Source organism: Rhinoraja longicauda, chromosome 2 (assembly GCF_053455715.1).
Source record: "Rhinoraja longicauda isolate Sanriku21f chromosome 2, sRhiLon1.1, whole genome shotgun sequence".
Classification (NCBI taxonomy): Eukaryota; Metazoa; Chordata; class Chondrichthyes; order Rajiformes; family Arhynchobatidae; genus Rhinoraja; species Rhinoraja longicauda.
The window spans coordinates 76898602-77042780 of NC_135954.1; the positions used below are offsets into that span (position 1 = coordinate 76898602).

General features: G+C 42.6%; 1 protein-coding gene and 1 pseudogene across 1 annotated transcript; both read right to left on the reverse strand.

The window, feature by feature from the left end:
- Positions 1–12643: 12643 nt before the first annotated feature.
- LOC144606789 (phosphatidylcholine translocator ABCB4-like) lies at positions 12644–47333 on the reverse strand (annotated as a pseudogene).
- A 4527-nt stretch (positions 47334–51860) lies between these two features.
- LOC144606791 (ATP-dependent translocase ABCB1-like) lies at positions 51861–118022 on the reverse strand. Its single transcript, XM_078423167.1, has 28 exons — positions 117974–118022; positions 110312–110390; positions 110173–110218; positions 107779–107935; positions 107279–107291; positions 106983–107174; positions 106191–106362; positions 104241–104365; positions 99873–100050; positions 96941–97054; positions 95938–96048; positions 92794–92919; positions 89784–89987; positions 87692–87862; positions 82875–83036; positions 76784–76984; positions 75804–75950; positions 74665–74769; positions 74409–74486; positions 69965–70048; positions 65395–65598; positions 63104–63204; positions 60553–60693; positions 59769–59925; positions 56715–56912; positions 54707–54913; positions 53460–53606; positions 51861–52070 (listed from the first exon to the last, which is right to left on the reverse strand). The coding sequence occupies exons 1-28, from the start codon at positions 118020–118022 to the stop codon at positions 51861–51863; spliced, it is 3879 nt and encodes a 1292-aa protein (XP_078279293.1).
- Between the last annotated feature and the right edge of the window lie 26157 nt (positions 118023–144179).

A 144179-nucleotide genomic window follows, 5' to 3' on the forward strand; every position in this document is an offset into this window, starting at 1 on the left:
ACTGATTATTAATTTATTGTATTATTGATTATTGTATATTTATTTATATATTATTGCATAATGGGCCTATTAAGCTGCAGCAAGTAAGCATTTCATTTTTCCTTTTGCCAATACATATGAGAATTAAACACTCCTGATTCTTGACTTGACACTCGAAGCACACAGTGAAATTTCTGCTGTGGAAGTGAAAACCCTTCAGCACATTTGCAATTAAATGATACTGATAGAAAACAATATTAGTTTCCTTTCACAAAGGTTTACATTTTATTAAATGTAAAGAGCTGCTGCATGCTTTGGTTGGCCAATGTAAGTGATCAAAAAAAAAACAATTTAATTTTGGAAACTAATGTCTCTATATGTAACTAAATATTAGGAACCCCCACATCACAAAATATATGGATATTAACTTAATGCCTAAGACAGAATAGCCATGAAGCAGTTAAGAGAAGCTGGGAATCTCGAAGCTGAACTTGGAGATCCAACGGGATAATTATACCATGTAATCCCTTTGTCTTTCTGTGCTGTGATGTCTAGACCTGCTTCTAATTTTAGAACATCACGCATAGTACTGAAAACAGAAAGCACATAATTTTCTGTGCATTCATTTTAAAAGTCGCAGTCTTCATGATTACCACACCGAGAACCCTGGTTACATGAAGAGTGGAGCAGGAAGACAAAGACAAAAGTCATTGCAATTTTTTCAAATATAAATACATGTTATTATCTATTATTTATACAGAGGGTAACATTTTGTGTCTAATAATATTTTTCCTACGACATAGACGGAGATCACTTCAGCCTGTCGACTCTCAGTCGGTTCATGGAGCAGTCCCATTTCTCTGCGCTAATTTCCCTGCAACTTATTCTTCCACCTCCAACGATTCTACCACTTACCCACACACTGCGAGCTATTTACAGTGGCCAATTAATTTTCCAGCCCTTATGTTTTTGTGATGTGTAGAGGAAACTGGAGTACCCGGTGGAAACCTACATCGTGACAGGGAGAATGTATAAATGCAGACAGCACCGGAGATCAAGACAGTTGGCGCAGTGAGGTAGCAGCTCTACCACCTGCTGATCCTTAAATGTCGCCATAATTTCGTCGCTACTCATGCCGCTAGTGCTTAATTTTCCCCATAATTTGATTTTCTCAAGACAGTAAGCATAAAGATTCAGGAATGCATATTTTTTTCGGCACTTAGGAGTATAGGGTAAATGTGGTCACATAAGTGGTGTGACTGTAGCCTTTCTGAAATTGGGTCCCATGCCTACATGAAATACAGCCAGTCTGCACTGAGCAGTAGTAATGTAATAGAAAATATAGTTGGTGCACACATAAGTGTGAGGTAAGTAAGGTCTGAGTGAGTACATGGGAGTTTGGGGGTGGTGGTTTGGTGGTGGCCACAGAATTGGGATGCCAGGAACACAGGCCAGTGAGAAAAATAAAACTACCAAGAAGGATTGAAACATGCACTTAATGTATTGCAGGTCAGCAGTCAACGCCTAAGGTACAGGGCTATGGACGTTTGATGGAAATAGAAACAGACAATGCTGGAAAAATCTCTGCAGGTCAGCCAGTATCTGTGGAGGTTTGTGGGAACACAACATTTAAAGGAAATAGAAATAATACAAATTTTCAATGCAATGTGTGTATATTTTAATCAATTAGGTAAATCTATCTTCCCCAGTAACATGACTAGTGGAAGACTGCCTGTTCACAAATGTAAAATGACTCAGAAAAGGTCATTTGTAGATCATAAGGGTTTTCTTTCATATCACAGGGGCGGCAAATCGTTTCCAGAAAGATGTCACGGACAACAAACATACCATCTCCTAGTAAACTCATTAAAAATATCCCGCAGTTAAGGCGAAGCTGTGTCCATTAGCACAGATATATGAACTAAGCAGGAGGACGTGGGATTATTCAAAATAAATGTAAATAAACAAATAGATACTTATTATCCTGCAACATTGAAAGTGTTCAACGCCTCGAAAGCCATTACACACTTTCTGCTTTGTGGATTTAAGCTGTGGTAAAATTAGCCATGAGATTATTGAAAAGCAGGGCGAGCCCGAGGACTGTGTAGTCTCATGTTGTCCCATTGCTTAGCCTCTCATTTAAATTGTTGGCCAAGTCCTTTGCACGATGGTGGCAAACATTTTCAAAATTAATTACCTGTGTAGATCACTGTGTTTCTCCAGAGATTTAAAAAAAAAACAAGCAGCGAAGAATGTATGTTTGTACTTGCTTTTGATGCTCTTTTATAAATGGTGAAATGAGATTATATAATTTGGGATTAATGTCTGCCCCAAAGCTGCAACTTTCAACATCTAAAACGTGAGAAACAATCTTTACATTATCCAGAAAAAACCACCAGGTGCTGGAGTAACTCAGCCGCCAGGCAGCATCTCTGGAGAACATGGACAGGTGACATCAGGATGCTTCTTCAGACCTTTTCCTGAGACCAAGCGCAGGCTTGGCGATCGTTTCGTTTAACACCTCTGCTCAGTCCGCCTTAACCTAACTGATCTCCCGGTTGCTCAGCACTTCAACTCCCCCTCCCTTGCCCAATCTGACCTTTCTGTCCTGGGCCTCCTCCATTGAGGCCCAGCGTAAATTGGAGGAACAGCACCTCATATTTCGCTTGGGTAGCTTACACCCCAGCGGTATGAATATTGAACTCTCTAACTTCAAATAGCTCTTGCTTTCCCTCTCTCCATCCCCTCCCTTTCCCAGTTCTCCCACCAGTCTTACTGTGTCCAACTACATTCTATCTTTGGCCCGCCCACACCCCTGACATCAGTCGAAGAAGGGTCTTGACCCGAAACGTCACCCATTCCTTCTCTCCAGAGATGCTGCCTGTCCTGCTGAGTTACTCCAGCATTTTGTGTCTACATTTAATAAACAAACAGTTCTCACCTTGCCTTGAGTCCTAATTTAATTTCTTATCAATTGCATTTCTTCCAGTTTCCCCTTGAGATTTGGATGAACTAAATCCAAAGTTTAGAGTTTTGCGTAGAGCAGCAGAAGTTGATCATGTGATATTGTTCTGTAGTTTAGCAGGAGGTTTAGTAATTAATGTTTCAATGTTAACATCTCTTTCTTCAATAATTATTTGATGATTCTCCCTGATCCCTCAGCTTTCTAATTTGATGCTGACTATCATGGTGAAATAAGTTTGCATACTATCAATTTGTTTTCTAATGTTTTCAGGTGAAAACAAACAAAACTGGCAACTCTCATCCATGACTAGTTTTCCTGGTCAGCCATGATGTGGGAACATGAATCATCTCCATTTCTTCCATAGTTGTTGGGCTGTACTACAGGACCCAATTAATGCGTTGTCTATAGAAGGAGCCAGTTTGATCTATTTGAATCCATGCTGGCTCAGGGCATCACATCAATTCTGCTTTGTGGTAACCTGTTCTCTGTGATTGGCCCATCATCTCCAGCTTGATACTCCTACCACTTTTTTTTACACTAGAGGCAATTTCTGGTAGTCAATTCACGTACCAGCCAGTCTTTGGGACGTGGTAAGAATCAGAGCACTGGAGGTCAAAGGAAGAACATGCAAACTTTAGCAGAACACAAAGTGCTGGAGTAACTCAATGGATCAGGCAGCATCTTACGATAGATGTTTTGGGTCAGGACCCTTCTACAAACTGATTGTAGTTGGGGAAGAGGTGGAGGTGGGACAACGCCTGGCAAGTGGAGTGATTAAAGGTGAGAGGAGTTTGATTGGAAGATGGTTGCCAAAGGTTAGAGATGAAAAGGAGACAAAATTGTATGTGACAGGCTATGTACATTCATCTTTTTATTCCCTTTTTATATACATCTATAAGATCATCCCTCATCAAAGGTTTCAAAAGTTTGTTATTGTCACATGTACCAATTAAGGTACAGTGATATGCGAATTACCATACAGCCATACGGAAAAAAACCCAACAAGACACATAACTACATAAAAGTTAACATAAACATCCACCAAAGCGGATTCCCCATATTCCTCACTGTGATGGAAGGCAAAAAATTCCATCTTCTACCTCTTCATTCTCCCATGGTCGGGGCAGTCAAACCATCCGTCGGGGCGATTGAAGTTCCCGCAGCCGGTGATCGAAGCCCCGGAAGTCGGTGCAATCGAAGCTCCCGTGTCGGGATGAGCAAAACCCCCGCGTCGGGGCGGTCGAAACATCCGCGGCTTGGTGTTCCCAAAGTTGGTCTCTGACCAGAGACCGCAGGTTCCGTGATGTTAAAGTCCATAAGCACCCATGAGGAAAGAGATTGGAAAAAGTTTCCCCCAACCCCTCCCCCCCACACCCCCACATAAAACAAGCTAAAGAACACTAAAAACATGCATTTAACACATATAATTAAACCACATAGAAGGAAAGGATAGACAGACTTTTGGTGAGGCAGCAATTGCTGGCGCCACCCGGTGGTAGACCTGAGCACCAGGGAATAAAGCACTTGCCTGCCCAAACTCACCATTGAGTCCTAGCAACATCTTCATAAATATTCTCTGCCCCTTTCCAGCCTCATATCACCTTTTCCTTAGCAGGGTGACCAAACATGAACACGAGGATGCGTTCTCAGTTCCCTATTAGACTCAATTTACACACACTGAACAGGTAAATTTACCTATAATTCCACCTACAGCTTTGCAGATGATACCACGTGGTGGACTAAATCATCAACAATGTCAAGACAGAGACCAGAAGGGGATAGGGAACTTAGTAAATGGTGTCAGGCCAATAACCAAATCAGCACCAATGGTACACATGTGAAAATGGTTGAAAGCTTCAAGTTCATTGGCTTTAATATTACCAATGATCTGTCATGGTCCAACAACATTGATGCGGCAGCCAATAAGGCAGACCAACGCCTCCACTTCCTGAGGAAATAGAGTAATTGGGCATGTTTCCAGTGACTAACAAATGTCTACTGATGTACCATAGAAATATATATGAGTTGCATCACAGTTTGGTTTGGGAAGCGCTCTGCCCAAGAGCACAGGAAATTGCAGAGATATGTAGGTATAGCCCAGCTTATCACACAGACCGGACTCCTCAACATTGACTCTGAAATACACCACCTCGGAATAGTGACCAACATAATCAAATACTTGTCCCACCTGGTTATTCCTTCTTTTCCCTACTCCTGTCTGATGGATGGTACAGACCCTTGAATGCACGCACCACCAGACACAGGAACTGCCTCTTCCCTTCGATATCAGGCTTCTGAATGGTCCTTCCATAATATAGGGTACTGTTGGATTGATCTCTTCCCCATCAAGGACATCGGACTTTGTCGAAGAAAGTGATGCTGTAGGAGCCATTTACGCTTAATTTAGTTACTGTCATTGTATTATGGCTATGTTTAACATTTCTAGTTTCTGTCTTTTTTGCATGCTTGTGGGTGTGATTTGATACGTAATGGTGAGTGTCTACATGGGAGTTGGCTAGCGTGGCGACAGAAATTGTGGGTCAGTTTAGTCTCGGAGGATGGAGAGAACACAGTTTTTTACCACACTCACGACTGCCACACTTGCACCAGCCACACTCACAAGGACCACACGGTAACGACTACACGATTTTTACTGTATTGTTTGAAGAAGAAACAGTTGATAACAACGAAAAGTTATAAATTACTCTTTTGATTTGTGCTACATTAATAAAGACCAATTAATCAAGAAACAGCGTTTGGAAGATTTGTTTTTGTTATCTCAGAGTGCGGTGTGTGCGTAAGCTATACCTCCATTCCATCCCTGAGCAGTAATGGCTATCGAAGTTGGACTTTGAGAAGGTATAGAAACTTCCATTACAGATGCATTACAATGCTGAGAACTACACTCTGCACTCTGCATCTTCTCTTTTGCTCTATCTATTGTACTTGAGTTTGAACTGATGGCATCTATTACTATTACAGTATTACAGAACTTTATTGTCATTCGGTATAAATACCGAACGAAATTACAGCAGTCACAAAACACAGCAAAAAAGAAAAGAACACAGGACACACGACCTCAACACAAACATCCATCACAGTGACTCCAAACACTCCCTCACTGTGATGGAGGCAACAAAACTTCCACTCTCTTCCCCCCGCGCCCACGGACAGGCAGCTCTACCCCTACCGAGGCGACTGACACGCACAGCCCCCGCAAGGGGATGGAAGGCCCCACGGCCGAGCCACACCGGGTGCTGAAATGTCCCGCGGCCGAGCCGCACTGGGTGCTGAAACGTCCCGCGGCCGAGCCGCACCGGCGATGTTAAGTCCAGCGGCCGAGTCGCGCCGGGCGATGGAAGGCCCCGCGGCCGAGCTGCGCCCCGGGGAAGAGATCTAATAAAAGAAAGGTTTCCCCCACCCCACCCGCCCCACCCCACCCCCCCCCCACACATACACAGCCAAAAAACAGAAACAAAAACCATCCCAACACCGACACACAAACCAAAAAAAGGAAAAAAGACAAACAGACTGCCAGAGAGCCGCAGCCGTTAGGCGCAGCCACACGTGACCATGTATGGTATATCTGATATCTTTGGATAGCATACAAAACAAAGCTTTTCACTGTACCTCGGTAGATGTGACAATAATAAAGTGAACCTAAACCATAATACTCCAAGTGCAGCCTCATCAACATCTTGTACAACCATAACATAATATCACAATTTCTGTATTCAGTGTCTCAGGATCTTGATTTACCATCCCGCATCAAAAAAACTATTTCTACCACTCCTATAAACATTACTGCTTTAAAGCAATCTTGAGGATATTTTAAAGAACTCATTTCAAAACTGAAGTGGAATTAAATAAATCCGTAAAACAGACAAACTACAAATTGATAAGGTCAACCTACAAAACAGAAAAGAAGTAATGGATATTTGTGTCAAACATATATAACATCTGACAATAATACAGAGTTGTATAATACAATAATCAAGTACCCTTACCCTCATCGACATTTAACATTTTTTGAAAGAATCCTGTGTAATTTCTGTGTCACATTTGAGATTATTAATAAAGTATCATCAGTATAGATCAAAGTGGTCTTTCTTTATATCTCTCATGTAGATGTAGGTGGAACCATTTATAAAGAAAAAGTTAATTTGCTTCTATACCAGCCAAAAACTCGCCTTGAAAAAAAACATATTTTTTAACTCTTACAAAATAAATTGGCATCACAAAAGAAAAATGAGGCCTGCAATTTTCTGGAATTCTTCAGAAAGATGGACATGAGAAATTGTTGGGGAGCCATTCCGATGGGTTGCTTCTGATCAATATTACTTACTTGCAATCAATATTACACGGCGAGCATGAAATATATTGGTGAGCAGATGGGTGGAGCGTTACACAGTACATTGTTGAGGATTGCTTGAGTTTTTTAAAGATATGACCCCTTTGTTATCTAATACTAGCATGAGACTACTTCCCAGAGACTATCTCGGATCATCGTACTTTATTATGCTTAACAGTCAGATGGAGAGGTAACTATTACAATGTACACTCATCTTTCCAAACATGTGGAGCATAAAACACTTTGCTTCAGTGCATAAAAAACATTTTACTGCACACAAAGGAGGTTGAGGATGTTGATAGTGTGAAGGAAGAGTTTTGAACGACTAGGAAGATTATTAGATTAGGAGGTAAGAGTGAAGGGGAAGATGAAGTGGTTTTGAGGATGAGCAACATAATAGAATAGGTGTAATAGGATATGTGCCCTTTGGAGGGCTATACCAGAAATTCACCAAGCCCAGAAAAACCCCTCATCCGTCTAGGGGTGGTCGGGCTGGTATGGTTCCCAAAGGGTTCTCCATCGTACCCCCTCGGTTGGATTCAGGATAGCGGACGTTAGGGTGAACACATCTCTTGCGACTGTTTCATACATGGTTAATGTTGATCTTATACAATTCACAAATCCAAACACAGTCTGGACCATTCCTAGAAATGTTCATCATTTCCTGCAACTTCCATGGGGTGTATACATGCATCACAGCCTGCGCCCCATTCTGTCCTGCTAATGGATTTGGCATTGCTCTCAGTAGCATTATCTTTTTAGTCTTTTTAATTTCCTGCTGGTTCTCAGCCTCGCGTTTCCTTTGCTCTTCGTTGCACTCTCTCACTGATGAATTCAATTACTGCTGCTCCTTCCTCTTCTGCCTCAGCCCTTCCCCTCCTTTCATCCTCCTTTTCAGTTTCCTGGTCGCTATCGGTATCATCTTCCTCTGGGGATGCCCTTCCCTGTGGGGGTGCCGATGCCCCTCCCGATGGGATCTTAGTGGGGCAGTTCCTGCTCTTGGGGACAGGTGGCTAGGGGCATATGGGGGAGGTGTTCTACACCATTCCCGACTTTCCCAATTTACTCCTCATCCTCCTCTTCTATAAACAGGGTCGCCATGCCAGACAAGGAGTCCTCGGGGTTATTTCGCTTAAGTTTCCATTTTTGCATTACCAATTGTTTACAATCCTGTTGGCCAACTGCATTTTTCCTCCTGATCATCATGCCATTGGCACTCTGCCAATAATACATCCCAACCTTTCAATATGCCTTCCTTCGTATGTAACCCTATCCCTCTACAACTTAGATTATCCATCCAATATGCTGAAACTCCCCCCACACCTCTTTCTTCATATTTCCATTCCTCAATCTATTTCTTCCATCTCTCTCTCTCTCTCTCTCTCTCTCTCTCTCTCTCTCTCTCTCTCTCTCTCTCTCTCTCTCTCTCTCTCTCTCTCTGTCTCTGTCTCTGTCTCTCTCTGTCTCTCTCTCTCTCTCTTTCGCCTGCTTACTAACTTCAGTCAGTCTATCTCTCTCTCCTCCGCCTGCTTACTGACTTCAGTCAGTCTACTATATCCTTAAGAATATCTCAAGGGTTAAAGGACTTATGGCTCAGCAGGATAGCTGCAGCGGTTTCAGAAGCAGCCACTCAAGTTTCACTAAGGGCAAGAAAGTGAATCACATCATTCCAGTTCTGAGGTCTCACACTCGCATCCAATCTATCAAAGAATTAATTTCAAAATACTACTGTTGATTCATAAAGCACTGAATGGTTTAGGGCCAAAATACATTTCTGATCTTCTGCTACACTATAAACCATCCAGACCTCCCAGGCCTTCTGGGACAGATCTGCTCTCTGTCCCAGAGTCAGAAATAAACCTGGAGAAGCAGCGTTTAATTTTTTATGCACCACATATATGAAACAAACTCCCAGAAAACGGCAGGTTCGCTGCAACACTCAGTTCCTTTAAATCGAGGCTGAAGACTTCTGTTTGACGCTGCCTCTTATTAAATCAAATAATTATTCATTCTAACATTGCACTGTAACCTTTATTCGGGTATTTTATACCTGTCTTATTCTATTTCAGCTTCCTGCTCTTTAATGTTTTATGTAAAACACTTTAAATTGCCTTGTTGCTGGAATGTGCCATATATATAAACTTGCTTTGCCTTCGGCTTTTACATTCCATGCTTCCCCCACGCTGACCATCCTTCGTCTCCTAATCTCTTGGTTACAAGCTGATAACTGTGTGCAATATGTACGTTTTCCAGGGTCTAAGTAACACATATCCCCCCTTCCTTTCCAGGAGGGAAACTCCGTTAACACACTGACCAATTTATAAAGTATTTCTACAGACCCCATCTTCCCTGGGACGGGTTACTCAATTTAAAGTCTCCAATTCATAAAACTTTCTTACTGGCTTATTGGCTTCTATGTGACCACTGTGTTCCCAGGAACCTTTTTCAGGAGTCCAGACACAAAGGATCTGATAGTGCACTTTTACTCCCTTCAAGGTCCAGGTCAGATTGTTGGATATAATTTCAGCAGGACTCAGCCGTGCTTCCCCAGCCGGGGTGATACGTATCTGGAACAGGGCTACATGAAGTAATTTGACCCATGTAATTCCCATTTCACCCTGTAGTTGGCCAATTTACTTTTAAGGTCTGATTAACCCTTTCAACTAGTCCGGCAGTCTGAGGTCTGTAGGCACAATGCAACTATTACTGGATGCCCATCTGGGTACAGAATTCCTTGTTTATTTGACCCATGAAATAAGAGCCGTTGTCTGAACTTAATCGGTTTGGAATTCCATACCTGGGAATAATCTCATTAACACTTCACAACAGTAGAGGCTTTGTTATCCTTTGTCAGGTGAGCCTCAATCCATTTACTAAACTCATCTACAATAACTAATACATATTTATAGCACTGACATCTCTCCAGCTCACTGTAGTCCATCTGGAGGGTCTCAAAGGGATCCACGGACAATGGTGTTTTACCCATCTCATAAGGTACACCCTTTCCAGGATTATGTTGCTGACAAATCAGGCAACAATTGCTAATACCTTGAGCCAGAGATTGTAACCGTGAATGCCAGCATGTGGCTAGGAGCATATCACTGGTTGCTTTACCACCACAATGAGTTGCAAAGTGTATATATTCAATAACCCACATTGCTAAATCATCTGACATACAAGCCTGTCCAGCAGGGGTGATCCACAGTTTAGATTCACAATCAACTGTGCACCCGAGCTGTTTCCACATTACCTTATCCCGGTCAGGAGCGTCCTCCTGTAATTTAATGACGTCTTGGATGGTTGGCATTCCTTTCCGAGGGAGACTTGCTTTTATTTGAGCTTTCAGTCTGGCCCAACCGGTTCCCTACATCCACCGGTGTTTGACCTGTTGTGTGGGCAGATCATTTCATAACGGAAATCTGCTCTGTTGTATTAGGACAACTAGTTCAGCTGGCTGAGCAGAATGCTCAAAGCTGCTGACTCCAGTTTGCCATCCTGACAACATATGGGGGATTTAGGGACTTCAGGCAATTCTGTGATTCCATTCATCCAAATCAGGAAACAAACAGTCTCCCTTCGTTCGGGGAAAGCCAGCCATTGGACTACGTAATCCCTTACATCCATATCCCCAGACCCCATCAGGGTCTTACCAGACTTCTGTCTCAAACGTTTCTCATGAGCACATTCCTTCTTTAACACTCCGGCTGATTTAGCCACTCCCCCTCCTGTAATTCCTATTCCCAATTTCAAAGCATTATCCTGCCAACTTGCCAACACTGAAGCTTCTCTTAATTCTTGACAATACTGTTTCCACAGGGCAATAAGTTCCTTTGCCAGAGTACCCCTATTACTCTTCCAAATTATCTCCTGAACCTTCTTAACATCATCCAGAGCCTTTATTCCTTCTAATGGCCAAAAGTCATCCCCTAATTTCTTGTTTAACTCCCCCGACAATTGTCTGAATTGCTCCGATTTGTCAGGATACCGTTCACATAAGATTTGCAAAGCACTGTTTGATTCAGTTGTAGTATCCAAACGATTACCCATCTTGCTGACTGATAATTCAACACAGTGCGTTGCAAATGACACAAATTACACAGTCGCATTCCAAACGTCACACATCTTAATACCCCCCACAACACTTCACACAAGTTCACACACCTCACAACACTTTCATACACACAATCGGACCCAATCTTACAGCGACTGTAACCCACGCTTTCAGGACTGAAACCTGAACAACGTCCGCACTTTCAGGACTGAAACCTGACCTGTGCCCCACTCTCTCAGGACTGAAACCTGACCCAGTGGTATTGATATCGATATCATTTAATTATAGTCGACTCCCAGTGATACCAATCACTGACCAAAATATCTGCCGCTTCCAGTATTCACCAGACTGACCTGATTTCGTCAAGATATCACACAAGAGTTAGCGAATGGCCAATTCATCATCAGACGACAGATCAGAGGAAACCGATGCAGTAAAACAAACCACTTGCATTGGGGGCCCAATTCCTCTCTCTGCCTCCGAGACTTCTCAGCTCCTTGGCCGCGAACTCGTGGTAATTGTCTTTTGAAATCCCACCGCTGCCACCAAATGTTAAATCAAATTCTTTACCTTCAGTCTGAATAATCACACGTGATACTGGATTAGCACATCAGATTTATTCCACCATGGGGTTCTTCCCGAGAAGATCTCCAGACACAACACTAGTGTCTGAAGAGACCTCAACTCAGGGCAGGGGAAGAACAACTTCTCCACGATTGTTTACTTTTTTATACAGAAAAAGAGAGGTGTGACAAAAAGAAATCAAGGACCAATTACACATCTAATACAATGACCAATTACACATCTAATACAATTTCCATGGTTACAGAGAAGACAAAATCATTGATACAGGTCACATGCTCAAAAACCAAACCATTAATATAAGTCACATGTATTTAGAGAAACGCATCAATTTACCTAGCGTGGATTCAAACTTTTCCTACTTTCACACGCACCCAAATAAGGAGTTGCTAATAAGAAAGAAACTTTCTTATCTCTATAGACGAGCAATCTCGCAGCTGCATGACCTTGCTTTACTGTTTCAATACACAGTACTCGCAGTCAGACAGAGTGGGAGAGGACAATAGCCCATCTCTTCTGTACACTCCTTATCACTCGTAAAGGGACAAACACATTCTGTTCCCAAGGATAACATTTCTGCCACAAGCATCCATCTTACTGCTTTCCACTAAAATAAGCATCCATTTTATATTAGCTAAAACAACAAAAGAAACCATCTTTACTACAACAAAATATAATATCTCTAATTGACTATACCAGCTAATAGCATAGATTCTCAATAGTACGCCTGACAATGTGCTAATCGTGGCACATGTGTACCCTGTTCTATTACTTTACCCTTGTGGATAACAGCTATCACATCTGCATTCTGTACTGTTGTCAGACAGTGAGACAAGGTCCTTCCTTTCCTTGCCTCGTCAAGAGCCTCCTGGGCAATCTGAAAGAGAAGGCACTTGCTTTAAAGGATCAATATACAATTGAGGCTTTCAATATTTGCAATGTTCATGAATTTTGGTCGCTAACTTGGGTTTAATTACACAATTCCCATAAAGGTTTATGCTCTGTAGGACTATGTCTTGGTTTTATTACACATATTTAGATATTACATCAACACAAATTTCAATGAGCTTGTGGCAATCAAAGCAGGAAATTCTGGGTGGAGTTTTCTACTTATCTCCCCACACACTCACATTCTAAAAGAAGATGCAGATATTTCTTGATAATGTTTTTCTGAACTACCTTGGAATATTTTGCTTCAGTAAACGCAAAATGTTGATTTGTTTTACAAACCAAAAGCATGTAACAATTTATCTTTGCAATTCATTATGCATTAATATCATAGAAAAATGCCTCACATGAGGAATTAAATTAATGGATATTAAATCTAGGTTGAAAAGATTACTGAGTGGTAGATCTGAGAAATGAATTTAAGAACTTGAAAGTGGAGAAGGATAAAGCAAAAAAAAGAGACATAAAGGTTTAGGGAGTGTAGGTGAAGACAGTTTAAGTCATAGAGTGATACAGTGTGGAAACAGGCCCCTCGGCCCAACTTGCCCACATCGGCTGACATGTCCCAGCTACACTAGTCCCATCTGCCTGCTCTTGGTCCATATTCCCTCCAAATCAGTCCTATCCATGTACCTGTCCAACTTTTCTTAAATGTTGGGATAGTCCCAGCCTGACAGCTTGTTCCATACAGCCACCAACCTTTATGTGAAAAAGTTACCCCTCAGATTTCCATTACATCTTTTCCCTTCAACCTTGAATCTGTGTCTCTGGTGCTCGATTCCCCTACTCTGGGCAAGAGACTCTGGGCATCTACCCAATCTATTCCTCTCATGATTTCATACATCTCAATAAGATCACCCCTCATCCTCCTGCCCTCCAAGGAATAGAGACCCAGCCTACTCAACCTTGGATGAAGGGATTTGACTTGGGTGAAGGGATTAAAAGTACCATTAGCAAATTTGCAGATGATACAAAGCTGGGTGGTAGTGTGAACCGTGAGGACTTGGACAGGTTGTGTGAGTGGGCGGATGCATGGCAGATGCTGTTTAATGTGGATAAGTGTGAGGTTATCCACTTTGGTGGTAAGAATAGGAAGGCAGAGTATTATCTGAATGGTGTCAAGTTAGGAAAACGGGACGTACAACGAGATCTGGGAGTCCTAGTGCATCAGTCACTGAAAGGAAGCATGCAGGTACAGCAGGCAGTGAAGAAAGCCAATGGAATGTTGGCCTTCATAACAAGAGGAGTTGAGTATAGGAGCAAAGAGGTCCTTCTGCAGTTGTACAGGGCCCTAGTGAGACCGCACCTGGAGTACTGTGTGCAGTTTTGGTCTCCAAATTTGAGGAAGGATATTCTTGCTAATGAGGGCGTGCAGCGTAGGTTTACTAGGTTAATTCCCAGAATGGCGGGACTGTCATATCTTGAAAGACTGGAGCGACTAGGCTCGTATACATTGGAATTTAGAAGGATGAGAGGAGATCTTATCGAAACGTATAAGATTATTAAGGGGTTGGACACGTTAGAGGCAGGAAACATGTTCCCAATGTTGGGGGAGTCCAGAACAAGGGGCCACAGTTTAAGAATAAGGGGTAGGCCATTTAGAACTGAGATGAGGAAAAACATTTTCAGTCAGAGAGTTGTGAATCTGTGGAATTCTCTGCCTCAGAAGGCAGTGGAGGCCAATTTTCTGAATGCATTCAAAAGAGAGCTAGATAGAGCTCTTAAGGATAGCGGAGTCAGGGGGTATGGGGAGAAGGCAGGAATGGGGTACTGATTGAGAATGATCAGCCATGATCACATTGAATGGCGGTGCTGGCTCGAAGGGCCGAATGGCCTCCTCCTGCACCTATTGTCTATTGTCTCCCTTTAGCTCACACCCTCTAGTCCTGGCAACATCCTTGTAAACCTTCTCTGAACCCTTTCAAGCTTGACAATATCTTTCATATAACATGGTGCCCAGAACTGAACACTATATTCTAAATGCGGTCTCACCAACGTCTTATACAACTGCAATATGACCTCCCAACTCAATACTCAGACTGATGAAGGCCAATGTGCCAAAAGTCTTTTTGACCACCTTATCTACCTGCGACTCACCTTCAATGAACTACACACCTGCACTCCTAGATCCCTCTGCTCTACAACACTACCCAGGGGCCTACCATTCACTATGTAGGTCCTTCCCTTGTTAGACCTCCCAAAATGCAACACCTCACACTTCTCTGTATTAAATTCCATCAACCATTCCTCAGCCCACCTGACCAATCGATCCAGATCCTGCTGAAATCTTTCACAACCATCTTCACTATCTGCAAAACCACCCACTTTTGTATCATCAGCAAACTTGCTATTCTTGCTCTGTATGTTCTCATCTAAATCATTGATGTAGATGCCAAACAGTAACGGCCCCAGCACTGATCCCCGAGGCACACCACTAGTCATAGGGCTCCAGTCCGAGAAGCAACCTTCCATCATCACCCTCTGCTTCCTTCCATGGAGTATATTTGCTATCCATTCAGCTATCTCTCCTTGGATCCCATGCGATCTAACCTTCCAGAGCAGAACCTTGTCAAATGCCTAAAATCTTAGTTGTGAAAGTGAGACAAAGAAAGGAAAGATCTTCTTCCAAATATAAAGGGATTTAGAGCATCACAAAGGTAGAGTGGCGAGATCTGTCATGGAATTTGGTAATGATCAGTGAGGGACAGGGATCTGCTGCTGTGCAGCAATGGATTTCAATGGACTGATCATCGGTTGTCCATCCTCAGGACAAAATATTACATATACTTAGTACATCTTTCTGAATTTGAATCATATTTTCTCAAGAAAGGTAAGACTCTGGAAGGATTCAGGGTTAGCCTGCTGTAATAATCTGCGCTAAAAGAAATATTGTGGTAGCAATTATGCAGATCGTGTTGGTCTTGTATCCCAAAGCTCTATTTGCAGTTTTGCTGTGCGAAAGATTTCCCTACTTCACAAAGTGACAACACATTAGATATAATATATGTGCAGTTAAGCGCTTTGTCATGGTCTGAAATAATGAAAGCCATGATAAGTCCATCTCAAGATAGTTATCAGAGAGTTGTGGAGAGGTGGAGCATGGAAACAGGCCTTTCTGCCCACGAGGTGTGTAGCGACCATACAGCACTCATTTTAACACTAATCTTAACCTATCCCACTTTATCCTCCTCACAATCCCATCAACAACCCGCCTCCTCCAGGATTCTACCACTTATCTGTACCCTAGTGGCAGTTTACAGTAGCCAAATAGTGAAACCAGAGGGAGACCAGCCATCAATAGAGAGAAAAAACACAGGCAGCACAGGAGGTCAGGATTAAACCCAGTTCTCTGGAGCTGTCAGGCAGCCACTCTGCTGGCAGTGTCACAGTGCAGCTCCTAGTGACAATTAATGCACACAGGCAAAATCCTATTGATGGTAATTGAGAAGAAATATTAGTTTGAGTGATATTAGTTAAGAGTAAAATGTTTGCAAAGGTGTAAAAAAAAACGTAATGCACTTATGTGAATAGATCCAAGGGACACTCCTTACATACTCCCCATGTAGATTAATCATGTGAGGGTGAATATCTATGCTGATGGTCTTTTCGGTATATAAATGGAAAACATTTGTACTCAGGTTATATTTAAGACACACAGGGAAAGGGGATCAGAGGCAATGGTGGGCTAAGAGAGGGGATGGTCAGAATGGGGTTGTAAAAAAAAGAAGCAAATATTTAGCAGACTAATCAACATCTGGAAACAAAGTGAGATTACGGTTTTAGTTTTTAAACCAATGAAAATGAACCTACCTTCTTGCTCTAAGTAACTGGTTGGTTCCACTATTGTGTGTATCTAAGTCAAATATCTTGCTTCTATTTTATTTTACTTTTTACTCTTAGAGATGATCTTACCTGTTCACTCTCTCTGTCAAGCACAGACGTTGCTTCATCCAGCAGCAGAATTTTTGGTTTGCATATTAGGGCTATTCATTGCTTTTGTCCACCTGATAATTGGACATCTTTCTCTCCAACTGTAGTGTTGTACTTCTAATATTGAAAAGGATCCCGACAATACATTAATCCAAGGTGCATAGTCATCAAAAGGCTTTGTCTAGTTTGATGGCACTTGTCTTTTTTCTTAAACTACAATCACAAAATAAACAATCCATCCTTTTACAATAATAGAGTATGCTTCACTTAACAAAAACCTCAGATAGACAACCATAAAGAGTATTTTAAATTGCTGATTTAAGCAAAATATTCTACTGTAAATTCGCAAATTTTTGAAAGGCTGCTTTGTCTGTGGTTTAATATCCCAATACGTGCGACTGCACCAACAAATCTGTAATATTTTCATGAACGTAATATAGTCATGGTAACAATTTGGGAAAAATCATAGAGTGTCAATTTGAAAATGACAAAGGCCATTGAATTAATTATAGCACATTATGAAACATCACTGGGAAGTCTGAAAGGCTGGATCGATTGGGCTTGTATACACTGGAATTTAGAAGGATGAGGGGGGATCTTATTGAAACATATAAAATAATTAGGGGATTGGACACATTAGAGGCAGATAACATGTTCCCAATGTTGGGGGAGTCCAGAACAAGGGGCCACAGTTTAAGAATAAGGGGTAGGCCATTTAGAACGGAGATGAGGAAGAACTTTTTCAGTCAGAGGGTGGTGAAGGTGTGGAATTCTCTGCCTCAGAAGGCAGTGGAGGCCAGTTCGTTGGATGCTTTCAAGAGAGAGCTGGATAGAGCTCTTAAGGATAGCGGAGTGAGGGGGTATGGGGAGAAGGCAGGAACGGGGTACTGATTGAGAGTGATCAGCCATGATCGCATTGAATGGCGGTGCTGGCTCGAAGGGCTGAATGGCCTACTCCTGCACCTATTGTCTATTGTCTATTGTCTAATTCTATCATCTGTATACAGCTGTCGTCACTTTACGTACACCACATAGTTTTACATCTTTGGCCAGTAGAATGTTCCCACTGCTTACTGCTGGATTGCAAACACTGCTGGGAAACCCAAGCAGATTTTTCACTATACATTACATTAAACGTATACTTAACAAAGTGATTCAGCTCAGTCTGGTTAGCTCTTGGCTCTGAGGTAATACAGTCAGTTTTATCTGACACTATAAATTCAGGTTAGGAAACATGTTTGAACTGTAAAATGTTTGTATCAAACAAACTTATGATGCAGTCAGCAAATATTTAATTGCTTTCTGTATGTGACTACTCTCAGCACTAATGCACAACATGAGATATTGAATGAATGTTTCTTGACTTGATTAAATAAAGACCATAAACATTATCAGCAAATGGAAATATGCAGAGGTCGGATAGTCAATGTAATACATATCACCTTCTGACCAATTACAGTGCCCTCCATAATGTTTGGGACAAAGACCCATCATTTATTTATTTGCCTCTGTACTCCACAATTTGAGATTTGTAATAGAAAAAATCACATGTGGTTAAAGTGCACATTATCAGATTTTAATAAAGGCCATTTTTATACATTTTGGTTTCACCATGTAGAAATTACAGCAGTATTTATACATAGTCCCCCCATTTCAGGGCACCATAATGTTTGGGACACAGCAATGTCATGTAAATGAAAGTCATCATGTTTAGTATTTTGTTGCCTATCCTTTGCATGCAATAACTGCTTGAAGTCTACAATTCATGGACATCACCAGTTTCTGGGTGTCTTCTCTGGTGATGCTCTGCCAGGCTTGTATTATAGCCGTCTTTAGCTTATGCTTGTTTTTGGGGCTAGTCTTCAGTTTTCTCTTCAGCATATAAAAGGCATGCTCAATTGGGTTCAGATCGGGTGATTGACTTGGCCATTCAAGAATTGACCATATTTTGGCTTTGAAAAACTCCTTTGTTGCTTTAGCAGTATGTTTGGGATCATTGTCTTGCTGTAGAATGAACCGCCGGTCAATGAGTTTTGAGGCATTTGTTTGAACTTGAGCAGATAGGATGTATCTATACACTTCAGAATTCATTATGCTACTACCATCAGCAGTTGTATCATCACTGAAGATAAGTGAGCCAGTACCTTCAGCAGCCATACATGCCCAGGCCATAACATCCCCATCACCGTGTTTCACATGAGGTGGTGTGCTTTGGATCTTGGGCAGTTCCTTCTGTCCTCCATACTTTGCCCTTGCCATCACTCTGATATAAATTAATCTTCGTCTCATCGGTCCACAAGACCTTTTTCCAGAACTGTGGTTGCTCTTTTAAGTACTTCTTGGCAAATTGTAATTCGGCCATCCTATTTTTGCAGCTAACCAGTGGTTTGTATCTTGTAGTGTAGCCTCAGTATTTCTGTTCATGAAGTCTTCTGCGGACAGTGGTCATTGACAAATCTACACCTGACTCCTGAAGAGTGCTTCTGATCTGTCGGACAGGTGTTTGGGGATTTTTCTTTATTATTGAGAGAATTCTTCTGTCATCAGCTGTGGAGGTCTTCCTTGGCCTGTCAGTCCCTTTGCGAATAGTAAGCTCAACGATGCTCTCTTTCTTCTTAATGATGTTCCAAACAGTTGATTTTGGTGAGCCTAAGGTTTGGCTGATATCTCTAACAGTTTTATTCTTGTTTCTCAGTCTCATATGGCTGCTTTGACTTTCATTGGCACAACTTTAGTCCTCATGTTGATAAACAACAATAAAAGTTTCCAATGGTGATGGTAAGACTAGGTGCTGAGAGCTCTCTTATACCTGCATTAAGGAGGCATTTAAACCTGAGCAATTACAAACACCTGTGAAACCATGTGTCCCAAACATTATGGTGGCCTGAAATGGGAGGACTATGTATAAACACAGCTGTAATTTTGACATGGTGAAACCAAAATTTATAAAAATACCCTTTAATAAAATCTGACAATGTGCACTTTAACCACATGTGAATTTTTCTATTATAAATCTCAAATTGTGGAGAACAGAGGCAAATAAATAAATGATGGGTCTTTGCCCCAAACGTTATGGAGGGCACTCTATATAATTTAAAGAATGTTTTAAAATATTTTTTAGAAAAAGAATCAAATGGGCCATGAAATGGCATTATCATAGAGGTGCAGCTGGCACCGCATCTGTTCTCGTAGAACCTTTCACAGTGGCTGATGTGGTGGTGGTAATGCAAGACTTTTGGCTGAAGCTTCTACCAGCTGTTCCATGATCTAAGCTAGCTGGAGAATTTCCCAAAGGGCAACAATATCACTGGAACATTGAATTGATTATTCAACAAAAAAGAACAGAATGACGCTTTGACATATAGCAATTCTATAACGTAGCATATTATTTTATTAGTTATTTTGTCTGAACCATTTTGTTTCAGAAAGGCTGGATCTTTCATAATTGTGATGTCAAATGCTGATTGACACAGCCTTTGCTTCAATTGACACCAATTATGAAAGGACCATCCACTATAAGATAATTATGATGTTTATTGTTCATTTGATAATGGATTAACTTACATCAGGGAGTTGTTCAATAAAGGAGTGGATATTTGCTGCTTTTGCTGCCTTCTCAATTTCCTCCTGTGACACAGTCCTGCTGTTGTCACCATAGGCAATATTTTCTGCAATGCTCCTACTGAAGAGTACAGGCTCCTGGGATACAATTCCAATCTGGGATCAAAGCCATTGGATGTTAATGGTTCTGATATCAACTCCATCTAGAAGCTAGAGTTAAAATTTAAAAAATGTAATCTACTTTATCATTTATTCATATTGTAGTGAAATGAATACGAGTAATAAACTACCTTTTCTCATTGTAATATTAATATATTTACTTGATACAACCCTCAATGAGATAGTAAATAATTTGTACATCACTTACGGTACATCATTTACCATAAATGGGAAATATTAACATTAACAGAGAATAATGTTTAAATAGCATGAAATTTGATATTATTTCTATCCATGGGACATGGTCATTGTGGCCATCCTTAATTGTCCTTTGGGAGTTGTCCTTAGTTTGTTGCTTTGAAATGCTGTGATCTGTGCTGTGTAGATACTACTACAAGTTCCAAAGCCTAGTTAAAATGAAGGAACGGCTAGAAAAGTTCAAGATGGGATATTGGGGGACTTGGTACAGGTGTGCTTGCTTCCCTGTCCTAGAGGGCTGGTGCAGACATTTGGAAGGAGTTGAGGAAGCAATTTTCCTGGGTTGCAGTGTGTATCTTATACATGGTAGTTAAAGCTGACAGGCACACCTTTAGTGGGGGGCATGAATATCAGATGGTACAATGTCCTCTGATGAACTTCCAGAGTGATGTTAGAGCCTCTCTCCTTCAGGTGCATGTAGAATGTTCTATCACACTCCCGACTTGTGCCTTGTGGATTATGTAGAGAATATGGGGAATTTCTCACCAGAGAAAACTAGTCTGCAGTATTTACATGGAAAATAGTTATATTTCAAGGTAATGGTGATTGTTTCAATAAAGCTAATGCCATTGAATATCAAGAGGAGGTTACATAGAACATAACAGCACAGGAATGGGCCCCTTGGCCCACAATGTTTGTGCTGAACACGATGCCGTTAAACTGTTGTAATCTGCGTGTACATGATTCACATTCCTCTATTCCTGCACTTCCATGTGCCTATCTAAAAGCAGCATTTTTGTACAATGCAAACAGCATTATCGTATTTGTCTCTACCACCATCCTGGCAGTGACTTCCAGGCGCCCGCAACTCTCAGTGTAAAAAAAACCTGCACTGCTTATTTCCATTAAACTTTTCCTGAGGTTAGACCCCTCTTTTTTGGGAGATGATCATTGCTAACATCAGCCTCAATGTTACTTCAACCTCAAATGATACTTATTGGCCCAAATACAAACCTTGCTGCAAGTAGGCACAGACTTCTTTATTACCCGAGAAGATTTGAATTGAGCAGAATCATTGAGTAAGACAGACTTTCATTGCTCCAGTTCATATCTGGAGACGTACAGGTCTGGAGGTTAATTGGCTTGATATAAATGTAAATTGTCCCTAGTGCGTATTGTGCGGGGATTTCTGGTCGGCGCGAACTCGGTGGGCCGAAGGGCCTGTTTCCACGCTGTATCTCTGAAAAATAAAAATAAAATAAAAATCTGGTGCCAAATCAATACTCTTGATCTCTTGGGTTGAGTGTTCCTGAAGAAACCCATGCAGAGTGTTTTTCTTACACAGATTTATGATGAGTAAATATTTCCAGCAGGCTGACAGGATTGCAATTAGGCCAAGTTAGTGCTGTTTTGTTTTTTTTGTGCACAGAATTCACTTGGGTGACCTTTTACTTCGTCATGAAGATGCCAATGTTTAATATTTGTGTTGGAACAACTTGAGTGGAGGACAAGCTGATTCTACATATATACAGTCACAAACATGTGCAGACATATGTGTTAGAAACTTGAGTGGGCTTCAGAGCCTCTTGAACCTGCTCCACCACTTAATAGGTCATGGCTACCCAACTTTCCAAAGTGACATTGATCATTAAATGATCTTAACTTGAGCTGGAATTTATTGCAAAATTATATAAATAATTTAATTTTAACATAATTGTAAATATATTCCTGAAAATTGGATGTTTATTTGAAACTTCCCTCTCAAAATTTTGGCATAGGTTTATTTCATTACAATCACATTGACACCTATAATAAACTGATGAGGAGAGGAGCTTCAGACAAATGTAATAACCATATGATCTTGCGGCACGTTCAATATGTTTGCTGTTATACTACGTGCCACAAGAGGGAGGTGTTGACTGCAAGCTGTCTTCAATTTAAGTTAAGTTATTTTTGTTTAGTTTATTATTGTCAAGTGATCTGTTGATCATGCTACCAACCATTACTTCAAAAAAACAGAGATCACGATCATTTTATTAGTGGTGCTTATTTCCAAGCCTAAAAGTTTCTGACTATCTTTAGAAGTTGAATGTTCCCAAGATGGATGCTCAAATGTGTAACATAATATAGGTGTAATGTATCAGCTCTACATAAAGTGCCAGGGATCAATGACTTTGCCAAAGTGAAGCTGAACCTGTGGCTGGAGAATCGCTCAGTTTGGTATATCTCACAAGACAAAGTGACATAGCCTTGCGATCTCAGTTACATCAGGCACTTTGCAGTCAAGAATGTGCATTTGCCATTTAGCAGAGCTAGAGCTTAATGCGATACAAAGCATACTGTTAGCTTGCGTCAGAGCTTGGTTTGTGAATAGCTCTGCCCAAGACCACAAGAAATTGCAGAGAATTGTAGATGTGGCCCTGTCCATTACACAGAACAGACTTCTCATCATTGATTACATCCACTCTTCAAGCTGCTTTGGAAAAGCAGCCCAAATAATCAAAGAAGTCCCACCCCAATCATTCCTTCCTCCTGCTCCTGTCAGCAGAAGGTATAGCAGGTTAGAGTCAGAGAATCATACAGCAGGCAAACAGGTCCTTTGGCCCAACTTGCCCACATTGACCAACATGCCCCATCTACAGGAATCCCACCCTCTAAATCTATCCTATCCATGTACTTATTCAAATGTTTTTTTCAGTGTTGTGATGGTACCTGCCTCAACTTCCTCCTCAGGCACTACACGGTTGGTATCTACCAATCTGCAGATCTTTGGGCATGGGAGGAAACTGAAGCATCTGGAGGAACGTGCACACTATACATGGACAGTACTGGATGCCAGGATTGAACGCTGGTCTCTGACGATGTGAGTGAGGCAGCAGGTCTAATCGCTGTGCCATCCTATACTAATATACAGATTAGTATGCATACCCCTGATTCAGCTACTTACACGTGTAGTGTCAGACACCAATGGAAGAATAACATCATGAACATAGAATAGTACAGCTTAGGAACAAGTTCAGTCCACTGTCTGTGCCAAACATAATGCCAAGATTAAAAATATATACAAAGTGTTGGAGTAACTCAGCGGGTCAGACAGCATCCCTGTCTGATCCCAAATGGATAGATGATGTTTCAGGCCAGGACCTTCCTTCGGGATCCGCGGAGCTACTCCAGCACTTATTGTCTTTTGTTGTTTGATCCGCTGAGGTAGTCAAGCACTTATTGTCTTTTGTCGTTTCACCCACTGAGTTACGACAGCACTTTGTGTTTTTCTTCTGTAGTTCCTTATTTCTACGTAATGGCAAGATAAACTATCTTCAACTACCTACACATGATTCATATCCCTCCATTCCCTGCATAGCCGTGTGCCAATCTAAAAGCCTCTTAAATGCTATCTGCGGGTTCATCAAATTGTAATCAATATATCAGCCTAAAAGTCAATGACATAGTGTACAACAAATATTGAAAAAAATGCTATACTTTTACTGTTACTTTTACAGATACTTGGGTCTTATTCTTGTGCAAATCATTATTTATTGAGATAAGGGAGTAATGCCTCTTACTTTTTACCTTTAGACTGCCTATTCTCCTTTCCATTGAAGTTAACCAGATGGGATGTAAAATGGAAAACCGATTCACAAGCAATTCATAATTTATTGTTGTTGGTTGAATCACAGGTGGTGAACAACAGCCTTTTGCTCAATGCCAACAAAACCAAGCAACTAATTGTTGATTTCTGAACGAGGAAGTTAGGTGATAACATGGCATTTTCACTGGTGAGTTGGGTGGTGGAGAAAGTTAGCAGTTTTAAATTCCGGGTTGGAGAGGTTTAATATCTTGGATGACCTGTCCTGCGCCCATACATCACACCCACAAAGAAGGCACACCGGCACGTCTACTTTCTTAGAAGTTTAAAGAGATCCAGCATGTCCCCGAATACTCTAACAAACCTCCACAGATGCACTGTAGAAAGTATTCTGACTGGTTGCATCAAGGCCTGGTGCGGCAATTCTAGGGCTCAGGAACATGAGAGGAATATAAGAATTTCAACACAAGATGACAAGAATTAAAATTCTCTCGTCCCAATGCACATCACAACTAAATATTATTGACTCCTGGGGCTGCAGAGCATGGTGGATTCAACCCAGTCCATCATGGGAACAGCCCACCCCGCCATCAAAAGATTGTACCTGAGGGGCTGCCTCAAGAAGGTAGCATCTATCATCAAGTATCCTCGCCATCTGGGCTACGCCCTCTCTTCCCTGCTACTGTGAGGCAGGAGGTACCAAAGCTTTAAGCCTCACACCACTAACTCAGGAACAGAAACTTTCCTTCAACAACTCTAATCCTACCTCAGCAATGGAACAATATGGGCCATTTCTTTCACCAACATGGACTTCGTTTTTAATTGTGTTCAGCACTAAAGTCTCAATTCTGCACATTTTTTTCTTTTCACTGTCTTGGATAATTTACATACAAGGTAAATTAACAGACCTCGTTTTGACAGACCCCTTTATATCGGATTTCAGATATAGTAGACAATGTCACCCCTGGCTCGTACCATCTCCCCGGTCGTTTAGAGCCACAGCTTCTGATCCCACCCCCGATTCACAAGGTTCACCAGCGAGTTCCTTTTCACCAACTGTGCAGTATGGTGACACGGTTGTTGTTGCAGCTCGTGTTGTAGTCCCAGGGTAGAGCGCTTTCTTCGGGCCACCATCAGTGACAAGACGCATTCGGTGACTGTGCGGCTCCCTCCCCTCTCACCTGCTGCTGCTGCTTGTTGTCGGTGGTGGGGTTTTCTGCTCCCACTACCCGCTCGACCGCCACTGCCTCCTCCTCCCGTCGTTCTGCCCACGGTCACTTCCCCCACCTCCTATTTCTCCCCTAGTGACGCCAACATACTTCACCTTGGAAGCGGCAGAAGGTGAGAGAGAAAGGACCCCCATGGTAACCGAACACGTTTTGTCTTCGGCAGCGGCCTGAAGAAAGCGCTGTCCCCGGGGGCTACAAAGTGCGCCACAACACCAGTGCCATTAACCTGTGAAGAAGGGCTCGTTGGTGCAGACCAGTGCAATTGGCGTCCAGTTTTAAGGTGAAATGACACAAAGTGCCAGAGTGACTCAGCAGACTGAATCAGTTTGAAGAAGGGTCCCAACATCACCTATCCATATTCTCCAGTGATGTTGCCTGACCGACTGTTACTTCAGCACTTTTTGTCTCTTTTGAGTATTAACCATTATCTGCAGTTCTTTGATTGAGCTAATTTCAATGATAATAACATACTCGGTTAGAGCTGATATTTGGTTATAACAGACATTATTCCCCCCCCACCGCATGGTCCATTATAACGAGGGTTTACTGCAATGCCAATGTATATTTTGCACATTGTCTGAGTTTATGTGCCTGTGATGTTACCGCAAGCTAATTTTTCATTGTACCTGTACCTTATCGTACTTCTGTACACGGCAATAAACTCGACCTGATTTGACCTGCATCATGTGTAGGAAGGAACTGCAGATGCTGGCTTACACCAAAGGTAGACACAAAATGCTGGGTAACTCAGCGGGACAAGCATCATCTCTGGATAGAAAGAATGGGTGATATTTTGGATCGAGACCCTTCTTCAGACTGAGAGTCAGGGGAAAGGGAGACACAGAGATAAGGATGGCTAAGGTGTGAAAACGAAACATCAAAAGAGTTTTTCCAGGTGAGGCAGAGGTTCACTTGCATCTTCTCCAACCTCATCTACTGTATCCGCAGTTCCAGGCACGGACTCCTATATATCGGAGAGACCTAGCGTAAGCTCTGCGATCGTTTTGCTGAACACCTCCGCCCCGTCCGCTTAAACCTACCTGATCTCCCGGTTGCTAAACACTTTAACTCCCCCTTCTATTCTCACACTGACCTTTCTGTCCTGGGCCTCCTCCATTGTCAGAGTGAGGCCCAGCACAAATTGGAGGAACAGCAACTCATATTTCGCTTGGGCAGTGGTATGAATATTGACTTCTCTAACTTCAAGTAACCTTTGCTTTCCCTCTCTCTCCATCCCTCCCAAGTTCTCTGACCAGTCTGACTGTCCCCCCGATTACATTTTATCTCTGTTCCCTTTTTTGTCACCTTCTTCTAGCTAAAAATAATCTATTCTACATTTCCCTTTTAGTGCCATCTCTTTTGATGTCTTGTTTTCACACCTTATGGTCCTGTCCTAGTTCGGCGATTTTTTAGGTGACTACAGGCGACTAGGCTTTCATCGCACGGTCGCCAGGGTGTTATGGGCATGATCGTGAGTAGTCTCCAAAGAGTCGTAGCGTTGTTCTGGTCGTCGCTGGATTTTGTGAAGGGTTGAAATTTTTTGGCGACTGTTGGTTTGATGCCAATGAGCGTAGCTTGAGGTCTCCTGACGTGGGCGCTGTCGTAGGTTATCGCCAGGTTGTCACCTGGTGAAATAGGTTGTCGCCAGGTTGTCGCCAGGTGATTAAGGTTGTCGCCGATGCTGACTTCGGCAAATTACAAGTGTGGACTTGATCTGATCATCCATCAGTGTAATGTGTCCATAAATGTATGTGTGTGTATGTTTTTGCACTTGTATTCTGTTTAAAGTTTGAATTTTAAAGTTTGAAGTTCATTACAATGTTTTTGTATGCACTGTTGTATGTTCTTATCAAAAAATTTTAACATTTTGTTTGTATATCAATAAAGGAAATTCTTGACATTTTGACGGAAAATTGATGTATGAAGTTATTGCATTTCAGAGTAGTTTCTCATGGCATCACTTTCAAATAGTCATGATGCAGAATGATTGGAAACCCTACCGTACACCCCCTTTTATAGGGAAAGTGGGTGAAACGTGAATTGTCTTCAGTTGTCTTCAGTCTTCAGGGTCATAGCTTTTCGTAGGTTGGACGTAGGTTGACTTCAGTTGTGGTAGGGTGTCGCCTCTGTGGTGGTAGGTTGTCGTAGGTGCGGTCGTAGGTGGACGTTCCACTTACGACGATTGGGTCGCCGGTTTTCGGTAGCTTGCCGTAGCTTGACGTCGACTAGGTGATAGGTTGTTGTAGCTTGTCGTAGACATTGTCATAGGGGGGGTCCAGTCACTGGTTTTTCGGCGACCCTCTATGACTATGACAGTCGCCGGCAGTCGCCTTAAAAAACGCCTAACTGGGGCAGGGCCTTTAACCTTCCATATCTCTATGTCTATATTTTACCTGCATTATAACTGAAGATTAATTTTGTTCCCTCGGTCATCCCCAACAAAATAAAGAGTAAAAAACAAAGTGCTGGAGTTTGGGTAGTTTGGGTAGTTTCAATAGTTTGGGTAGCATCTGTGGAGAGAAATGGACAAATGGTTTTTCGGGTCAGGACCCTTCTTCAGTTTCAGATTTTTGTGTCCCCAACAGAATAAAGTTGCTCTACAGCACATCTATTGGTTCAAAGTGGAATTTCACCCTCACATACACTGACGGTTCGAATTAGAAATATAAGCAACTAAATGTATGGTGCACAAATTTAGGTGTACATATCAAATTATCTTTACTTTGGGTATCATTTTCTTTGGATACAAGTATACCAAAAAGTGAATAAACTGCTTAAAGCATCCCCTCCAGTTAATAGTGCAAAAGATTTTGAGCTTACCACCTGTCCTTTCAATGGGTCATAGAATCTATGAGTTTCACTGAGGTGCTTTTACCACATCCTCTATTGCCAACTAGTGCCCTTTTTCAAACTGGATTAACAAATTCTCAAGCACTGAGATTTCTGGACGACTCAGATATCTGAAGTAAACATTAGAGAACTTCAGTTCACCATTGAATTTATCCTATGAGATAAACATGTAAAGGAACATAGATGAATGTCATGGTCAAGCTGTCTCCTGCAGCACATCTGTTCTATGCAAATTTCAAGCAAATTTCTAATTATGCATGTAATCATAATTAAATGATTATTCAATTATCAAAAGCTCTTATGAACTCTGAAATAAGTCCATGTTCATTCTCTGTTGCATATTAAATATATTTGATGTTTCATTAAATCCATGTTTACAACAGATAAATTATTAAACTACAATCAAATATAAAGATTAGGAATATTTATTTGTTATGGGTTGTCCTTGGGTTACGACATGTTTAGTTTTGAGATACAACATGGAAGCATACCCTTTGGCTTGCTGAGTGTGTTGACCAGCGATCATCTGTACACTTGTTCTATCCTACACACCAGGGACAATTTAAAGAAGCAAATTAACCTTCAAATCTGCTTGTCTTTGGAATGTAGGAGGAAACCAGAGAACATACTGTACAAACTCCATACTGACAGCACCCGTAGTCAGGATCGAACCCAGGTCTCTGGCGCTGTTATGCAGCAGCAGCACTATCCTTGCACCACATGGTTCCTGTTTGTAACCGGACAGTGCACAAGTTGGCAAATGCAGCCATGGACTGACAGGTGATGCCCAGGATCCCATGTCAAACTACAAATCCATTCCGCCTGTCTCCCAAATGACACTTAGTATGTACATACAGTAAGCCGGGCATTCATAAATTGGGAGTGTCTGTAAATATGTCTGAAACCTCTGTTGATTATGTTTGCATCTTTGGTCATCAACAACATCTGCTTAGTAAGGTCCATGACTGCAGAAAATCAGCTTTAATTCCATAACAAATTCAACAAGATATTTTAGGAGCTGGCACTCCACAAAGCACAGTGAAAGGATATATTGTGAATGTCATGATCTAGAACAAGTGGTCGTTATCAATATCATTGAAACCAAAGTACTGGTTTTCACATAATGCTACATCTAAACAGGGACTGGAATTCCACTATCCAGCATCACATACAAGACTATTCAAAACACAAAGTATTGGAGTAATTCAGTAAGCCAGGGCAGCATCTGTAGAGAGAACGGACAGGTGACGTTTAGGATCAAGATCCTTCTTCTTCAGAATGAATTATCCTGAGTTTCTGCCACACTTTGTGTTTTGTTCCAGAGTCCAACAACTAGTTTCCTGTGTCTCCACTAAAATCCTATTGTCTACCTTTCTCAGAAACAGACTCATTAACAAATTTGCAAGAAACTTGGCTCTGAAATTTGCAATTTCTGAACATTCTAAATTTAATTAATAGATGGATAATCATGATTAAATATAGGTAGGTTTTCAATTCCTGTGGGACTTCTTAACTAGTAAATGTAATAATACCTGCTAATATAAATAAGTTGCCATTTTTCATCAGAATATCACAATAAAACTTTGAACTATAACAAAGAAATCTGCTCTAGAATTTAATCCAACATTGAGTGCAAACTACAAAGCATTTTAGAGATACAGTGCCGTTTGGCCCATCGAGTCCACGCTGACTTACACTATTGTACACACTAGGGACAATTGACATTTATAACAAACCAATTAACATTTATAACAAACCAATTAACCTACAAACCTGTACGTCTTTAGAGAGTGGGAGGAAACCAGAGATTCCCAGAGAAAACGCAGGTCATGGGGAGAAATGGCGGCGCTGCCCTAGCAGCTGCGGCTCACCTGCGGTCCATTTGTCTTTGTGTTTTTGTTGTTTTTTTTGTCTTAATTGTAGTTGTGATGTGGTGTTTTTGTGTTTGTGTACTATGTGTGTATGTGGGGGGGAGGGGGGGAACTGTAACATTGTAAATAGATGTCCCTTCCGAACGGAGACCCGACCTTTGTTTTCTGGGCCGTGTCTCCGTTCCTGCTGCGGCCTACCATCGGCCCAACTCCTGGAGCTGGCGGCCTCCAGGGCTCTGGTTCGCAGAGCCCGCGGATCGGACTTACCACCACCGGAGCCGGCCGTCTTCGGAGGCTGCGGGAGCGGCTGCGACTCGCCTTAGGCTCGGGCCGCGTGGATGCCGACATCGGGAGCTCCGGCAGTGGCAGCGGGTTCGCCCGCCTCGGATCGCGGGGCATGGGGCGTGGACATTTCACCGTCCGGCGCGGCCTAAGATAGGCCGCGGGATATTTCTCTGCTGGGCGGGGGCTTCAATGTCGGGAGCCACGACCGCCCCGACGTGCAGCAACAGCAACAGCGGCAGCAGCAGTGTGTTCGCCCGCCCCGGATCGGACTTATCATCAGCGGAGCCGGCCGTCTTCGGAGGCTGCGGGAGCGGCTGCGACGCGACGCGCCTTGGGCTTGGCCCGCTGTGGACCGTCCGGCGCGGCCTACAACCACAACAACCTGACTGCGGGCGAAGACAGGGGGAGAAGGGAAAGACATTGTGGCCTTCCATCACAGTGAGGAGAGGACTGGAGGAGACTCACTGTGATGGATGTTTCTTTGATGGATGTTTCTTTTTTTTGTGTGTTTTTGGGGTTGGGTAATTTGAATGCCTATTTAATGCTTTTATTGTTGGACTGTGTTTTTGGGGGTTTTGGGGTTGTGTAATTTGAATGCATATTTAATGCTTTTATTGTTGGGCTGTGGTTTGGGGGTTTTTGGGGTTGTGTAATTTGAATGCCTATTTAATGCTTTTATTGTTGGACTGTGTTTTGGGGGTTTTTTGGGGTTGTGTAATTTTAATGCTTATTTAATGCTTTTATTGTTGGACTGTGGGTGACTGAATTTCGTCCAATATTGGATGACAAATAAAGCTATCTTGAATCTTGAATCTTGAATGTACAATCTCCATACAATCAGGCACCCGTGGTCAGGATCTAAGCTAGGTCTCTGGCACTGTAAGGCAGCAACTCTCCCGCTGCGTCATCGTGCCGGCTGTATTTATTTACACTAAACCAGCATTGATGCAACCTGATCCTGGTTTGACACACAAATCATGAAATTAATTTGTTTTTTGTTTAATATTTATACACGGAATACCCATCAAAATTTGTCCTTCATTGCTGTCGCTGTCGATAGGTATCATACGCTCAAACAGTGCAAACAGATTCATTGAAGCGACCTTGGCCTTTGCGTAGTCAGGAGGATAGGAACTGCTTAGTCCAATTGCCCATGGAACCGTACACAATAGCATTGAAAATCTGCAGACCAGGAGTTTAGAAACATGAACCAAAAAAGTTAGTAAGTTATTCAGAGATGACAGATACATGGATATTTATTTAACTAACATGTTTAGAGTGACTTACCATGGCAAGAGCTTAGAAAACAACAGGGAAATAATTAATCGTTCCAATAAGACATATAGTTTGAGAGACAGACCATTCAAATTGGTGCAGTTTGAATATTTCTCATTGGCTTATACTGTATAGAATATTTTGTTACAATAAACCAGCATCTATGCAACAACAAACAAATAAATATCGCTCTCTTTTGAACCAAGTGATGTGATCAGTCACAATTATCACACTCACCCAGGCAACAATAGGCAACAACATTGAATCAACTGTACCATCAGTCTCAACATCAGTGCTTCATGCTCCACAGATTTTTTATATTTAAAAAATTTTTTTTTTTAAAGAGATACAGCGCGGAAACAGGTCCTTTGGCCCACCGGGTCCGCGCCGCCCAGCGATCCCCGCACATTAACACTATCCTACACCCACTAGGGACATTTTTTACATTTACCCAGTCAATTAACCTACAAACCTGTACGTCTTTGGAGTGTGGGAGGAAACCGAAGATCTCGGAGAAAACCCACACAGGTCACGGGGAGAACGTACAAACTCCTTACAGACGGCGCCCGTAGTCAAGATCGAACCCGAGTCTCCGGCGCGGCATTCGCTGTAAGGCAGCAACTCTACCGCTGCATCACCGTGCCGCCGCAATTTAGCAAATTACTGACCAGGCCACATCAGGAATTTAACTTAAGGATATTTGGGAGAACCAGCGGAAAATATTTGCACATTCCGCAAATAGTTTCAATTTGCAATCGCATTTTTAAAGTTTCTGGAATGGCGATTTCAGGGATGTTAACTTGTCTTGCTGAGCAGGAAGAGTGGACTCAGGCAGCAAGAGGAGTTGGCGTATCTTTAAACAATTGTTGCTTGGAAGACTGTTCCTTTATGAGAACTTCATGAGTAGCATTAGTTAAGAAATGATATTGGATAATAAACTACTTCTGTTGAATGTACTGAAATAAATAAGCAGTAATCCGTTTAGAGATCACAACGTGCAACTGTGTAAACAAAGCCTACTCCATATGGAACACCTCTCATCAGGGAACCACTTGATACGTTATCTGGAAACAGATTGGTGTATTCATGCAGGCAACGATTGGTTTCTCAATGTGTACAAGCATATACTGTAGATACATTTGTTCAAAAAAGTTCAAGATGGAGCCCAGGAATAACTATTTTGCTTTTATCATCGGGATGAAGGTTCAGGGGCCTAAAAACGGTGACCACCAGTTTCAAGAACAGCTTCTTCCTAACAACAATCAGGCTCTTAAACATGACACATTAACCTTGGCTATTATGAACTTCGATGTTCTGTCTTTAGTAAACTGAGGACTCTGTTTTATGCACGAGTATTACTGTAATTAATTTACTAGATTTTAAGAAAATCGATAATATAGACAATAGACAACAGACAATAGGTGCAGAAGTAGGCCATTCGGCCCTTCGTGCCAGCACCGCCATTCAATGTGATCATGGCTGATCATTCTCAATCAGTACCCTGTTCCTGCCTACTCTCCATACCCCCTGACTCTGTTATCCTTAAGAGCTCTATCTAGCTCTCTCTTGAATGTATTCAGAGAATTGGCCTCCACTGCCTTCTGAGGCAGAGAATTCCACAGATTTACAACTCTCTGACAGAAAAGGTTTTTCCTCATCTACGTTCTAAATGGCCTACCCCTTATTCTTAAACTGTGGCCCCTGGTTCTGGACTCCCCCAACATTGGGAACATGTTTCCTGCCTCTAACGTGTCCAACCCCTTAATAATCATATGTTTCGATAAGATCCCCTCTCATCCTTCTAAATTCCAGTGTATACAAGCCTAGTCTCTCCAGTCTTTCAACATATGACAGTCCTGCCATTCAATAGCAAGAATATCCTTCCTCAAATTTGGAGACCAAAACTGCACACAGTACTCCAGGTGCGGTCTCACTAGGGCCCTAGATAATACTCACCATTCAGATAATACTCTGCCTTCCTATTCTCACCACCAAAGTGGATAACCTCACACTTATCCACATTAAACTGCATCTGCCATGCATCCGCCCACTCACACAACCTGTCCAAGTCACCCTGCAACCTCATAGCATCTTCCTCACAGTTCACACTACCACCCAGCTTTGTATCATCTGCAAATTTGCTAATGGTACTTTTAATCCCTTCATCCAAGTCATAATGTATATTGTAAATAGCTGCGGTCCCAGCACCGAGCCTTGCGGTATCCCACTAGTCACTGCCTGCCATTCTGAAAGGGACCCATTTATCCCCACTCTTTGCTTTCTGTCTGTCAACCAATTTTCTATCCATGTCTGTACCCTACCTCCAATACCATGTGCTCTATTTTTGCCTACTAATCTCCTATGTGGGACCTTGTCGAAGATGAAGGTTCAGGGGCCTAAAAACAGTGACCACCAGTTTCAAGAACAGCTTCTTCCCAACAACAATTAGGCTCTTGAACATTACACATTAACCTTGGCTATTATGAACTTATATGTTCTGTCTTTAGTAAACTGAGGACTCGGTTTTTTTGCACGAGTATTACTGTAATTAATTTACTATTATCTGTGTATATTGAGTTTACAGGCCTGTTAAGGTGCTGCAAGTAGAATTTCATTGCTCCTTTGTCAGTACATATAACAATTAAACACCCTTACTCTGGACACAATGAAAATTCTGCAAACAATCAGTATCACATGGGTTAAACACAAAGTGCTAGCGTAATTCAGGCAGCATCTGTGGAGGGAATGGACAGGCAACGTTTTGGGTTGTGACCCTTTTTCAGTCGGAGCAAGGGTCCCGACCCAAAAGGTCACCTGTCCATTCACTCCACTCCACGATGCTGCCTGATCCACTTAGTTCCTCCAGTTCCTTGTGTTTTGCTCAGGATTCCAGCATCTGCAGATCCTGTCTCCAAGATCACTTTGGCTGTTGGATTAAGTAAAAGAGATTGAAGATCAGTGTTTGGAGTGTCGCAACTACAGCCTGTCTTTTCCCGAGTCCCTCATTACTTCAAATTGTCCTGGATTGAGTGAGGCCCTGAGTGGTGTCAGTGCCTTAAGTGATCTATTCGGGTGAATTGGGTGGATCAGAACAACCTTCATAACATTCCTCTGTTAGCCCTTGACCTTTGAAACCTGTCAATGTTATTCAACATTATTGAAAGAGTTTGACATTCAGAAATATTTGAAAACAATTCAATTAAATAATCTATATTTGAAAACTGAATATCCTTAAAAAATTAAGGAAAAAACATTCTAAACATTTCTATGTAATTTAAACTACTGCACAAAGCAAAGATCATTTAAATTGTAACCGTCTATTCTTTTATTTCCTCTCACAGCTGATAAACTTCACTCAAAAAACTTGTGTCATGAATGTTGCAAGTTCTTATGTGCAAATACCTTAGCAAGTAGATTCCTGTAAATCTTAAAATTCCACATTCACACGAGTCTTCAAAACATACTTTGACAATTGCTAGCATAACCTAGCAAAGAGTGCGCCACCATGATTAGAACAATTTGTTTATTTATAGATGAAACAGACGAACTGGAGCTGCTAATCGCTGGAAACTCCAACATCCGCGACTGTTGTGTGACGATTATAACGGAGACATGGCCATATCCGCTAATCCCGGACGCAGCAGTACAGCTAGTGGGGCGCTCCATCCACCGGCATGACAGGAAAGGCGACTCTGGTAAGAGCAGAGGAGGGGGTCTGTGTATTTACGTACACAATGACTGGTGCACTTTGGAAGCAATGACTGTTAAGTGCAGACCCTTCTATCTGCCGCGTGAGTTCACTGTAGTACTCATTACTGCGGTTTACATACCAACAGATGCTAACGCCAGCATAGCTCTCACCCTGCTGCATGACACTGTAAACAAACAGCAACAGGCTCAACCTGAAGGAGTGCATGTCATTGCTGGGGACTTTAATAAAGCATGCTTAAGGACAGTACTCCCCAAATTTGTGCAGTATGTACAGTGTGCCACCAGGGGGGTAAACACACTGGACCATGATTATTCCAACTTAAAGCACGCTTACAGAGCAGTACCTTTCCCACATCTGGGTCTCTCAGACCACCTTTCACTGCTCCTGATCCCAGCATACATCCCACTCAGGAGGCAAACTAAGACAGACACAAAGGTTATAAGAATCTGGCCATCAGGAGCACTCACAGAGCTTCAGGACTGCTTTGCACGCACAGAATGGACTATATTTGAACACCAGGACCTAGAGGAATATACGGAAACTGTTCTGTCCTATATAAAAAGCTGCACTGATAATGCGACTGTTAACAAACACATCCGGGTATACCCCAACCGCAAACCCTGGATGACTAGAGTGGTAGTGTCTTTTGAAAGCGTGCAACTCTGCCTTCAAGTCTGGAGACAGAGCACAATACGCTCACTTTACATTCATTATTTATTAGGTTTTTAATTGTTTTTTTTATTGATACTGGTATTTGTTGTGATGGTTCCCATGTCTGTGCGATTGTCTTTGAACGATCTGCACTGTCGCACTGTTTTCAGCTGTAGCACTTCTAATTTCGTTGTACTGTGCGTACAATGACAATAAAGGCATATTATTATTATTATTATTCTCCCCATAACCTCTGACACCTGTACAAATTAAGCGATATTTTGCAGCTTTACCTTTAATTTCATCATCTACTTTTTTGTTGTCTATAAATGATAACAACAAATTAGTTATACATATCTTCACACCAAGTCTGCTTCTTCTATTAATGGTCAATAAGTACCCAGGCGTTTACAACAACGTTCAGCCTCCAGAGCCGCAATAAATTGTCATGGCAGTGGAATGGTGAAAACTACCGAAAACTATTTTCTGAGAAGTCTGCTGTTCAATCTATATATGATTCCAGACACACATATCTGTTCGCATTTTAAGTGCGTCTTCAATTAGGAGCAAACGGGAAAGAAAGGCAATAAATGCCCACGTTGCTACCAACATCTACATCCTGTTAATGAATAAACAACAAAGGATTATGTCCTTCTATCCTTGCCCTCTTTGTAGGAAGTTCTCCATCTGCTTGCTATTGGACTATTGGTTAGCTCTCTCAAGGAAAACAAGGAAGAGGTTCTGCCTCATAATTTGAACATTTATTTCAAAAAATGGATGCAATTATAGTATATATATTTTAAAGTATTAAGCTTACTAAAAAGTAGATGAAATAAATTCTGCAGTCATGTTTCTAATCTTTACCAGAAAATTCAAAGGATGATTCTCAGCAAACGTTTTCCTAATTTAATTTTATCTTGTACTGTTAACATGCTGTTTAAAAATTGAAGAATATATTCATGATAATGATTAGATTAAAGAGATTTTTAAATTTGTTGCTTCCAAAGTAAATTTACTCTAAATCTGGAATTATGGTTTTATTATTTATTCTATCCTTCATAAAATCATCAATTGTATTCCCCGGCCAGATGCAAATTTGTTTGAAAAGATTTGTTTTGTGCGCTATTATCCACATGTGTCTGTATGGATGTATATTCCATCACTCACACGTGAAGGAGAAATAAATAGATTTAAGTGGCATACCAAAACTGGACATTTTTAACAACATAATCGTGAACAAGGCATTTAATATCAGTCACAATCTAATGATTTTTATCCTCCCAGCTGCTTCAAGTTCTTTTTTTACCATGGCTTGCATATCCAGTTAGAGATTCCATCTCAACCCCACTCTAGCAATGGCTTGGATGGGCACAATGACAAGGACTAACATACTCATCTTCCATCCATATATGAATGAAATAATAATTGCCGTTCCCATGCTTGCCACATTTTATCCTATCAGTCCTAGTCTGGAACCTATAGCCTGGAATTAAAAAATGCATCTTGTTTCTTCATTAATTATCTTCTTTTTAAAATCAATTGGACCGACCACGTTGACCACACACAGAAGTATTGTATCTTCTGAACACGAGGCACGAATGATCTATTGATGATGGCATCCATATTTCATTAAAACTTCAGAAGAAATATTTTCAGCTTAACCCATCCCAGCAATTGACTCTTTTGACTTTCCCATCTCTTGAATGGTACCTTACTTTCTTCTTGCAGTACTCCTGAAATGTTATTCCATGCAAGGTGTGGTATAAATGCATGAACACATAAGACCGTGCAGATACTGGAAACTGGAACAAAAAAAATAGACAGCTGGAAGAAATCAGCTGGTCAAGCAGACTTAGCGAAGGCATATTGAACTAGTCGACATTTCAACCCTGCATCAAGACTGAAAAAGAAGAACGATTGCCAGTATACAGCAGTACATCGATGGATGGGATAGAGCTAGTAAGTGATAGTTATAACCGGATGGCGGAAGGAGATGATGGGCATATGATGACAGATGCAGAAGATGGCTGGAACAGAGGCTGGTAGATGATAGATACAACCAGATGAAGAGGGGATGGTGGGTGGTTGGAGTCAGGTGGGAAGGGGGAGAAGTGAACAAAGGGAGAGCAAAACTAGGTGGATGCGTAGCAATTTGTCCAGGACCAGCCACATCAAAGGTATGGCCAAGAAAGCACAACAATGCCTCTACATCCTTAGAAGGCTTAGGAAGTTTGGCACGTCCCTAACAACCCTCTCCAACTTCAATACATGTGCCATGGAAAGCACTTTATCAGGATGCAACACAACTAAACTAAGCTGAACGATACAAACTTTTGATAGAATGGATCGATGATGTTGCCTGATGTCTGAACGAGGGTCCCGATTCAAAACGTTGTCTGTCCATTTCCTCCAAATATGCTGCTCAAGTCTTTCCAGCAGTTTGTTTTTTTGCTAAAAATCCAACCATGTGCAATTTCTTATGTCTCCAAAATGTAAGATATTGTCCTTCCAATTTGTGTTTGGCCTCTCCACTGCGATGTGGAAGTGGGAAGGAGAGTTTCAATAATAAGCAAACTGTAGAGAGCGGTAGATTTTGGAATAGCTTGTCAGAAGTAGATGAACGATCACTGGGTCTGTTTCCACACTGTATCACTCTTTGACTCCAAGTCAAGAGTGCCTTATTTTCATATGTCTCGAAAAGGAGCAATTAAATTCTTACTTTGAGTTTAGTTTATTGTCACGTGTATCGAGAGACAGTGAAAAGCGGAAAGACAACACATGATTATAATCGAGTCGCCCACAGTGTACAGATACATGATAACTGGAATAACATGAGTAACTGGAGCATTGTGACACCCTCCAATTCCTGCAATTTCTGGTGTTCAAAGTCACTATGACAACAGTCCGAATTAGCACAGAATGAAACCCAGTTCAAAGAAGCAACGTGATGCTGCTTGTCACTTCTGAGATGCTACTAGAACAACCTGTCATTCCAGTTATTCCAGAATGGAAGATGAGTCAATTTAGACATTCGGGAATTTGGAATAAGTTATTCATCACAGAATTCTAAGCTAAAGATCTATTTTTGTAGCTACCATATGTATACGGCTACTCCAGTTCATTTTCAGGTCAATGGTAACCACCAGGATATTGATTGGGGATGCAGGACTGAATACATGCAAGTGTCAAAGTGTGAGAAACACTACTTAGCAATAATCATAAATTCTATTCAGGTCTGAATTCACACGTTCCTGATTTTATGCCGTCATTGTTGGAAAGGGGGGTGACCAACCTGCCCCAAAGATAAGGGTCAGGATCTTGAATTCATGTTAGCAGAGGAAGGGAATTTAATAAAGGATAGTAAGAAGAGGGTTGAAAAGTTAATGGTTTTCATTTCAAACTAAGACTGGGGCAAGAGTTTGTATGTTCTCTGAACTAATTGCAGAGAGTTGTAGATGTAGCACAGTCCATCACACAGACAAGACTCCCCACCATTGACTCCATCTACACTTCACATTGCCTCAGAAAAGCAGCAAACATAATTGAAGACTTATGTCTTATTCAGCTCATTCCTTCTTCTCCCCACTCTCGTCGGGCAGGAGATACAGGAGGCTGAGAGAGCACGCCACCAGACTCAGGAGCAGGTTCTTCCCCTTTCTTAACAGAGCTTCTGAATAATCCTTCCATGAACTAGAGTACTATCCAACTCTATTTATTCACAAAATGCTGGAGTAACTCAGCAGGTCAGGCAGCATCTCGGGAGAGAAGGAATGGGTGACGTTTCGGGTCGAGACCCTTCATCAGTCTGAAGAAGGGTCTCGACCCGAAACGTCACCCATTCCTTCTCTCCCGAGATGCTGCCTGACCTGCTGAGTTACTCCAGCATTTTGTGAATAAATCGATTTGTACCAGCATCTGCAGTTATTTTCTTATACTATCCAACTCTACCCTGGTGGGGTAGATGTGGATATTGGAACTTGTCTCTGGAACTGATGCATTGCAATGCTGAGAATTATATTCTGCACTCTGCATTTTTCCCTTTGCTTTTTATTTTTGGAGGGCTAAAAGGGTGGGATATGCACAATGAATGCGAGAATCCTTGGAAGTATTGAGGAACAGAGAGACACGAGAGATTGCAGAAGTTGGAATCTGGAGCTACAAACAAACTGCTGGAGGAGAAATAAAACTGCTGGAGGAAGTCAGCAGGATCTGTGGAGGGAATTGGACAGGTAACATTTTGGGTCAGGACCCTTCATATCATCATATCATATCATATTTATACAGCCGGAAACAGGCCTTTTCGGCCCACCAAGTCCGTGCCGCCCAGCGATCCCCATACATTAACACTATCCTACACCCACTAGGGACAATTTTTTTAAACATTTACCCAGCCAATTAACCTACATACCTGTACGTCTTTGGAGTGTGGGAGGAAACCGAAGATCTCGGAGAAAACCCACCCACGGGGAGAACGTACAAACTCCTTACAGTGCAACACCCGTAGTCAGGATCGAACCTGAGTCTCCGGCGCTGCATTCGCTGTAAAGCAGCAACTCTACCGCTGCGCTACCGTCATCAGACGGATGGAGTAGAAAATAGAAAGCTGGAAAAGATAGGTATGGGTGGTTGAAATGCTGGCAAGTGATAGGTGGATATAGGGTGCAGGGTAATTGGCAGATGGGTGTAAATACTAACAAAGGCAAGAGGTGAAATGAGTCAAAAGAGGTTAGGTAAGAAAAGAAGTGAAATGTAAAGTCGGAGGGAGGGATACGATTAGAAGGTGACAGGAGGAGATTAAAGCGGGAGATTAAAAGGGAAATAGAGGATTAGGAGCAAGGAAGGGTAGGAAATGAGTAGAAGGAGGAAGGCAAAGAAACAGGGCAGCAGGCCAATACTTCTCAGAACTTGGTTTACAAACCTGTTGTGTTGCTGCAAGTAAGGATTTCCTTGTTCCGTTTCAGTACACATGATTCAGTACAATACTCTTGACTGGTGATCTTTTGATGTGGAGCATATCCCTTCATAGTCTGAAGCATTTTACTTACCTCCGGAAATTTCATAATAAAGTCATAAGCATTTGCTTCTTTTGAAGCTCTCTCGATTTCTGAAGCATCTTCTTGTCCTTATCGTATGTTTTCAGCGATTGTTGTGGCAAAAAGTACAGGTTCTTGGCAAACCACACCAATGAACCTACGGAAATGTCTAATATTTAGTAACCATATGTCATGGCCATCAACTGCAATCTGACAAAACAAAAGACATTGTTCATAACAATATTTTTGCTTCATTGATAAAAAGACTAATTAGGTACAGGTCTAAAGTCAATGTCTTTCAATTCAAATGAAAGTAAAATGTTGAGCGTCAACACTTTGAAAACCTTCATCACAAGTAAATGAAAATTTGGTAATGCTTGAATTAGATTATAGTTTGCAAAATAAAATCATAAGTAGAAGAAAGAGAAGCCTTTCAGCCCATTGTTCCTGCTCCACCATTTGATAAGATCATGGCTGTTCTTTTACCTCATCTCCATAACTCCATATCCAAAAGCCTATTAATATCTGTGTTGAAAATATTCAGTGACCGAGCCGCTTGTATTCATTGTTCTCTGGATACACTACATGCTCAGAAAAAGGGCACAAGAATTTGCAGATGCTGAAACCTTGAGCAAAGCACAAAGTGCTGGAAGAATTCAATGGGTCAGGCAGCACCCGTGGAGGAAATCGGCCAACGACATTTAAGGTCGGGACCCTTCTTCAAATTGACAGGTGACGTTTTAGGGCGGGATGCTTCTTCATACTGAAGACTGGTCCTGATCCAAAATGGTGCCTGGCTATTCTCTCGCCTATTGCACCAGCACCCTGGAATATTAAACTGGGGCCCTGTTCCTCACATAACCAGGTTTCTGTAATGGCTATAAGGATCTGTCACACATAGGAGGCATGTTTCTGTCAGCTGAATCGCTATGGTTGTTGTTCATATACCTTGTGGAAATTGGTCATAGTTGGTCTGGTTTTCACAAATGAAATGGAACAATGATCACTCATTTTATACCAATGATTAATATTGCAATGAAATACTGAAAACGTCTTCATCTGTGGAGCAATATTGCATCAGAAATCTTCAATGTTATGGGTGGTAGCAAGTCCTCTAGATTTTCTCTAGCCGTATCTATCTCACTTGCACTCTGTCTACCACAGCTTGCTGGGGCTTCAAGTTGCTCGCCATTTTAATTCCCCTTCTTTCACCATCCTCCTCCGCCAGCTCGATGCCACGGGCACAAGCGATGAATAGCACCACATATTCCGCTTGGGTAGTCCATAACCCAATGGCATGAATAGTGAATTCTCCAATTCCAGGTAAACTACCCCCGCCCAACTCTCCAGATCTACTCCACCCCCCACACACAACTTCCTTCGCCTCTCTCAACCCTCGTCATCCAGTTCCTTCCTCTCCTCCATCCGGTCATCACCCAATCCTTCTCTACTTTGGGTCTTCCCTTTATCTTTCCCTCCTCGTTCCCTTCTACCCACCATTTCTCCCTTTGGTTCTACATATCACTCCCCACTTTACTTTCTTATAAGATTCCACCATACACTCCCTTTGTCTTCTTGACTTATTACCTTCAGTCTTTATTACCATCTCCATTCTTCTCTCGCCCACCTGACTTGTTACCCGGACGCATTTATCACTTGCTTACTCTTGCTGCACCCCTTCACTTCTTTCTGCCCATTATCTTCCTTCTGCTCCATCAGTCTGAAGAATGGTCCTGACCTGAAATGTCATGGGTTTATTTCCCTTCACAGATGCTGCTTGATCCACTGATTTCCTCCAGTAGTTTATTTTTACTCCAGTGTTTTGCAGTCAGCAGAAGTAGCCATTAATCTTAGGATTTAGCTCCAGTAATCCAGAACAAAAATAAAAATAATCATTAAGCCCCATTCACCTGTAACAATTCAGACTGATGCAGGAAGCACACTGAATTCTGCTTATTGTGAGTATTTCATTTAATTATTCTTGTGCATTGGCTTTGCACTCAGCTCTGAGTTCAACTTTGTGAGCATTTGTCACCAGTTAAAGCTACCTTGCCCAACATAAAGCCAGTGTCATTTCTGTTTATGAAAGGATATATTACGATCATAATTTCATATCTAATACACATTACACTGTAGGACAAGCAGATCACCCACGTTCAAAAAAATCATTTTGGGGGGGGGGGGGGGGGATCTGGGCTAGGCGGCCAGCACTTATTGCCCATTCCTAATTGCTTTTGAGCAGATGATGGTGAGTTACTTCTTGAACTGTTACAGGCCTTCTGGTGAAGGTATTGTAGATCAACCATATTTATTTCTGTCTATATAACATTCACCACATATCCTATGCAGATACATATTCCACTATGCAATCCAGTCCAGGATTTAGGTAGGACTGGAGTCACTGATATAGTTAGCTTGTTGCTTGTTCCCTTAGTCATTAGTCTGTTAGCTGAAGCGAGGAACGCAACAGTATGTATCGCTCATTCTGCATGGGTTTAATAAATGATTTATGGCTCACCGAATACTTTGTAATGGCTTGATTACAAAACAAGTATCCAATGGTGAAGTTGGTGAAGTAGTTCTACTATTTAAGTCGAAGATGATAAAGGATCTGTGAAATATATCTGAGTCATGATGAAGTTGATTGTCACGATGAGATATTAACACATGAAATAGTTTTCTCCAATCAAGTATTATAAAATCATATAAAATAAACAGATTTATATTGCTTATAAATGGAAAACATTCTCCTACTTTTACATTTGCCTGTGATGGGTAGTTAAAAAGCACATCCTTAAATTCCATTAATCCTTTAATTTGAGCCGGCTTGTGTTCTTCTTCTGAGAAACTATCTATGGCAGGGTGCTTAATATTGCAGAAGTATTGTATCTTCTGAACATGAGGCACGAATGATCTATTGATGATGGCATCCATATTTCATTAAAACTTCAGAAGAAATATTTTCACCCTAACCCATCCCAGCAATTGACTCTTTTGACTTTCCCATCTCTTGAATGGTACCTTACTTTCTTCTTGCAGTACTCCTGAAATGTTATTTCATGCAAGGTGTGGTATAAATGTATGAACACATAAGACCGTGCAGATACTGGAAACTGGAACAAAAAAAATAGACAGCTGGAAGAAATCAGCTGGTCAAGCAGACTTAGCGAAGGCATATTGAACTAGTCGACATTTCAACCCTGCATCAAGGCTGAAAAAGAAGGAGGACGATTGCCAGTATACAGCAGTACATCGATGGATGGGGTAGAGCTAGTAAGTGATAGTTATAACCGGATGGCGGAAGAAGATGATGGGCATATGATGACAGATGCAGAAGATGGCTGGAACAGAGGCTGGTAGATGATAGATACAACCAGATGAAGAGGGGATGGTGGGTGGTTGGAGTCAGGTGGGAAGGGGGAGAAGTGAACAAAGGGAGAGCAAAACTAGGTGGATGCGTAGCAATTTGTCCAGGACCAGCCACATCAAAGCTATGGCCAAGAAAGCACAACAATGCCTCTACATCCTTAGAAGGCTTAGGAAGTTTGGCACGTCCCTAACAACCCTCTCCAACTTCAATACATGTGCCATGGAAAGCACTTTATCAGGATGCAACACAACTAAACTAAGCTGAACGATACAAACTTTTGATAGAATGGATCGATGATGTTGCCTGATGTCTGAACAAGGGTCCCGATTCAAAACGTTGTCTGTCCATTTCCTCCAAATATGCTGCTCAAGTCTTTCCAGCAGTTTGTTTTTTTGCTAAAAATCCAACCATGTGCAATTTCTTATGTCTCCAAAATGTAAGATATTGTCCTTCCAATTTGTGTTTGGCCTCTCCACTGCGATGTGGAAGTGGGAAGGAGAGTTTCAATAATAAGCAAACTGTAGAGAGCGGTAGATTTTGGAATAGCTTGTCAGAAGTAGATGAACGATCACTGGGTCTGTTTCCACACTGTATCACTCTTTGACTCCAAGTCAAGAGTGCCTTATTTTCATATGTCTCGAAAAGGAGCAATTAAATTCTTACTTTGAGTTTAGTTTATTGTCACGTGTATCGAGAGACAGTGAAAAGCGGAAAGACAACACATGATTATAATCGAGTCGCCCACAGTGTACAGATACATGATAACTGGAATAACATGAGTAACTGGAGCATTGTGACACCCTCCAATTCCTGCAATTTCTGGTGTTCAAAGTCACTATGACAACAGTCCGAATTAGCACAGAATGAAACCCAGTTCAAAGAAGCAACGTGATGCTGCTTGTCACTTCTGAGATGCTACTAGAACAACCTGTCATTCCAGTTATTCCAGAATGGAAGATGAGTCAATTTAGACATTCGGGAATTTGGAATAAGTTATTCATCACAGAATTCTAAGCTAAAGATCTATTTTTGTAGCTACCATATGTATACGGCTACTCCAGTTCATTTTCAGGTCAATGGTAACCACCAGGATATTGATTGGGGATGCAGGACTGAATACATGCAAGTGTCAAAGTGTGAGAAACACTACTTAGCAATAATCATAAATTCTATTCAGGTCTGAATTCACACGTTCCTGATTTTATGCCGTCATTGTTGGAAAGGGGGGTGACCAACCTGCCCCAAAGATAAGGGTCAGGATCTTGAATTCATGTTAGCAGAGGAAGGGAATTTAATAAAGGATAGTAAGAAGAGGGTTGAAAAGTTAATGGTTTTCATTTCAAACTAAGACTGGGGCAAGAGTTTGTATGTTTTCTGAACTAATTGCAGAGAGTTGTAGATGTAGCACAGTCCATCACACAGACAAGACTCCCCACCATTGACTCCATCTACACTTCACATTGCCTCAGAAAAGCAGCAAACATAATTGAAGACTTATGTCTTATTCAGCTCATTCCTTCTTCTCCCCACTCTCGTCGGGCAGGAGATACAGGAGGCTGAGAGAGCACGCCACCAGACTCAGGAGCAGGTTCTTCCCCTTTCTTAACAGAGCTTCTGAATAATCCTTCCATGAACTAGAGTACTATCCAACTCTATTTATTCACAAAATGCTGGAGTAACTCAGCAGGTCAGGCAGCATCTCGGGAGAGAAGGAATGGGTGACGTTTCGGGTCGAGACCCTTCATCAGTCTGAAGAAGGGTCTCGACCCGAAACGTCACCCATTCCTTCTCTCCCGAGATGCTGCCTGACCTGCTGAGTTACTCCAGCATTTTGTGAATAAATCGATTTGTACCAGCATCTGCAGTTATTTTCTTATACTATCCAACTCTACCCTGGTGGGGTAGATGTGGATATTGGAACTTGTCTCTGGAACTGATGCATTGCAATGCTGAGAATTATATTCTGCACTCTGCATTTTTCACTTTGCTTTTTATTTTTGGAGGGCTAAAAGGGTGGGATATGCACAATGAATGCGAGAATCCTTGGAAGTATTGAGGAACAGAGAGACACGAGAGATTGCAGAAGTTGGAATCTGGAGCTACCCCAAACAAACTGCTGGAGGAGAAATAAAACTGCTGGAGGAAGTCAGCAGGTCAGGCAGGATCGGTGGAGGGAATTGGACAGGTAACATTTTGGGTCAGGACCCTTCATCAGACTGATGGAGTAGAAAATAGAAAGCTGGAAAAGATAGGTATGGGTGGTTGAAATGCTGGCAAGTGATAGGTGGATATAGGGTGCAGGGTAATTGGCAGATGGGTGTAAATACTAACAAAGGCAAGAGGTGAAATGAGTCAAAAGAGGTTAGGTAAGAAAAGAAGTGAAATGTCAAGTCGGAGGGAGGGATATGATTAGAAGGTGACAGGAGGAGATTAAAGCGGGAGAATAAAAGGGAAATAGGGGATTAGGAGCAAGGAAGGGTAGGAAATGAGCAGAAGGAGGAAGACAAAGAAACAGGGCAGCAGGCCAATACTTCTCAGAACTTTGTTTACAAACCTGTTGTGCTGCTGCAAGTAAGGATTTCCTTGTTCCGTTTCAGTACACATGACTCAGTACAATACTCTTGACTGGTGATCTTTTGATGTGGAGCATATCCCTTCATAGTCTGAAGCATTTTACTTACCTCCGGAAATTTCATAATAAAGTCATAAGCATTTGCTTCTTTTGAAGCTCTCGATTTCTGAAGCATCTTCTTGTCCTTATCGTATGTTGGAGGTCCAGATGGAGGTCCAATGTTGGAGGTCCAATCTTGGAGGTCCAGAACCAGGGGCCACAGTCTAAGAATAAAGGGGAGCCCATTTAAAACTGAGGTGTGAAAAAAAAATTCACCCAGAGAGTTGTGAATTCGTGGAATAATCTGTCACAGAAGGCAGTAGAGGCCAATTCACTGGATGAATTAAAAAGAGTTAGATGGAGCTCCAGGTGCTAGCGGAATCAAGAGATATGGGGAGAAGGCAGGCACGGGTTACTGATTGTGGATGATCAGCCATGATCACAATGAATGGCGGTGCTGGCTCGAAGGGCCAAATGGCCTCCTCCTGCGCCTATTTTCTCTCTTTCTATACCTTCTGATTACGGAACTTCCTCAGCATGAACGGTTTCTCCATGTACATTCTATCAAATTTCTTCATTATTTTGAACACCAATATTAAACCTATTTTCTTCTTGGCTCTAAGCAGAACTATCCTCATTTCTATTATTACTCCACAAAATGAGGATCCTTATTCTTGTACAAAGAAGGGAACAAAATTGGCTTACCTTTCTTTTCATGCTACAAACTAGTATCACTTCTCCCAATTTCACAAAGAAAATCAATTTTGTCACTTATTTACTTGAAGTCAATAAAACATTTCTGATTTGCTATGTTCTATGTAATTATTTATTACACATGTGAAAATGTACAAGATACAATGTTCTTCAAGTAAAAATTGTCTGACAAGTTATGTAATCAAGTTGAACGTAAAGCAAGCTCGAACAAAGCAAGTAACAATAAAGATACATAGGACAAAAACCTGTAGATATACACATGTTCCATGTCAACGCTTAACCTTGTACTGTCTGATAGAGAGATACACATGCTCCATGTCATGGATACACATGCTCCATGTCATGGATACACATGCTCCATGTCAACGCTTAACCTTGTACTGTCTGATAGAGAGACAATGAGATAAAATGTAATCTGTTATTTAAAAGTTTGTTGTCAGTTATTTGCATATATGGGAGAGGAGATAAGAGGTTAACAATAGGGCTGGGGAGAAAAGGAGGGGAGAGAACAGGAAGAGTGCACATTAAAGAGAAGGAAGGAGGAGGAAATGGGAGGATGATGAAGGTAAAAATTCAAGAAGTAAAGAGGGATGACAGAAACACGTGGGAAAAAGAGAAGGGTCATCTCACTCCTTATCCTTCCTATCCACGTATCTCTCCAAGTATCTACGAAATGCTTTTTAAAATGTTATAATTTTACTTCCCCCCTCCATTACAACTTCCTCTGGCAGTGTTAAATGTACGCACCCCTCTCTAGGTGCAAACGTTGCCCCTCTGGTTTCTTTTAATTCTCAAGTTTTAGACTCCCCTTCCCTGGGAAAAAAGACTGGCTATTCAACTGATCTCTGGTCCTCATGATTTTATAAACCTCTATAAGGTCACTCCTCAGCCTGCTGGGTTACAGGGAAAAAAAAGCCCCAACCTATCCTGCCTCTCCTTATAACTCCACCCTATAAAATCCTTGTAAATCTAGCATGCACCCTTTTCAGTTTAATGACATTATTCCGACAGGTGGGCAACCATAACTGTACGCAGTACTTCAACAATGTCTTGTGCAGCTGTAGCATGATGACTCATCTCTTGTACTCAATGCCCTGAGTGATGAAGGCAAGTCTGCCAAATGCCTTCTTTACCACCCTGTGCACCTGTGTCACCACTTTCAAGGATCTCTGTATCTGCACCCCTTAGTCTCTCTGTCCCATTACACTCCGCGGGCTCTGATCATTTTTTGTGTCAGTCCTGGATTGTTTGCGCCATCTCATATTTATCCAAATGGAACTCCATCTGCCATTCCTCAACCCATTGGCCCAGCTGATCAAGATCCCATTGTAATCTTAGATAATTCTTCACTGCTCACTATACCACCAATTTTAGTAAAATCTGTAAACTTAACAATCGTTCCAGCGACAGTCATATCCAAATCATTATATAAATAATGAACAACCATGGACCCAGCACAGATCCCTGTGGCACACTACATCTTAGGCTTACAGTCTGAGAAACATCCCTCTACCATCACCCTCTGTTTCCTATCTTCAAGCCAATTGTATATCCAATTGGCTAGCTCATCTTGAATCAAATGTGACCTAACCTTCCAAGCCATTCTATCATGCAGAATCTAGGTCTAAAGCCTTTCTAAAGTCCATACAGCCAACATTTACCTCACTGCCCTCAACACTCATCTTGGTCACCTCTGCCAAAAACTCAATCAAATGGAGGAGAGCAAGGGACAGAGATGGCAGGAGGAGGATTTCAATAAACATTGCAGTCTCTGTGAAAGTTCTGTGCAACGCAATTTCAAAAATGTAATTTCAATATTGTTGAAACAATATATTGAACCTTGATAAAACCACACGTTGAACATTGTGCTTAGTTTGGTGCTAAGCTGAAAAAGGATATACTTGTCACAAAGTGATCGCAGTAAATATTAACTGGGCTAGTTCTCGGGAATGGTGAGCTTGTCATAAGAGTAGACTGGGTCTGTATTCTCTACAATCTAGAAGAGTGAGAGGAGTTCTCATTGAAACGGACACATTTTTTATGGAATTCGACAGGTGGTGGCAAGGAAGGGGCTTCCTCCGAAGGGCATCTAGAATCAGGGGTCAACATCTCAGATTGTGGGTAGCTATGTAAGACCAAGATCAGAGGAACCTTTTTAACACAGGGAGTGGATGAATCTTTGAAATTCTTTACCTGGGAGAGTCAGTCAATCAGTTCATCCAAAAGTAAGGCAGCGATATTGGGAAAATTAAGGGATATGCAATAGTGCCGGAAAATGACAAGGAGTTAAAACATTTGGTTGAATGGAGAATGCGGCACAAAGAAGGAAAATGACCTACTACCATTTTTATTTAAAAAGTTTTAATGTGTTTTTTTCCAAATAAACTCAGTCATTCTCAATACAACACTAGCTCCTCCACTGCTTTCAGCCTTGTTAGTTTAGTTTATAGGTACAAAATGAAAACAGGCCCACTGAGTCCATGCCAACCATCGATAACACTTTCACACTATGTGAATGCTATGTTATCCCACTTTCGCCTCCACTCCCTACATGCTGGGAGAAGTTACCATTTGAGAGGCTAATTAACCTGCAAACCTACACATTTTGGGGATGTGGGAGGAATCCAGAATGCCTGGAGGAAACCCATGCATTAACAGGGAGAACGTGCAAGCTCTACACCAACCACTCCTGGGTCTCTGATGATGTGAAGTAGCAGCTCTACTAGCTGTGCCACTGTGCTGCTCTAAGATCTGCTGAATGATTTCTGGTATTTATACAAACCTCAGAAGAACTCTTATAGCAGTCAACACAAAAAATAAATTCACAAATTTATTTCTTAACATTGTTATATAAAAACAAGAACATTGCTTCTTTCAGGCAGCAAGGCAGAACAATTACATCACTAGTAAAATTTATAAGAATCCCTTGAAGGATAACAAATGTAACATTTCTATCAATCTGGCAAATATTGTACCAGATGACCAATTTGGCATTACGTTCGCGTATCATTATGTAAAATATTTATATACAGTCATTCATTTGTCATATATAATATCCATTTGGACACAACTAAAACAGTGGGAAGAAACCCAGTATCAATCCAATGCCAGCATGTGAAAGACAATGAGATCTTTGGAATCATCACAGCCCAAGGCATATGAGTATGGAGAGATGGCAGGTACGGGATACTGAGTTGGATGATCAGCCATGATCATATTGAATGGCGGTGCAGGCTCGAAGATCCGAATGGCCTACTCCTGCACCTATTTTCTATGTTTCTATATTTCTAATTGAGTAGTGAATCGAGAACCAGAGGACATAGGTTTAAGGTGAAAGGGAAAAGATTTAATAGGTATCTGAGGGGTAACTCTTTCACACAGAGTGGTGGGTGTATGGAACAAGCTGCCAGAGGAGGTAATTGAGGCTGGGACTATTGTAATGTTTAAGAAGCAGTCAGACATGTACATGGATAGGACAGGTTTGGAGGGATATGGAAAAACGCAGGCAGGTGGGACTTCCAGCTGTAAATTCAGCCTTAATTACACCACATATCCCTCTCATGTAAATGGTGAATCAAGATCATAAAACAATTTCAAAAAATCAGCTTTTTGATTTATATTTCACTGCATGCAATCAAATATTCCAGATGGTCTTAACAAGCTACTTGCTATTTAAAATGAGGATCCATTTTTTTTAGGAAAAATACGGAAAACATTTATGAAAAATATTCAAAATTGAGATAAACAAATTATACTGTTGCAATTAGGTTGTAATTTTGCAAATTTGTGAGTTTGCGAACAAACTCTTAATTGATAACTCAGCTTCAAGTTTTACCATAGACAAAGGATAAAGTGGGTTATTTTTCACAGTGGAATCATCACAATTTCAATAATGTAATGGGTGAAACACTGAGGAACTACATTACAAAGCCATTAAAAATAAATCTATTCAAGTTTCATGTTCATTTTGAGACTGTGCATTGATAAGTGCATGGTAAGCTCCTTCTTTTGCCAGGAGCTGGTTGTGAGTTCCTATTTCCACCACTCTTCCTTTCTGTATAACAACTATAATGTCAGCATTTTGGATTGTCGACAATCGGTGGGCAATGATTAAACAAGTTCGGCCCTGCCTAGCTTCATCCAAGGCTTTCTGGACAATCTGTAAAAAGGAAAAATAAAACAAATGCTAAATTTGAGCAGGAACAGCAAGGGTGCTGTACAACATGCAAGATGCAAAAAGACCAGTTCCAGCCTACAAATCTTTAAACATAGTGTAATGGCAGCTTCAGTCTTTTCCAGTAAAGTCCTTTCCGCTTGCCATTACTTCACAGGGAGTGGGAGTGAACTTGACGCAAACCAACAAAGAGATTTTTCAAACGTATTTTCAGTTTAATTAGTCGTTTATTGAAGTAGTGGTACAAACAAGTCTGTTGCAGGTCTGTGCCTCCCCAAGCTTTCAGCTCTCGTCACAGGTCTGGTAAGAACTGTATCTCACCATACTCCCTGTGTTGGAGCCATTTGTGTTTGTTAGCTGTCTTAGCATGTTATATTATTTTGTATCTTGCTGTACTATTTTTGGACATTTGGGGGTTGTCATGAGATGAACACATATATATGGGCATATGGGCATATATGGACTGGGAGGAGCGATAATTAGGAGTATAATTGGGAATGCACTGACATAATGCTTTAAAAAATGCTGAAAAGCTATGGCGAGATAGAGTTCTTATCATCTATGACGGGAGAAACACTATCTATTTGTAACACTACTTCAATAAACGACTAATTAAACTGAAATGTCGTGAAGATTTCTCTGTTGTTGTTTGTGTCAAGAATGATCACTCTACTCCTTTCGTGAAGTGGTGACTAAAGGAGACGAATCGATGGAAAGGTTCGAAGTTGCCTATACCCTGTGTCTGATCCCTCCCGTCTCTGTGTCTCCAGGTATACCGCCAAGTTCTGGCTCCTCACAGTACGTTCTGCCCATATATTTATTCATCTCACTACAGCCCCCAAGTGTCCAAAATAACACAGCAAGATATCTAGACAAAATAATATAATATGCTAAAACAGCCAGCACAAACACAAATGGCTCCTACACATAGTAATGTTATAGTTCAGAATAAATAGTATCTATTATAGTGAGAAGCTATAATAAAATAGTGATAAATTGGGGTTCACTATTCAGAATCAGCACAGCACTAAATATATTGCAAATGCGGGTTTTTCTAATATTTACTAAAATGTAATCTGTTTTTATTCTCCCAAATAAGAATCAAAGAAACTTTGTGAAGTTTCTTATCACTGCTGGCTATTGCCATTCTAACATTACATAGTGACATGCAAACCAATTTTAATTTTTGCTGTGATAAACCCTTTGTACATCATATCTTTGACATATAACGTCATATCTTAATGCCAAAGAGATCCCAAGTTCCCTGTGCTTGGATAATTAGATCCCTTTGAATTATATACAATTAAATGCATGCACCATAAACATAATATTGCACCATAAACTTAATATGGTTGAGAATTGAAGATTTGTAACCTTTTCACTTTCATTGTCCAGGGCAGATGTAGCTTCATCAAGGATTAGAACCGTTGGTTTCCGTATCAGAGCTCGGGCAATGGCTATTCTCTGTTTCTGACCACCAGAGAGCTGTGTTCCTTTATCTCCTACTTTTGTGTTGTATCCCTATTTAAAAATAACTTGTTTGTTTAAATCCATCGAACACAGTATCATTCTAGTAATTATTACTTTAAAAAAACTTCAATGACCAATACAAGATGTTAATAGATGAAGAAATATAAGATGTCAAACTTATTTATTCAAATTGTGTTATCTCTCATTGATGTACTGAATTATTGCTTTTTAAATGATTGCAAACTATCTGGAAGTCCATGCAAAATTTTGATCACTCTGTGTATAGCTTTTCATAGCATCAGTGCTAACGTTGCTTTTCATTGTTTGAAGCTGTGTTCCTTACTTCGCTAGAGATAAATTTAAGATAGTACTCCATATTTATTGTTTCCGTTCCATTAATTATTTTAATAGACCCTGTAAGGTCACTGCAAGTGGTTCATAATTCAAACTCTGAAAGCTGAGATCAGGAGATCAACCATATCACTTTTTAAAATTTGCTCAAAGATGTCCAGACAGCTCATTGCAAAATATTTTAGATAGGCTGGAGTGATTAGGCTTGTATACACTGGAATTTAGAAGGATGAGGGGGGATCTTATTGAAACATATAAGATAATTAGGGGATTGGACACATTAGAGGCAGGAAACATGTTCCCAATGTTGGGGGAGTCCAGAACAAGGGGCCACAGTTTAAGAATAAGGGGTAGGCCATTTAGAACGGAGATGAGGAAGAACTTTTTCAGTCAGAGAGTGGTGAAGGTGTGGAATTCTCTGCCTCAGAAGGCAGTGGAGGCCAGTTCGTTGGATGCTTTCAAGAGAGAGCTGGATAGAGCTCTTAAGGATAGCGGAGTGAGGGGGTATGGGGAGAAGGCAGGAACGGGGTACTGATTGAGAGTGATCAGCCATGATCGCATTGAATGGCGGTGCTGGCTCGAAGGGCTGAATGGCCTACTCCTGCACCTATTGTCTATTGTCTATAATGCAACAAAGGAGATTGAGTGAAAACATCACATAGCATTGCCCTTTTCTATCTTAAATATGTTCATATGTTTTTCATTTATATCTAACCATATAATTATCATAAAATAAGCATATACAGATAGAATATTAAATACCAGTGTATTAGAAAGCACACAGAATGACATAGACTTACTTCAGGTAAACTTGTAATGAAAGTGTGAATATTGGCTGCTTTTGTTGCTTTTTCAATTTCTTCTTGAGATACAGCTCTGCTGTTGTCACCATATTCAATATTTTCAGCAATACTACAATCAAAAAGTATGGGCTCCTGGGATACAATTCCCAACTGTTGTCTCAACCATGGCAAATTGATGCTTCTTGTATCTTTCCCATCCACCAACTGGAAAAGATAACAAGTCATGATCCGTGCTGATAATAATGATGCAAACCTAAGAAAAGTTTAAAATGCTTGCGTACACACTATAGATCGTATTAAGTATGTTTTCATATTCGGCGGTATAGTCAACAAAGAATATCTATCAAATATTATTTGATAGTCTTGTGATGAATTGCAATGTCCTGAAAATTAGTTAAAGTCATGGGCGCAGAGGTAGAGTTGCTGCCTAACGGCGCTTGGAGCATCAGAGACCTGGATTTGATCCCGACTACGGGCGCTGTCTGTATGGAGTTTGTACATTCTCCCCATGACCGCGTGGGTTTTCTCAGAGATCAGTTTCCTCCCAACTCCAAAGACGTACAGGTATGTAGGTTAATTGGCTTGGTGCATGTGTAAATTGTCCCTAGTGCGTGTAGGATAGTGTCAATGTGCGGGGATCACTGGTCGGTGCAGACTCGGTGGGCCAAAGGACCTGTATCTGTGCTGTATCTCTGAACTAAACAAAAAAAAACTTTGAATATCCCATTATCCCCTATCCTGTCACAGCTCACATAAATTGTTGAATTAAGGTTTGCAAGACTTCATCATCAATGAATTCAAGTAACCGTTCTTTATCTGCAAGTACCAACAGGCAAGGCTATTTGATTACGTTAAGTTATACCTTAGCCTGAACCCATGCTCATCCAAATTACAAATCTGCACACTTTCCAACAGAAGTTGTTACACCAGGATTAGACTGAGGTTGCAGTCTGAATTTAAATTACTTAAGAAAAGCATACTGATATCAGCATTGATAGACAAGAAATAAATGGGAACCATTTGCTATTGAAAGGCTCACTTTAATAATTAATAACTAAAGAACATTTAAAAAAACATTTAATGGTTTTTTTAAAGACAAAGTATGTTAGATGAATAAATTACTGGTTGTCTTTTCACAGTATTAACTTTTCTTACATTTACTGTTTGTCTTTATATTTTACTTACACTTTAAAGTTTGTTTTATTTTTATTAATGAGATGCACGTAAATGAAAATTTGGGTTAAAATCAGAGACTGAGAGTTGCAAAGGTATCAGAAAAAAGATTGGAATTGCTTCCCTGCTGGAAGATTAGTCCCACATGTAGAATCAATAATATTTCAGTAAGAACAAATGGTTTATGAACTGGTTACCATCCTCTTATCAGTACCAATTACTGGAACATGAGATGGAGGAAGATCAAGGAAGCATAGTGAACAGTGAAAGGCTTGGATAGAGTGGATGTGGAGAGGATTTTTCCACGTGGGAGAGTCTAGGACTAGAGGTCATAGCCTCAGAATTAAAGAACATTCCTTTAAGGAAATGAAGAGGGATTTCTTGAGTCAGAGGGTGGTGAATTTGTGGAATTCTTTGCCACAGAAGGCTATGGAAGCCAAGTAAATGGATACATTTAAGGCAGAGATAGTTTGATTCTTGATTAGTACGGGTGTCACAGGTTATGGCGAGAAGGCAGGAAAAGGGGGTTAGGAGGCAAATAAAGCATTTTTGAACTTTGAACGAAATTTGAGCTTGAACTTGAACTTGATGGGGCAAATGGCCTAATTTTGCTCCTATCACTTATAACCTTATGATCATATAAGCAGTGGTTGAACAAATAGATTGCTACAAAAAAGAATGCTGGAAATTGAAGAAGACTTCAAGAAGGAGATTGATGAAGAAGTTGAGAACCCAACAACAGAAATTTTAATTCACTCAGCCTCCACATCGCAGCTGAACTCTTGGATAGGAATTTCCGATAAAATGTTTCCTTTTATGAAGTGATACTTACCACTTGTCCACCCATGACATCATAAAATCGTTCAAGTAACTGAACCAAGGTGCTCTTTCCACATCCACTCTTTCCAACCAATGCTATGGTCTGTCCTTTATTCACTTTTATGGTGAGACCTTGGAGAACCTCTGCATCTGGTCGCATTGGATAAGCAAATTTGACATTTTGAAACTCAATATTGCCTTCAAAGTTGCTCTGAAAATAAATAATTTGAAATGATTATGAGAATTCAGATATAAAAGATGTATTATAAGGGTGTAGGAAGGAACTGCTGATGCTGGTTTAAACCAAAGATAGACAAAATGCTGGAGTAACTCAGCGGGACAGGCAGTACATATCTCTAGAGAGAAGGAATGGGTGACATTTCAGGTCAAAAAGTCTGAAGAAGGGTCTCGCCCCAAAACCTCATCCATTCCTTGTCTCCAGAGATGCTGCCTGTCCAGCTGAGTTACTCCAGGATTTTGTGTCTATGTACTAAAAGAGACTACTCATGGCAGAAAGGCATTTTATTTAAATCATTTGTGAGCATTGACATTTTGGATACTTTTATGGCTGACTGTTAAGAGTTACTTTCTACATATAATGTTGGATTCATGAAAGGTGGTCTTGGAGGGGAGGATGCTCCTCAAACTGTGGAGCATTCTGGACAATACAGCTTACCCCCTCCATGACACACTGGTCAACCTGAGGAGTACCTTCAGCACAAGATTGGTTCCACCAAGATGCAGGACAGAATGCCACAGGAGATCCTTCTTCCCTGTGGCTATCAAACTGCACAACCTCCCCCTTCTGTCATGGAGTAGACTGAGACTGACTCCCCTCCCCTCATATGTATTATGTATTTTGTGTTTTTATGACTGTTGGCAGATCAATTTCTCTCCTGGGATAAATAAAATTCTATCGCATCGTAATGATGGTGGAAACTGACTGAATAGACACTAGTAATAATACTACTGGTATTGTTGGATAATACAATAAAATTAGAGATTGAGTGAAATTGATATTTGTGTTTGAGGATTCAATCTGATTTTTCTTTAATCCAATTTGAGCCCAATTTGGATGAACATTATTCCCAATATAATTTCCAAAATAATGTACACTTGTTGCCCTAGCATATTTTTCCATTGGTTTTGTCCCTTATACTTTGTGATATTGTTAAATTAGTTTTGTTCACAGACTTTTTATTCATCCAGGCAGCACCAGCAGAAGGGAGCTAAGACATTTTGGATTGGATGGGGGTGGAATAGGGGAAATTATTCACATGATAGAAATATTGGGTTCAACAGGACAAGTTCTGTCTTTTCATCTCTGGCCTTGTCCAACCACCTGCATATCAAAAAACATTCCTCACCAGTGTCAAACTATTCGGCAGGCTTTGGCCTGGCCCTCCTTTCTTCCAGTGCTTTTCTGCCCCTACGATCAGTCTGAAGAGGGGTTCTAACCTGAAACGTCACCTACCATGTTCTTCAGAGGTGCTGCCTGACCCATTGAATTATTCCAGCACTTTGTATGATTTTTTAAATATAAACCAAAATCTGCAATTGCTTGTTTCTACTTGTCTTTATCTGTGGACTGGGAGAGTCCAATGTCCAAATAGTTTGTGTGGTTTAACCATATCCCTATTGGCATAATTCAGAAGATAAACCATTATGTGGATCATTTGAAAGAATATGTGAGGCAGATAATTCAAGTATATTGAAGGCACAAAGAACTGCAAATGCTAGAATCTTGAATTGAACACAAAGTGCTGGAGCAACTCAACAGGTCAGGCAGCATTTCTGGAGGACATGGGTTGAGACCCTTCTTCAGACTAATTGAATATATTACTCTGGTGGAGATGGCATACTCTAATAGGTGAAGCATGCTGAGTGGTGAGAATAGTGTTTTACTAAGCACACCAAGGATGTAGAAACCTAACTGGTGTCTATGATTTCCTCTTTTATTTGGTGATTATGACCTTACTTGGAGTAGGCATTTCCCCACACCCACGTAGTATTTTATATAATCTTAAATACTTTATTAAAAAGGTAGATTTTTGAAACAATCATGATAGGGCCAGTGTGTTCTGCCCACAGATGAGCATGATGCTACTCTAGCATTTCATACAATCAGTTTAGAGGGAAATGGATCAAATGCACACAAATGAAATTGGCACAGATAGACATCCTGGTCAGCATGGACAAGTTGGGCTAAACGGCTTGTCGTCATGTTGTATAACACAATCTCCATGGAATCTATACGACATTCCATTTAGAGGCATGTAAGGAAATATAAGGCAGATCAAAAGCTTGGACAAAGGGAGATATTTTAACATGTAACATAAATGAGCAAAGGTGATGATTTAAGGGAAGGTATGACAGAATCTGAGGTTTGCTTGTTTGCTAACTGCCAATGGTCTTCTGATTCGATTCAAGAATACAAAGAGTACATAATTGGATTGATATTGTAGCAGGCTTTTGAGTTTATAGCAGGCTATAGTAAATTACAAGGATAGCTAGGGACAAGGTGAGGATAATTTTGAAATCAAGGATAAGATTTATAAAATTAACATATTACTTTTTGGTGCACAATAGGGCTAGAAGTGATAGCAACAATTCTATGGGCAAGTTGGGAAGAAGGCCAGACAGCATTGGGTTGGTATGGTCATGTATAAAGATATAGAAGGCATAGATGTGGATTTCAGCTGAAATCAAATCAGATTCATGTGATTGTTCAAAAATGGAAAGAGACACCAACATGAGATTGGGAACTCAACACAGGATTAAATATGAATCAAGTTCTTAAAACTTTGGTTCAATTTCAAACAGGTCTAAGCAGGGCAAACCATTTTACCAGGAATACCTTGCGGCAATTCAACCACCAAATGATGTGAGGGAAGCACCGCCCACGTTTTTGGATTTGTTTCTGAATTATGGTCCTCTTGAGCAACTATAAGAATCCCAGGAACTTTCCATTAAAACGTAAACAGTTAATTACCATTTATTTAATAGGAATGAAAGCAACAATATGTAGACAAGTAATCTTAGTTATGTAAACATATTTGGCATTTACCGGCTTTTCCCCCTCTTCACCGCAGCTGTCAATTAATGACTTCCTTTCAAGAAGTTGAATTATTCTTCGTGTAGAATCTTTAGCTTTGGCATAGTTTGGTGCAAATGATGCTGTTTGTCCAAGATAGATAGCACTCAATACAATGACAGCAAAAACCCTGAAATTATTTGAAAAAAAACTTGCAATGAAAAATCACATTCTTCATCTTTAGTTTCTTGGGATAGCAACCCAATTATTAATCAAATGTTTTGCCAGAGCTGGGCAAATTATTCAAATGATGCAGCCAATATTTTCCATATTTCCTCTTGTTGACCTATTTCAAAAACCTCCATCGGATTTGTGAGACACGATTTTCCATTCACAAAGCTGATTATCCCTAATCATTTTATGCTGACCTAAATGCTATCCCTAAGATTCCCCACCACCAAAATTCCCAAGATTAACATCAGGCTCACAGGCCTGTAGTTCCTTGGCTTGTCCTTGCTGCCCTTCTTAAATAATGGTACAACATTTGCAAGCATCCAATCATCTGAAACTTCACCTGTGGCTGGTACAATATTTATTACTTTTTGGGGGAGAATATAACAAAATATAATCTTGAGAAGCTTGCACAACTTATGCGATGGACAGAGATTTAAGATGACCAGACCAAAGTTGTTAAATGTAGAAATGTTTTGTTAATCCTGTTCATACACAATGCAGTATAAATTTAACCATTTAATGGCAACTATAGATCAACTATAGCAATTATTAAATCAATGGCATATTTTAGAAAGTAACTTACAAGAAAACATCTTCAAAAACCATGAAGCAATTTACAACGAGCCATGCTCCAAATCGGAAAATTGCAGCGTTAACGAAGTAGGGAATAGCTTGTGCTATACCATAGCCTAAGCCAATTAAAGGAGCTTTCCTATATGTGGATCTAGTAGAAAAATCGCACCAAAATATTAATTAAAATTTGATATTTTAAACAGTGAATTAAAAAATGGCAACAATATATTTTAAAGTCAATTTATTTGCTGTGTTGAGTTTTGAACAATTACAGGTTTGAAATTGGGTACAACATTTTATTTAAAATATTGGGAAGAAATGTGGGGAAGATGCTATGAGGTTGCAGGGTGACTTGGCAGGTTGTGTGAGTGGGCGGATGCATGGCAGATGCAGTTTAATGTGGATAAGTGTGAGGTTATCCACTTTGGTGGCAAGAATAGGAAGGCAGATTATTATCTGAATGGTGTCAAGTTACGAAAAGGGGATGTACAACGAGATCTGGGTGTCCTAGTGCATCAGTCACTGAAAGGAAGCATGCAGGTACAGCAGGCAGTGAAGAAAGCCAATGGAATGTTGGCCTTCATAACAAGAGGAGTTGAGTATAGGAGCAAAGGGGTCCTTCAGCAGTTGTACAGGGCCCTAGTGAGACCGCACCTGGAGTACTGTGTGCAGTTTTGGTCTCCAAATTTGAGGAAGGATATTCTTGCTATTGAGGGCGTGCAGTGTAGGTTTACTAGGTTAATTCCCGGAATGGCGGGACTGTCGTATGTTGAAAGACTGGAGCGACTAGGCTTGTATAGACTGGAATTTAGAAGGATGAGAGGGGATCTTATCGAAACCTATAAGATTATTAAGAGGTTGGACATGTTGGAGGCAGGAAACATGTTCCCAATGTTGGGGGAGTCCAGAACCAGGGGCCACAGTTTAAGAATAAGGGGTAGGCCATTTAGAACGGAGACGAGGAAAAACTTTTTCAATCAGAGAGTTGTGAATCTGTGGAATTCTCTGTCTCAGAAGGCAGTGGAGGCCAATTCTCTGAATGCATTCAAGAGAGAGCTAGATAGAGCTCTTAAGGATAGCGGAGTCAGGGGGTACGGGGAGAAGCCAGGAACGGGGTACTGATTGAGAATGATCAGCCTTGATCACATTGTATGGCGGTGCTGGCTCGACGGGCCGAATGGCCTCCTCCTGCACCTATTGTCTATTGAAACATTTTCATTGAGAATATTTTTTTGCCAAAGAAGCAGCAACAAACTATTGGTGGAAAATTCCTGAGCCTGTTTCCTCTGAGGTACGTTTCCTCGAGGGTAACAAATGGCAATTGGGGAGGTTAGTGTGAGTGGTGATCACTCTCTCTAAAGTTCAGAAATAACCAAATATTTGTTTATGTTATTATCATCCTTTTGCATCTTTGATATTGTTAACAATCAAAACCATATAAAACATTGACATGGAAGTCAGTGCCAGGTCCCAGAGGAGATGACAGTTGCAGTGATGATGCCATCAAAGGACTCCTTTTGCTGTGCTTCATCCAGCTTCAATTATATATTCCTATTATAAGGATTGATCCAAAATAAGTTTTCTTTATCATTTTGTATGTCACTATCTTCTGGAAAATGTGTATAGTCTGACTCAAAATATTTGATGGTCTCCGACTGATGAGAACCAAACCAATTCTGCTTTCTTATCCTAGTCTATGTTTTATTAATTTCAGATTAACATCACAGAGAAATGTGAAAGGTTTCACTTTCATATTAAAGATATGACAAATCGCCATTTGATTTAGGATTTCCTAGCTACAAAATGGAACAATCCTCCCTCTTTCACAAAATATACCCGTCATGCATTGCGCGAAAAATAGTTATGCTTCAATTCAAAGATTTGAGAGATAGATTTTGAATTATATTTAGCTTTAGTTGATAAAAGACGTACAGGTATGTAGGTTAATTGGCTGGGTTAAGGTTAATTGGCTGGGCGGCACGAACTTGGAGGGCCGAAAAGGCCTGTTTCCGGCTGTATATATATGATATGATGATATGATAAGCTGGATAATTAGAATCTGAATATATTGCTTTTTGTATTGAAGAATAATGGAAGAGTTTTTAGTCCACAAAAATGTAGGCACACCTCTTTAACATGCCAAAATGATTATCGTTCGACCTTGCCCCTTTCCTTTGCCCTGCTTGTCACCTCCCCTATGCTTCTGACATCATATAGCAGCATATACAGGACTTCTGATGTCAATGTTCCTTTCAATGCTGGTATTTAAAGACAAAGACCATATAAAGAGAACGTCTTCCAATTTAGGCAGATTTTACTGTCAAAGTGGAAAGGTTGTATTGTTCCAGTTGTAACTGTCCTAATCCTACTGCAAACTGCTGAAGCTAATACAACAGAAAAATGGTTTCTTAACAATCCAGGCAAATATTCTACTTCAAAGACAGTCTGGAGTATTAAATCCTTTTGAATAAAATCCAGCGAAATGTGTATATCAACAAACATGATTTCAAAGTTGACACTGTACTTTAATACAGTAAATTAAAAGTTGGTAATTTAGAAACCTGCAGGGTCCATCTATGCAGTCCATGTATTGTTTGAAAAAAGCATCTTCTCTTGTTAATGATACAATTGTTCTTATGTTCTCCATAGTTTCTGTTGAAATCTGCATTAATGTGGACAAGAGTGTTATAATGACTATTTCACATAATTATTTTTCTATGTATATACACAACAGCAGGCAAGTTAACAAAATGCAATGTATTAACTCAAATAATTTTTTTAAAGTACATTTCAGAAAATTTAATTTCTAAAATTAGGGGCACAATTTCACTTGATAAGAGTTTGAACAAGAATAATTCTGAAAAATCTGAATATTGTTGAACTAATCTCCATAAGATGGGAAGGTTTCTTCACAATTTAGCTCAACAAATATTCAACTGAGTAATAGTAAATAACATAACATTAATTCAGAGTGTTTTTAGTAGCTCCAAGTAGCACGGTAGCACAGCGGTAGAGTTGCTGCTTTACAGCGAATGCAGCGCCGGAGACTCAGGTTCGATCCTGACTACGGGTGCTGCACTGTAAGGAGTTTGTACGTTCTCCCCGTGACCTGCGTGGGTTTTCTCCGAGATCTTCGGTTTCCTCCCACACTCCAAAGACGTACAGGTATGTAGGTTAATTGGCTGGGTAAATGTAAAAATTGTCCCTAGTGGGTGTAAGATAGTGTTAATGTACGGGGATCACTGGGGGGCACGGACTTGGAGGGCCGAAAAGGCCTGTTTCCGGCTGTATATATATGATGATATGATGATGATGAAGTTCAAAAATCAATAAATATATAGCTTCCTAAAGTCTTCTACAACCTTTGGTTGGCTGATGCAGTGGAAAGAGACTATTTACATTATACAGAAACAGTGATGATATGATAAACTACTTAGTGCTAAGACTTGCAAATAGTATTGTAAAAACTGGCTCAAATATTTAGTGTCTTGATTTATATTGTAAAGGACTCTATTTCTAATTTTCCTGCACATGACAAAATTAATCAGGTACAAAGTAAATCTCACCAAAGTAGAAGAGATTGGAGTTAGATATCATGTAAATTCTGTTTTATGTCTCTCTATAAATTTGGTAAATTCAGCAAAAACTGTTATTGCTCAGAATAAAAACACAAGAGAAGTCACAGATTCATGTATGGACAGATTCATGTTCTCCAGAGATGCTGCCTGACCCAATGAGTTACTCCTGCACTTTGTGTCTTTTCACATAAGGGAAGTAGTTTTAAGCTTTTTATAGAATCGTTGGAAGATATATTTGTTGTGCTCCTTTCAATTGAGAAGAATGTTCCAGTGTAATTCAAAGTAAATAAATGAACATGCCATTTTGCTTGGAAGGATCAACACCTGGGATCTGCACTACGAGCAACACCATCAATGAATGTATATTCATAATTGTAATGGACTACAAATATAAGAAACTGTGGTCAAAGTTTTATCATTTTTAAATTGCAGAAAATTATGAACCCAGCCCAGACCATCACTCAAACTAGCTTCCCTTCCATTGACTCCATTTACACTTCACAGTACTTCTGCAAGGCCACCAGCATAATCAAGGATGAGTCTAACCCTGGTCACTCCCTCTTCTCCCCTCTCCCATCAGGCAAGAAGTATAGCAGTGTGAAAATGCATCCCTCCAGATTCAGGGACAGTTTCCTCCCAGCAATATTAGGCAACTGAACCATCCTAACACCAACTAAAGAAGATTCCTGACCTATCATCTACCGCATTGGACTCTCCGACTACCTTTAATCGGACATTACCTGACTTTATCTTGCACTAAACATTATTCCCTTTATCCTGTATCTGTACATTGTGGATGGCTTGATTGTAATCATGTATAGTCTTTCCGTTGACTGGATTGCACACAACAACAAAAAGCTTTTTGTTATACCTCGGTATATGAAAAAATAATATTTGGAAAGTCATCTCTTAAGTATCTTGTCTGAATTGAACAGAAATATAATATATAACTATATTGATTAAAAGAGGGAGTAGATTTTCTTCATGCTACCTGTGGGTAAAATAATAAACTGGTCTTTATAATGGAATAATTTTCCAAATATACTTGGAAGATGAGAAATATTAGAGCTGATTTTAACTTTAGATCAAATAGGCAATTCTGGTTTGACAATGTACAAAACATTCTTTAACTTTTATTTTCAAAGGGCAATATAATATCATAACTACTATTGGGAAATTATAATTAATTCCCCTATTAAATGGAAAACTTGTCTGATGCATAGAAAATACACTTTTCCTGGTGAGTCTCTAAATAGACTCTGGTAAATTCTCACCTGTCCAGATTTTACAAGAAATTTATCATCCTTTAATGATTGCCCTGAATATGTTCTCATTACAATCACATTTGCAGCAACAAGAAATGGAATACAACACAGAATAACTAAAGTCAGCTGCCATCCAAAAACGAATGCAACGATTACAGCAGCTCCTAAGGTGCAGACATTCATTGCAACGCTACTGATCTGTAATCCTGTGGCCTGAAAGAAAAAAGAAACATGCAATGATTCCAATGCAACATATGAAGGACAATGTGTTTTAAAGTGGGCAGCAGGCAAACAGTTTAACTCATTTATACAATATTAACTAAATAGAACGTAGAGCAGTAGAGTGCAGAAATCGGCCCTTGGGCCCACCATGTCTGCACAAACATGATGCCATATCAAACCAGTTCCTTCTGCTTGTATGTGATCCATATCCCTCTATTCTCTGCATATTCATGTGCTTATCTAAAAGCCACCTACACACCACATTCTGTTCCACCACCACTATCCCTGGCAGAGTGTTCCAGGCACCTACAATGCTCTGTGTAAAATAACTTACCCCACACATCTCCATTAAAATTTCCCACTCTGACCCTAAAGCTGTGTGCAATAGTATTTGGCATTTCCACCCTGGGAATATGGTTCTGATGTCTACTTTAGCCATGACACACATAACTTTATAAACTTCTGTCTGGTCTCTCCTCCAGTGGAAACATCCCAATTTTATCCAACCTTTCCCTATAGCGAATACCCTCTAATCCAGGCAGCATCCTGGTAAAGCTCTTCTGCACCATCTCCAAAGTCTCCACATCCATTCAAAAATGGGGTGACCAGAAAGGCCACAATTCTCCAAATTCAGCCTAACCAGTTTTATGAAGTTGCAACATGTCTCCTTGACACTTAATGCCCCAACTGATGAAGGCAAGCACATCAAATGTCTTTGTTATCGCTCTATTAGTTTTGCTTCTTCAATAGACAATAGACAATAGGTGCAGGAGTAGGCCATTTGGCCCTTTGAGCCATCAGCGCCATTCAATGTGATCATGGATGATCATTCACAATCAGTACCCCGTTCCTGCCCTCTCCCCATACCCCCTGACTCCACTATCAATAAGAGCTCTATCTAACTCTCTTGAAAGCAAGAAGCGATAGACAGATCTCAAGATCCCTTTGTTCATCAATGTTGTTAAGGATATTGCTATTAACTAGATACTTTCCCCTTACATTAGACACCGAGTGCAACACTCGTACTTGATCAGATTAAATTCCATCTTCCATTGCTCCGCCCATATCTGTAACTGCTCTGCAGCCTGTTGTATCATTTGACAACCTTCTTCAATGTCTACAACTCCAACAATGTTTGTGTTATCTGCAAACTTACTAACAAGTCCATCTACATTTTTGTCCTAGTCATTTACATAAATCACAAACAACAATAAAGAGTCCAGTACTGATACCTGCTGAACACCACTGGTCAAAGACCTCCAGCCAGAAAAATATCCTTCCACCACTATCCTCTGTCTTCTATAGATACGCCAGTTCCAAATCCAAGCTACCTAGACATTATGGATCCCATGCATCTTAATCGTATGGATCAACCTACCACAAGGGACCATGTCAAATGTTTTATCAAAGTCTATGTAGATAACTTCCACTATCAGACCCTCATCAATCATGTTTGTCAACTCCTCAAAAAACTCAATCAAGTTTGTAGGACATGACTTTCTTGGACAAGGCCATGCTGTCTGTCCATAATTAGTACATTCTTTTTCAAATAAATCTAGGTATTGTTTCTTCAGGTCCTTTAAAAAAAAAAATAGAACGCCTGAAATATCTGTTAAATTTTGCAAAATATTGCCACAAAATAAAAATATCCATTATATATCAAAGATTCCTTGAGGCAAATTAGATTTTTTTACTCTTGGTATCAAAGGGATATAAACCCTTTTATTATAATTTTATTTTAATAAAGTTTTATTATAATAAAACTATATTTTCACAGGTTCTATTGAATGGCTTTCTAACGTGTTTATGGTTAACCTCTCAGCCAGCGTAGCTTGAGTGCTAATATTACAAAAGAGGGTTAAGATATTAGGATTGCATTATCTAGTGTAGAGTTTTATTTGTAGAGTGAACGCTACAAATGACACGCTATTCTGTCTTATCCAACTAAAAATGCTCTAACTGGTGCCTTCCAAGGAGACAAGATAGCTTGGAACTTATCTTAATTTTGGACCTAAATAATGTAAAGATCATTTTCATGGAATTAATAGGTTGAATTTTCATTCACGCCTTAGCTTGGCTCCTGGTCAGATCAGCCTTACCATTCTGTTGTTGCTGATTCAAGTTCCTCAAAAGTTATGTGAGCTTTCACTGAGTTTGAATACATTAGCTTACCAACAGTGAGAAGGCTTAAATTACCATGGTTCTATGGAATCCAAAACGTAATAGCTAATGAAAGAGGTGGATTATTTTTTTACACAGAGTGCCAAAATAAATTAGGAAGCAGCAGCCTTTAATCATTTATTGGGGATTTGGTGGTTGGTTGTATGGGAGGATCCAGCAGCAGCAATGATTCTTGAATTTGCTGATGGATCATTTGATATTCTACATTGTGGCAATAAAAATAATTCCCAAGGATGGAAAAAGTAAGAACCATAAAAAGGATGGTTCAAATAACCGATAGGGAAAGTATAGACACACTGAGGTGAACCTCTATCATTTACTGAATGGTGCGCAACGACACTTAGTAACCTATCGTTACCCAAGGCAAGTGAAGACAGTTTCCTTCACACATCCCATTCAACTCGTATTGGCATAAATTTCTTTTTTTCATGTTAACACTTGGCTAGAAATAGAGCTGACTTTAACACAGGTGAACCTTTGGATATCACGATGCAGTAGTTCACTCCAAACTCATGTGAAATCTTACATGAACTGCCAGAATCACAGAATGTAGATCAGCCACTCTATTCCTGATCCATGTCGGGTCTTTAGCGAACTGTTGTCACCCCTACCCCCCTCACCCACAATGACACTGCCTGGACGTGGGACAAGCAGCAGCAACGCACTTTTGATACACACAAACAACAAATGTCGTGTCCTCCTACACTGACCTATTACGACGTAAATAAGTCTGTCACGCTTACATGTGACGCTTCTCAACACGGCCTTGGCGCAGCATGCCGGCAAGAAGGAAATCCTGTCGCGTATGCTTCCAGAACAATGACGGACACTGAGACTAAATATGCACAGATCGAAAAAGAGTTGCTGGCAGTTGTCTTTGCATGCACCAAGTTCAATGGCTACATCTTCGGCATGGCTGATCATCCACAATCAGTAACCTGTGCCTGCCTTCTCCCCATATCCCTTGATTCCACTAACCCCTAGATGATTCTACACCACAACCAGAAAAAGAAAAGGTGAGGTAATTTCTGATTTAAATTACTCTGGGTTTGATTGTGTCTCCTGTGCGGTAAGCAGCAATACACTGACTCCTTGATGAGTGCAGATAGTCTTTGTACTGTTCCTAGATCTCCTCAATCTCAGAAACGTACTGCGTGACTCAACTCTTAGCTCTCCATCTCCAAGACTGATGTCCAGATATACTCGTGCTCCTCTTTCCATCTCGAAGCTACTGTTAGAGCCACAAGTGCACTGTCAAAGCAGGTGGTTCAGGCTCAGTTACTCCACAAAAGGCTGTCACAGAAGGTGTGCTACGATCAATCAAGTCATCCACTCCAACCTTTGCAGGAAGGACAGCCTGTCAGGCTACAAACCCAGAAAGGCAATGATCGCAATGGGCACGGTCAAAGAGAAATGCCAGGAACCCAGGTCCTATCTTGTTCAGTCAGAAGGTAGTTTCTACAGAAGAAATCGGAGACACCTCTCGGTAGAGGAGCCGGTACCATCACAGCGAATCCCTTACGATCCCACGGAATACCCGGATGAAATGATGTGGACAGAAGATGGAAATGCTCTTCTAAATGATAGACACGTGACAGTGGACCATGAACAGTTTTGGGATCAGGTTCCCACGTCTGCACCTGTGGAAGAACCACCAGTGACGTTGCTACCAGTGGAGGAACCATCCATGGGAAAGTCTCCCGTGAAGCCTGTGCCGGTAGAGAAGTTGCCTGTGAAGAAATCGCCTGTGAAGCTCGTGCCAGTGGTGGCATCACCTGTGAAAAGTACCATTGAAGGGCCCTACAAACCTCATGTAGGACGAGTCTGCAAGCTGAATCCCAAATACAGAGACTATGTATAAATGTTTCAATTTCAGTGGGTTTTGCTCTGCTCTGCTTTGCTTGCTTTGCTTTGTCATAGTTGTTAGATTGTTGATCAGTATATTCATTTTTTATAAGCTTCGCTATATTGCTTGCATGCATGTTTGCTTTATTTTATGAGGCATGCGCTAAAGAAGGAGGATGTAGAAAAATATAATCGATGATGGACAACAGCATCAAAGGATATGTTCTACTTTGTATTGTAGAATGTATGGTTATAAAATGTTACTGGCTGCAACTGGGTGCATTGCGGCTTCTCTGTCTGAAATAAAAATATCGCAGTGCAAGTCACTTACCCCTTTAATCTGTGAAGCATCTGTAGCCAAACGAGTTAGTAACACACCAACAGCATTCTTTTGATCATCAAACCAACCAATCTCCTAGTGTTAGGATAAATTGAGTGATAATTAAATTCAAACTATTAAACAATAAGGTTTAATAAAAAGCTACAGCATCTCAGTCTGGTATTTATTCACAAAATTCTGGAGTAACTCAGCAGCTCAGGCAGCATCTCAGGAGAGAAGGAATGGGTGACGTTTCGGGTCGAGACCCTTCTTCAGACTGATGTCAGGGGGGCGGGACAAAGTTAGGATATAGGTGGAGACAGGAAGAGAGAGGGAGATCTGGGAAGGGGGAGGGGAAGAGAGGGACAGAGCAACTATCTAAAGTTGGAGAAGTCGATGTTCCAGGCAAAATATGAGGTGCTGTTCCTCCAATTTCCTGTGGGCCTCACTATGGCATTGGAGGAGGCCCATGACAGAAAGGTCAGACTGGGAATGGGAGGGGGAGTTGAAGTGCTCGGCCACCGGGAGACCAGTTTGGCCAACGCGGACCGAGCGCAGGTGTTGAGCGAAGCGAACGCCGAGCCTGCGCTTGGTTTCGCCGATGTAAATAAGTTGACATCTGGAGCAGCAGATGCAATAGATGAGGTTGGAGGAGGTGCAGGTGAACCTTTGTCTCACCTGGAAAGACTGCTTGGGTCCTTGGATGGAGTTGAGGGGGGAGATAAAGGGACAGGTGTTGCATCTCGTGCGGTTGCAGGGGAAAGTGCCCGGGGATGGGGTGGTTTGGGTAGGAAAGGACGAGTGGACCAGGGAGTTACGGAGGGAACGGTCTCTGTGGAATGCAGAAAGGGGAGGGGATGGGAAGACATGGCCTGTGGTGGGGTCCCATTGTAGGTGACGGAAATGTTGGCGGATGATTTGTTGGATACGCTGGCTGGTGGGGTGGAAGGTGAGAACGAGGGGGATTCTGTCCTTGTTGCGAGTGGAGGGAGGGGGAGCAAGAGCGGAGCTGCGGGATGTGGAAGAGACCCTAGTGAGAGCCTCAAATATAATGGAAGAGGGGAAGCCCCGTTTCCTGAAGAATGAGGACATCTCTGACGCCCTAGTGTGAAACACCTCATCCCGGGCGCAGATGCAGCATAGACGGAGGAATTGGGAGTAGGGGATAGACTTTTTGCAGGAGACCGGGTGGGAAGAAGTGTAGTCCAGATAGCTGTGCGAGTCAGTGGGTTTATAGTAGATGTCAGTCACTAGTCTGTCTCCTGTGATTGAGATGGTGAGGTCCAGAAACGGGAGGGAGATGTCGGAGATAGTCCAGGTATAAAGGGCAGCATGGAAATTGGAAGTGAAGTGTATGAAGTCAGTGAGTTCTGCATGGGTACAAGAGGTAGCACCAATGCAGTCGTCGATGTAGCGGAGGTAGGGGTCTGGGATGGGGCCGGTGTACGGCCAGAACAGGGATTGTTCGACGTACCCGACAAAGATCTGTCTGGAATCATTGCATATTCCATGTGGATCATCTCCCTTCAACTGATATCTAAGATTTCACTCAGTATGTGGGTCATTCAGACTTGCATCTATTCCCCCACAAAAGATTTCAGTGGAAATGTCCCCAACCTAAGAATTATTAATCATTTGCTGGTTTTCCCAGTTTACGACAAGCTTTCTTCCTGCAAGCTGTTCATAGGCCGAACAGTTCGCAAGTCGGAAGTGCAGCCGCAAACCAAGTTTTCAGCTGGCAGAGGATGGCCACAGACCCACAGCAGCCAGCAAGTCAATACCGAAGGTCTCCCCACTGCTCAATTGTACATTCGGCTTGTACACAAGTTGGCCATTTGGAAGCTGGGGAGGACATTTTCTATAAAAGGTTGTTGATGGCAAAGGGTATAAATCACAGTTCACAAAAGGTCTACTTACTCCATATTTGTTGGGCCCTTCAATGGCTTTTGCTTTGCCAGTCGAGAGGCATGGCCCACGTTCGACATTTTGTTTTGCAGGTCACAGCAAATGTGGTGTTTTTAATGGCTAATGCATGTTTGGGTCTGCCTTATGTAGGTCAGCATTGTCAGTTATTTCAGTTGGTCCTGTGTCCCATCTATGCCAGTGATCAAATCTACAATCGACCAGGTGATCCAATGGAGTTTAGTTCAGTTCAGCTTGGAGATACAACACGGAAACAGGCCCTTCAGCCCACCGAGTCTGTTGCGACCAGTGATTCCCCCATATTAACACAATTCTTCTCACACTAGGAACAATTTACAATTTTACTAAACTAATTAACCTACAAACCTGTATGTCTTTGGAGTGTGGAAGGAAACCGGAGCTCCTGGGGAAAATCCACACAGGGAGAACGTACAAAGTCTGTGCAGACAGCACCCGTAATCAAGATTGAACCCAGGTCTCTGGCGTTGTAAGGCAGCAACTCTACCACCGCACATCGCAGCAGGTTCAATTGTACTCTTTGATGATGAATCCTCTGACTGTGCACTGATGATATCATCTCAACAATTGTTTGTGCCAAGAAATCATTTTCTATAGACAACTTCACATGTATTTTATTCCTAAACACTTCTTCAAACAGATAGTGATCTAAATTGTTTTACTGTTGAAATATTCTTTGCTGTACAATGCTTGAGAACAAGAATTCCGAATAAGTCTCCAAAAAGGCACATCTACTTCCCATTGGAAGATTAGCTCGAGTTTATTCCCACCCATATGCCCCCGATTATGATCATATTGATGTGACCTGTGCCTATGAATTCTCATTAAAATAGAACATCCCTGTGATCAAATTATTCAATCATAGACTAAAATGTCCATTTGAAATAGTGTCCAGAAAGTAAAGTGACTTCATGAAAACTGTACGTTATTTTTCCAATGATTGCTAATAGTTTGCATTAAAATATATATTAATTGCTTCATTTCCTCATGTAAACATTAGAGTGGTACAGTTGCTGCCTTAGAGACAGATCCTGACTAAGGGTGCTGTGCAGAGAGCTTGTACGTTCTCTCTGTGACCGCGTGGGATGCTTCGGTTTCCTCACACATTCCCAAGATGTGCAGGTTTGTGGGTTAATTGCTTCTGTAAATTACCTCTAAAGTGTAGGATCTGAAACTGGGATGACATAGAATTAGTGTACGGGTGATCAATGGTGGCACAGACTCAGTGTGCTGAAGGATCGGTTTTCACATTGTATCTCTAAACAAAACTAAACTAAACTAAGTTTAAACTCGATTTCATCTACTCACTTCCAGGTAGGTCCAAATACCATTTGATGGAGTGAACAGATTCTACAGCACCAAGTTGCACACCAGCAAAACTCAATTTTCCAGACATTTGACCATTCACTTATCCCATCTATATCACATTAACTTTCTTTTAATCGCATTACAATTTACTTCTGCGTTCCAATTCAACTATTAGAGACTGAAGGCGGCTCTCGACCCAAAATGTCACCTGTCCATGTTCTCCAGAGATGCTCAGTTAGGTTAGGTAAGGGGGAGGTGCAGTGAGACCTGGGTGTCCTTGTACACAGGTCACTGAAAGTTGGCGTGCAGGTACAGCAGGCGGTGAAGAAAGCTAATGGAATGTTGGCCTTCATAACAAGAGGATTTCAGTAGAGGAGTAAAAAGGTTATTCTGCATCTGTATAGGGCCCTGGTAAGACCACATCTGGAGTATTGTGTACAGTTTTGGGCTCCTAATTTGAGGAAGGACATCCTTGTAATTGAGGCAGTGCAGCGTAGGTTCACGAGATTGATCCCTGGGATGGCGGGACTGACATATGAGGAAAGATTGAAAAGACTAGGCTTGTATTCACTGGAGTTTAGAAGGATGATAGGGGATCTTATAGAAACATATAAAAATATAAAAGGACTGGACAACCTAGATGCAGGAAAAATGTTCCCAATGTTGGGTGAGTCCAGAACCGGGGGCCACAGTCCTAGAATAAAGAGGAGGCCATTTAAAACTGAGGTGAGAAAAAACATTTTCACCCAGAGAGTTGGGAATTTGTGGAATTCTCTGCCACAGAGGGCAGTGGAAGCCAAATCACTGGATGGATTTAAGAGAGTTGGATAGAGCTCTAAGAGTTAGTGGAATCAAGGGATATGGGGAGAAGGGAGGCACGGGGTATTGATTGGGGATGATCAGCCATGATCACAATGAATGGCGGTGCTGGCTCGAAGGGCCGAATGGCCTCCTCTTGCACCTATTTTCTATGTTTCTATGCTGCCTAACCGGCTGAGTTACTCCAGCATTTGTGTCCAATTGTAAAAAGTTAATTCCCCAAATTTAGGGATTCCCAAAATCTAGGGAATCTCCAACAAATTGCACAAATTCCTCTCTCTCTTCCAACTTTTACAGATACTTGATGTGTGTCTGAGATCGGTATAGATTAATAATTCAGTTATACCTTTGCACTTCTGTCCTAACAGGAATTAGAAGAACTACCCACCTGTTGTAACATTGCTTTAAATGATAATGCACGCAGCCTCATTGTAAGGATTTCCCCAGATTTTCCAAACATGTAACCCTTGAAGATCAAAAGAAAAAAATATAATTAGAATGTTAGATGACCATGGAGCTTTTGTATTCTCATGATTTCCTAAAGTAACATTCATACTAGCAAGTGAAATGGTTATAATTTTGCAACTTGATATTATGTGTGGGCAGAGGAAGGCAAGGGGCTTCTATTCTTTCTGGTCACTCACCTTTATACAGTGACTCAATAATAAGAGAGCTCCCAGACCTAGGAAAATCAAAGCAAATATAGAAGCCCTCTGCTGTTTCTGTTCAGGGTCAGTGATTGCAAATACCTAGATGAAGGAAAAAAACAAAGACGTTATTAAGGCAGTGTCTTTTACAGCTTTTCAGTATTTATCAGCCAATTGTAAAGGAAACAGTTAAAACTGCAGGTTGATGATAATTACCTTACAGCTATTAGTGAATAACAATGATTAGGGCATTGGGCATTATGAACATTGTTGGACCTAAAGAGATTAAACCCAGGAACTTGGATAAAGAGGAATAGATAAGGGTAATGTTTAGTGTAGGAAGGAAGTGTAATTAGAATATTAGATGCTGGTTTACACTGAAGATAGACATATAAAGGTGGAGTAACACAGCGGGTCGGGCAGCATCTCTGGAGAAAAGGAATAGGTGACATTTTGGGTTGAGACCCTTCCTCAGACATTGTCATTGATTAGTATTTGGTGGCATCAGTTGGAGCCAACAAGATAAGATTAACAGCCATGGACAGAACAGTTCACTTTCACTGCTTTTAAGATGTATATTTTAAAAAATCACCTCATCTATCTCAATTTGAGAGAGTTTACCCTGGCATTTTTCTCACATAGGCCTTTGTATTTCACGGACCAGTTAGTAGGTCTGGACTCAAAATAAAGTATAAATTACTGCTGTGTGTAATTAAAAGTGGCAGCTCATTGGCATGCACCATGTCTTCCAAACTAACGATGTCATGACCAAACAAGGTCTAATCATTTTAAATTCTGGTCAAAGGGTAGTATTGGGCAGTAAAATTGAGAGCACTCCAGTTTTCCATTAAAACATTGCAATTTTTTTTACTTTCATCTGAGAAGATCGGTCCAATATTTTGTATCTAATCTGAAGATAGCACCATTGACTAAATAGCAGTGTTGTGTGACCCACAATCATATGCTCTTTGATGGGTCTGAAACGTTTGACTCATCGGATGAGTTTCCACCTTAATGTTAAAATTGTTGTCGCTATCATTTTCCTAGGTAAATGTCGACTATATATATTAGTACATTTAATTAGGTTTATAACTTCAAATCTTTGACTTTACCGAGTGCATAAAAACAAATCTCACCCCAATAATCCGGGAAAACACCACACCAAATGCTACTGGTACAACACCACCTACAATGGCAAAGAGGCATCCAATGACAATGTATGGCCACTCTGTTTTGTTCAGAGCAAGAATTTGTAGAAATGAAACTTCTGCCAAATCTTCTTCCTATAAAAATTCCAGAATTAAAACAATATAATTAAATCATTCCAGCATAGATGTCAGAATAAGGGCATGCATTCAAAAAGCCATTCCTCTATTATCTGAGGAGGAAAGAACTATGTCAGATTTGATATTGTTAATATACATTGGGAAATACAGCAGTCATAATACTGTCTTGGTGAATGTCCCCATTTATTTACCTCCAGTCCAATAAAACAACCTTTCACTTCTGCATTCTGTTCCTGCAAAAAGGTTACCATAGGCCCTTTTAATTATGTGGCCTTCAATCTTGATGACAAGACCAATATGCAGTACCATATTAAATGCATTTTGTATGTCCATTATACCAAAGCAACCAAACTTGACTCATCAACCCTCTGATACCTCAACAAAAAACTCTAACATGGTTTACCTTAAATAAGACCATGTTGACTTTCTCTATGCAATCCATACTTGTTCAAGTGACTTTTAATTCCATCCCTGACTATTCTTTTAGAACAGTCCCCACTACCATCATTAAACTGACTGGTCTGTAATTACTCAGTTCATCCAAGTACAGTTCCTTGAACAAGAATGCAACTGTTGGGGTTTTACGGTCCTCAGTGACCACACCTGTACCTATGGATGTTTGGAAGATTATAGACACAGCCCTTCCAATTTCCTTCATAACTTCCCTCCATACCCAAGGACATATCTCTTTGGACCAGGTTATTTATCCATTTTAACTGTAACTTGCACCTCATCTTTATTGTTAGTTTTATGTGTGCACAGCCAATATATAAACATTTATACAAAATGTTTGCCATATGGAAATTCACATATATACATTCAGTTCTGACCAATTTGTTTGCTTCTTCATTATTCTCTGTTGTTTCGTTTGATTCAGAGGAAGCAATATTTTTAAGTTTCTTGCTTGACGTTCTTCTGAAACTGCCCCTGCTCATCATCTGCATGCTTTTGACTTCATCGTTCTCCAGATCTTTCACATTCTCCAAAGCATCGCCTGTTTCTTCGGCACAGTCACCCATCTTATTTGAACTCTTAAAGAAGAGGAAAAAGAAAATATTTCTTAAGATTGCTGATTAACTTAAATGCGATCACTTAAGTGCTAAAAAAACCACACCTGTGTCATGTAGTGAAGTTCTAAGTGGGCAAGGTTAATTTCAAAGGCCCTGCATTATCAGCAAGTTAGAATTACCCAAGCTAGTCACCTCCCCTCAGGAAGTGTTGGTTCCAGATTTTAAGCTGCTTGGTAAAGGCATCAACAAAACCTTTCCAAAGCTTGGGAAGAGGGGGGGGTGGGAAGAGGGGGGGGGTGGGAAGAGGGGGGGGGTGGGAAGAGGGGGGGGTGGGAAGAGGGGGGGGTGGGAAGAGGGGGGGGTGGGAAGAGGGGGGGGTGGGAAGAGGGGGGGGTGGGAAGAGGGGGGGGTGGGAAGAGGGGGGGGTGGGAAGAGGGGGGGGTGGGAAGAGGGGGGGGTGGGAAGAGGGGGGGGTGGGAAGAGGGGGGGGTGGGAAGAGGGGGGGGTGGGAAGAGGGGGGGGTGGGAAGAGGGGGGGGTGGGAAGAGGGGGGGGTGGGAAGAGGGGGGGGTGGGAAGAGGGGGGGGTGGGAAGAGGGGGGGGTGGGAAGAGGGGGGGGTGGGAAGAGGGGGGGGGGTGGGAAGAGGGGGGGGTGGGAAGAGGGGGGGGGTGGGAAGAGGGGGGGGTGGGAAGAGGGGGGGGTGGGAAGAGGGGGGGGTGGGAAGAGGGGGGGGTGGGAAGAGGGGGGGTGGGAAGGGGGGGGGTGGGAAGGGGGGGGGTGGGAAGAGGGGGGGTGGGAAGAGGGGGGGGTGGGAAGAGGGGGGGGTGGGAAGAGGGGGGGGTGGGAAGAGGGGGGGGTGGGAAGAGGGGGGGGTGGGAAGAGGGGGGGGTGGGAAGAGGGGGGGGTGGGAAGAGGGGGGGGTGGGAAGAGGGGGGGGTGGGAAGAGGGGGGGGTGGGAAGAGGGGGGGGTGGGAAGAGGGGGGGTGGGAAGAGGGGGGGTGGGAAGAGGGGGGGGTGGGAAGAGGGGGGGTGGGAAGAGGGGGGGTGGGAAGAGGGGGGGTGGGAAGAGGGGGGGTGGGAAGAGGGGGGGTGGGAAGAGGGGGGGTGGGAAGAGGGGGGGTGGGAAGAGGGGGGGTGGGAAGAGGGGGGGTGGGAAGAGGGGGGGTGGGAAGAGGGGGGGTGGGAAGAGGGGGGGTGGGAAGAGGGGGGGTGGGAAGAGGGGGGGTGGGAAGAGGGGGGGTGGGAAGAGGGGGGGTGGGAAGAGGGGGGGTGGGAAGAGGGGGGGTGGGAAGAGGGGGGGTGGGAAGAGGGGGGGTGGGAAGAGGGGGGGGGGTGGGAAGAGGGGGGGGGGTGGGAAGAGGGGGGGGGGTGGGAAGAGGGGGGGGTGGGAAGAGGGGGGGTGGGAAGAGGGGGGGTGGGAAGAGGGGGGGTGGGAAGAGGGGGGGTGGGAAGAGGGGGGGTGGGAAGAGGGGGGGTGGGAAGAGGGGGGGTGGGAAGAGGGGGGGTGGGAAGAGGGGGGGTGGGAAGAGGGGGGGTGGGAAGAGGGGGGGTGGGAAGAGGGGGGGGGTGGGAAGAGGGGGGGGGTGGGAAGAGGGGGGGGGTGGGAAGAGGGGGGGGGTGGGAAGAGGGGGGGGGTGGGAAGAGGGGGGGGTGGGAAGAGGGGGGGGTGGGAAGAGGGGGGGGGTGGGAAGAGGGGGGGGTGGGAAGAGGGGGGGGGTGGGAAGAGGGGGGGGGTGGGAAGAGGGGGGGGGTGGGAAGAGGGGGGGGGTGGGAAGAGGGGGGGGGTGGGAAGAGGGGGGGGGTGGGAAGAGGGGGGGGGTGGGAAGAGGGGGGGGTGGGAAGAGGGGGGGGTGGGAAGAGGGGGGGGTGGGAAGAGGGGGGGGTGGGAAGAGGGGGGGGTGGGAAGAGGGGGGGGTGGGAAGAGGGGGGGGTGGGAAGAGGGGGGGTGGGAAGAGGGGGGTGGGAAGAGGGGGGGTGGGAAGAGGGGGGGGTGGGAAGAGGGGGGGGTGGGAAGAGGGGGGGGTGGGAAGAGGGGGGGGTGGGAAGAGGGGGGGGTGGGAAGAGGGGGGGGTGGGAAGAGGGGGGGGTGGGAAGGGGGGGGGTGGGAAGGGGGGGGGTGGGAAGAGGGGGGGGTGGGAAGAGGGGGGGGTGGGAAGAGGGGGGGGTGGGAAGAGGGGGGGGTGGGAAGAGGGGGGGGTGGGAAGAGGGGGGGGTGGGAAGAGGGGGGAAGTGTCCTTTCATACAAAAGCATGTCAGGTCAAATCCTACAAGTCAAGTTATATTTGTGATCTGTTCACTCTTTCATAACATGCTAACCTATTGAGAAACTGCAATGAATGCCCCAGCAAGTATAAACAATGGAGGAATAAATCGTGGCCAGAAGAGATCTATTATGTCTACACAAAAGTATTGGCATACAGCACATTCGAAGAGGTAGTTATTCATTTTGCAATTCACCACACTTAAACTATAGATACAGTTAGAATTTAAGATGGAGATGTATGTCTGATGTTGCTGAGAAGCATCCACACCACATAGTATTTATGTCTAATAAAGATCACTTATGTTTGCAATGAGCAATTCTTAGTTTGGATTTTGTCACTTATAATGTGGTTTAAATACTTTAACAAGCCATAAACATTCAGTGCTGAACCTCCACTGCAGCTTAAAGCAACAACTTCTATTTGCATAAAAAATCAATTTGCATAAAAAATATCCGGAGGATCTTGGCAGAAGTGTTGGGGCACAGAAATAGCTACTGTTCCACAAAATAAAAGAGGTGACAGGCAAGGCAGCAAAACTCTGGTCAGAAGTGAGTTTTAAAGGGCAGCCTAAGGGATAAAATGGAATGGAAGGTATTCCAGTGGATTAGGCCAAGCCACATGCTGGGAACAAAAGAAAGGAGAATGCAAGAGTTCAGAGAGTAGAATGAATGCAAGGTTCATGTAGGATTTTGCATTGAAATAAGTTCAATGGGAGAGCAGGGAGAGCCAAGGACATAGAATATTTACAATCCGAGATGAAAATGTTTAATTTGAGGCTTTGGTAGGCTGTTCATAACATAACAGAACTTTATTGTCATTCGGTATAAATACCGAACGAAATTTCAGCAGTCACAAGACACAGTGGAAGTGGAAGTGGCGGCGCCTAACGGCAGCGGCTCGCTAGCAGTCTGTTCGTCTTTTTTTCCTTTTTTTTGTTGTTGTTGTGTGTCGGTGTTGGGATGGTTTTTGTATTTTTTTTGGTTGTGTATGTGTGGGGGGTGGTGGTGTGGGTGGGGGGTGGCGGCGGGGGGTGGGGGAATCTTTTCTCTTCCTCTCGGCGCGGCGTGCGGCTCGGCTGCGGGGCCTAACATCGCCCGGTGCGGCTCGGCCGCTGGACTTTACATCGCCCGGAGCGGCTTGGCCGCTGGACTTAACAGTGCCCGGTGCAGCTCGGCCGTGGGACTTAACATCGCCCGGTGCGGCTCGGCTGCGGGACTTTACATCGCTAGTGTGGCTCGGCCACGGGGCTTTTCATCGCTGGTGCGGCTCGACCACGGGACTCAACATCGCCCGGTGCGGCTCGACCACGGGACCTAACATCGCCCGGTGCGGCTCGACCACGGGACTTTACATCGCCCGGTGTGGCTCGGCTGCGGGACTTTACATCGCTGGTGCGGCTCGGCCACGGGGCTTTTCATCGCTGGTGCGGCTCGACCTGTGCGGGTCGATCGGGGACGAGCTGTCTGTCCATGGGCGTGGGGAAGAGAGTGGAAGTTTTGTTGCCTCCATCACAGTGAGGGGGTGTTTGGAGTCACTGTGATGGACGTTTGTGTTGGGGCTATGTGTCTTGTGTTTTTTTTTCTATGACTGCTATGTAGTTTCGTTCGGTACTTCCGTACCGAACGACAAATAAAGCTCTGTTATACAGCAAAAAAGAAAAGAACACAGGACACACGACCCCAACACAAACATCCATCACAGTGACTCCAAACACCCCCTCACTGTGAGGGAAGGCAACAAAACTTCCACTCTCTTCCCCTCGCACCCACGGACAGGCAGCTCGACCCCTACCGAGGCAAACGACACGCACAGCCCCCGCAAGGGGATGGAAGGCCCCGCAGCCGAGCCGCCCCGGGCACCGAAACGTCCCGCGGCCGCACCGGGCGATGTTAAGTCCAGCGGCTGAGCCGCGCCGGGCGATGGAAGGCCCCGCGGCCGCTGCTAAGTCCCGCGGCCGAGCCGCACCGGGCACTGAAACGTCCCGCGGCCGAGCCGCACTGGGCACTGAAACGTCCCGCGGCCGAGCTGCACCGGGCACTGCTGTTACAAACACTTAAGGATGTTGCCACATGCATGTAATCCTTAATCAGTTAATAATTTATGAACAGACAAACAACACATTGCTTAATAAACCAAACGGCATTTTGTTCATTAATTTTGCATAGTTTGAATTGTGGGTTACAGTTACAGACGGAGGTCTCACACATATATGAAATTTTGAAAAGGGTAATAGTGCGACTTCTGGAAATCTGAAATAAAAGTGGAAAAGATTGCAACTAAGTGGATATGGCCACATCTGTAGAGGCGGAAATATAATTAATCGTAAATTGATAAGTGAGAAAACAGGCATGCTGCGTGTTACTGAGAGAGGAGCAATGGAGAGGACAAAAAAATGTCTATGTGATAGTGCAGAAAACAAGACTGTCCAAGGGACGGTTACATTTGGTGCCATCCTGTTGATCACAGCTGATCTGTCTGGAGGAGTGTAGGTTCAGGGAGATAGCAGGTGGCGGATGTTCGAGTGAACAGGACTAACTGGAATATAGAGTAACTGTGTGATGCACAAAAGATCAGTTACCGGACTGCTGAAAGAGAAGTGATTGCTGAAAATATGTTGGTATTCAGATGAGGCCTATGGAGAGACAACTGAGTTAATGTCATACGTGCATGGTCTCACATCGGGACTGGCGGTGGCCTGCCTCAATGAAAGATGACATGCTGCTGCTCTTCAGAAGATTCAGAAGATTAAAGATAAAGATGTCGGAGTGAGAATGTAGAGACAAGGAACGGCAGAAGCTGGTGTACAAAAAGAGATACCAAATGCTGGGTAACTCAATGGGTTGGGCAGCATCTCTGAAGAACATGGATAGGCTTTTATATATCTCATTCTGTTTATGTTCCTCCATACAAATATGATGAACTCCTCCTATCCAATAACTTAAAACACACTTTGTAGTCTCACATTCCCATTGGCCCAATTAATCATGCATTCCACCTGTTTCATTCCCATTCAATGGGGGACAAGAAAAATCCTCATGTTTAACAATCATCAATTCTGTGATCATCCACTTCGTATTCTTACAGAATTTTCATTTTACCACTCATCTGCATACTCTCAAATGCTTATTCTTAAATTACTCCAAAACACTTACATTTAAAAGCCGATCTCTTAGAGGATTGAAAAGACTCAGGCTCAGCAGAAAGCGTGCCAGTGTGTCAGTTGTTTTTTGAGATCAGTCCCAACATCTGCCATAGGCTACTGGATGCAATGAAAGTCTTCTGAAACCCAGACTTCTAAATGAAGGGTCTTTCAGATTTGCATAGAATAACATCGGCCAATTTGCTTAAAATTATTACACTAAACAGGTGACCAATTTTCCAGGTTATTGCGTCCTCAACTCAGATAATCCGTGGCAAAGAGGAAAAAATGTCAACAAGTCTCCACTGTGATAATTTAACATTTAAAAATGCAATACCACGACCCAAGACTGGCATTTCTGCCATTAAGGAGAAAGTCATGAATAGAAAGTGACCTCCTCGGATTTCCTATTTTTCACATATTAATAGTTTGCAAGCAAATTCTACAGCTATATCAGTCATAGAAGAACAAATAAACAAAGGTGATTTGGTTGCAGTTTACTGCTTACCTGCTGCATTACTAGGGAATAGTAGATGCCCTTCTTGTCCATGAGCTCACTGTGCACACCTTGTTCAGAAACTACTCCATTGGAAAAGACAGCAATGGTATCAGCAGTACTGATTGTTGAGAGGCGATGGGCAATCACGATGGTTGTACGACCTGCTCTGGCCTGTAGTGAAAAGGTGATCAGAAAGAATGATCTAAATCTTGTTCACAATGGTTGGAAACATTAAAATATTAAATTTGGGGAATCACATTGCTTGTTAATGAAAGGCTTTGGTTTACTTGCTTTGAAACGTGACTATTAACAAAATAAATCCCCTTGCTTGCGATTACAATACTTATCTTAAAGTGGAGTCAAATGATGTGAGAGATGTGTGTTAAGTTGTTATACATTAATAATCATGTAGCATAATCTTGAACCTTTAATTTTATTAAGACAAATTATTAGAATCGACTAGAGCCTTTCTAAAGCATTGTTAAAGCATTAAACATAACAAGAAACAGATACAAGAAAGTTTCCAAACAGGAGTGGTCCAGACAGTAACGGTAGCGCAGCGGTAGAGTTGCTGCTTTACAGCGAATGCAGCGCCGGAGACTCAGGTTCGATCCTGACTACGGGTGCTGCACTGTAAGGAGTTTGTACGTTCTCCCCGTGACCTGCGTGGGTTTTCTCCGAGATCTTCGGTTTCCTCCCACACTCCAAAGACGTACAGGTATGTAGGTTAATTGGCTGGGTAAATGTAAAAAATTGTCCCTAGTGGGTGTAGGATAGTGTTAATGTACGGGGATCGCTGGGCGGCACGGACTTGGAGGGCCGAAAAGGCCTGTTTCCGGCTGTATATATATGATATGATATGATAGTAACCCTGGAAAGAAGCCTTGTCCTTCATATTTCAGGCATAATCATTCTTTGGAATTGATTTAACACTTGGACTATATTCTCTATTCTGCTGAAAGCTGCATGTGTGCCACCACTGGACATGGCATCAGAGAATGGTTACAGCAAAGAAGGAGGCCATTTGGCTGGCATTTCTGCTCTTAAAAGGTTCTACCACGAATAGAAAATAACCTCTTAGGTTTCCCATTTCCTTAAAATATTAATAATTTGCAAGCAAATTATACAAACGCATCAGTCTCAGAACAAAATAAACAAAGCTGATTACCAGGGAATAGTAGATGCCCTTCTTGTCCATGAACTCACTGTGAATTCTAGTTCTATACACTATCCCTTTAACTGCAACTTTGCAATTTTTTATCTCTCTTGAAGCACACATTAGAAGCTGCCTCTAACACATCAACAGCCAGTGCATCCAGATTCCTCCACAACTTTCACCAAAAAGTATTTCTGCATGTCACTCTCAATTCCCTTCTGCTTTATATCTGTGTCCTCTATCCTCCACTACATTGCCAAAGATAACAGTCTCCCACTATCCACTCTGTTCAGACTCATTATTTTATGTACTACAATCAAATCCCCTCAGCCTCTCATTATCCTCCAGTAGAGAAAATGCTCCCAGCCACTACAATCATTTTTTATAACCGTATCACTCATTCCAGGAACTATTCTCATAGATTTTTTAGATCATCTTCATCCCTTCACTTTCTTTCAATAATGTGGTGACAGGAATGGAACATTGTGCAACAGATGAGGCTGGAACATTATTTTATAAAGTTCACAATAATGTCCTGACTTGTTACACACAATGTCTCTGTTGATAAGCTTGGAATGGCCTATGCCTCTTTACCTGTTTTCACAACCTGCCTGCCATGTTTAATGAAATATAGGCACAAAGTGGTGGAATAACTCAGCGGGTCAAGCAGAATCTCTGGGGAACACGTATAGGTGAGGTTTTGAGTTGGTCCTGACTGAAATAGCAGAGAGTTTTCCAGAGATGCTGCATGACCCATTGAGTTACTCCAGTACTTTGCGTCAATTTTTGTAAACCAGCTTCTGCAGTTTCTTGTGTCTGCCACTTTTAATAACTTGTGCATTGGGACTCTCAGGTCCGACATATTACTTGTGTATAATTTATGTTTTTGTGTGTCATCTATACGCCTGTGATACTTCTGCAAGCAAGATTTTCATTGCACCTGTACCTCATCGTACGTGTGCATATGCCAATAAATGCTAAACTTGAAATGCCAAAAGTCTTTTAGACTATCCCCCAAATCAAGTGACCACTGTGTTGCCAACTTTAACATTTTTTTCCTATAGTTGGCTTGACCAATAGAAGTTGTATGGAGAGAAAATTAAGATGCTGAAATGGAATGCACTAAAATTACATATTATATGTCTGGAATTTGTGAACCAAAATGGGTTCAGAACACTTTACTAGGAAGAAAGTAAAATTCTCAGTGAGAGTGTTTCCAAAGCAAGCTAGGCAACAAGAAACTAGTCATCTAAAATGAGTCAAACTTCCACTGATGCTAAATTCCTTGCAGAAAACCTTTAATTGACAAACAGGAACTTAATTTTCATTAGTTTGTGAACAAAAGTCATATCAATCTTTTAAAACAGAGGCCAGCATATCCCATAGTATTTTCAAACGTTTAAATTAGAGTCCAAGTCACCTGTACTGATTAAAAATTGTGCGTGACCTCATTCTATCGTCTGACTGGAATGAACTGGAGCTTTTTATCTCCACTCTTCCAAGTGGAAGATCATTTGTCTTAACTTTTCTTCTCATGTTTTCATTTAAGGTGCATGGTATACATATTCTGGTCCATCTACAAGTAGACCTTCAAATTAACCTAATTCATGGATAGGACAGGATTGGAGGGATACAGACCAAACATGGGCAGGTGGGACTAGTGTAACTGAGACATGTTGGCTGGTGTGGGTAAGGTGGGCCTAAGGGCCTGCTTCCACACTGTATCAATCTATGACTCTAAGATATTGGCCTGTCAACACCAAAATTCAAGTTCAAATGAGCATGCACATCCGAAACACAAAGCTCCATACAAGAATTGACCAATCTGCCCATTTGAATCATTGAGGATGTGAAGAAATAATTATAACTCCATTAGTAAAAGGGATAATGCACCTCAAACAGATGATTTGATCTTTATTGTGCGGAAGTTGCTTCACACTAACAGGCTGCAACATTTTCTAAATAATGCGGCAATTGTATGGGACATTACTTAAGGTGTTCTTGGAAGATATAATAACATTTCTTACTTTTGAAACTATTGACAGCCTTATTTCCTGAGGAATGTAACTGATTACCAAAAGGAGAATGAGCAATTGAGGGACGTTTCGTATATTCCAGATCTTTTGCTAGAATTCTCAATTGGTTAAACCAGCTTGGGTTTCTTTTACATTATATTGTTTAGATATCATTAAAATAATAGTTTATCTCCACCTTCAACAGATGCCTATTGAATTAATTGTACTTTTTATATGACAGTCAAGGCATTAAAACAGCTACAATTGAACACAAGAGAATAAAATTAATTAAAATTCTTAAATGGAGCATTGTATAGTACATGGAGACACAGGAGATACTGGAATCTGGAGCATAAAGTTAGCTGGTGGAGGAACACAGTGGATCAAGCAGCATCTGTGGAGCCAAAAGGAAATTTGATGTTTCAGGTCAAGACCCTACATTGGGGCTAAGAATATAAAGGAGAGATAGACAGCATGAACAGGTGAAGGAGGAGGCAGTAGCCAGGTGGATCCAGGTGAAGAGAGTTTGAAGGGTAGATGGAGACAGGTGAGGAAGGGTCCAGTAAAGATTGCAACACAGATTAGGAGGTGAAAAGTGGAGCCAAAAAAAGGACTCGGACCTATGGGTTCTCTGTCCTCTCCCCTACTGGTTCCATTCATCCACCATCCCCACCTTACCCGATTCCACTCATCACTTTCTTTTCTCATCAGATTCCATAGTCAGCAGTGTTGTTTGTCTCACCCTTTCACTTCCCATCTCTGCCACTAAATCCATTCTTTCCTTCCCCACCATAGACATATCATAATTAGGTTCAATATTATTTCATCCAGTGGGTAGAACTCCGATTGCAAGCCTCATTCCAGTAAAACAATATCTTGTGCAACAATATCTTGTGCCTGTCGGTACTTTTGATAATCACATGAATCCAGAACCCATTTATAAATCAACTCAAATTTTTATCATAAATATACTGGGTGCTCATTCACAGTTTTTCTGCAATTCCACATCTTAAAACATCATATAGCCTGTTAGAGTTCCATGTCCATAATTATTAGAGTTATCTAGGTGAAGCAAAATATTGAAAGTAAACGACACTGAGGTTGAATGACATAGCAGAGAGGACAATGCGAGTCATTCTTATAATTCTAACACCTTTGTAAAAGCCTGGAATATTGAGAAAGGTCAGGAGAATCTGGGTAAGGATGGAGTTTAACATTTTCAATTTGAGTACAGTGGGGAATTAGGGAGGTGGTGTCTGTAAAAGCTAGGAAACGGGAAATCTCAGGAACAATGATCATGCCATTATAAAAAAAGAGAATGTGAGAGTGGAAATTAAAAACCATGCAATAATTGTAATGAACATGCCTTCTCAGAAGCTGATGGGATTGGATCAGGTATCTGCTTTACTCTGTCCAAATTACATGGAAATTAAAATTCAAGGACATTCAAACTTTTGCGGCTTAAAGAATTAAACATTATTCGAGGCTTAGTAAAACTTTTCATATGAAAGAAGAAACCTGGAAGTAAATTTAATACTTTCAGTAGGTATAAGTAATTCAAGTTTTTTTGTTAAATGACGCTTCTTCAAGCAGTCTGATACATAATAGAGGGGTCAGTGAGGAATTCTGGTATGCCTTAATTCACGCCCACTTACCTTATCCAGAGCTGCCTGCACTATGGATTCACTCTGAGTATCGAGAGCAGATGTCGCTTCATCCAGCAAAAGAATTTTTGGGTTGCTGACTATTGCACGTGCAATAGCAATTCGCTGCTTCTGTCCACCACTCAGCTGGGTACCTCTTTCACCAGCAATTGTGTTAAATTTCTGTAAGATTTGAAAGCACAAACCTTAAGCTATTTCCTACAGTCTTTAAACAAATACAGCAAATTAATCTTGAAAGGGGCTCATGAAAAATTGGTGTTCAAAGACAGAATTCCTGAGCTTAAGATCAAAATAACTGAAGTAACCATCACTGGAGATGAAGTAAAGCTGATTTATTAAATATATCCAATAAAATAAATATTAATAAAATTGATATCTCACTGATATGTGTACAGTGAGATATAAATGTGCCTACTTTGACCAAATTAATGGCTGTATGAACACTAAAACTAAAAGAAATAGAAACAAGAATAGGCCACCTGACCCTTATGCCAACTCCAGCTATCAGTTTTCCAATGTCTCCAGAGATAGTTTTCATCTTCTTGCCTGAACATGAACCTGGTGCCATTGATTGCATGTCCATCGCAAGACCCATTCAAATCTCATTTCTGTGAAGGTGAATGTGAAAATTGCGCTTTTGAATTATGACACTTTCTTTATAGCAGATTAATTATCCATCCATTACAGAATTAGTGATGCACCGACGATATTCCTTTTTTCAACAGAGAAGGGGGCTATATCTCAGATACATTTAGAGAGTGCTGCATATTTGTCAATGTCGCCATTGGTCATGGGATCAGATCAGATTTAAATCATGAATATCAATGTAGACTGGCTCAGCAAATTGACAGAGGAACGAAAGGATACAAGACAATTTCGAAAGAGACTTTCTAACTTTAAAAAAAACTATCATCTGGGCTTATGCATTTAGAATCATAATGATATGAAGCTGTATAGGATAGAAACTGTCCCTTGGCCCACTGCATCAATGCCAACCCCATGCCCGTCTATTGTTTACACAGCCAGTCTGAAGAAGGGTCCCGACCCGAAATGTCACCCATCCTTTCTTTCTCCAGTGATACTACCTGACCCGCAGTCTCTGGTAAGAAGAGGCTGACTTGGGAGCTTCATGCCACAGAGAGAGTTGCAACCGCCCCGACGCAAGAGTTTTGTTCACCCTGACGCGAGGCCTCCGAATCAGCGGTTGCGGGGGCTTAGATCGCCCCGACTGTGGATGGTTCGACATCCCCGAAAAGAAAGAGGAAGAAGATTGAACTTCATTACCTGCCATTACAGTGAGGAATGTGGGGAGCCACTGTGGTGGATGTTTGTTACATGCTAATTTTAACGCCTGATGCAACTTGTACCCTATCTCCAGGCTGCTGTTTGGGGGCCTTTAGATTACTCCCATTAGGGTCTTTTCACCCTTACAATTTCTCAGTTCTATCCACAATGACTCTACATCTTCTGATTCCATGTCACCCTTCGCAAGGGACTAAAGGGAGCTGAGATTCTCCCCCGATGCAGGTGCATGATCGCCCCGACGACGAAGGCCCGACCACTGGCTATGGGAGTCAAGATCGTCCCGTAAATGGGTTCGAGGCCTCCGACCGCTGGAGGACAAAGAAGGGAAGAGATTGAACTTTTTCTCGCCTTCCATCACAGTGAGGAATGCGGAGGAGTCACTGTGGTGGATGTTCAAGTTAAAATGTATTTTGTGTGTTCTGTTGCTTTTTATTGGTATGACTGTCTGGCAAGTGAAATTCCACATATATTGCAAAACATACTTGGCTAATAATGTAGGATTATGATTATGATACTTCGCGCATTCATATATAACACTTTTAATTCAGTATTCACCTCCCCTCACACACCAGTTCCTATTTCACCTGACCTTACTCTCTTATCCCTTCTTGAACTTTCCGTCCCATTAATTTGGGTGTCTTTTGTAACTTTTCCTGTACACTTCCCCTTTAACTCCATCCTCATACTCCCAATTTGTTAATACCTCCCTCCCGCTATTTAGTTTAAACCCACCCGTTTAAACCCACTGTTTAGTTTAAATCCACCAGTAATGACTTACATCAGGTAGCATTGATATAAAATCATAAGCATTTGCTTCCTTTGCCGCTTGCTCAATATCTTCATCAGTCGCGTCCTCTCGGCCATGGCGAATGTTTTCAGCAATTGTTGTAGCAAACAGAATTGGTTCCTGGCTCACAATGCCAATGTGTTGTCTCAACCACTTCACATTCAGTGTACGGATGTCATGCTCATCGAGAGTTATCTAAATTATCAGAAGCAATAGCTTTAATCTCTTTCCTGTAAAATAATTGTTTTGTTAAATAATATTAACATATTTTGATGTATTTCAGATTTCCACTATATTTTATTTTTCTTTTGATGTTGGGGTCTTTGAACATTGCATGAAGCAAGAGAAGAAATTGTTGGAACTCTTGCAGAGATTTTTGTTCCATTATTGAAGAAGACTACAAGGGCAACCCAAGGAACTACAAGTTGGTGATACTTCCCATCAGTGGTGGGAAAGTTATTCAAGGGAATTCAGCACGGCAGGATCTATCTGGATTTAGAAAGCAAGGTTTGATTGGAAAAAGTCAGCATTGCTTTGTAAGTGGGAAATCATATCACACAAGCATGATTCATTTTTTAAACGGATGAGCAAGAGTATTGACGAGGGTAATATGGTAAATATTGTTGACGTGGATTTTAGCAAGGCCTTTGACAAAGTCCCACAGGTTAGGAAGGTTAAATCTAGTCCTATTTGCCTACCTTTGGCCCATATCCTTCTAAATCTTTCCGACCCATGTATCTCTCCAAATTTCTTTTCTGCAACTTCTTTACATTTAGTTGTCTAGAATTTTGCATGTTACCTATGTGGAACGAGCTGCCAGAGGATGTAGTTGTGACAGGTACTATAATCGTATTTAAAAGACACTTGAACAGGTACATGTATAGGATAGGTTTAAAGAGATACAGGCCAAATGCAGGCAAATGGGATTAACCTAGGTCATCTTGGGTGGCATGGATCGGTTGGACAGAAAGGCCTGTTTCTGTGGTGTATGACTGCATGGCTGTATTACACTAAATGGTCAGTAACTAAATAGCATGGGTGAGAGTCAGCTGGTAGAAGGATTAGAGGGAAACGAAGACAACTTTTTCACTCATTGACCGGTTGAAACTCACTGCCTGAAAAGGGTGGTACAAGAAGGGCCGGTACTGTGCTATATAACTCCTTGACTCTTTAATTCTAGTGTTGATATATTTATTTTATCTTCTGATATAAATAACTACTCATGTATGTGAAGGTTAGTCGATCAATTAAAAAGAAAATTGGTAAACTAAGGCTAAGGTACTGAACATCTCTCCCTGTGGACAATGAAAGCTGTGTAAAAAATTATTTACTTTTTGCATCAATTCAAATAAATGAAGAATATGTGCTTGTTTTCAGCTGTAGGTCTCAATGTATGCTTAGAAACTGTAATAAGTCAATTAGGAACTGTTCTTCCAATACCAGTGAATTATTAAGTGCCACCGTAAGTATTTACTTTTCAGTGGAAAGTGATTTTGCAATAGTTTAACTCTCACTGAATACTATTTCTGAAGTTGTTTCTAAAACAAACCTCTTATTAATTTGCAAGGCACCAACATATAATTAACGATAGAGCAATGGGCAAAAAGTGATTGTTTTCTGTGGAACATTGGTGATTGCAGAGAGAATTAGATGAGGTGCATTGTTCATGAAAGTCTTTGGATCGACTCAAAATGATAGAGTATCTCAACGGGTCAGGCAGCATCTCTGAAGAAAATAGATTGGTGATGGAATGTCACCTCTCCACGTTCTTCAGAGATGCTGCCTGACCCACTGAGTTTCTCCATTATTTTGTGTCAGTCTTTGGCATGAACCAGCATCTGCAGTTTCTTGTTATTAAATGAGTGTCTTAGAAAGGGCTAATGTACTTTAATGCAGATAACCGAGAGGTTTGTTTTGGGAAGTTGAACCAGGGCAGGAACTTTACAGTGAGTGGTAGATCCCTGGGAAATGTTGGAAAGCAGATAGATCTGGAAATTACAAGTACATAGTTCCCTGAGGGTGGTAACAAAGGCTTTGGGTACTCTGGCCTTCATCAATTAGGGTATTGAGTATAGACGTTGCAACGTTATGTTACAGATGCAGAATACTTTGGTGAGGCTACATTTGAAGTACTATGTTCTGTTTTGGTCACCTAATCTATGAAGATGTCATTTAGCTGGAAGAGTGCAGAGAAGAATGATGCGGATATTGCCGGATGTTGAGGGCATGAACTGTAGGGAGCACAGGATGCTGAGGGGTGATCTTATAGAGGTCTATAAAATCATGAATAGAAAGAATGAATGCAGAGAGTCTTTTACTCAGGGCAGGGAAATCAAGAATGAGAGGACATAGGTTTAAGGTGAGAGGGGCAAGATTTAAGAGGAACTTTAGGAGCAACGTTCACTCTGAGCATTTTGGGTATGTGGAATGAGCTGCCAGAGGAGGTAGTATATAATTGTATTTAAAAGACACTTGAACAGGTACAAGTATAGGATAGGTTTAAAGGGATACAGGCCAAAGGCAGGAAAATGGGATTAACCTAGGTCATCTTGGTTGGTTGGCATGGATCGGTTGGACCGAAGGGCCTGTTTCTGTGCTGTATGACTATATTTCTCTAAAAGGTCAGTAACTAAATGGCATGGGTGAGGGTTAACTGGTAGAAGGATTCGAGGGAAGTGAAGAAAACTTTTTCACTCATTGACCGGTTGGGTCTGAAATTCACTACCTTAAAAGGGTGGTAGAGCCAAACCTCCCTCATTGTACTATTGCTTTGTTATTGTAATACAATCTTCCAATGCTAGCATGTGACATTCTTTGCAGTTAATAGGTAAAGTTTTAATGCCAAGTTGCCAGCCAATGATTTGGCACCTGATTCAAGCCAAGCCTCTTCTTTCCATTTGACCTAGGTTGACACCACTGCGTGTGGAGTTATGTAAGCCATTGTACTTTCAGTGCCTCAAAACACATGTACCTCTGTAACTGTACTTTCTGTATCTCTTACCTCTCCTGCTTCTGGGTCATAGAAACGCTGGAGCAGCTGAACTGCCGTGCTTTTACCACAGCCACTCGCTCCAACTAGTGCCATGGTCTGACCTCTTGTAATCTTCACATTCAAACCATTAAGAATCTACAGTTTAAGGGAAAACTACAGAGTTATAATCTTTTAACAAAGTGATATAAAGTGACACATTTTAAAATTAAAGAACTTACAAGCACATTGCTATATTAAAATAACTTTTCATCCCTTGCTTTCTTTTTGTTTTGGGTCCATATATTTTAGTCATGCTTTCTGATGGAAGATGGAAAGACTTAATAGCAAAATGTAAAATGTTTGCATGTTCCTATTTAAAAAATTGCAATGACATTTTTGAACTGTGTAGAATTGATCCACCCTGATATACAGAGGAGAGGGTGAGCTAGTTTGGGTAGTTCAGCATTGTAGAAAAAAAGTGGCAGAAGCTATCCGAACAAATGAGTTGAATTGGCAATGTTATGACACAATTGTACTGATAGGAACCTGAAGTTGATCTCACCCTTGCAGCTGTAACAACTGGCACACTGTTTCACTGTTTTCTCCCTCAAACAACAGTTTGTTAATCACATATACACTGATGAGCCAAAACATTAATGACCACCTGCCTAATATGCTGTTGGTTCTCCGTGTGGTGCCAAAACAGCACCGACCCGCCGAGGCATGGACTCTACAAGACCCCTGAAGGTGTCCTGCGGTATCTGGCACCAAAACATTAGCAGCAGATCCTTCAAGTCCTGTAAGTTGCGAGGTGGGGCCACCTTGGATCGGACTTGTCGATCCAGTACATCCCACAGATGCTCAATCAGATTGAGATCTGGAGAATTTGGAGGCCAGGGCAACACCATGAACACTTGGGCACTTATTGGGCACTTATCCTGCTGATAGAGGCCATTGCCATCAGGGAATACCATTGCGATGAAGGGGTGTACCTGGTCTGCAACGATGTTTAGGTAGGTGAACATGCCAAATTGACGTCCACATGAATGGCCGGACCCAGGGTTTCCCTGCAGAACATTGCCCAGAACATCACATTCCCTCCACTGGCTTGTTGTCTTCCCACAGTGCATCCTGTTGCCATCACTTCCCCAGGTAAAGGGCGCACACGTTCCTGGCCATCTACATGATCTAAAAGAAAATGGGACTCATCGGACCAGGCGACCTTCTTCCACTGCTCTAAGGTCCAGTTCCAACGCTTGTGTGCCCAATGTAGGTGCTTTCGACAGTGGACAGGGGTCATCATGGGCACTCTACCGGTCTGCGGTTATGCAGCCCCATATGCGGCAGGGTGCGATGCACTGTGCATTGTGACACATTCCTCCCGTGACCACCATTAAAGTTTTTTGTGACTTATGCCACAGTAGACCATCTGTCAGTTCAGACCAGACGGGATAGCCTTCGTAGCCCTTGCGCATCGAAGAGCCTTGGGCGCCCAACACCCTGTCTCCAGTTTGTGGTTTTATCCCTCCTCGGACCACTGTTGGTAGGTACTCACCACTGCTGACCGAGAGCACCCAAAAAGCCTTGCCGTTTCAGAGATGCTCTCACCCAGTTGTCTGGCCATAACAATTTGGCACTTGTCAAAATCGCTCGGGTCTTTACTCCTGACTATTTCTCCTGCATCCAACACATCAACTTCAAGAATTGACTGTTCACTTGCTGCCTGATATATCCCACCCCTTGTCAGGTGCCATTGTAAAAAGATAATCAATGTTATTCACTTCACCTGTCAGTGGTCATAATGTTTTGGCTTTAGTAGATTACTTTAACTTTTTTTTAAAAGTAAGATAATAAAAACATAACATAAAAGATAAAAGAAACACATTCATTGGCATACTTAATGTGCTTTTCCCATCTTTCCATAAAAGATGCCTTGTTATAAATGCTGCATCTACAAAATGCAATTGCTGCCCTCCTGCGCTGCGTTAAATGTAGACCTCAGACAGGTTGGAGACAAAAGAGACTACAGATGAAAGACAATCTGTCTGAGTGGTATACTGTCCAATGCCATGAACACTGAATTCTCAAATTTCAGATAACTCGCATGCCCTGTTCCTTTCTCTCTCCTCCCGATCCATCTAGATCCTATCACAAACCCTTCTTTTCAAATCCCACCGCACCCATCTCCATTCCCCTGTTACGTAGTTTCTTTCCCCTCCCTCACCTGGTTCCATCTGCCTACTGCCTACACACTCGACCCATTATGACTCCTCTCCCCTTCTCCTACAGTTCCCAAATGCCCACCATATCACCTTCTTTACAATGTCCATCTTCGCTTTACACTCTCAGACCTGATGCAGGGTCTTGACTTGAAACATCAACCATGCTTAGCTTTTGCAGATGCTGCCTGACCTGCCGAGTTCCTCCAGCAGTTCATTTTTTGCCTCAAACAGATTGATGTATTAAACTCTAGGTTATTCAAAGATGACAGATTTTTGCTTGTGTAACAGCATCCACCAGATTCCCTTCTCCAAAAGACTTCAGAAAATGAAATGCAAGAGTCAAATTACTTCTGTGTGGTGGAGTTTTGCATCACATTCTGAAACCAGTATTAAATGTCCCTGCAAATCTCCCTCTTCTCCCTATCATCCCAATGAGACTCTCTGATCTTGACAAATCTGCATCTTGATGAATTCATTCCACTTACTGTAATCAATTGGCAGAAGAGATTTGTCCAAATCCTACCTTGACAAGGAAAATGTACATACCCCCTCTGGCAGTCCCATTGACTTGTTTTCTAATTGTGTTTTACACAAACGTCTTCTTTATTGCAGCTTTTTAAAATTTCACTGTATTTCAGAATTTATGTGTAAATATTGTTTTTGTGTATTGTCTGAATCTATGTACCTGGGATGCTGCTGCAAGCAAGATTGTTTGCTGTACCTGTACCTCACCATGCGTGTGCATATGACAATACAACTTGACTCGACTTACCCTTGCAACCACAGGCAATATGTCTTTTCACTAGTTGCCTTCCAACCATCAGGGGAATCAAACATACTTAGTCAAGGGCTTTTGGATTTATTGATAAACTAACATAAATTAGTACTCTTGTCTTGTTTTTTGTAAAGTATATTGACATAAGCAAATGAAATAAACAATAATGAAGCATACTTTTCTGTCTGGTCTGGTTGGATAGTTGAAATGAATATTCTTGAATTCAATGTTTCCTTTGATACTATCAAGCTTATGACCATCATTGGAGCTGCTATCTATAGGACGATGCTAAAAAAAAAAAACACGCAAAGACAAAGATTTACATTGTAATAATTTAGATAGATAATTAAATCACTTCCATGGTAGCTGAGCATGTAATACATATTGCAATGCAATATAAACTATTTTTATGTTCTCCCCAATGATTTTGTTTTCTTTCTACATTTCTACTATTATTATTGTTTACAGTTTTACTAAGGTGACTCCCTTGTATCCCATCTGTTTGGTTATATTTTTGTGCATAACGGGCATAGTGGGACTAGTATAGATGGGACATGTTGGTCGTTGTGGGCAAGTTGGGCCAAAAGACCTGTTTCCACACTGTATGACTCTGTAACTCTATAATGTATGCCTGTGAGAAGTTCCATCAATGGGCCACCATCAACACATTTTTTTTCAGCCAAAAGCTGGTTCAGATATCAAAATAAAGAAACCTTGTTTGTTTTTTGGAATCCATGGCCTGAGATTCCTCCTGGTTAAATAGCCGAAACAGCTAAAACTGGAATGAACCAGTTTATCCATAGCACCATCGGACGACTCTCCGTTAAACATGTACCAGAAATGTTAAAGATTAGAAGGCATAGGTTTAGGGTGAAGGGGGCGAAGTTCAAAGGAGATGCGAGGGAAAAGTTAATTTACAGAAGGGTGGTGAGTCCCTAGAATGCACGGCCAGGGGAGGTGGTGGAGGCAGACACAATATTGATGTTTAAGAAGCTTTTAGATAGACACATGAATATGCAGGGAATGGAGGGATATGGATCATGTGCAGACAAAGGAGATTAGTTTATCTTGGCATCATGTTCAGCATAGACATTGTGGGCCAAAGGGCCTGTTCCTGTGCTGTACTTTTCTTTGTTCTATGAAAGCTAAACATGAGAAAGATACAAAAGATGTTATTTACCTTTGCAATGAGGTCATATACTTCATAGGCAGCAGTTCGAGCCTTTGAAACACCTTCTAGGTTTGCTAGTCCCTGACCAAGTGAGAATGCTCCTATCATCACTGAGAAAAGGATCTGTATGAATGAAATAAGGTTAATCACTCAGTAGAACTTATTTCACCTGGACCATTCCTTTTCAAAAGCTGTGCAAAGGAGATGATTTATATTATATGACAGTCTAACTTTTATCAACATATATCACTGAAAACTGGATCAAGTGGGTTAAGGAATACTGGTGAAAATGAAAGGAGCTTATTTATCATAACAATTGAACAGGGTCTCAAATGCGAACAGATGCACTGAAACAATGACAAAATTAGGGATGTGTAGTGGGTCTGGACGCGGCAGGAATCAGGCAAGACGCCAGGTAAGAATTAACGAATGGAAGAGTGGGCCAGCCCGTGGAGCACCTCGAACACCCTGCACCACCAGGGTGAACGATGGGGTGCGGCTGCCCGGTGGATACATCGCACAGCAGCGTCGCGCCCCCACTGCCACAGGGAACGTCCTCCAAACGCAGGCCCGAAAGGGCGGTACGATGGGCGGACATCTCCTTGTCCGTCAACTGGGCCGCCGCCAGGGCTGAGTAGTCGATGCCATCGGCCACTTGCAGGATGGCGTGGACCACGGGTCGAGACAGGGCGTCGGCCACTCTGTTGTCATTGCCCCCGATGAAACGGATGGAGGTAGTGTACTCCGAGACGAAAGCCAACTGCCGCTGCTGGCGAGCTGACCACGGGTCGGACACCTTGGCGAACGGAAAGGTGAGGGGCTTGTGGTCCGTGTACGCGGTGAAGGTTCGCCCCTCGAGGAAATAGCAGAAGTGGCAGACTGCAAGGTAAAGGGCAAGGAGCTCACGGTCGAAGGCACTGTAGTTTCGCTGTGCGCCGCTGAGGTGCCTGCTGAAGAAAGCGATAGGCTTCCAACACCCATCAATCCGCTGTTCTTGCACCGCCCCAACAGCCACATCCGAAGTGTCGACCGTCAGGCTGGTTGGTGCATCCGCCCGTGGGTGCACGAGCATCGTGGCCGTAGCCAGGTCTTCCTTGGCCTGTTGGAACGCTGCCACTGCAATGTCAGTCCATTCGACCTCCTTGCTCTTGCCCGCCATGAGGTGGAACAGCAGGCGCATGATCCGGGCTGCAGATGGCACAAATCGGTGGTAAAAGGCCACCATCCCAACGAACTCTTGGAGGCCCTTCACGGTGGTCTGGCGGGGAAACTGGCGCACCGCGCCAACCCTGTCTGGGAACGGCATTTAGCTATGTTGATGGCCAGCCCAAGATCACTGAGGCGCTGGCATAGCTGGCGGAGATGGGCAGCATGCTCCTGTCTCGAGCGGCTTGCCACCAAAATGTCATCAAGGTACACGTACACAAAGTCCAGGCCACGGCACACAGTCCATAAGCCGCTGAAAAGCTTGCGCAGCGTTCATGAGTCCAAACGGCATACAGAGGAATTCGAAAAGGCCAAATGGTGTCACGATGGCTGTCTTCGGGACGTCGTCTGGATGGGTGGGAATCTGATTGTAGCCACGCACCAGATCGACCTTGGAAAACACCATAGCCCCAGCCAGGTGCTCGTTAAAGTCCTGAATGTGGGGGACCGGATACCTGTCAGCGATGGTGGCATCGTTAAGCCGATGGTAGTCACCGCAAGGGCGCCAACCACCGTTTGCCTTGGGGACCATATGGAGCGGGGATGCCCACGGGCTGTCTGAGCGGTGCACAATACCCAGGGACTCCATAAGGCGGAACTCCTCCCGAGCAAGACGGAGCTTGTCCAGTGGAAGACGCCGCGCCCAGGGGCGGGCTAGTGGTGGGAATGTGCTTCGGGGTGGAGGACCCAGGACCGGCATCCGGAGGATCTGGGTCGCCCGCTCGGCCTCACTGAGGCTGAACTTCTGGAGCAGAAAGGTCTTCAGGGCCTTGTACTTATCACCCGCGGGGGGGCGCGCAGAGGAAGGGTCAGACCCATCGCGTGGTGGCCTGGTTGAGCCCCGGTTCCTCGACCCCCGGTTCCATTCCTCCGCCCCAAAGCACGGGGTGGAGCATCACATTCCCACCCTGACCCAGCCCTTACCCCCAGCATCCCCACGGTTGTCTTCCCCTGGCGGAGTGGTTCCGGTTCCTGCGACCGACGTGGTGCGCACACGGGCTGGTCGTCTCATAAGTCCCCCTGTCCGTTTCGTGCCTCCGGTTCTTGGGGGTGGGGTCATGTGGCGGTGCCCGGGGATTAGGTGACTCCCTGGGTCATCCCCGTCGGCACTGAGTGGACAGGGCTGGGGAGGGGTCTGGAGCTACGGGGTTTGCCTGAAGGGGATAGAGTTTACTCGTGCCGGAAACTGAAGAGTGGATGTTCTGATGCTACATTAAAGTTACTGTTAATCCTTACCTGGCGTCTTGCCTGATTCCTGCTGCGTCCAGACCCACTACAGTTTCAGTTATTGAGGTATCAACAGCAGGGTAGAGTTTCTGCCTTACTTCACCAGAGACCCAGGTTTGCACCTGACTACATTTGCAGTCTGTACAGAGTTTGGACGTTCTCCCAGTGACAGTGTTGGTTATCTCCAGATGTTCCACTTTCCTCCCACACTCCAAAGACATACAAATTTGTAGGTTAATCGCCTTTGGTAAAAATTGTAAATCGTCCCTAACGTGTAGGATAGTGCTAGTGTCCGGGGTGATTGCTGGCCGTCGTTGGACTCAGTGGGCCGAAGCACCCATCTCTGCACTGTACCGATAAAATCTCTAAAATCTGGTGTTTCCTCTCAGTGTTTAGCAACCTTCAATTCTATAGCCGGTTCAGAGAACAAATATAAAATATGGCAGGTATTTGTTAAAGCATTGTACAAAATTCTAGTAACCATTTAGCAATGAAAATACATACTCACAATCAAAACTCGTCCGACTGTATAATTTTCTGGCTCGTCAACAACCAACTTTGAGCCATACCAAAATGCTAGAGCATAGGTGCAGAAAATTAAAAACTGTGATACACCAATTGAAATATTTGTGGTGATAGATTTCTTTACTCCAAGTTCCTTGGCTTGCTTTAGGTTGACTTTATACCTGGAATAAAGAAAAACAAAGGTGATTTTTGGGGCACAATTTTTCTATCACTGTCTATTGAAACTATATCCATAATGCTGTGGTTCCACTTACAAATGTTACTAGATTTACCTGTGTTAACTCAGCTTTAATGTGATAGGTTTAAATAGAGTGACAGAGTCATATAGCATGGAAACAGGCCCAACAGCCCAACTTGCCCACACTGACTAACATGTCCCACCTATACTATTCCCACCTGCCTGCATTTGGCCCATATCCCTCTAAACCTATCCTGAATGACAATTAAATCCCAATCACATGATTTAATGCTGATTGAAATTTGCATTGGCACACACAGTATGGTTTCTAAAAGGTGACCTTTAGGAGTTTTCATGGATCATGTTCTGTACTGAATACATGGGTTGGGAGACATCAATTTTGACAAGAATATCGGTGAGACTGGGGGACATATTGTGATGGTGGCGCTTAGGGAGTTGAGTCAGATGTAATGGGTGATATGTGGGCAAGCAGCTTATTTCCAGATCCTGATTAATTTAATAACAGAATATGAGAAAGCGGAAGTGGCGGCGCCCAACGGCTGCGGCTCGCTAGCAGTCTGTTCGTCTTTTTTCCTTTTTTTTTTGTTGTGTGTCGGTGTTGGGAGGTTTTTGGTTGTGTATGTGTGGGGGGTGGGGGGGTGATGGTGTGGGGGGTGGGGGGGGTGGTGGTGTGGGTGGGTGGGGGAAACCTTTCTCTTTTAGCTCTTCCTCACAGCGCGGACTTAACATCGCCCGGCGCGGCTCGCCCGCTGGACTTAACAGTGCCCGGTGCGGCTCGGCCGCGGGGCCTAACATCGCTGGTGCGGCTCGGCCGCTGGACTTAACAGTGCCCGGGCCGCGGGGCCTGACATCGCCCGGCGCGGCTTGGCCGCGGGTCTTTTCATCGCTGGTGCGGCTCGGCCGCTGGACTTAACATCGCCCGGTGCGGCTTGGTCGCGGGGCCTTCCACCGCCCGGTTTGGCCGTGAGACATATCAGCGCCCGGTGCGACTCGGCCGCGGGGACTTCCATCCCCGTGCGGGGACTGTGCGGGTCGATCAGGGACGAGCTGCCTGTCCGTGGGCGTGGGGAAGAGAGTGGAAGTTTTGTTGCCTCCATCACAGTGAGGGGGTGTTTGGAGTCACTGTGATGGACATTTGTGTTGGGGTCATGTGTCTTGTGTTCTTTTTTGTGTGACTGCTATGTAGTTTCGTTCGGTACCTTGGTACCGAATGACAAATAAAGCTCTGTTGATTACATATTTTGCCATCTGGCTGCAGTCATCCCAATTGAAAAACTGACTGTGCAATGGGTCAGTCCACTTTACAGCGGGAGAATCGAATGAGGGAAATAAGGAGTAGGAAAGGCCGAGGACAAGGTTGTGTAGATCCCAGTATTCACAAAGGGCGATTAAAGACCAACATCAAGGATGGGGCTCGATGGATTATGGGAGAGGGGAAAGGTTAAAAGATGGGAAGATGAAAAAGATCAGGGGAAGAACAGTCGTGTTGATGGATTGGAAGAGCTGGCGATAAATTGTCAGAGTTATGAAGAGGTGGGAGAGTTGAGTGCATTGGAATGGAAGAGTTGTGGGCCATTCCAAAAGTATTATAGAGATTAGGAACAGCGAAAACTGATTGCAAGAGTTGGAGGATATGGAATTGGAAATGCTTGGATAATTAATGGATTTTGTTATCAGTTTAGAGGAGTGAAATTAGTTGGAGATTATATTGTAGGGGAGAAAAGAGCTGGGAATTATTGATTGGAATGAGCAGAAAAACACCTAGGTGATTAAAATTTGAGAAATTAACAGTGCAAGGAGATTAGAACAATTCAACTGAAGAGTTGAGGGACAACAGATGAAAACCTCAAAGGGGTAAGGAGGATTGGAGAAGTAATACCATTACAGAGAAGGATCAGTGAAAATAGAATTGAAGGCGGAGGAAGGGATCAGAAAAACTGATGTGAAAAGCGCTTAAGGCTTGGATAAACAAGATTCCAGGCGGATTCAATAAAAATGAGATACAAGCAACTGCAGGTGGTGGAATCTGAAACTATAAACAACCTGCTGGAGGAAATCAGTGGGTCTGAACTGTTCAATTGTTTTGAATGTTAATTGGTAGATTCAGTTAAAGTAGAGGCGTGGTACATAGTTCTAATTATAGATGTGGGGAATCAAGTGGTTTTAGGGGAAGGTGAAAAGCATTCTATAGACAATAGACAATAGGTGCAGGAGTAGGCCATTCGGCACTTCGAGCCAGCACCACCATTCAATGTGATCATGGCTGATCATTCTCAATCAGTACCCCGTTCCTGCCTTCTCCCCATACCCCCTGACTCTGCTATCCTTAAGAGCTCTATCGAGCTCTCTCTTGAATGCATTCAGAGAATTGGCCTCCACTGCCTTCTGAGGCAGAGAATTCCATTCTGCATTCTTTCATCTCACATGTTCTTTGACAAAGCCACTTATCTACAGCTCTCTTCAGCTGCTAGCAGTTAAGCAGCTAATGCTCCTTAATATAGTTAAGCGAGCAACCCATCGCTTACAAGTAGATCCCTTGACCTATCGTACTCCCATACCTCTTCACCTAAATCTGATAGTCAATAGACTTGTGATGTTGGTTTGAGATTTCTAACATTTTTTCAGCTCACAACATATGATGCATCTAATTTATTATGCAAACAATTCATACTCATGTTCCATGTTTCATCTCCCACAGATTAAAAGTACCATTAGCAAATTTGCAGATGATACAAAGCTGGGTGGTAGTGTGAACGGTGAGGAAGATGCTATGAGGTTGCAGGGTGACTTGGACAGGTTGTGTGAGTGGGCGGATGCATGGCAGATGCAGTTTAATGTGGATAAGTGTGAGGTTATCCACTTTGGTGGTAAGAATAGGAAGGCAGATTATTATCTGAATGGTGTCAAGTTAGGAATGGTGTCAAGTACAACGAGATCTGGTGTCCTAGTGCATCAGTCACTGAAAGGAAGCATGCAGGTAAGGTAGGCAGTGAAGAAAGCTAATGGAATGTTGGCCTTCATAACAAGAGGAGTTGAGTATAGGAGCAAAGAGGTCCTTCTGCAGTTCTACAGGGCCCTAGTGAGACCGCACTTGGAGTACTGTGTGCACTTTTGGTCTCCAAATTTGAGGAAGGATATTCTTGCTATTGAGGGCGTGCAGCGTAGGTTTACTAGGTTAATTCCCGGAATGGCGGGACTGTCATATGTTTAAAGACTGGTGCGACTAGGCTTGTATACACTGGAATTAAGAAGGATGAAATGGGATCTTATCGAAACATACAAGATTATTAAGGGGTGGGACACGTTGGAGGCAGGAAACATGTTCCCAATGTTGGGGGAGTCCAGAACCAGGGGCCACAGTTTAAGAATAAGTGGTAGGCCATTTAGAATGGAGATGAGGAAAAACTTTTTCAGTCAGAGAGTTGTAAATCTGTGGAATTTTCTGCCTCAGAAGGCAGTGGAGGCCAGTTCTCTGAATGCATTCAAGAGAGAGCTCAATAGAGCTCTTAAGGATAGCGGAGTCAGGGGGTATGGGGAGAAGGCAGGAATGGGGTACTGATTGAGAATGATCAGCCATGATCACATTGAATGGTGGTGCTGGCTCGAAGGGCCGAATGGCCTACTCCTGCACCTATTGTCTATTGAATCTTCTATTTGCATTTTCTGAGATCATTGCCTCTTTAATCATATCTCATCCATTCCAATTCAGAGGTATATTTGACCCCAACTTTATCAATCCAGTATCTCAAGGACACCTGGCTTTTAAATGAGAAAATAAAAAATTGGGGCAAGATCGGACTTTTTGGAGACTTGGAAGTGCAAGATGGTGTGGGAATGTGGTCACCCTCTGCATGTTGTTCCGGAGTGGGATCTACTGTACGGTATGGTATGATTTGACTGGATTGCATGCAGACCAAGTTTCATCTGCATAATAAACTAAACTAAAACGAACTATTATTGCACTGATTTTTTTCAAATCACTTCCTTTTGCACATTAATTACTTCCTGCCAAGGGCAGGGACGATAGATTGATCGATTGAAGAAAGCTATGGTGACCAATAATCAAGCAGCAACTGATTGGCACCGAGTATTTTTTTGACTATAATACGTTATGGTGTGTAACCTTCAGCAAAGGTGTGGAATGAAACTTACTTTGCTAAAGCTTTCTGTTGTCCATTGAATGCAAAGACAGTCCTGATTGCCATGAGAACTTCTTCACTTACAGCACCTGCCTTGGCATAGGCTTTCAATTCTGCTTTGGTCAGTGATGTTAAAATCTATTTAAAATGAGATTAAATGGTGAAAATAAACAGCATCAATTTAAATCACAGATTGAACTGGGAAACCCAAATTACATAAACAAACAAATTACTCATAAAGAAGTATTTAGCTCAATTGTATTAATTCTGTGATGAGAGAGCCTCTAGCCTCTGCATTCCACCAGATTATTGCTTCATAAATGATTTGGCAGGGGTGAAGAAATGGACAGCTGATTTCATTTTATTGTCCATTCTGCACATCTCAGGTTTTTTTGTGTGATAAAACATTTCCTTTTATCAATCCTCAAGTTTCATTTTGCCAATTTGAAACTTTACCCAGATTATCACTCCTGTTTAATATTTCTTAATTAAAAGTTTTCTTTTTGTTTTATAATGTTTTAAGAAGTTTATGTGCCTTCCAGAAATTCACTTCTCAGATCTCTCCTTTGCGGGAAGGGAACCCAGAATTCCCCAGTCTTGCTCATGACTCAGACTAAAGATGTTGGGAACGATCTTCAGGCACAATTGTCCCATTGACATTTGAATCCCTTGTGCCTTGGCCACACTCCAAAGACGTACAGGTATGTAGGTTAATTGGCTGGGTAAATGTAAAAATTGTCCCTAGTGGGTGTAGGATAGTGTTAATGTGCGGGGATCACTGGGCGGCACGGACTTGGAGGGCCGAAAAGGCCTGTTTCCGGCTGTATATGATATGATAAGACTGAACAGAAGGATGCTGAATCTATGGAATTCATTGCCACAGACAGCCGTAAAGGCTAAAACATTGGGTATTTTTAAAGCAAAGATTGATAGGTTCTTGATTAGTAAGGGAATCAAAGGTTACGAGGAGAAGGTGAGAAAATGGTGTTGAGGGAAAACTAGATTTGCCATGGTCTCAATGGGCCAAATGGTCTAATTCTGCTCCGATGTGTTATGTTCTTATAAGGAGATAATTTTAATCCCCAATCTGCTGCGTGTTGGAGATAATTTGGATGGGGAGGAAATGGTGGAGACTATTTGGCCTACCTCTTCTTCTATGTTTACACTTCTCATGTTTACGACAATTCCAGCAGGCAGCCTCACCAACCTTCATGATTTACCTTGCTGGCCTGCAACCAAATGGACTAACTGATTCTCCCTCATCACCACCTGCTCCCCTCCTCCCTGTGTTACAATTACATATTTTTAATTTAATAGTCTTCAAAGTATTAAACATATTAATTGTCTATATATTTGATCTTACCCTCCCTAACCTCTGCATTTGCAAAGTTATTAAATCTCAGTTTTATATCTCAGTTTCTGACCTGATATCTGAAAGGTCGTAATCTTTTTGCTGCACACATGCATTTTTGATCAGCAAAATTGGTATAACACTACCTGATCAGCAGAATTAGTACAGTGATATCTATAATAAAATCACTTCATGGAGTATTTTGTTTGATTTCATTTATTTGAACTCATTTAACCTCATTACAGTTATCAAAGATTATGTATTTTTCATTACTTTACCTATGAGAATGCACACTACAATTGCCTCCTTATCTATTCCAACAATATCATATACTTAATGCATATTGAATCCCACTTCCTCACTTGTAGGAAAGAACTGCTGATGCTGGTAGACACAAAATGCTGGAGTAACTCAGCAGGACAAGCAGCATCTCTGGAGAGAAGGAATGGGTGACATTCGAGTCGAGACCCTTTGTCTGAAGAAGGGTCTCGACCCGAAACGTCATCCATTCCTTCTCTCCAGAGATGCTGCCTGTCCCGCTGAGTTACTCCAGCATTTGTGTCTACCCACCTCATGTATGGGTGCTCTTTAAAAAATGTGTTGTGCTTATACCTTTATCCATACAGCTACTGAGATGACAAGGAAAGGAGAAATTGCCAATATGACCAAAGTAAGTTTCCATCCATGGATAAATCCAATTATAATTCCTGTTAAAAAAGTGGTGGCGAGTTGAATGAATATGTTGAATTTGTCCGAAAGTCCTTCTTTGATGATTTTAATATCACTGTGAATATAAAAAGAATAGAGTATCATGCTCCCTCATCAACGATTACTTCATGGTGAACAGTGTCACTTCACTTCTATGACTAGGGAATTTCAATTCATTTTCATCAATGGTTATATTCTAACAAGTATTTTTCTCCTGCAATAACTAATTATGTAACTGGTTAAATCTTTATTGTATTCTTTTATAAACTAATAAGATATTTGGAGACTGCAAGCAAAAGTTGTCACACCCTCCATATGGTTTCAACAAACTCCAATAAATGGATTTACAATTTACATTCTGACATTGAAAAGCTCGACACCTTATATCTGTACATGAAATTGGGTTGAGAGAAAACCTTGAAACACATAAATGTTATTGTGCATGTCTATGTTAGGAAACAGAGGAATTAAAAGTAGTACCTAAGAAACAATCATGAATGATGTAGACATAGATAATGGTAAAGCAGAAATGATCTGGACATCAAATTACTCTTGGGCAGCGATTATGAAAGATTTGATAAATAAGCAGATTAGTGATCTTAGGCAGTTCTAACCCATATATATTTATTGCAATTTAATATTATATTGAAGCATTTAAAACATATAATTTAAAGATTTTAGAGCTCAGTTACTTACTTTGTCAGCCTTGTATTTAGTTCACCTATTTGATGTGCATCAAACCATGCCATCTCTTGATGAAGAATTGCATGGAAATACTTTTGCCGTATTCTTGCAGTTTGTCTTTGACCAGAAACTGAAATCATTGTGACATGTGTTGATCCTAAAACTAAGACTGCACATCCAATTGCCACAAAATAGTATGCATTCCTATGATAATAAAAGTTTGCATTAATAATGTGGAAACTGGCTAATATGAACTGCAAATACAATCAATTACAACGTTCAATTTTAATGTTCAATAATACTTTTACCGTGTCATTTCAGCTTCTAAGTCCAATCCAGGTACTTGAAAACATGTTTCTGTTGAACTGTTGTTGAATGCTGTTAAGACTAATGGGATATTTATATATTTAAATTAATATTTGATTAACCGAAATGCATTCATCTGAGTGGCAATATACTATATTGTATATCAGAAAACATTCAGAAATAAAAACAGAAAATGCCTGAAACACTCAGCAGATCGTGTAGTTTCTGTGAAAAGGGATGTTTTGTCCTTCCTCTCCACCCTTCCAGCATTCTTTCATTCTCCCTTACAATCAGTCTGAAGAAGGGTCCTGATCCAAAACGTCACCTATCCATGTTCTCCAGACATGCTGCCTGATCCACTGAGTTATTCCAGCACTTAGTGTAAACCAGCGTCTGCAGTTCCATGTTTCTACACCCAATAATTTGATTATCTTCAGGTCACAAATTTTTCTACTGAATATATTTAAAAAATTTAAAATAATATCACAATACATTTCAGTACCTGCACTAGAGATATTCGGGGGAGTTCCACTCTGGACAAAATTGTCAGTCAGCTGTCCAAAGACAATGATCATGAGCTCCAGAGAGATCCCATGCGCTATTGCACAGAGGAATCCAATTATTATCATTAGGATGTCGAATCTATCAGCAAAACGAAACTATAAATGAAAATATTTTTTGTCAGTTGATGTAACTAAATATTTTTAGAAAAATTCCTTGCACTTGCATGATAATCATAAAATTAGTCTCTTATTCATCAAAGATTTTGTACCCAAATGGTTGAAAAATTTCAACACCAAATTTGGATGATGTAGATGACAACCAACAATGGGCCCAGCATTGATCCCACTCGTCATGGTCCTGCAGTCCACCATCACCATCGGCTTCCTGCCATGAAGTCCGTTTTATATCTAGTTAGCTAGTTCTCCCTGGACACCATGCAATCTCATCTCCCAGAACTGGCTTACCATGCGGAACCTTATCAAAGGTCTTGAAGAAGTCCATATGGACTATGTCTACAACCCTGCCCTCATCAACCTTCTTAGTTCAAAAATCTCAATCAAATTTGTAGCTAAATTCTGTTACTGAAGTCTTCATCCATGTTATTATCACTTTCGCTTGTTTACTCCAATATTTTCCTGACCAATGTCAAGGACTTAAACCTCCAATAACTTTAATTTAGTCAAAATTTCAATGGTTCAAGTTTCATTTGTCTTCCATTTCTGCAGTCACTGAACTAGATTTCCTCTGGGCCTCAAATTTAATCATCTCATTCTGACTTTAAACATTTTGGAGCCTTTCCCTTTCGTGTCACTAAATTTCTCTCATCTTACATATCTGTACCCCTCCCCCCCAGTTTTGACTGACCAACAACTGTTTCATATATAACTGTTTCATGTTGCAGTTGTGTAAGATGTTGGTGAGACCGCATTTAGAGTATTGTGTTCAGTTCTGGGCACCATGTAATAGAAAAATGTTGTCAAGTTGGAAAGGGTACAGATAAGATTTACGAGGATGTTGCCAGGACTAGAGGGTCTGACCTATAAGGAGAGGTTGAGTAGGCTGGGGCTCTATTCCCTGGAGTGCAGGAGGATGAGCGGTGATCTTATAGAGGTGTATAAAATCATGAGAGGAATAGATCGGGTAGATGCACAGTCTCTTGCTCAGAGTAGGTGAATCAAGGACCAGATATCATAGGGTTAAGGTGAATGGGAAAAGATTTAATAGAAATCTGAGGGGTAACTTTTTCATACAAAGGGTGGTGGGTGTACGGAACAAGTTGCCAGAGGAGGTAGTTGAGGCTGGGACTATCCCAACTTTTAAGAAGCAGACAGGTACATGGATAGGACAGGTTTGGAGGGATATGGCCCAAATTCAGGCAGGTGGGACTAGTGTAGCTGGGACATGTTGGCCAGTGCGGGCAAGTTGGGCCGAAGGTTTTGTTTCCACACTGTATCACTCTATGACTCTATAAGCAAGGGACATTTCTCATTCATGTAAAGGTGGCCTGGTATGATTCACAGGGTAGTGTACAGTATATGCATGTTTGGCAAGCAATTTAGTCCCACCCACTGGTCACGATGGGCATTAGATTTAATCTCCCAAATCTTTTAAACCAACCATCTTTCAGTGTAGAATAACATTATCTTTTCAAAATCCTTTGTGCAACTGCATATTGACTTCTGTGATAAGTACGAGGATATTCAAATTGCTTGTAGTCTACGGCATTTTATAACATTATTTTTCTCGTTTCTTCCAATCAGTGATAATTTCATATTCCTCACATTCCTTCAGAAGCCAGTTTTTTTTGTACCATTTACTTGAAAATTGCAGCACCTTTGCATTTTCCTCAGTTAACTTCCTCTTGCAACTTTATATTAACAGTAAACATTGATTCATTACTTTCATTTCCACTTTCAACCTATTTAAATATTTAAGCTAATAGATTTCATTCAATTCTCTGAACCATAATAAGCACAATTTGTGCCCCTGCATGATGCCTCGCCCAGCCAAAATAAAATTTGCATTGAACATCTGCCTATATTAAAGCAATAGAGACAGTCTGTCCAGAATATTAAAATGCAACTCAGAAAATAATTGCTATAGTGCTCTGGACTTTAAGATAAAGTCCAGAGCACTATAGCAATTATTTTCTGAGTTGCATTTTAATATTCATATCATATCATATCATATATATACAGCCGGAAACAGGCCTTTTCGGCCCACCAAGTCCGTGCCGCCCAGTGATCCCCGTACATTAACACTATCCTACACCCACTAGGGACAATTTTTACAATAAAAACTGGACAGACTGCCTCTATTGCTTTAATATAGGCAAGCAGAATTTATTTTTCATTCCATATTGTAAAGGAAAGGTAGAATAGAAGAAACAAACCAGTTCAAAATATCCAATTGACTTATTTGCCTTGTTTTCCTTTCCTCTGTAGAAAAACACAAAGTAAAACATACGTATTAATTTTACTGGGGCTATTAATAAAAATCCTTAATGACTTAATTGTAAGACAATTTCTTACTTTCTTTTTTTGTGGTCAACCTTTTCTGTTTTCTCATCTTTTTGGTATCCAGGATTGTCATAGCCAACCTTGGAGAAACCTGCGGGAAAGTTAATTTCTTAAAATATCTGGTGTTAATTTTATTTTCTGTTTAAGAAATCAACAATAAGAAATGTCACCAAATATGTTCAGAATTCTCGATTGATTATTAGCAGGCATTTAACTTTGATGGGCTTTCCAGTGCAAACTTCTCCAAGCAAGCTAGTCTCCAGAGATGGATCCAGAAGGCAGAGGGGGAACACTCTGGCAGGGAGAGTTAGCTAAGAGTTTAAAATTGAATGTTCATGCCATTGGATTGTAGACTACCCAGGTGGAATAGGAGGTGTTGTTTCTTTAGTTTGCATTGGGTATCACCCTGGCAGTGGTGAAGGCTGAGGATGGACAGGATAGTGTGGGAATGGGAAATTGTATTGTAATGTCAAGCGCTGGGAGCTCAGGATGGCCAGTGTGAACAGAGAGCAGATGCTCTGCAGGATCATCGACCGGTCTGCCCGTAGTCTCACCTTATGTTTACAGCAGGCCAATTTAGGGGCATTAAAAGCAGAAGATGAGGGTTGGAGAAGGTGCACAAGAATCTTTGCCTTGCTTGGGAAGACTATTTAAGTCTCTGGATGGTGACGAGAGAGGAGGAGATGTCTAAACAAATGATGCACCTCCTGCTGTTGCAGATGGGTGTCATGGGTTGGGGAGGACTGGATGCGAATGGATGAATGGACCTGGGAATTGCAGAGGGAGTGATCCCTGCAAAAGGTGGAGAGGGATGGGGAGGAAAAGATGTGGCTGGATCTTGTTGTACCTGTTCAAAATGACAACGGATATGGAGGCAAGTAGGCTGAAAGGTATGAGAGAGACTCTGTCTCCTTTCTATCTGGAGGGAATTGAGACGAGAGCAAATGTAGTCCATCAACTACAGTAAAAGAGAAGCCATGTTTCCTGAAAAAGGAACACATTTCAGATGTCCTGGAAGGGAAGGCCACATCTTGAGAGAAGATGGGGCAGAGTCAGAGAAACAAGAAGAAAGGGGTGTCAACCTTACAAGAAATGGGGAGGGGGGGAAAGTTATAATCTATGTAGCTGTGGGAGTCATAAGGAACCGCAGATGCTGAAATCTTAAGCTAAATACCAAGTGCTGGAGGAACTCAGTGCGTCAGGCAGCATCTGTGGAGGTGACACTTCGGGTCAGGAGCCTTCTTTCAACCCAAAACATTGTCCGTCTGTTCCTTCCACAGATGTTGCCATCTTGCACTAGAGGGGCTGCACACCGTGGTCAACAAACACCAGTCAGCGTACCCCGAAGCCTTTACCATCAGAGCCAGGGATTTCAACAAAGCCAACCTGAAGAAAACACTCCCAAACAACCACCAGCATTTGTCCTGCAGCACCAGAGGAGCAAATACCCACAACCACTATTATAATACCATCAAGGATGCCTGTCCCTCAATCCCTCACCTTCACTTTACAAAATCCAACCACTTGGCTGTACATCTGCTTCCTGCATATAGGCAGCGACAGAAGAGCACACCCTCAACAGTGAGGACTGCACTGAGCTGTTAAGGGGAGGCAGAGGAGTGACTACGGCACTGCTTGGAGTTGGTTGACTAGGAAATGTTCAAGGACTCAGCAATGGACATGTATGAATACACCACAGTTGTTACTGATTTCATAAGAAAATATGTGGAGGAGTGTGTTCCCCCGAAAACCATGGAGTGTTCCCCAACCAAAAGCCTTGGACGAACCAGGAGATCTGGATTCTTTCTAAGGATCAGATCTCGGGCATTCAAGACTGGCAGCGCAGAGCTATGCAAGAAGTCCAGATATGACCTTGATAAGGAATTAAAAAGGCTAAAAGGACTATCGCTCTCAGCTGGAGGTTGAGGCAGGTGTTCGGTAGCTCTGGCATGGCTAGTATGCCATCACTTCCTGGAAGGTGAAAGCAGCTCAAGTGATAGAAGCATCACTCCCTGATGAGCTAAATGCATTCTACGCACGCTTTGATAGGGAGAACACTGATGTGCCTTCCTGGCCCCCATAGCCCTTGATGGTATTCCAATCTCAGTCACAGAGGTCGACATCAGTGATCTTTCAGGGGAACCCTGGACAAAGCATCTAGACCTGATGGTATACCTGATCGTTTTCTTAAAATCTGTGCATACCAACTGGCTTGGGTTTTTGTGGACATTTTCAACCTCTCATTACTGAGGTCTGAGGTTCCCACCTGCTTTAAAAGGGCATCAATAATACAGGTGCCCAAGAAGAGTAAGGTGATGTCCTCAATGACTACCAACCAGTGGCACTAACGTCCATGGTGATGATGTGCTTTGAGAGGTTGGTTATGGTGCATATCAACTCCTTCCTCAACAAGAATCTGGACCCTTTACAATTTGCCTACCGCCACAACAGGTCAACAGACCCCTGCAATATTCAATCTATAGTTACGACTGTGTAGTTGAACATAGTTCGAACTCCATCTTCAAGTTTACTGATAACACCACCAATGTTGAACGAATTATGGATGACAATTAGTCGGATTATAGGAGGGAGATCGATTGACTGATCAAATGGTGCCAGAACAATAATCTGGCTCTCAATGTCAATGAGACCAAGGAATTAATTATGGACTTAGGAAGAGGAAGAACGAGGATCTACAAACCTGTCTTCATTGACGGGATGGTGGTGAAGTCAAAAGCTTCAAATTCCTGGGCATGCACATCTCTGAATTTCTGTCCTGGACTCAGCACATTGATGCAATCATAAAGAACGCCTACTTGCTTCGAAGATTGAGGTGATTTGGTATGTCAAAAAATACTCTCTTGAACTTCTACAGGTATACAGTAAAAAGCCTATTGACTGGTTGCATCATGTCCTGTTTTGGCCTCCACTGCCTTCCGAGGCAGAGAATTCCACAGATTCACAACTCTCGGACTGAAAAAGCTTTTCCTCATCACCGTTCTAAATGGCCTACCCCTTATTCTTAAACTGTGGCCCCTAGTTCCGGACTCCCCTAACATTGGGAACATGTTTCCTGCCTCTAACGTGTCCAACAGCTTAATAATCTTATACGTTTTGATAAGATCCCCTCTCATCCTTCTAAATTCCGGTGTATACAAGCCAAGTCGCTCCAGTCTTTCAACATATGACAGTCCCGCCATTCTGGGAATTAACCTAGTAAACCTACGCTGCACGCCCTCAATAGCAAGAATATCCTTCCTCAAATTTGGAGACCAAAACTGCACACAGTACTCCAGGTGCGGTCTCACTAGGGCCCTGTACAACTGCAGAAGGACCTCTTTGCTCCTATAGTCAACTCCACTTGTTATGAAGGCCAACATTCCATTGGCTTTCTTCACTGCCTGCTGTACCTGCATGCTTCCTTTCAGTGACTGATGCACTAGGACACCCAGATCTCATTGTTCATCCCCTTTTCCTAACTTGACACCATTCAGATAATACTCTGCCTTCCTTTTCTTGCCACCAGTGGATAACCTCAGACTTATCCACATTAAACTGCATCTGCAATGCATCCGCCCACTCACACAACCTGTCCATGTCACCCTGCAACCTTATAGCATCTTCCTCACAGTTCACAATACCACCCAGCTTTGTATCATCTGCAAATTTGCTAATGGTACTTTTAATCCTTTCATCCAAGTCATTAATGTATATTGTAAATAGCTGCAGTCCCAGCACCGAGCCTTGCGGTACCCCACTAGTCACTGCCTGACATTCTGAAAGGGACCCATTTATCCCCACTCTTTGCTTTCTGTCTGTCAACCAATTTTCTATCCATGTCAGTACCCTACCTCCAATACCATGTGCTCTAATTTTGCCCACTAATCTCCTATGTGGGACCTTGTCGAAGGATTTCTGAAAATCGAGGTACCCCACATACACCGGCTCTCCCCTGTCAATTAGTCAAGCATGAATTCCCCTTTGTAAATCCATGCTGACTCGGAATGGTTCTGTTACTGCTATTCAAATGCTCCGCAATTTTGTCTTTTATAATTGACTCCAGCATCTTCCTCACCACTGATGTCAGACTAACTGGTCTATAATTTCCCATCTTCTCTCTCCCTCCTTTCTTAAAAAGTGGGATAACATTAGCTACCCTCCAATACACAGGAACTGACCCTGAATCTAGAGAACATTGGAAAATGATCACCAATGCGTCCACTATTTCTAGAGCCACCTCCTTAAGTACCCTGGGATGCAGACCATCAGGCCCTAGGGATCTATCAGCCTACCCAAAACCATTTCCTGCCTAATGTGGATTTCCTTCAGTTCTTCTGTCACCTTAGGATCTCTGGCCACTAGAACATCTGGGAGATTGTTTGTATCTTCCTTAGTGAAGACAGATCCAAAGTACTGGTTTAACTCGTCTGCCATTTCCTTGTTCCCCATAATAAATCCCATAATAAATCCGCCTGCTTCTGTCTTCAAGGGACCCACATTTGCCTTGACTAGTTTTTTTCTCTTCACATACCTAAAAAAGCTTTTACTATCCTCCTTTATATTATTGGCTAGTTTACCCTCGTACCTCATCTTTTCTCCCCGTATTGCCTTTTTAGTTATCTTCTGTTGCTCTTTAATAGAGTCCCAATCCTCTGGCTTCCCACTCTTCTTTGCTATGTTATACTTCTTCTCTTTTGTCCTTGACTTCCCTTGTCAGCCACGGGTGCCTCTTAGAATCTTTCCTCCTCTTTGGGATAAATTGATCCTGCAACTTCTGCATTATTCCCAGGAATACCTGCCATTGCTGTTCCACTCTCTTCCCTGCTAGGGCCTCCTTCCAGTCAATTCTGGCCAGCTCCTGCCTCATGCCTCTGTAATCCCCTTTGCTATACTGTAATACTGACACTTCCGATTTTCCCTTCTCCCTCTCAATTTGTAGAGTAAAACTTATCATGTTGTGATCACTGCCTCCTAATGGCTCTTTTACCTCGATTCCCCTTATCATATCAGGTTCATTACACAACACTAAATCCAGAATTGCCTTCTCCCTAGTAAGCTGTTCTAAGAATCCATCTCGGAGGCACTCCACAAACTTTCTTTCCTGGGGTCCATTACCAACCTGATTTTCCCAGTCTACCTGCATGTTCAAATCTCCCATAACTACCATAGCATTACATTTGCAACATGCCAATTTTAGCTCTTGATTCAAATTGCACCCTAAGTCGATGCTACTGTTTGGGGGCCTGTAGATAACTCCCATTAGGGTCTTTTTACCCTAACAATTCCTCATTTCTATCCGCACTGATTCTACATCTCCTGATTCTATGTCCCCCTTGCAAGGGAGTAAATATTATTCCTTACCAACAGAGCGACCCCACCCCCTCTGCCCACCTGTCGGTCTTTTCTATACGTTGTGTACCCCTGAATATTCAGTTCCCAGCCCTGGTCCTCTTGTAGCCATGTCTCAGTGATTCCCACAACATCATACTTGCCAATGTCTAACTGACCCTCAAGCTCATCCATTTTATTTTTTATACTTCGCAAATTTAAATACAACATTTTAATTTCGGTATTCACCTCCCCTCTCACACCGGTCACAATTGGGCCTGACCTTACTCTCTTACCCCTTCTAGAAATTCCCTCCCCATTTATTTGAGAGTCCTTTGCAATTTCTCCTGTATTCGCTTCCCCTTTAACTCCATATTCATATTCCCAATTTGTCAACACCTCCCCCCCACTACTTAGTTTAAAGCCACACGTGTAGCAATAGCAAACCTGCCTGCCAGAATGTTGGTCCCCCTGCTGTTAAGGTGCAACCCGTCCCTCTTGTACAGGTCACCCCTACCCCAGAAGAGATCCCAGTGGTCTAGAAATCTAAATCCCTGCTCCCTGCACCAGCCCCTCAGCCATACATTCATATCCTCGATCTCTCTGTTCCTGCCCTCACCAGCACGAGGTACAGGTAGCAGTCCAGAGACAACCACCTTCGACGTCCTACTTCTCAGTTTTCTTCCTAACTCTCTAAACTCATGTTACATAGAAAACTAGAAACATAGAAAATAGGTGCAGGAGTAGGCCATTCCGCCCTTCGAGCCTGCACCGCCATTCAATATGATCATGGCTGATCATCCAACTCAGTATCCAGTACCTGCCTTCTCTCCATACCCACTGATCTCTTTAGCCACAAGGGCCACATCTAACTTCAGGGAAGTCCAGAACAAGGGGGGGTCACAGTTTAAGGATAAGGGGGAAGTCTTTTAGGACCGAGATGAGAAAGTTTTTTTTCACACAGAGAGTGGTGAATCTGTGGAATTCTCTGCCACAGAAGGTAGTTGAGGCCAGTTCATTGGCTATATTTAAGAGGGAGTTACAGTATCTCCTTCCTCGTCCTCCCAACTTCGTTCGTGCCCACGTGCACAACTACTTCCGGTTGATCGCCTTCCCTCGCTAGGATGTTCTGAAGCCGGTCCGTGATGTCTTGAACCTGGCACCAGGGAGGCAACAGACCTTCCTCAAGTCCCGCCTGCCGCCACAGAATCTACTGTCCGTACCTTGGACAATGGTGTCACCCACTACTATGGCTCTTCCTGATTTCGGTCTCCCCGGTCGAGTCTCCTTGCCTGGATTTGAGCCGCCAACATGTTCGCCGCTCGGACTGGAAGCATCTTCTGCCCCAACAGTTCCCAAGAGGGTGTACCTGTTTGCAATAGGCACAGCCACCAGGGTCTCCTGTAGTCCACATTCGCTCCCCCCTGAAACAGTCTCCCACCTTCGCTCGACATGGACCCTTGGCATGACAGCCTCACAGTAGGTCCTGTCCAGGAAACTCTCGCATTCCCGGATGGCCCTGAGGTCATCCAGCTGCTTTTCCAACTCCACCACACGTCCACTCAGGAGCTGCACCTGGACACAGTTCTTGCTGGTGTAGCTCCCAGAAGCTCCAGCAGTGTCCCTACCTTCCCACATCCTGCAGGAAACACACTGCACCAACTTATCTGCCATTATTGTCTAAAAACAAATCAGGCTCAAAAACAAGTGTACCCTCCTCACCTCAGCCTCCTCGCCAAAGACTCGCACTTTTCACACAGGGCACTTCCCTCGACAAGGCTGCACCCCTTGTGCAAGTCTTGCTTATATCAGTCACTAAATTGCTTAATTGGCCAGTTTACCAAACTTCTAATTTAATTGATCAACCAATCCACGTACTCACTTCAACCTGCCTTCCTGACGAGCTTGGAGTTATGCGCTTCACTGATTGCCTGCTAGCGTCTCTTTGACGCTCTTTTTAAACTGACTTTTTAGACTGCAATTACCACTTACTTGTTACTGTCGCACAAATGAGATCTAATCTTGATTTTTCCATAACAAACAAACCTAATTGTTACTGAAGGTCACATTTTGTCACTTCAATAAGTTAGATGGATCATAATCTGAATGGTTTACATGTAGACTCATTAATTAAAAAAAGTACATTGAAATTGGAAATAAAAAGCAATGTGCTCCCATATCTCAATCCCTTGTCAGTTTAAGAAAATGTGATCTTTAAGAATCATGTTAGCATGCAAGACAAGTACACCAAAAATTGACAAGTTGGTTCCAGCTGTCTAGTTGCAAAGTGTATATATTTTTTAGAATACATGACTTTAAATGATAAAATACAGAATTAAAACTTACCATTATTGGTGATATCCTGGGTCTGGTTCGGCTTGAATTCTTCCTTCATCTTGCCCTGTAATTTCCTATTTTCAGCTTTTTTTTTCTTTTAAAGGAAACCCGTCTAGCAGGGTGCAATAAATATTTGAACGTCAACCTGTATCCAGATCTTGGGTAAATAATGAAGCAAATCAGTACTTACAATAAAATTCTATTTCAACTTACTTATAGAAACATATAAAATTCTTAAGGGGTTGGAGAGGCTAGATGCAGGAAGATTGTTCCCGATGTTGGGGAAGTCCAGAATCAGGGGTCACAGCTTAAGGATAAGGGGGAAGTCTTTTAGGACCGAGATGAGAAAACATTTCTTCACACAGAGAGTGGTGAGTCTGTGGAATTCTCTGCCACAGAAGGTAGTTGAGGCCAGTTCATTGGCTATATTTAAGAGAGAGTTAGATGTGGCCCTTGTGGCTAAAGGGATCAGGGGGCATGGAGAGAAGGCAGGTACAGGTTACTGAGCTGGATGATCAGCCATGATCATATTGAATGGCGGTGCAGGCTCGAAGGGCCGAATGGCCTACTCCTGCACCTATTTTCTATGTTTCTAACACACAAAAAATTAATTACAATCAATAAAACTAATTGAAATACTTAATAACATCTGCTTACACTTTTTAAAAACACTTATATAGAGATAGTTTGGACAGTTTAACACGTACCAGTCCACCTTGATCCACACAATCTGACGATCACTATCAACTGAACCATCTGGGTACTCAAAAACAAAGGCATCCGGTATGTTTAATTGAGAATCTGGAACATTAAGGCAACACCCAGATTCTGAAGGAACAGGAATCAAATTTCAGATAATGTGTGATGTAATTCACAATGAGCAAAATGCAAAGTGCTGGAGGAACTCAGTCAGTCAGGCAACATGTGTGGAAGGGGTGGACAAAGGATGTACTGGGTCGGGACCTTTCTTCAGACTGATTGAGGTGGGGAGGAGAATGCTGGAAAATAGGGGTGGGCTAGGACCAAACCTGGCAAGTAGGTGGGTACAGGTTATGGGGGCTGATTGCCAGAAAGGTGCAATTCACACTGTTGCCTTTTAATCCTATAACCAAAGTTAGTGGAAGTTCATCCAATTTGACGATTAACATTTTTTATAATGTCATAGAATGATTATTGAGGTAAATATTCAACACTGCAATGCATAGGTCAACAAAGTTCTAGGTGGATTCCACATTAAACCTTTTTCCGTACTTTATTTAAATCCAATGGAGGCAGAATGGAAGCAGGTCCCAATAAAGATACTATGAAGGATTTGAGTAAAAGCTAGGGGATCAACTTCAAGATTCCCTAAAATGAATGGTCCCGTGTAGATAAATAACCTGCTCTCCAAAAATGATTTCTTGATGGTTAAAACATAATATCCTGTAACCATGAGATGCCATGGGTTTGATTGATTGAAACAAAAAATCCTTAAAAAAGATAAAAACATTTCAATTTCTGTTAAAAACTAGGACACTAAAATAGGTGTGACTGCAGAGAGTGAAGATGGTTATCAAGAATTACACCAGGATCTTGATCAATTGGGCAAGTAGGCCAAGGAATGGTCAATAGAATTTAATTCAGAAAAGTGTGAAGTGTTGCATTTTGGGAAGCCAAACTACAACGGGACCTTTATAGTGGATGGTAGCGACCCAGGGAGTTTTGTAGAGCTGAGGAATCAAGGAGTACAAGTACATGCAGTATCTTTAGACTATTTATTTGGAGTATTGTGTACAGTTCTGGTTGTCTAATTACAGGAAAGATGTAGAGGCATTGGAAAGGGTACAGAGGAAGTTTACCAGAACGCTGTCTGGATTAGAAGGTTTCAGCTACTGGGAGAGGTGGGATAGGTGTGGATTGTTTTCTCTGGAGTGCCGGAGGTTCAGGGGAGATGATCAAAGTATATAAAATTATGAGAGGCATGTTTCGGGTAGACAGTCATAACCTTATTCTCAGGGTGAAGGACATAGCTATAAGATATTACACAGCGAATAGTGGGGGCCTGGATTGCATTGCCAGGTGTTAGAGACCAATGCTATAATGGCGTTTAAGAGGCTTTTAGATAGGTACATGGAAGTGCAGAGAATAGAGGGATGTGGATCATGTACAGGCAGATGCGATAACTTGGCATCATGCTCAGCACAAATAGTGTGGGCCAAAAATCCGTCTGTTCCTATGCTCTACTGTTCTTATGCTGTACTAAGTTGGATCAGAAGGCCTGCCCCAAAATTGTATGATTCCATAACACAATGTATTTTATCAAAGTATTCATTGAATGCCCCTTAAAATGTAGCTAGACCAAAGACTATGATGTGCAGTTTCATTCATCTGTTGCAGAAGCATTTTAAATGAATAAAATATATGGGGTAGGCTTACTTAAACGAAAAGTCATGAGAACCATCACCTATCCATGTTCTCCAGAGATGCTGCCTGACCCACTGAGTTAATACAGCACTTTGTGTCGTTTTTTGCAAACCAGCTTGTGTCAACAGTTTACTTAGGTGATACTGGCAACAAGAAATTATAGTAAATACAAAGTCTCAGATACTGTAAACCTGTCCACTGCTGGAACTATTGCCAAAATGATACCTTTATCATTTTAAAAGGGGTTGATCAGGTGGACAAAAAGCATGGTTTGACAAGAAATAATCTGCTTAAAACTTGCTTAAATAATCCAACAGCCTGACCGCGGGAGAAGACGACAGGGGAAGAAAAAAGCCATTCTGGCCTTCCTTCACAGTGAGGAGGTGCCTGGAGGAGACTCACTGTGATGGATGTTTCTTTGGTTTGGTGTTGGTTTATGATTGTATGTGTTATTGCATTTTTTATTGCTTATTTTTATTGGTCTTATTGTTGAACTGCGGGTATTTTTTTATTTCACTGCACATTTATGTGTATGTGACAAATAAATTGACTATTGACTATTGACTTTTTACAATAAATCTTGCTGGAAAATGAACAGTTCATTAAATATGTATAAAACATATAATAAATTTTTGTTCATCAAGTCTTTCTAGATGTTCCAAATTTTAAACTGTGTTAAAGCAAACTTTCAAACACACTACAAAGATCAGGAGGCAATTGAGACTTTATTAAAGATTAAATATAATGAACAGTGGGAACAATCTGGCAGATTGTTCCACGAACAAAGATTCACATGATCTTTATATATTGTATTGCTCTTTGATGTTTTGTTTACCATTGTTTTGGTACTTAAACATTTTTCCTTCTTCGGAATGGTCTTACAATAATTATAAATCATGCACCTCCGACACAGAGAAACAAACACAGCTCAATCCAACCCTCATTGCCGATAACATATGTTCCATTACCCTTTCAACCTAATTTTATTTCTACTATTGCCATCTGTATCACGACAACTGTCACTAACTGAAAAAAGAGATTGTGTATTTAACACCATTGCACCATAAATTGATTTATATCAAAAAATTGTTTACACAACTCAGTGCAGGACGGTGCAGTGGTACAGCAGTAGAGTTACTGCCTTACAACGCGAGAGTCCTCGGTTCGATCCTGACCACGGGCAGGGCCGTCTTAACGCATGGGCCTGATGGGCACTTGCCCGGGGGCCCACGAGCATAGGGGCCCCATGCTGATCTATGTATGTTAAGTGACTTGCAATAAATAAATACAACTTTAAAAATGTAGGTTCAATAAGTGCTTTTTTCGCAACATTTTCGGTCCCTAAGTGCTTCTCACAGCGATCTGTAAGTGCTTTTCGCAACAATGTAGCACCCTAAGTCCATCGCTAAGTGCTTTTCGGTAAGTGCTTTTCGCCGGCACGACAGGGGGGGGCTGGTAGGGAAAGGGGGGGTGGGGAGAGTAACGGTAGGGGCCCCAGTACACTGCTTTGCCCGGGGGCCCATAATGCTGTAAAAACGTCCCTGACTACGGGTGCTGTCAACAGGGTTTGTACTTTCTCCATGCGATCACATGGGTTTTCTCAAGTTAGAAGATTGATTGGCTTCTGTAAATTATCCAGAATGTGGAGGATTGAACTAGTGTCAGGGTGATTGTGGTTGGCGTCAATTAAGTGGGCCAAAAGGGTTTGTTTCCATGCTGTATCTCTAAACTAAACTAAACTAAGACAAATTATTTTTTTTAAGAAATCCTTTAATCCTGAAAGGTTAATTGGTGTCCAAGGCCAAAGCATCGAGTCTCAACATTTTCATGCAAACACCCTGATCTCCATTCATACGGCATAACATTGCAAATTATAGATAGATGTTGTGAAACAGACAAAGAAAAATTGCGGAACACAAAGTTTGCCAAACTTCAACCAAACAGGTTCTGTGCAAAATTATAAATACCTGGTATTTTTTGTAAAATGATTCGTATGGGAGGGTACATCACATGATGTACTCAGAATGATACGAAAACATGCAAGCAGCTTCCATTATACATAGAAATTTGGTGTTACAGAATACAGAGCTTTATTTGTCATTCGGTACCAAGGTACCGAACGAAATTACATAGCAGTCACACAAAAAAAAAGAACACAAGACACATGACCCCAACACAAACGTCCATCACAGTGACTCCAAACACCCCTTCACTGTGATGGAGGCAACAAAACTTCCACTCTCTTCCCCACGCCCACGGACAGACAGCTCGTCCCCGACCGACCCGCACAGTCCCCGCAAGGGGATGGGAGTCCCCGCGGCCGAGCCGCACCGGGCGCTGAAACGTCCCGCGGCCGAGCCAGGCGATTGAAGGCCCCGCAGCTGAGCCGCACCGGGTGCTGAAACGTCCCGTGGCCGAGCCGGGCGATGGAAGGCCCCGCGGCCGTACCGTGTGCTGCTAAGTCCCGCGGCCGAACCGCGCCGGGCGATGTTAGGTCCCGCGGTCGAGCCGCACCGGACGATGTTAGGTCCCGCGGCCGAGCCGCACCGGGCGATGTTAGGTCTCGCGGCCGAGCCGTGCCGGGCGATGTTAGGTCCCGCGGCCGAGCCGTGCCGGGCGATGTTAGGTCCCGCGGCCGAGCCGCACCAGCGATATAAAGTCCCGCGGCCGAGCCGCGCCGGGCGATGGAAGGCCCCGCGGCCGAGCCGCACTGGGCACTGTTAAGTCCAGCGGCCGAGCCGCACCGGGCGATGGAAGGCCCCGCGGGCGATGGAAGGCCCCGCAGCCGAGCCGCACCCCGCGCCGTGAGGAAGAGACCTAAAAAAGAAAGGTCCACCCCCCACCCCACACACCCCCCACACATACACAGCCAAAAAACAAAAACAAAAACCATCCCAACACCGACACACAACAAAAAAAAAAGGAAAAAAGACGAACAGACTGCCAGCGAGCTGCAGCCGTTAGGTGCCGCCACACGTGAAGTTGCTCTCTAGTAAGTGTCTTCCATCAGTAACCAAATAAGTAATCTGTGGGTGAAAAGGTGGTGCCATTAGTAGAATCACTGCTTCACAGTGCCAGATTTCTGAGTTTAATCCTGACCTCAGCTTGAGTCTGTGTGCAGATGCATGTTCTCCATGTGACTGTGCAGTATTCTTCCAGATGTTTTTATTCCTACCCACATCCCAAACACGTGAACGCTGGTAGATTAATTGGCTATTCTAAACTTTCCCTATTTTGACGGAAACTGACAGGATCCATGGGGATTTTTTGAGAATGTGGAAAGAATCAAAATGAGGATTTCTGTAGAATTAGAGTAAATGTGTTGGTGAGGAATTGGTGGGCAGAAGAACCTGTTTCCACATGGTAGGCCCACCATGCCAATGTCCATCATCACTTGGTCCATAGCCTCCTCAGCTCTCAGGTAAACAATCCTATCCAGTCTTCCTTCGTAACTGGATTATTTCTCCCCAGGCAACCTCCTGGTCACTCTCCTCTGCATCCTCTCCAGTGTAACGATGCAACACCTGTTCTTGCACCACTTCCCCTTTCATCATACAGGGACAGATATATTCAGGGATGTTTTTAAGGCAGAGATAGATAGATTTTTGATTAATACAGTTGTCAGGGGTTATGGGGAGAAGGCAGGACACTGGGTTTAGGAGGGAAAGATAAATGTGCCATGATTGAATGGTGGACAGACTTGATGGGCCGAATGGTCTAATTCAGCTCCTATCACTTATGACCTTATGACACATGGTCCTTTCAGATGAAGCAGCTAATCATGTACACTTCTGCTGATTCATTGTTTTACATTTGGTACTCACAATGTGGCCCTCTCTGCACTGAGGAAACCAGATTCAAACCCGGTGACTGCTTTAAGGAGGACCTGCATTTACTCACCGGGCAACACAAGCTTTCTGCTACCTGCCACTTCCATTCTCCATCCCACTCCCACTCTGACAAATCTGTATGCAACCTCCCTCATGGTTACAATAAAGGCCAAAGCATGCTTAAGGAACAGCACTTCATCTTTCATCAAGGTATTTTGCAGCTTTCTGGATTGAATATTGAATTCAACATATTCCAGCTGGCTTGTTTTTTCGGTTTGTATCAGAACTGGCCAGTCTGCCGTAGGTCATCTATCCATAATATTTCTTTCTCACTAGCATGGGCTGACAATTGTGCAATAGACAATAGACAATAGAAAATAAGTGCAGGTGGAGTCCTTTCGGCCCTTTGAGCCTGCACCGCCATTCAATGTGATCATGGCTGATCATTCTTAATCAGTATCCCGTTCCTGACTTCTCCCCATATCCCCCGACTACACTATCCTTAAGAGCTCTATCTAGCTCTCCCTTGAATGCATTCAGAGAATTGGCCTCCACTGCCTTCTGAGAATTCCACAGATTCACAACAATCTGTCTGAAAAAGTTTTTCCTCATCTCAGTTCTAAATGGCCTACCCCTTATTCTTAAACTGTGGACCCTTGTTCTGGACTCCCCCAACATTGGGAACATGTTTCCTGCCTCTAACGTTTCCAACCCCTTAATAATCTTATACGTTTCGATAAGATCTCCTCTCATCCTTCTAAATTCCAGTGTATACAAGCCTAGTCGCTCCAGTCTTTCAACATATGACAGTCCCGTGATTCCTGGAATTAACCTAGTAAACCTACGCTGCACGCCCTCAATAGCAAGAATATCCTTCCTCAAATTTGGAGACCAAAATTGCACACAGTACTCCAGGTGCGGTTTCACTAGGGCCCTGTACAACCGCAGAAGGACCTCTTTGCTCCTATACTCAACTCCTCTTGTTATGAAGGCCAACATTCCATTGGCTTTCTTCACTGCCTGCTCTACCTGCATGCTTCCTTTCTGTGACTGATGCACTAGGACACCTAGATCTCGTTGTATGCCCCCTTTTCCTAACTTGACACCATTCAGATAATACTCTGCCTTCCTATTCTTACCACCAAAGTGGATAACCTCACACTTATCCACATTAAACTGCATCTGCCATGCATCCGCCCACTCACACAACCTGTCGAAGTTACCCTGCAACCTCATAGTTCCTCACAGTTCACACTACCATCCAGCTTTGTATCATCTGCAAATTTGCTAATGGTATTTTTAATCCCTTCATCCAAGTCATTAATGTATATTGTAAATAGCTGCGGTCCCAGCACCGAGCCTTGCGGTGCCCCACTAGTTACTGCCTGCCATTCTGAAAGGGACCCATTTATCCCCACTCTTTGATTTCTGTCTGTCAACCAATTTTCGATCCATGTCAGTACCCTACCTGCAATACCATGTGCTCTAATTTTGCCCACTAACCTCCTATGTGGAATCTTGTCGAAGGCTTTCTGAAAGTCAAGGTACACCACATCCACCGGCTCTCCCCTGTCAATTTTCCTAGTTACATCCTCAAAGAATTCCAGAAGATTAGTCAAGCATGATTACCCCTTCGTAAATCCAAGCTGACTCGGAATGATCCGGCACGGTAGCGCAGCGGTAGAGTTGCTGCTTTACAGCGAATGCAGCGCCGGAGACTCAGGTTCGATCCTGACTACGGGTGCTGCACTGTAAGGAGTTTGTACGTTCTCCCCGTGACCTGCGTGGGTTTTCTCCGAGATCTTCGGTTTCCTCCCACACTCCAAAGACGTACAGGTATGTAGGTTAATTGGCTGGGTAAATGTAAAAATTGTCCCTAGTGGGTGTAGGATAGTGTTAATGTACGGGGATCGCTGGGCGGCACGGACTTGGAGGGCCGAAAAGGCCTGTTTCCGGCTGTATATATATGATATGATATGATATGATATTACTACTATCCAAATGCTCCGCAATTTGGTCTTTTATAATTGACTCCAGCATCTTACACTGATGTAAGACTAACTGGTCTATAATTTCTCGTTTTCTCTCTCCCTCCTTTCTTAAAAAGTGGGACAACATTAGCTACCCTCCAATCCACAGGAACTGATCCTGAATCTATAGAACATTGGAAAATGATCACCAATGCGTCCACAATTTCTAGCGCCACCTCCTTAAGTACTCTGGGATGCAGACCATCAGGCCCTGGGGATTTATCAGCCTTCAGTCCCATCAGTCTACCCAACACCATTTCCTGCCTAATGTGGATTTCCTGCAGATCCTCCATCACCCTAGGATCTCTGGCCACTAGAACATCTGGGAGATTGTTTGTACCTTCCTCAGTGAAGACAGATCCAAAGTACCGGTTTAACTCGTCTGCCATTTCCTTGTTCGCCATAATAAATTCCCCCACTTATCACAATGGAGTGACAGTTTAAAAAGAATTGTGCTGGTTCTTATGTTATTTTACTGTGGCATATGTATTACTTCAGATTTATCAATATCTCAAAGGTAAATCTCCCCAGTACCTAGTTGTGTTTCTATCAGCCATGTTTAAAGCAATCAGACTTGCTCTTGTGATTTTTTACTTTTTGTTTTAGCTGATTCATCGTCATTGCTTTTGTATTCTTTTTTAACGTTCTTGTGTGAGCAGTTTTGAGGCTTCAATGGATATCATGGACTACATTACGGCTTCCAGCCACATCTGATTGTAGTTCTCAAACCTTACTTACATATCTGGGGAAGTACAGACACCTGCTGGCCATCTCCAGGCAGCTCAGTGGCAAATAAGATTTAAATTATGGTTGGCTAGTTCCAGGAGGACAAGAAAGAGAAGCAGCACAAAGGGAAAGGCAAGAGGGGCAACTGTGAGATGAAATAGTGATTTCTCAAAGGAAGAAACATCTTCTCCGCATTCATCCTACATCCATCCTATCAGGACACTTCGGGATCCTATATGCTGCAATCAGGTCCCTCACATTATTTTTAACTACAATGGATTCAAGCTAAAACTGTCGCTCCTGTTAAATTTAATTTAGTTTAGTTTAGCACGGAAGCAGGTCCTTCGGCCCACCGAGTCCGTGCCGACCAGCGATCCCCGCACACTAACATCATCCTACATACAGTAGGGACAATTTACAATTTTTTACCAGTGCCAATTAATGTACAAACCTGCATGTCTTTGGAGTGTTGGAAGAAACTGGAGCAGCCGGAGAAAACCCATGCAGGTCATGGGGAGAACGTACAAATTCCGTACAGACATGGTCAAGATCAAACCCGGTTCTCTGGCACTGTAAGGCAGCAACTCTACCGCTGCGCCACCATGCCACCCCATGTGAAATGAAGGTGTGTAAGTGAAATTTTGTTAAACAAGACACCCGTTCCAGCCTTTGGCCCTCTCTTTAGACAATAGACAATAGACAATAGGTGCAGGAGTAGGCCATTCAGCCCTTCGAGCCAGCACCGCCATTCAATGCGATCATGGCCGATCACTCTCAATCAGTACCCCGTTCCTGCCTTCTACTCATACCCCCTCACTCCGCTATCCTTAAGAGCTCTATCCAGCTCTCTCTTGAAAGCATCCAACGAACTGGCCTCCACTGCCTTCTGAGGCAGAGAATTCCAAAATATTATTAATCTTTCTTAAATAAGGAAACAAATACAGGTCCACCACCAATTTTCCAGAAACTGGTGTTCCAGCACCTACTGTAATCTAGACAAAATTATGAGAGCACACTTGTAATTACCCCAGAAGTCCCCCCGAAAATGTGGTGCCTAGGCTGGGTGAGGTGGCCAATCTCGACCTCGTCACGTGGCCAATTGGCGGGTTGAATTTGCCCCACTGCGGCCAAGGCTGTGGAACTTTGGCCTGGCTGGAACCGGCAGGTCCGTTCTCATATCCAGCCAACTTTGAGGGTAATTGCTGAGGCTTTGGTGTATACGCTGTGCCTAGGGTGACAGCAGTTTAAGCTGCAGTCTGAACTCACAAAATATGGTACAGTATATCACATGTGTTGTTATGCCTTTGCGGTACTCTTTATGGGTATGGTGACATGTCTGCAGATCATGCTGGATATATTTTCCTCCTTCCACTCTCCTCTCTTTTCTGCAATAGCAAGAACACAGAACTCTCCTCATGAAGCAAGTCATACGTTTCATTCAAATTTTCTGAGGTTGACCCTTTTTCTTCTAAAATTCAGATGTGATCTCTCTGCTATTGATCATATTCTTCTATCGATCCACAACTGCTGGAGACTTTCATGTGCAAGGGACCCACATTTGCCTTGACTATTTTCTTCCTCTTTACATACTTGAAAAAGCTTTTACTATCCTCCTTTATATTATTGGCTAGTTTACCCTCGTACCTCATCTTTTCTCCCCGTATTGCCTTCTTAGTCATCTTCTGTTGCTCTTTAAAAGAGTCCCAATCCACTGGCTTCCCACTCTTTTATGCTTTGTTGTACTTCTTCTCTTTTATTTTCATGTTGTCCTTGACTTCCCTTGTCAGCCATGGGGGCCTCTTACTCCCCTTATAATCTTTCCTCCTCTTTGGGATAAATTGATCCTGCAACTTCTGCATTATTCCCCAGGAATATCTGCCATTGCTGTTCCACTGTCTTCCCTGCTAGGGCCTCCTTCCAGTCAATTCTGGCCAGCTCCTGCCTCATGCCTCTGTAATCCCCTTTGCTATACTGTAATACTGACACTTCCGATTTTCCCTTCTCCCTCTCAATTTGTAGAGTAAAACTTATCATATTGTGATCACTGCCTCCTAATGGCTCTTTTACCTCGAGTCCCCTTATCAGATCAGGTTCATTACACAACGCTAAATCCAGAATTGCCTTCTCCCTAGTAGGCTCCAGTACAAGCTGTTCGAAGAATCCATCTCGGAGACACTCCACAAACTCTCTTTCCTGGGGTCCATTAGCAACCTGATTTTCCCAGTCTACCTACACGTTGAAATCTCCCTTAACCACCGTAGCAATTCTTAACCCCTGGATTTCACAACTTTCATATTCCTCTCTTTGTGTTCTCTCTAATATCCCCCATTAATCTATTGACCAGATAACTCATTCATAACTTATCCCCATGGCATGCCTGACCTGACCCACTTAGAGATAATCCTTTAGTCCCATACAACCCTTTGCCATAAGTTCTGAAACTTAAAATTAACTTGCCTTCAACCTAATGGCATGAATCTTGAATTCTCCAATTTCATGTAACCCCCTTCCAGCCACCATTTTGTCTTACCCTCCCCAGCTCTCCCTCCTCCAAGTGCACACCTTTCACCCACTAGGCTGTTAATCTGTTGCTTCCCCTCTTCTTCTGCTATCTCCTGTTGTGATATATAATATCCATGTAATGTTTGATTGAGAGAACAACTTAATAAAGTCCACGCATGCATGTGCGCTTGCGCAGGAGTTATTTCTTCTTGGGAACGTGTCTCCAAACATGGTGGCAGCGGTGGTGCCTTAGAAAGTCTTTTTTTTCTGCCGCACCTAAAGGTCCCGGCGAGGACAGTTGGCACCTAAAGACTAGTGAAAGTGTCAAGCGCCGAGGGACAGGTGTGGAAGCAGTATTCAAGGCAAGTAAAAGGGTCATTCCAGCCGCAAAATGACATGACCATGCTGGGGGAAGGGCAGTCGACTGTTCAGCAGCACACTGCGACGAGTGCTAGGGATAAGGGGACGGGCAACCAGCCACCTACGCAGCTAGCAACCGTCGCACTCCACAACACGCTACTGGACCGCCTCCCGTAAGCGGTATACGACCACCGACCCCATGAACCGTCAATTGCGGAGTGATTGAGGGTTGGAAAACATGGCGACAGATGTGGTCAAACTACAGCATGTTCGCACAGCTGTGAACTGGCCTAAATCATTCGTGCGTTCGAGAGCTACGCCTTGGCGAGAAAAATAGAACTTATCAGCGGTACCTCTTCAACAAGAGACAGCAAGAAGCAGGTGAGAACTTTGAATCGTTTCTCGCTAGCCTGAGAACACTAGCGAAGTCCTGTAATTTCTGCCCGTGCATGACGGACAGCTTGCTCCGTGACAAGATCGTACTTGGCATTAGCGACACGCAGACGAGGAAGCGTTTACTGCAAGAAAGGAGGCTCACTCTCAGCGGCTGTATCGACATCTGCAAAAGCGCGGAGACTGCTGAGTCACATCTCCAAGCTTACACCGACGGTGGAAGTAGTGTTGTATTTTGTATATTAGTTTGTTACATTGTAACTGCTGTAATCATTATTAGCCATTTAAATTTAACAGCGTAGGCATTCTTTATACTTTAATACATTGCAACTGCTGTAATCAGTAACACATTAAGACATTATAATTACTTCCACATTCTTTGAACCATTTGCTTTATCTTACACTTTCTTATTCATTGTTACATTGTTGTGCATCATTTGCTTAGGCATTCCTTACACTTTGTTACATTGTAAAACTTTTTCGACATTCTTTGAACTTTGTGTGTTGGATGAAAGATAATCGTGGCGAGAAAAGGAAAGACATAGACCTTGGGGTGATGGAGGGATGTGATGGATGGACTAGCAGGGAAATAAGGGTGGCGAAGTATGAAGGGATGTGAGCATTGAGATAAGGATAAATTACTGAATGGGATTTAATGGTGGCGGGACAGACGGGTGACTGCAAAGAAATGAATGACTGAAGAAAGGAATGTGGGTATGAGGTAATGTAAAGAAGAAAAGGTTTGGAATAATCCTATAAAAATAGACTGCCCGGTGTACTAAGTGGGCAGTCAGGTGGTTGGCTTCCTGATTGTTCCAGCCGTTGTTTGCAAATAAAGGCTTTTAACTTCTCGAAGAATTCTCCGTGTCGCCTGTCTTAATTTCGAGGATCAGGGAACCACAACAGTAGCAAGTCTGCAGCTACTGTCCATAAAATCAGACAGCTGAGCGCCAAGAGAGGTGCTGCTGTGCACCATCCACACAAGCAAAGCAGTTGGACTAAGCCAAAGAAAAGCCAAGGCAAGCACTTTCAGGAAGCGGAAGCATGCGAGTATTGTGGCAAGGAGCAGGCAATGGACAAACAGCAGTGTCCAGCCTACGGACAGACGTGTAAGGCATGCGGCAGTCGCAACCACTTTGCCAAAGTGTGCAGAAAGAGGAAAGTGCACAAAGTGGGCGACCAGGCTGGCAGTGACACGAGCACTGAGTTCATCGATAGTGTCGCGCTCGCAATTAACACTGTGCAGCCTAGAGATGATGTCTATGCATCGATGCTTGTCAATGCGAAGCAGGTCGACTTCCAAGTGGACAGCGGAGCGAGCGTGAACATCACGCAGATATTTCCACGGTGTAGACCACGCACTTGCCCCATGCCAAAAGAAGCTCATGATGTGGAATAAGACGACGATGCACGTGGAAGGAGTTTGCCGGGTTAAGCTGCTCAACCCCAAGACAAACCGCAAGTACTGCGTTGAGTTAATCGTGGGTAGTGATGACTTCACACCGCTGCTAGGGAGCAAAGCTAGTCAGCGAATGAATTTGGTCACGGTGAATGATGACAGTTTTCACCGTGTGCGCACATCGTCTGTCGTAAAGGAGAAAGTGAGTAAGGCTGAAGAACGCTAGGCAGAGGTGTTCGACGGTGAACTAGGAGAGCTGCCCGGTGAAGCCCACCTGCAGATTGATGAGGAAGCGTAACCCACAGTCTTACTGCCACGACTCTTACCTCACACGATAAAGCAGAAGGTGAAGACGGAGCGCATGGTGGAGCACCACGTGATCGCACCAGTTCATGAGCCGACGAGTTGGATCAGCCAGCTTGTGGTCGCGAAGAAAAAGAATGGCGATCTCCATGTGTGCATCGATCCACGACCGTTAAACAAAGCGTTAAAGTGAGAACACTAACCTCTCCCAGTTATTGAGGACATCTTGCCAGATCTCGATCAAACGAAGATCTTCAGCAAGCTAGACATAAGCTCAGCTCTCTGGCAGGTGAAACTGGACGGCGAGTCTAGCAATCTAACAACGTTCAACATGCCTTTCTGTCATTATCGGTGGCACTGACTGCCATTCGGTTTAAGTGTGATGTCTGAAATCTTACAGCGAAGATTACATCAAGGGCTCGAAGGGTTACCTGGAGTGATCTTCGTCGCAGACGATATCCTCGACTATGGCTAAGGAGAGGTGAGGGAAGACGTGATCATCGACTACGACTCGAAGCTCGAGCAGTTGCTTCAGCAATGCGTACAGCAATACATCAAACTCAACAGAGACAAGTCTGTCTTCAGAGCTACTGAGATACCCTTCCTGGGATACGTGATCACTAGCACAGGACTGCAACCCGACGCCAAAAATGTCGCCAATGTCGTCAACATGCCAGCATCCTCAGATGTACAGGGTGTGCAGAGGCTAGTTGGATTCGTCAACTACCTGAGCCGCTTTCTACCCAGCCCGTCTGATACTCTAGAGCCCATCAAACAGCTGACGAGACCAGACAAAGCGTGGGAGTGGGTCTGCTGAGCAGGACAACGCGATGTCCAAGATCAGACAGATGGTGTCTGAAGCACCGATCTTACAATCCCAAGGAGGAGTTGACGATTCAGTATGATACGAGCAACAAAGGACTAGGGGCAGCCTTGCTCCAAAAGGGACAGCCTATCACGTATGGGAGCAGAGCAATAACCGACACCAAATCGTGATATGCTTCGATCGAGAAGGAGATGCTCGCTATGGTATTCGCAATGGAGTGTTTTCATCAATACACATTTGGTTGTTTCACCAGCGAGATCAGCGATCACAAGCCGCTTGAAATGATAGCGAAGAACCCGCTAGTGAAAGCACCGAGGGGTCTCCAAGGAATGCTACTCCGCCTACAGAACTATGATTTTGACATCAGCTGCTGTCAGGGGAAGCTCATGTATCTTGCAGATACACTGTCACGTGCAGTTAGCGGTACTCCAGGCAGAGAGCAAGCAGTCGAGGAGGTCAACATGGTATCGCACTTGCCAATTCGCAATGAACGTCTCGAGCAAATTCGCGATGAAACAGCGAAAGATGACACGCTACAGATGCTGAAAAGCATCATCAGTTGTTGGCCCAGCGAACGCGATACGCTACCAGAGCAGCTCACGCCTTATTACAGCTACAGGGATCAGCTCGCAGTACTAGATGGTTCGATCTTCAAGGGCGAGCACATGATCATACCGATAAGCTTACACAGTGACATGAAGAAAAGATTCACTCTTCATATCTAGGCATCGAAGGCTGTCCACGACGAGCATGCAAATACCGATTCTGGCCTGGCATGAGTAGCGACATCAAGCAATATATCGCTACATGTGATGTGTGCCGCACCTATGAAGCCAGCCAGCAAAAAGAGTCGCTTATGAGTCATGAGCTACCGACTAGGCCATGGGAGAAAGGTGGTACAGATCTCTTCTCATGGGACGCGAATGATTATCTCGTCACCGTTGCCTACCATAGCATCTTCTTCAAAATAGACCGGCTGTGAGACACAAGCAGTCCAACCGTAATTCGCAAGTTGAAAGCTCATTTCGCGAGGTATGGCAGCCCGACACAAGTTGTGATCGATAACAGACCGCAGTTCACATCGATCGCATTTCGACAGTTCGTGAGAGAATAGGATTTTGAGCACCTGTGCAGCAGTCCCGTTAAGAGCAAAGGTGGGCACAAGTCCCGTTCAGCGCCTCATGAATCGCCGCACGCGCATTCTGCAGCAAGCTGACAATTACAACGTCAGCTAAAGCCCTTTCCCCACTTCACGAAGGGGATACATTGCGAATGCAGCCCCTCGTACAAGGAAAGAAGAGTTGGGAGAAAGCCATCGTTTCCCGCCGGCTTGATTTTAGATTTAGATTTAGATCTAAAGTGCTGCAAACATGGAATTCCAGTGTTCAGGATTTGTAAATGTGCAGCAGTCCATGAATCTTTTCAGTGGGTCAGTAAGATTATTGAGACATCGTTCTGGGAGATTACTATTTGCTCCATGGACTACTTATCGAGTACCCTCTTCCACACCTCCCGTAACCTAGCTATGTCTTCGCTACTGTCTATCATCTTGTCATATCACGATGGATGAGGTTCACAGCCAGAACTACTTTTGGATCTGCAGGAGGTTGTCCACGCAGGTCTTCTGTATTCTCCCCTCCCCCCCCCCCCCCATCCATCTAATGCCAGTAAACTACTGTCAGGCATGCCACAACATGTGGAGGATAGAACTAGTGTCAGGGTGATCGTGGTTGGTGTGGACTCGGAGGGTCAAAGGGTTTGTTTCCGTGCTGTATCTCTAAACTATACTAAGACAAATTGATTTTTAAAAGAAATCCTAAAATATTAATTGGTGTCCAAGGCCACAGCATCGAGTCTCAACATTTTCATGCAAACACGCTGATCTTCATTCATACGCCATGACATTGCAAGTTGTAGATAGTTGTTATGAAACAGATAAAGAAAAATTGCGGAACAGGTTTTCAAAGAACTTCAACCAAACAGGTTCTCACAGTGCAACATTCCAAATACTGCTGGTATTTTTAGTAAAATGATTCGTATGGGAGGGTACATCACATGATGTACTCAGAATGATATGAAAACATGCAAGCAGCTTCCATTATACATAGATATTTGGTGTTGCTCTCTGGTAAGTGTCTTCCATCAGTAACCAAATAAGTAATCTGTGGGTGAAAAGGTGGTGCCATTAGTAGAACCACTGCCTCAAAGTGCCAGATTTCTGAGTTAAATCCTGACCTCAGCTTGAGTCTGTGTGCAGTTTGCATGTTCTCCATGTGGCTGTGCAGTATTCTTCCAGATGTTTTTATTCCTACCCTCATCCCAAACATGTGAACGCTGGTAGGTTAATTGGCTATTCTAAACTATCCCTTTTGTGACGGAAACTGACAGGATCCATGGGGATTTTTTGAGAATGTGGAAAGAATCAAAATGAGGATTAATGTAAATGTGTGATTGATGGTCGGTGAGGACTTGATGGGCAGAAGAACCTGTTTCCACATGGTATTTAAATCTGGCTCTTGGCCCACGTGGATGAGAGGCCTGAAGGGCCTGCTTCCAGGCTCTATGGCTATGTCTCTATGGTGACCTGGTTCTACCTGTTTCTTTCTCTTCTTCAAGGTCTAAAATATGCCATCAGGGGTTAAAGTGATGGATGAATGGGGAAGGTTAGTTAAGCTCCCAGCACATATCGTTTCAATTTCCACAACTTCAAACATGAAATGAATTCATTCAACCAAGAGCAATAGGAAATGCTTGCAGCATTTTCTGTTTTATTATTAGATTTACAGTATTTATGGTAGGTTGCTTTACAGAGGGGAAAGTGTGTGTGTGTGTGTGTGGGGGGTGGGGGGGGTGGAGTGTGATGCTCTAATTCCATGAGAAAAATCATATCCTGATGGCTAATGCAAGCCCATGGAGATGCAGATAAGGAAGGTGATATATGTTTTAATCTTATTTTGAAGCTCCTTGATCTGACAATGCCCACTCAGGCACGGGCATTTCTATTGGATTTACCTGGGTTTCATTATGGTATTTCCAAATCCAGGTAGACATGGAGTCCACATTCTGAAATCCGATAATTTTCTTAGGTCCTTCTTTGCCTGCTGTGTCTGAGTAATATTAAACATTATATGTTTGATATGTTTTATATGTATATGAGCCATATTAAACATTATACATTATAACAGTCACATTGAAAAATTAATTGGGAAATTAGTTTCTAGGAAAACAATATGTTGATCTTTTATGTGCAGGAAGGAACTGCAGATGCTGGTTTAAATCGAAGATAGACACAAAAAGCTGGAGTAACTCAGCGGGTCAGACAGCATATCTGGAGAAAAGGAATAGGTGAAGTTTCGGGTCTTGAAAAGAAGGGTCTCAACCCGAAACGTTACCTATTCCTTTTCTCCAGAGATGCTGTATGACCCGCTAAGTTACTCCAGCTTTTGATGTCTCTCATGTTGATCTACATGCTTGATTGAATCAGGTCAGTTTAAATATGCTGATTTCCTCATAAATGTAGGCTTTTTACTGACATTAAGTAAATTTAAAAAACAAAAAATCCAGGGTTTTCTTTGTAAATGTGTGGACACCAAAAATATAGATAGATGTTCACTTTACATAAAATGTACATATTCTACAGTTCAGACAGCATCTGTTGAAAGAGAAACAGAGTTAACACTTTAGATTGAAGTCCCTTCATTAGAACATTTGACTTTAATTTCACCTTTTGGCACCTTTGATCATATCCTCCCACCATTGGAGGCAGGTCTCTATCTCTTGTCAAGGCTCTTCTGGGCGATAAACCATGCCACTTGGAGTAGTCTTAGATGCATGGCCCTTTGGTCCAACTTGCCCACACCAGCCAGCATGTGTTGCTCAATTTTACATTGAACTCGGTCTATATTTGGATTCAAAAATGTTTAGTGTCACAAAGCACATAAGTAGGCCCACCATGCCAATGTCCACCAACACTTGGTCCATAGCCTCCTCTGCTCTCAGGTAAACAATCCGATCCAGTCTTCCTTCGTAACTGGATTATTTCTCCCCAGGCAACCACCTGGTCACTCTCCTCTGCATCCTCTCCAGTGTAACGATGCAACACCTGCTCTTGCACCACTTCCCCTTTCATCATTCAGGGACAGAAATATTCAGGGCTGTTTTTAAGGCAGAGATAGATAGATTCTTGATTAGTACAGTTGTCAGGGGTTATGGGGAGAAGGCAGGAGACTGGGTTTAGGAGGGAGAGATCGATCAGCCATGATTGAATGGTGGAACAGACTTGATGGGTCAAATGGCCTTATAATGCTCCTATCACTTATGACAAACGGTCCTTTCAGATGAAGCAGCTTATGCATGTACACTTCTGCTGATTCATTGTTTTACATTTGGTACTCACAATGTGGCCCTTTCTGCACTGAGGAAACCAGATTCAAACCCGGTGACTGCTTTAAGGAGGACCTGCATTTACTCACCGGGCAACCCAAGCTTTCTGCTACCTGCCACTTCCATTCTCCATCCCACTCCCACTCTGACAAATCTGTATGCAACCTCCCTCATTGTTACAATAAAGGCCAAAGCATGTTTGAGGAACAGCACTTCATCTTTCATCAAGGTATTTTGCAGCTTTCAGGATTGAATATTAATTTCAACATCTTCCAGCTGACTTGCTTTTTTGTTTTGTATCAGAACTGGCCAGTCTGCCGTAGTTAGAAAGTATTCAGACCCCTTCACCTTTTCCACATTTTGTTACATTACAGCCTTATCTTAAAATGGATTAAATTCATTTTTCTAATCATCAACCTACACACAATACCCCAGAATGAAGAAGAAAAACAGGTGTATAGAAAAATTTGTCGTGATTTAAAAGAAATAACTGAAATATCACATTTCAGACCCTTTGCAATGACACTCAAAATGGAGCTTAGATTCATCCTGTTTCCATTGCTTATCCTTGAGATGTTTCTACAACTTGATTGGAATCCACCAGTGGTAAATTAAATTGAATGGACATGATTTGGAAAGGCACACGCCTGACTTTATAAGGTCCCACAGTTGACAGTGCATTTCAGAGCAAAAACAAAGCCATGAAGACAAAGGAATTGTCTGTAGACCTCCGAGACAGGATTGTGTCGAGACACAGATCTGGGGAAGGGTATAAAACAATTCCTGCAGCATTGAAGGTCCCAAAGAGCACAGTGGCCTCCGTCTTTCTTAAATGGAAGAACTTTGGAACCACCAGGACTCTTCATGGAGCTGGTTGCCTGGTCAAACTGAGCAATCGGGGGAGAAGGGCCTTGGTTAGGGAGGTGACCAAGAACCCATTGGTTCTGACAGTTCCAGAGTCCCTCTGTGAAGATGGGAGAAACTCTAACTGCAGCACTCCACCAATCAGGCCTTCATGGTAGAGTGGCCAGATGGAAGCCACTCCTCAGTAAAAGGCACATGACTGCCCATTTGGAGTTTGCCAAAAGGAACCTAAAGGACTCTCAGGCCATGAGAAACAAGATTCTCTGGTCTGATGAAACCAAGATTGAACTCTTTGGCCTGAATGCCAAGTGTCATGTCTGGAGGAAACCAGGCACTGCTCATTACCTGGCCAATACCATACCTACGGTAAAGCATGGTGGTGGCAGCATCATGCTGTGGGGATGTTTTTCAGTGACAGGAACTGGGAGACTAGTAAGGATTGAGGGAAAGATGAACGGAGCAAAGAACAGAGATCCTTGATGAAAACCTGCTCCAGAGCATTGTGGACCTCAGACTGGGGCGGAGGTTCACAATCCAACAGGACAACGACCCTAAGCACACAGCCATGACAACGCAGGAGTGGCTTCGTGACAAGTCTGTGGATGTCCTTGAGTGGTCCAGCTGAGACCGGACTTGAACCCGATTGAACATCTCTGGAGGGACCTGAAAATAGCTGTGCATCGACACGCCCCATCCAACCTGACAGAGCTTGAGAGGATCTGCAGGCAAGAATGGGAGAAATTACTCAAATACAGATGTGCCAAGCTTGTAGCGTCTTATCCATGAAGGCTTGAGGCTGTAATCGCTGCCAAAGGTGCCTCAACAAAGTACTGAGTAAAGAGCCTGAATACTTATGTCAATGTGATATTTCAGTTATTTCTTTTTAATTACTTTGCAAAAATTTATAATTGCCTGTTTTTGCTTTTTTTATTATGGGGTATTGTGTGTAGATTGATGATACATTTTTTTAAAAATCCATTTTAAAATAAGGCTGTAACGTAACAAAATGTGGAAAAAGTGAAGGGTCTGAATACTTTCTGAACGCACTGTATCTGTAATATTTCTATCTCACTAGCATGGGCTGACAAGTTGAGCAATTTTTAATCCCTGGATTTCACGGCTTTTATATTCTGCTCTTTGTGTTCTCTCTAATATCCCCCATTAATCATTAGCAAATTTGCAGGTGATACTATGCTGGGGGGTAGTGTGAATTGTGAGGAAGATGCAATAAGGCTGCAGGGTGACTTGGACAGGTTGTGTGAGTGGGTGGATACATGGCAGATGCAGTTTAATGTAGATAAGTGTGAGGTTATTCACTTTGGAAGTAAGAATAGAAAGGCAGATTATTATCTGAATAGTGTCAAGTTAGGAGGCGGGGGAGTTAGACAATAGACAATAGACAATAGGTGCAGGAGTAGGCCATTCAGCCCTTCGAGCCAGCACCGCCATTCAATGCGATCATGGCTGATCACTCTCAATCAGTACCCCGTTCCTGCCTTCTCCCCATACCCCCTCACTCCGCTATCCTTAAGAGCTCTATCCAGCTCTCTCTTGAAAGCATCCAACGAACTGGCCTCCACTGCCCTCTGAGGCAGAGAATTCCACACCTTCACCACTCTCTGACTGAAAAAGTTCTTCCTCATCTCCGTTCAACGAGATCTGGGTGTCCTAGTGCATCAGTCACTGAAAGGAAGCATGCAGGTACAGCAGGCAGTGAAGAAAGCCAATGGAATGTTGGCCTTCATAACAAGAGGAGTTGAGTATAGGAGCAAAGAGGTCCTTCTACAGTTGTACCGGGCCTTGGTGAGACCGCACCTGGAGTACTGTGTGCAGTTTTGGTCTCCAAATTTGAGGAAGGATATTCTTGCTATGGAGGGCGTGCAGCGTAGGTTCACTAGGTTAATTCCCGGAATGGCGGGACTGTCGTATGTTGAAAGGCTGGAGCGATTGGGCTTGTATACACTGGAATTTAGAAGGATGAGGGGGGATCTTATTGAAACATATAAGATAATTAGGGGATTGGACACATTAGAGGCAGGAAACATGTTCCCAATGTTGGGGGAGTCCAGAACAAGGGGCCACAGTTTAAGAATAAGGGGTAGGCCATTTAGAACGGAGATGAGGAAGAACTTTTTCAGTCAGAGAGTGGTGAAGGTGTGGAATTCTCTGCCTCAGAAGGCAGTGGAGGCCAGTTCGTTGGATGCTTTCAAGAGAGAGCTGGATAGAGCTCTTAAGGATAGCGGAGTGAGGGGGTATGGGAAGAAGGCAGGAACGGGGTACTGATTGAGAGTGATCAGCCATGATCGCATTGAATGGCGGTGCGGGCTCGAAGGGCTGAATGGCCTACTCCTGCACCTATTGTCTATTGTCTATTGTCTATTGTCTATTGTCTATTGACCAGATAACTCATTCAAACCTTATCCCCATGGCAAGTCTAGCCTGACCCAATTAGAAATAATCATTTTGTCTCATACAACCTTTCTCCATAAATTCTGCAACTTAAAATTAGCTTGCCTAATTCTGGAGGGGGAGGGTGAACAGCCAGTTGTCGTGGTGCACATTGGCACCAACGATATAAACATAGCACAAAAAGTAAGGAAATTTGTGTTTGGTAGATTATTTCTTTGTTGTAACAATGCTTCTTGGCAATAAATCTTATACCGTTGGAAAGCCTGTTTATTTCCCTTTTAAATGGTGCCACATTTGTAAGGAACATGCATTTGTGGGATGAGCAGCAGAGCTGAGTATATGGGATGCGCCCATGAAAAATTTGCCAAATCTTCTCTGCCAATGCCAAACAGCTTATTCTGCCATTTACTCTTGTTCGGTGTTGTTTGGTGGATTGGATGATTGGTCTGAAGAAACAAGACATATTGGCAATTTAACAATTTATTCATTTAATAAACAGGAGCCACAGTAGCGTGTGGAAGAACCATACACAGCCACAACAGCCTGGCACCTCCTCCTCAAGCTGGTCACCAGCCTGGTCACACACTGTTGTGGGATGGCATCCCATTCTTGTCAGCACCTGGGGGTACCAGAAGCTCAAAACAAGAGTCAATAGCAACAGCAGAATAAGCTGTTTGGCATTGGCAGAGAAGATTTGGCAAATTTTTCATGGGCGCATCCCATATACTCAGCTCTGCTGCTCATCCCACAAATGCATGTTCCTTACAAATGTGGCACCATTTAAAAGGGAAATAAACAGGCTTTCCAACGGTATAAGATTTATTGCCAAGAAGCATTGTTACAACAAAGAAATAATCTACCAAACACAAATTTCCTTACTTTTTGTGCTATGTTTTTTAGGTAAAAAATGGGATGAGGTCCTACAAGGTGAATTTAGAGAGCTAGGAGATAAACTTAAATGTAGGACCTCAAAGGTAATAATCTCTGGATTACTACCAGTGCCACGTGCTAGTCAGTGTAGAAATAGGAGGATATTTCAGATGAATACGTGACTTGAAAAATGGTGCAAGGGGGAGGGATTCAAATTTCTAGGACATTGGAACCAGTTCTGGGAGAGGTGGGACCAGTACAAACAGGACGGTCTGCACCTGAGCTGGAATGGAACCAATGTCCTTGGGGGAGTGTTTGCTAGTGCTGTCGGGGAGGATTTAAACTAATGTGGCAGGGGGATGGGAGCATGAGCAGAGAGACAGAGGGGTGTAAAATGAAAGTAGAAGCAATAGGTAGCAAGGTGAAAAGTAAAAGTGGCAGGCAGACAAATCCAGTGTTGTAAAAACAAGCCTGAAGGCTTTGTGTCTCAATGCAAGGAGTATACGTAATAAGGTGGATGAATTAAATGTTGTGATATCATGAGAGGTAGCGTCATAGAGGGGAGATACATTTCCTCCTGGTGGATGCAACAAGGACTACAAACCATCATGGCTGCCAGCAAAAGACTACAAAACCCATAGTCAGCAGGGCTGCCTGCCCTGCTGACACTGATTGCTGCTGATACTGATTGCTGCTGACACTGATTGCTGCTGACACTGATTGCTGCTGATACTGATGGCTGCTGACACTAATTGCTGCTGACACTGATTGCTGCTGACACTGATTGCTGCCCAGCTGAACCAGATGAGCTGATTGCCTCAGTGAGAGAGCTAAAAGGGAAGGGAAGTAGTGTATTTAAAGAGAGGGACAACAACTGGTGCAGAGAGGGACAACAACTGGTGCAGAGAGGGACAACAACTGGTGCAGAGAGGGACAACAACTGGTGCAGAGAGGGACAACAACTGGTGCAGAGAGGGACAACAACTGGTGCAGAGAGGGACAACAACTGGTGCAGAGAGGGACAACAACTGGTGCAGAGAGGGACAACAACTGGTGCAGAGAGGGAGAGGGAGAGAAGCAGTGTTTGAGTTATATTCTGTAAGAAGGCAGCAAGCTACAGTTTTGATTTAACTATCTGTTTTGGTTTTGTGTACCTGTCTGCAAACAATTAAGTTTACCTGTTTTTGGAAAAGACTAAATATATGGAATTTAAGTTTGAAAACAAGAACTTTTCTGTCTTCATTTCCGGCACCCACGCCTCCCAACCTTCAAGAGAAAAGCTCCCGACCTCTCAAGACATCACAATGTGGAGATAGTTATTAATGATTATGATATAGTTGGGATTACGGAGACATGGCTCCAGGATGACCAAGGCTGGGAGCTCAACATCCAGGGACATTCTATATTCAGGCGGGATAGACAGAAAGGAAAAGGAGGTGGGGTAGCGTTGCTGGTTAGAGAGGAGATTAACGCAGTGGAAAGGAAGGACATTAGCTCGGAGGATGTGGAATCGTTATGGGTAGAGCTGCGAAACACTAAGGGGCAGAAAATGCTAGTGGGAGTTGTGTACAGGCCACCTAACAGCAGTAGTGAGGTTGGGGATGGCATCAAACAGCAAATTAGAAAAGCGTGCACTAAAGGTGCAGCAGTTATAATGGGTGACTTCAATCTATATATAGTGACCATAATATGGTGGAGTTCTTCATTAGGATGGAGAGTGACAAAGTCAATTCAGAAATAAGTGTTCTGAACTTAAAGAAAGGTAACTTTGAGGGTATGAGATGTGAATTGTCCAAGATAGACTGGCAATTTATAATTAAAGGGTTGACGGTGGACATGCAATGGAAGGCATTTAAAGATTGCATGGATGAACTACAACAATTGTTCATCCCAGTTTGGCAAAAGAACAAACCAGGAAAGGTAGTGCATCCGTGGCTAACAAGGGAAATCAAGGATAGTATTAAAACAAAAGATGAAGCATATAAATTAGCCAGAAAAAGTATCATACCAGAGGACTGGGAGAAATTCAGAGTCCAGCAGAGGAGGACAAAGGGCTTAATTAGGAAAGGGAAAATAGATTATGAGAGAAAACTGGCAGGGAACATAAAAACTGACTGCAAAAAGCTTTTATAGATATGTGAAGAGAAAAAGACTAGTTAAGACAAATGTAGGTCAATAGACAATAGACAATAGGTGCAGGAGTAGGCCATTCAGCCCTTCGAGCCAGCACCGCCATTCATTGCGATCATGGCTGATCACTCTCAATCAGTACCCCGTTCCTGCCTTCTCCCCATACCCCCTCACTCCGCTATCCTTAAGAGCTCTATCCAGCTCTCTCTTGCAGTCCCTTGCAGTCGGAAAAAAGTGAATTGATCATAGGGAACAAGGACATGGCAGACTAATTGAACAACTACTTTGGTTCTGTCTTCACTAGGGAAGACATAAACAATCTGCCGGAAATAGCAGGGGACCGGGGGTCTAACGAGATGGAGGAACTGAGGGTAATCCAGGTTAGTCGGGAAGTGGTGTTAGGTAAATTAAATGGATTAAAGGCCGATAAATCCCCAGGGCCAGATAGGCTGCATCCCAGAGTGCTTAAGGAAGTAGCTTCAGAAATAGTGGATGCATTAGTGATAATTTTTCAAAACTCTTTAGATTCTGGACTAATTCCTGAGGATTGGAGGGTAGCTAATGTAATCCCACTTTTTTAAAAAGGGAGGGAGAGAGAAAACGGGGAATTATAGACAAGTTAACCTAACATCGGTAGTGGGGAAAATGCTAGAGTCAGTTATTAAAGATGTGATAGCATCACATTTGGAAAGTGGTGAAATCATCAGACAAAGTCAGCATGGATTTATGAAAGGCAAATCATGCCTGACGAATCTTATAGAATTTTTCGAGGATGTAACTAGTAGAG

Coding starts and splice junctions, on each gene's coding strand:
- LOC144606791 (XM_078423167.1), bottom strand. CDS start 118,022: ATGAAGGAAGAATTCAAGCCGAACCAGACCCAGGATATCACCAATAAT. Junction 100,051..104,240: donor CAACAGAAAGCTTTAGCAAA/GTAAGTTTCATT, acceptor TCTTTATTCCAG/GTATAAAGTCAACCTAAAGC. Junction 96,049..96,940: donor TATATGACCTCATTGCAAAG/GTAAATAACATC, acceptor TTTTTTTTTTAG/CATCGTCCTATAGATAGCAG.